The sequence below is a fragment of the Monodelphis domestica genome, chromosome 5 (assembly GCF_027887165.1).
Source record: "Monodelphis domestica isolate mMonDom1 chromosome 5, mMonDom1.pri, whole genome shotgun sequence".
NCBI lineage: Eukaryota > Metazoa > Chordata > Mammalia > Didelphimorphia > Didelphidae > Monodelphis > Monodelphis domestica.
This window is the reverse complement of record NC_077231.1, coordinates 136,015,465-136,137,360: the sequence shown is the minus strand read 5'-3', so window position 1 is coordinate 136,137,360 and position 121,896 is coordinate 136,015,465. Positions and strand designations below refer to the sequence as shown.

The following is a 121,896-nucleotide window of genomic DNA, read 5'->3' as shown; positions in this document are numbered from 1 at the left end:
TGGTAATTAGAGAATAGCCCTTCTATGTAACATTTTCTTAAATACTTTCCATAGGATTGTGTATTCTTCCTTGGTTACAACTTTGAGGCTGATTAATTAACCTACCATTTTCTACATTCAGAAATATCAGCCTGAAAACATATTAGACAAAAACATGAAACTGATGCCTTGTCACAAAAATCTAATAGAAAGTGTGGTTCAAGACTAAGACTGTAGCTTTTTCATGCTGGATATTTAAAGTTAAGTTATCTATATTTCTTTAAGGTGGAAATCTTTCATTGAGGAAGTAGGTTAAATGCACTTTATTTTTGAAAAAAAAATTTTTGATAACAAATTTTCACATAAGTTTTCCAAAGTTATATAATCCATATTGTCTCCCTCCCTTTTTCTGTCTCCCCTTCCAGAGCTGACAAGCAATTCAATCTGGGTTATACATGTATTATCACATAAAACATATTTCCATATTATTAATTTTTGTAAGTGAATAATCTTATTAAACTAAAACCCCCAAACATATACCCAAATAAACAAGTGATAAAGCTCATGTTTTAAGTTGTATTCCTACTCCAACAGTTCTTTCTCTGGAGGTGGATAGCATTCTTTTTCATAAGTCCTGAGAATTGTCTTGGATCACTGTATTGCTGTTAGTCTCAAAGTCTATCACATTTGATCATTCCACATTATTTCAGTAACGGTGTATAACGTTCTTCTGGTTTTGCTTATTTCACTCTGTATCACTTCTTGTAGGTTTTTCCAGCTTTTTTTGAAAGCATCCTATTCATCATTCCTTATGGCAGAATAGTATTCCATTACCATCATAGGCACTTTAACCCACAAAACCAACTTCAAACAATTTATTGGCTTCAATCTTTTCCCCCCTCAAATTTACCTTTATTGTTATATATATGACAGGCTGGCTAAACCTTGTGAGGGTAGCCATTGGGTCGTCGACCCCTGGTGAACCAGGACTTTGCTCACCCAGCATGTGAAGACTGCTTCGGTGGAACAGGCAGAAGAAAGCAATAAGAAGGTTCAATGGCTGAGAAGGTGACACAGCAAAGCACTGTGAGTGCTTAGGGCATGTTGGAGCACAAAAGACAACACGGCCATCCAATGCAGCTGAGGAAGTCTCCAGGTGTAAAGACCTTTCGTGCCACTGGACCCAGGCTTCCAACGCCGAGAGAGTGGGACTGTCTCTGTGCATCGACTTTTCCACTAAATCTCCTTCACGCACAAGTGTTTTTGTGCACACTCATCTCCATATGTACCATGTACATGATGTACCATATGAGGGTACATCACAGATGAAAGCGCACAAAGATAATTGTCGTTCTCGGTTACCGAGAAACTACTACTATACTATACTATATACTATATATATATATACACTAAGTAACCACAGTTAACCAGTTAACTGAAGAGCTGATAGGGTTGCAGGTGGGAAGTCAAGAAAACCTAATTTCAAATTTGTCCTCTAATATTTAATAGCTGTGTGATCCTGGGCCAGTAACTTAACCACTGTTTGCCTCAGTTTCCTCATCCATAAAATGGAAATATCATCTACCTCTCAGAGCTGTTGTGAGAATCAAATGAGGAAATATTTATACAACATTTAGCATAGCACATGGAACACAGTAAGAATTACATAAATGTTATCTATTATTGCCCACCTTTTGGAGACTCTGTAGAATCTAAAAAATTGTGGTAACAATTAGAAGTTTTAATAGCAAGAGCTAAAGCTTGTCTTCAAGTTAAAATTTTTTTATATATATGTTCACATTTAAATTCAGTTGTTTTTTAATTGTGTTTGAATCTTTATGGTTTTCTTGGCAAAGAGACTGGAGTGGTTTGCTATTTTCTTTTTCAGTTTATTTTTTACAGATGGAGAAATTCTGGCAAACAGGGTTTAGTGACTTGCCCAAGGTCACACATTTAATAAGTGTCTTAGGCCAGATTTTAACTCAAGGTTTCCTGACTCTAGACTCAGGTCCCTAGTTTTCCCCTTAAATTTAATCCTTCCCCTAATTTAATAGATGTGTACTGCTAGTAGAGAAGTCCACTACATTCAACTGTGCCATGGTATATCCATCTCTGTGTATAAGGTTCTCCTGGTTCTTTAGCAGAGTTTCTACAAAGCATTTGTTCCACTTAATTCCTATATATATGCGAGATGACTGCTCTGTCAAGTCTCATCTTGGCTACTACTGGGTTGGTTACCAAAGGTCTCTCATTCCTTGTTCTTCTGGGCATTGGTACTAAGCTAGATATGATACCCATAATGGATTCAGATTCCCAGAATTCTAGAGATGTGCTTTCTTGACCTTTCAAAACCCAAACTGTTGGAGACTCCAGATCTTCATTTAAAAAAGAAAAGAATAAATGGTTAGACAAAAGGACTGAAACCTATTTTCATGGGGCCACATGTTGGTCTCAGAGAAAAGAAGGCCCAAAGCTTCTTCCCTTACAATATTTTATCTCATTCTCCAGTATAGTACCTTCAACACGATGGGTATTTAACAGATATTGATTGATTGATAGATGCTGTCATTATCCATTGCCTTTAACTAAGAGAGAGATACTGGAGAGGGTGACTGAAGCTTTGGACAATTACAGCTTTTTGAAGACATATCCAGTTCTGGTTATGTAGCCAATCAAGGAGACTGCCATTTTCTACCTAGTAAACAGACCTGGAGCAGTTATAGTAGATCTTTGCTTAGTCCTATGTTTCTTCTTCAAGTTACTTCCATCATGAAGCCTCTCCCAGAAGCAGGCATTCTTTCTTCCCATATAGGGAATTTACATTAGCAAGGCACACTAAAGCTCTCTCCATATACTTTAAAACTACCTCACTTTTAAAATTCTTCATTTCATATTAGAATTATTATCATTCACTTCTTTTTAGAAACATGGGTAATTAGAATGAAATTGGAGTGGAAATAAGGCTAAAGAAGAAAAAGCAGTAAAAAAATGAGTAGAGTTAACTTTTGATAAACCACATGTAGTTGAACCATTTAGTAGATTATAAGTGAAATATTTGGAATAACAAGCCAGTTGGCACATATTTCTCCACACTTGGTTAGGTTGAGTTCCATCACTGTTCAGTGAATGTTGTTCAGTTTTACCCTTTGTCAAAGAAAAAAATACATCTGCTACAAAAAAATAAGGATTTAATAATGTATTCTAATAATAACTTTCACTTATAGAACACTTAAAGATCTATAAAGTACTTTCCTTATTACATTGTGAGATAAATGATATAATTAATATTATCCCAATTATACTAGTAAAGAGAAGTCAAAGAACTGTCCTTGATTAAACAAAGTCTTGACTCCAGTATCAACTCCAGGCTGCTTCATTTCAAATTCAATGCTCTTGTGATTCATGGTGTTTCTTGCTTATTTACCCTTGAAGAGGGGAGTGATGACTCATCCTTGAGTGTAATGTTATGTTCCTTGCCCTGGGAATCATGTGGAAAGAAGATTTGGGGGCTTTGCCATCATATCTGGATATCTGAGAGAGTATGCTTCAGGAACAGAGACTCTCTTCTGTACTACAGGCTGGGGGTTACCCATTGGGGGTTTATAAATACCTTGAGCCTAGGCAGTGTGGTTTATGTGGGTTCTATTTAAGGTCATAGCCATGTTAGGATATTTGGGAGCACTGCACCTTTTGAGGATGTATGGATGTCAGTTAGAAGTTCACCCTTTCTATCCTACAAAGTCATACCCTTAACTGCCTCATGACTATTTCTGAGGATCTGTGAGTACCAAATTTTTGCACATAACATCATTGGTACTTAGAAGTGGATGGAAGTAGAATGTTCATTAATGAGATGCTAAACAGACTGACTTCCCTAATATTTAATGTCCATAGTAACTATGTATTCCAGTTCTAATTTCCAAAAATAGAGATACTTCTCAAAAGGAATATCTTTTGTTTGATCATATTTCACAATTTTACAATTAAGAGAATATGTTTATTATACACAAGGGGAAAAGGACTCCATTTTTTAAAAAAAGAGTTTTTCTCTGGTTATAAAGAAAAACAGAAGGGACACTGAAAAAAGAGGTTCTCTAGAAGCTGTGAATGGAGAAAATTACAAAGATTTCCCTAGGGAAAAAAAAATCTATTTGTACAGTTAAACATTCATTACCTCTGAGAACATAGGGTTGGAAGCAACTAGTGGTAGATGAGGGACTCTTGAGTTCAAGAAATCCACCAGGCTTAGTCCCTATTAGTTGGGGTTATAGGTATCAGCCACAACACCAGAATACATTCTTTACTTTTTTTTTTTTACGTTTAAGCTTTATACTTGGTCTATTCTGGACAAATTTTTCATACACTAAATATTCATTACTAAGTTACACATAATAGTTAAGTGACCAGGAAGTTTACAATATTGGTGGCAGTTAGTGTTTATTAATTGTTATCTTTTTTTACATGTTGATACAATTTTTAATAATTATTTTCTGAAATTTTGCAATCCATGTTCTGTCTCTCCTTCCCATTCTTCCCCCTCCCTAAAAAGGCAGACAATATGAAAAAGATTGTATGTTTCCATGTGTGTCATGTTCCATGTGTGACACATATACCTTACACTAGAGAAAAATTCCTGGAGGAAATAAAGTGAAGAATGGTATGTTTCAATCTGTATTGACTGTCCGTTCTTTCTATGATGGTGGATAGCCTTTTTCATCATGTAATGTGGCAGGCAGTAACCTAAGTGTATGTTATCCTAATGGCAGCAATTCAGACCTTAACCTATGTGAAGACCATATTGAGAATGATCTTACCCAAAAAACAAGCCCAGTTCTTAGTACTTGACAACAAACTTGAAGATTTAGTTAAATAGATCTGTAATGAATATCTAGCTAAGAAGAACACCAATAAAGATAGTAAGGTGGGGACTGAAGAAACAAAAAAGGAAGATGTTACTAACACAAACAAAATGAACAATAATACAGATAAGGTTAAAGGTTCAAAGGTTGAATACACTGTAGTTGACAATTCTAATTCAGTTAGCAAGACAGACAACACCACAACATCAGAAGTCACAGGGGCACACAAAATTATGTCTCTTCATAACATAGCCAGTCTAACTGATGGTTATGGAGTATTACACACAAAGATTCATAAATCACTTACTATGCAAAACCTGGAATCTCTGAAGAAGAGATTCCCAAAATTTATCTCTGAGCCACACAAATGTGTTAAAGAACTGAAGAGAGCTTGTAAAGTATATGAACCTGACTTTGAAGATGTGGAATTAATTATGGGGGAAGTATTCAGTCCTCCAGAACAGAGCAAGTTACCTCTCAAACTTTGGTTCCTGATCCCCAGCTAGTACACTTGCTTGACATTGTCCTGATCCTTACCTTTGTTGATAATAGTTAAGTCATTTATAGTTAATCATGGTACCCTATTGTTATTTCATCCACCATTCTCCTGATTCTGCCCACTTCAGTTTTCATCACTTCTTATAAATATTTCTAGGGTTTTTTTTTGTGATCATCTTGTTTGTCATTTCTCATGGCACAATAATATTCCATAATCATGTGTCACAACTTGTTCAGCATAAGTCATTTATTTTTAATTAAATATATTTTGTTTTGTTTTTAAATGGAAGAAGATTTTTCCACAGTTAAATATTCCTAATATAACACAACATAAACATCATTTTCCTAGTTCATGGATGTCAGCTATAGCTACTACTAGATTAAACAAACAAACCTTGAAACTATGTAATAGTTTTACCCTAGAGCAAATTTCAATAATTTTCAGTGATTATTGTGGAAATGGCATTCATACTTGTGGCTTGGCAAAATTGTCTCACAAGTATTTAACCTAATTTTTACTGGTATTTTCAGTGTAGCCTAACCTGAATTATAAGGCAATTTACTACTTTAATAAATTTGTAAAATCATTGGATTTAACAGGCTATTTAAGAAGAGTGAAGATGATTTATCTGAGCACTTTCATTGAATCCAGAGAAAATAAATCAACTGGAATAAAAAGCCAGTGACACATTTTCTTGGCTTTATAAAAATAATCACTAATAAAGCAATGTTGAAAAATACATTGAGAAGTTACCTGTTTCTTTAGCATATATTGTGCATTTTATTTTCTTAGTGTAATTTCTCACCATTTTGTGTTTTTGCTTTACTGTGGCTAGCACTTTCTCTTATACAAATTAAACTGTATTCTCTAATATGAATATACCTGTCCTTGAAAGCACTTTTATGTTAAGCAAACTGGAAAATCAAGATTTCCAAAAAGGGTTATTTTTTTTTTTGCTTTTCTACAACATTTCCCAGACACTTAGTCTATTCTCCACATTTTCAACTCTCATCCAACTCACAATCCATCTGTAGTATCTGTCCAAGATGTATTTTTTAATGTACTATTTGTTGATTTTAATGTACTATTTGTTGATTTAATTGCATGCCTATTTGAATAATAAATATACTACCATTTGGTTTTTTCCAATGCAGAGAGGAGGCAGCTGGGTGGCAGTGTGGGCCTGGAATCAGGAAGACCTGGGTTCAAATTCTACCTTAGATACTTACAGGTGGTATGACCCTGGGCAAGCCACTGAGATGAGCTAGAGAAGGCAATGTAGAGCCATTCCAATATCTTTACCAAGAAAACCTCAAATGGGGTCATGAAGAGCGGGACATGACAAAATAACAACAATTTTAAGTTACTATGGATCCCACTTAGGAGGTTCTGAAAGGTTCTAGACCTTGATTCCATTAGCTAATGACATCTGCCCCTCAGAAAATTTGAAAGAATTCATTATCAGTAGAGTCAGTATGTACATCTTTATTTTATGCTGGTTTGATGTTAATAGTTCTAGGGTTGTACAAGATTCTCTCTGTTATTACATCTTTGGAGGACTTATGCCTTTGGAAAAATATACAATGCTTTTAATGACCTCAGACTTCTCTCTGAAACAAAACCCAAGCTTTTGTTGTTGTTGTTTTGGCTCTGAATATGCATATTTTCCTGGTCAAAAGGACATTACAGAGCCCCATGGAGGGTCCATCAAGATATAACATATTACTAAGGAAGAATGGAGTGAAAGAACCATCATAAAGGATACTATGAGAAAGATGTGCAATTGGAAGAAAAAAAAATACCAGTGATAAAGTGAGAGCAAAGGAAAACTGATGGATGGCTTTCCTGTTTTACTGGTTGGTATGAATGCTATGCCAAGACCTTGAGAAGAAGGACCGTAAGTTTTTTTTAAACCCTTACCTTCTGTCTTAGAATAGATACTAAGGGTTGGTTCCAAAGCAGAAGAGTGATAAGAGCTGGTCAATTGGGGTTAAGGGACTTATCCAAGGTCACACAGTTAGGATGTGTCTGAGGCCAGATTTGAACAGAGACTTCCTGTCTCTAGGCTTGGCTCTCTATCCACTGAGCTATCTACCTTCCCCTTAGGACAATATTTTGCACATAGTAATTTCTTAATACATGTTTTTTCATTCATTCATTCTATCACAAACTCCAAGATGTAATCTTTTACACATGAATTTCACTTTATCTCATCTCATAAACCCTGTAATGAATGGTTGATTTTTTAAAAATCAAACACAGTAATTTTACACTTATTCTTATTAGATTTTAATCTTGTTGTATTTATAAAATTCTTTCCTCATAATACCTCTGTGAGGTGGAGTTTCAACATTTATGGATGATGAAATTTGAGCCCATGGAAATGAAGTGATTATGTACACAGTGCCAAGCCTACCATGCTTAATTCATTTACTGCTCGTGGTCTTAAATCTAGTAAATGATGGAACTAGGACTAGAAACTATGTCTTAGATCTAATACTTAATTGCTCTTTCTCTATCTCTCTTCTTAGCCTGCTGAGAAGAAATGGAAAGGTCTTAAATACTCTGGAAATATTCATTTGCAAACTGACCAAGCTCTTCTAAGAAACCAATAGCTACTTTAATTTTGTTCACCATTTTGTTCAAAATGGTACAACACAAAGGGCAATGTCTTATGTTTTAATTCTGTGTGCTCTTCAAGAAGTTGTTTGAATTAATTTTTCTACTTTGAATAAGAGGATCAAAGAAAGGATATGAGCACTTCTTTTGGTGTCTAGAACAATGATAACTGTTGAGAGAGAGGAAACAGAGCTATTCAATTCTTTTTTTTTTTTTGCTTCAGTTTTCTCTGCCAAGGAGAATGATCTTTGAACTATATATCTTTGCCAGTTTGTCCCATTAGCATTTCAAACTGAACATGTCCAAAACTGAGCTTATCACCTCTCTCCTTAGATATTTACCTCTTTTAATAGTTGTATTGAACGTATCATCCTCCTCCTAGTTACTCAGGTTCTAAATTTCAGTTATCCTTAACTCTTTCTTCTCCCTCACATACCATATACAATTGTCAAATCCTGTTAATTCAATTTCTATTGCATCTCTCAGATCAATCCCCTTTGGCATTCAGCCATAAGAGTTTAAATTTAGATTTTTATGCTAATATTAAAGTTCTAAAGTAATATTATGATCTCCAATTTAAAAATATTACAGCTTAAGTCAAAAATGACATTTAGCAGCTTTATTTACAAAGAGGTAGAAAGAGTAAAAGTGGAAAAAAGTAGATAAAGAGACAGAAAGTACTGCCTAGCTACAATTACCCTAAATTTAATCCTAATGTTTCTAGACTGCAAATGTGAATCTGAAAGCAAATCTCACTGGAATCCAAAGTCCTAATTAGGAAGCCGAAATCGGAAGAGCCAGCAGATGCTGAAGAATCTGCCGAGAACCTTCACTGTACACAAGGCTAAGACAGCCAAGAATCTTACCAGGACTTGCTCTGAAGGGAGTGTCCCAACTGAAGCACCAACAAGCAGAGACAGTCTCCTCATCAAAGAACCAAGCAAGGAATCACTCCACTCACTACTGCAGGATCCAAGGGAAGCATCTCTTCAAGCACTGTCAGGAATGACTCTAAGTCAGAAGATCCAAAGAGAAAAGAAGTCCCAAACCCAGGAAGCCATTGCCTTTTTTATAGTCCTTTTCCCACATCACTTCCTGTCTTTTCTCCTCTTCACAGGAACCAATCACAGCTTCCAAACTGCTTAGCCCTACCTAGGACTCAGCAGTCCCCTTTGGAGGTGAGAGTTTTTGACTTGTGAACTCTTCCATCTAGTGACTGGTCAAGTGTTAAGTAGGGGTGTTTTCAGTTTTTGATTGATTAAACTAAAGGTTGCTGATTGATTACATTAGAAATAACAAAGAGAGATAATTCTATCTTCACAAGCCCCCTGTGATTTTTTGGGAGACTGGTCTCCCCAATGAATCATTTAACATAACTAGCTTATATCTCTAAAGATCTTCTAGCTAAAGATGCATACAATATTACACTTTCTAAGAGGAAACTAATAGTTGAAGATAAGAGGGAAATAGAAGAGAGAGAACAAAACCAATGTCTGCTAGGTACATTGACAAAAAGCCAGTCTGGGGACAGTCTCTTTTGGCACAAGAGTTTACATTCATAATAAATGCTATGTTCAATCCCCTTCAGTTCAATCAATTGCATCCCAAAGTTCATTCTGGATCTTCTGATGCAGTGTAGGTTTCTTTATGGTACTTTCTCCAAACAGTTAGTTCATTTTCTTGATTTGAGGAGTTATTGAGCTTCTTTTCCTGAAATTTCTCTCAAAATTTTTTAAATATTGTATTTTACAAAAATTATACACAGTCAATGCCATAGCCTTCCCTACTAAAATGAATAACTAAATAAAATAAAACAAAAACAAAAAAATCAACCCTGTTGTGGCTTACTGTTTCTTCAAAGATAAAATATAAACTCCATAGCCTACTTTTCAAGATTCTACACACTCTGTGCCCTATCTGCTTTTTCTATCTTTTGGATCATTAATTCAAACTGGGAAGGGACATTAGCAGTCATGAAGCTCACCCCAGAGATTTAAATTTAAATACTATTTATGTAGGGCCTACTATGTATCAGGCACTGTGCTTTGTAATTAAGTTATTTTCCATCATGTCCAACTTCATTGCCTCTTTTGGGGCTTTTCCTGGCAAAGATACTGGAATGGTTTGCCATTTCCTTTTAAAGCTTATTTTACAGATGAGGAACAGAAGCAAACAGGGTTAAGTGACTTGCCTATGGTCACACAATGCTAGTAAGTAACAATATTATCTCATTTGATCCTTCCCAACAGTTTTGGGACTTAGGTGTTTTCAATATCACTCCCATTTTACAGATGAAGAAACTGAGACAGAGATTGTGACTTACTATGTGACTTGGTCAATTAGTGTCTCAGTCTAGATTCAACATCAGGTCCTCCTGGTTCTAGGCACAGCATTCTATCCACGGTGCCATCTAACTACATAGAAGAGCAGTAATGGTTAAGCAATGGGGGGAGGGAGGGTTAAGTGACTTGCCCAGGGACACACAACTAGAAAGTATCTGAGATCACATTTGGACTCAGGACCACCCATCTCTGGGCTTGTCTCTCAACTCACTGAACCACTTAGCTGTCTCCTACATTTATTTTTATTATATTATATTTTATATTTATAAAGTACTTTCTTCACAAAGGATCTGAAAAGTATAGTTTATGAAATTGAAGCTCCCAGAAATTAGGTGATTATGTATACAGTGCCTTGAATATAGTCAAGGTCACATATCCAGTAAATGATATAAACTACTACTAGAACCTTGCCTTATGACAATAACAGCTAGCATTTAAATAGCACTTACTTTGTGACTTATTATTTCATTTGAAACTAACAATCCTGGGAAGTAGGAACTATCATTATCCTCATTTTACATATGGCCTGATAAAATTTACAAAATACTTTTCTCAGAATTACCCTGTGAAAATAGGCAGGGCATGTATCTTGGTTCCCATTTAACAGGTGAAGAAACTTTAGTGAAATGACTTGCTTAGGATTAACAGCAGTGTCTTAAACCCTATTTTAAATCCATATAAACCCTGCTTAAGAGGTCAAGTGCTATTTCTACACCAGGCTACCTCTGATGACAGTTGGACATGCGCCAATTGCTAGTGGATTTTCCAGATGGTGTGTCTCGTCAGTTCGGGATTTTGTACTGGGGGTCCGCATTAAAGGTGGCGGGGAGAATCATTTTTTCCCCTACGTTGTGACATTACAACTCGCTGGGAGGAGAAATTGCTTCCTTGAGCTGTAGGTTTTGAGCTTGTAGAAACAGAAGTGAGTGTATACTGACCATGGTTCCTCATCCCTTGCCCTCCTTTTAGTCAGACCATAGCATAAAGACTCTTCCAAGCCTTCCCCCGCGCCCCGCCCCCAGGGGCTGCGCAGTCTTTGCTAATTTGCTCTGGGTCCTCCAGATGGGGAATGGTTCTGCGCGCTCCCTCCGATCCCCAGGACCTTAGGGAGTTGGAGGTAATTTGAGTCTTGGCGATTTCTGGCCAATGACCGCATTCTACGGATGAGGGTTGAAAGGGGCTAAGACGCGCGTCTTTTCCAGCTCTCTAGGAGCGGGAGGGAAGGGCTTTATTTGTCTCCTGCGAGTGCGAGGAAGGCACCTATGCGCTGACCCTCTCGCGCCTACTTATTCCTGGTCCCGTGGAATTGGAGTTGGAGCATCACGCGGCAAGTGGGCCGAGTGCTGCTGGCACCGCTGGGAGCTTCCTGGGGCGCTCGCTACCTCTCTTGCTCTTACTCTGGAGAAGCCTCGTGCTGAAGCAGCTACTGCCGCCGCTGCGGTGCACGGCCATCACCCTTCTGGACACAGCATGGCCCTCCAGCCTGGAGCAACCAAGGCCGTTTCCTGCGAGGTACGTGGGTTGAGGGCAGAGGAGAGTGGCATATGAAATGTGTGTGGGAACAGTGGGGGGGGGGGGCATAGCTGGGTTAGAGGAGATTTAAGCTCGCCCATTTCCCCAGGCGTTTCTGCCTCTGGTGCAGTCACTCCTACACTCATCCCAGTTTCTCTGAGCTGCATTCACCGAGATATCATTTCTTCCACGTTTCTTGCTCAGTCTCCCTCCTCCATCCTCCCGCTCCTTAAAAAAAAAGAAAAAGAAAAAAAGAAAACCCCAAGCCCAAACCTTTTCAAATCACTCTTATTCCCCAGCTTCTATGGAGGTATGGAATAGAAGTCAGATTTTGTGACATCCTTGTTTGTCCACAAGGTGAATTCTGCTGTGTTGCTAGCTCCTAGTTAAGCTCCCCTGAAAGAAGGTGTTTTTTTTTTTTTCCTGGGGTGGAGTGGGGTGGAAACGTGATGAATCTCTGAGGTGGCAGCCGGACACCCCGCAATGGTGCCCAAGTCCCTACCGCTGTCAAATTTCCTCGCACCTGTCTGTTGCTTTTAGATTTAGGGCATTGCCCCTTGCTTCATTAGTCTCCCTTTCTCCTCTTCCTCCCCACCTTTTCTCCTTTTTTTCCCTACTGATGCTTGTCAGCCATTGATTTAAAGAACCTCTAAATTACCCATTTCCCTGAAAGGTCTCTTCCCAACCCCACCCTGATGAGTAATAACCAATTCTATTTGACTTGGGAGTGCTGTTCCCTAAAACGTCTCCCCAAACATCTAATCTCTGTCCTTGTGTTCACATTCAAAGGTAGGTCTGTTATGGTGTATGTCTATTATTGATTTGGTTTCCTTGAGGCTACCTTCAAAACTATGGGCCTGGAGAAAACAGAAGGGGGAAAAAAAAGGCACCATATCCCTTTCCCATCCTTTCTATTGTTTTCAAGTGTTTAAAAGACTGAGCTGTTTTCCCAAGAGGATGCTGGTTAAATTGTTCAAGATCCTAATTGAAACCATTTATTCTGATATCAGTAACCAAACATTCTTTGCTGGTGAAACCTGGCTTCAGCAGGGCAAAACTTAAAATTTATCAGTCCCTTTGAAGCCAGAAGAAAAGCTAAAAAAATAATATAGGCTGCCCTGGAAGTAGTGGTATGTGTGTTAGGGTGTTAGAGGCAATGGAAATATCACAATACTATGTAGAAATGAGAAGGAAAATCAGTGTGCACGATTTAATTTTGCTTTATGTTTCTAATAAATGGTATTTTCTGATTTTTATGGCTCCTCCATGTCTTGATTGTGCTGGATACTAGATCCTACTTATCTGAAAATTTTGCTTTGTCTTTAACTAATAGCAGTCTGGTTTCTTCTTTTAGGAATGTAATTCTGAATGTTCTATAGGATGTAGTGGAACAGGAGAACCAAAGCAAATGGCAGGGACTTTTAAGGTAAGATGCTTATAAGGGCTAGATGTCTGAAATATTATAGCATTACCACTTTTGAGACGTGAGAACATCTTTCCTTGTGCACTGAAGCAATAGTTTGGAGTTACCAACATATATAAATATAAACACTGTCATCCATTATTGGGTCTCAAAATTAAAATTTTCTTGATTGAGGAGTCATTTTTGAATAACTTTTATTCAAAATACTTTAAGTTATGATTCATCTCCTTTTTATATTCTGTAATCAACATTTTCTCTCTGAAAATTAAATTAAAAAAAGGATTTTGCCTGGTTACATAATGAATCAGAGTAAATTAACCCTTTCTAGTAGATAATCTAAGTCAAACACATTATGATTCTTAGATTTAAATTTTAGATAGTATTTAAAAAGCAAAACCATTAACATTTTCTCCTTGTCCCTAAGGTTTGTCTTATCTATCCAATCAGATTGACCATTAACATTTTCTCCTTGTTCCTAAGGTTTGTTTTATCTATCCAATCAGATTTTTGTAGGGATAAAATGAGGAAATCAAATTTAAATTTAATTGAAAAATATAACCTAAAATAAAATGGTATTTTAATGACACTATCATATCTGGACCCTGGTTTTAATTTGTTATCTCAATCCTAGTTTTCAATTCAAGGAGACTTCCAATATAGGGAGGACTGGATAGAAAGAAAAGATAAAGGTCATTTCATTTTGTTCTTCATTAAGCAACTTTTTAAAAAGAAAAATAAAATGATCATGTATGGGATATTAATATTATCAAACTGGTATTTGTAATATTAGTACTTGTAATAATTTGTGGTCCAGTAGATAAGTGTTGGGCTTGGAGTGAGGAAGATGGCTCTTCTTGAGTTCAAATCCAGCCTCTGACACTTAGTAGTTGTGTGATCCTGGGTGAGTCACTTAATCTTATTTTCCTATTTCTTTTTTTGTAAAATGTGCTGAAGAATGAAATGGAAAACCACTTAAGCATCTTTGCCAAGAAAATCCCAAAAGGGGTCATTAAAAGCCAGACATGAGAAAAATGACTCAATGACAAATTTTGGAATCAACTGAATCTTACTTATTCGAGTCATCTTTGTTTTTCTCCTCTGGTTGCAGTGAATAACTGAAATTTGACAAGCCTCTGTAACCCCATATTATATTAATAACAACAACAATTATAATGCTAACTATAATGTTATCACTTCAGGGAAGCTCAAGAAAAATCAGATGGTATTAAACATGCTAAATCTTAGATACAGGACAGTTTGGGGAAAAAAGTAAAAATGCTTCTGTGGAGCACAAATTAATGATGGCATAGAATTGAAAAGTCAGGGGAAACCTTTGAGATTACATAGTTCAAGTACCTAATTTTACAAATAAAGAAACTAGGATTCAGAGGAGTTAAATACAGGTTAGATAGAATTAGTGGTAGATTTGAGTATAAATTTAGTTCTATAAGACTTCAGACTCTTCAGGTATTCTTTTACATCACACCACTATTCTGTGTGGCCTTGTTGACATTCTCTCTGCATATATAAAATATGTGTGGACTAATATATATGTGTACATATATGTATATATATGTGTGTGCACATACACATATACACTCAATGGTGTTTTCAATCCAGAATCAGTTTTCTGCCATGTGTTTCCCCCAGCACTTTCTTTTCATAGCATCTGATTACCGAACCATTCATGATGAAATAGTAAAAATTTTATTTTTTATATAGCCAGCTTTGCCAATATTTTCCCTGTGATTTCACAGTCCAGTCATTTTAACATTCCAAATTTTTCCAGAAGCATATGGCAACAAGCATGTAGACTGTAATCTGAGCAAAGCATTTGAAGTATCTGAGATAGATTAATTATACAGTAGAAAGTGTCTTATTACAACTACTTTGTGCTAGGGAAGGAAATTTTGGGATGTTTGAGTTAGAAAAGGTGATTTGAGAGATAATCTAGTCCAACCTATTAATTTTCCAGATGAAGAAAAGGGGATAGAGAAAATTGAAATTACTTGCTTGAGTTTAAATAACCAATAAGTGATACTCAGGATTTCAACTTTGGATTCCAATCCACTGTTCTTTTATGTACTGTAATGAATGAAATTCTCTGGATGGTGTATTTCTTAAATTTTAAGTGTTTATTAAAAGACTGCTCAAGAAAATATAACTAGTCAGTAGACTCCCTTTAGTCTGAACAAATGCCAAAGAATAAAAGTGGTCCCCAAAAGAGAGGCAAAACCCTGAGCAGCTGGGCTGGAGAGCTGGATGAGGGAGGGACTTTTAGTGGTCTAAGCCAATATAGATACCCCTTATAACATCATCATCCAGTCTTTTCCCAGGACATCTCTGATTTGTAAATAGCTACAGAGGAAGTGGAGTCAGAGACCTCAAATTTTTTTGTCATTTACTTATCAATTTTGTTTTTACTTCATCATAGTGTAAACCTCAAATTTCCTTAGACTTATAAATGTTGGAAATTTCACCATTGGGATATTTCATACTTGGAAAATTTCTTACTGATAGTCTATTGGAATGGGAACCCCATTGGCATGGGAGGTTCCTCCTCCTCCCTTCTTAAGATTACTTTAGGACAGAAACCTTTTGCTGAACAATGGAAAGGACTTTGACCTATGCTTAAGCATAGAACAGGAATTTCTTTGAGTCATGATTGATTTTAGAATTGATACAATGGAGATACTTGGAATCAATCTCCACCCTATTCAGTCCTAACAGGATTGAGTAAGGGCTGCAGCCTAGATCAAAATTTAATTATTCCAATCTCTACCCTACTCAGGTTGCAGGATTTAGAAAGGGCTGTAGCAAAGGAGCAAAGATTTAATCATTTGAAAATATGACCTTCAACAGACATGTGCAAAAGCCAGAAACCTCTGGGCGGTCCTGGGTTAAGCTAGAGCCTCCATTGGCACAGGGAAATTGATGAACAGTGATTGGTAGATGTGAGGACTGAGGGGAGGCAACTTGGAGGGTTTCCTTAAAGATAGGGGGTCTGAAGACTCCAGGAAGGGGAGAGTTGGTCGGTGTGGTTCGTGTGGGCTCTGAGAAGGCTTGCTCTGAAGGAAGCTGAAGGTGGGGGCCTCTGAGACTGTTTCTCCATTTTGGACACATGAGTAATAGGGACTGATCTCTTTTCTTTGCCCCAGCTATCTAAGGGCTTGGGCCTTTTGGCCCAGCCTAAACAGAAGGGGTATTTAAGCCCTATTCCCTTCTCTCCCTTTTTCTCTCTCTCTATCTCTAATTCCTTTCTTACTCCTATTGTAATTAAACTCCAAAAAAGGCTGACGGCTGACTTGAGTTTTTCATTTAGGAATTACATAGCTGATTCCTTGGCGACCTTAAATTAATATATATCAGTCTTTTAAAGTGATTCCCTTGTTACAATAGGAAGAGAAGTATCTTAAGGATGACAACAGACTCTGCCACAAGCCTGGGTCACTGTAGTCCAAAATGGCTACCTGGCAGTCTTCTAAATCAGGGTTTGATTTGCTGGCTGGCTCTGCTTTTAATCTTGTCATTCTTTGCCAAGTTCATAAGAAAAAAGTACCCAGCCTGGGGAGGAAAACTTTATTATTAAAATTCCACAATACCTTTTTAAAGTGTAGGGGAAAACATTTTGATTTTTAATAACACTAATAAAAAGAAAGAATTAGAACTGGAAAGGATATAGAAATACATTTAATTAAATTGCCTCATCCTACAAGTAAGGAAACTGAAACCCAAAAGTTTGAACAACTTGCTTAAGGTCATACAGCTTATAAATAGCAAAACCTAGGTGTTCCAACTGAAAACCCAAGAAAAAAAGGATACTACATCAGTCATCCTGGGTGCTCATTGCATGCTTGATGGTTTATTGTTCAGTTTGGAACTGGGGTCAGTCTGGGATTTTCTTGATTACCAGTTCCCATGGGACAAGGGCAAATTTGGGGTTTTGAAAACAAGATCGTCACCCTCCTTATTTTCACTGTACCATCTTAAAAGTGACATGCAATTAAAAAAAAAGAGGCAATTGATTGCTTACTGAAAACTTCTTACACATATCTCTCTCAAGAGTCTAAAAGTGATTTTGTTGGTCTTCAATTAATGATATTGGCTTATTCTTGAATTTAACTCAATAATGAAGTGAAGTATTTATTTAGTTTTATTTTGCCCTTAAACAGTTTTTCATTTGAGCTCTGATGATTCTGTAGTATCTAATCCCTAGGACTGCAGGAGACTATGCAGAGAGAGGGAACTGCATTTTTGGACCAAATTCTAAAATCATATTCAGATCTCCCTCTCCTAAGGAGGTAGACTTCAAAGTCCTCTCTGAAATGCCAACTCCCCATGATAACTTCCTCTCTGTATTAAGGATCTCCTTGAGAAGTCATATGTTGTTTTCCTTAGCATGGATCTAATGAATTCCTTTTGTGCCAATATCTGTTTTTGTGTATGGTCCCCAAAAGTATGTAAATGAAATGCAGCAGCAACTGAACTTTTTTTTTTATATCTTTATAATCATTGCACCTGTCAACTAGAAAAAACACAGAACTATTAAATAGTCAAAAATCACTCTTTAATCAAGGGAAAAAGGGGTTAGCGCTACTAATACGACAACAGAGCTGCTTTCCAAGACTGCACAGAGTCAAGACGAACTGGTCACCAGCCCCTGGGAGTGCCACTGACTCAGGATGGGCTCCGAGGAAAAAAGGAACTTGGGGAACCTATATACCACTCTAGATGACCTGGGGGCTTTAGGATTAGAGGGACAGTTGATTGACTTTACAATGGTAAGAAAGGAAAATGAGGAGTTCCAGACAGGAATAATAGTGAGGGGCTGGGGCCCTACAATGGACACAAAAGGGAAAGACTCAGCCTAGGGCTGGGTCACCTTGGTCATGGACCTTAGCCTAGGGGGAGAAACCTTTGGGACAATAGGGATGTTCAAAATTGGATGGGAATAGCTGTTCCCACCGAAACTACCAGGAAGTTCACTGTCTGGTGAAGAGGGACCTTCCCTCAGGGGGAAACCTCTCCTGTGACAAGGTCAAAACCTGGGGTTTCTACACTCAAACTAAATAAACTGGGGATCTCTATATTTCCATGTTGACACACCTAAAACAATACTTTGCATAGAGCAGTTGTTTAATAAATGTTTGTTGAATTGAGTGTACGTCAATGAGCTATAGGAAAGTAGGAATTTATAAAACAGATATTTTTTCCTAATTTCCAAATAGACTATTTTAATTATTTTCTTTTTAAAAGGAGTTGCCAAGTGTTCTTTTAAATAGCCTGTGTTTCTAGGGATTTCAAAATGTGATTTGATTTTTCTTTGACTTCTGATCCATATTAAAGTTGTAATGGAAATGACCTAGTTTCCCAGTGCTGCTGTAAAAACAACCTCAGTCCTTTCTTTTAGGCTTTTAACCTTTCTGGCTCCCTGTGAAGCTGAGGGATTCCAGAATCCATGATCTTTTTTTAAGGTCCTTGCTCCTTGAAAATTCTGGGGTTCTCTCTTGATAGCCTGAAGTATGGGAGACAAGGGCTGGGCTTGGAACCACCCTCACTCAATCTTTGTTACCTTGGGCTAGCTACTTAGCCTCTATTTGCCTCTTCATCTAGATAAGTGAGACTGATAATAGCATACCCCTGGATAAAATGAGATATTTGTAAAGCTCTTTGTTAAACTTAAAGTGTTATGTAAATGTTCCCTATTCATATTTAAAAGAAAAGCCTATTATGCACTACTCCAAGTTCCCCATTATTTATGAATGTTTTGAGCTGCCAGTCTTGCTATGGGGATGTAGACTGGATAGAGATTCATATTATCAAAATAGAAACAATTTACATTTGTGGAATGCTGTTAGGTTTACAAAGCAATTTCCTCATTGCCTACCTGTAGGGTAGGCTGGCAGTATTATTATCCCTACTTTACTAACTGTGGGAGAAGTGAATCTGACATATTTAATGATATTCATAACCTTAACTGAGCTTCATGGGAACTATGCATAGATGGTAAGCAGTACAAGTAAATGCATGCAATTAGAATTATTTTTACACAGCTAAACTAAGTATTTCTGGTCTCAGCTCTGTGGAAGGAAGAGGATAATAGGACTGATTAAAATGCTTTTCTGCTGTGCCTTAGTAGAGCAATCTTCCCAAAGGGAATGAATTCCCTTAACTCTTTCAGCTCTGGAAAACTATGGAAAGTATAAAGAAACAATCATCCCTAGCTCCTTTTCTTCAAATTCAGAGAGAAAGTGAGAAATTATATGAAGTAGGAAGCTGCTCTGAGTCCCCACTCTGGAATCCATTTAATAGAGATTTATTTGTTTTAATAAGCAGACACTTGATAAGTGGTTGGTTAGGAAGGTGTGGTTTCATTGGATAATAGATTGCACTACTTGATCTTTATGATGCTTTCCATTTCAAAAATTCTCTTATATCAAATTCAAACACAATGCCAGGTGTTAGGAAATCAGTCTGAAAATATTGATTCCTTTTGGGAGTAGCAATTTTGATTGGGATGGGGGGGGGGTGAAAGAGACATTCAGGGGCTATATTAAAGGTATTTGGAATTACCCATTAGTCACTTTTGAAGGGTGCTACAATGGGGAGGTTGTATTGATAAAGAGAATAGCTTGAGGATATTGGCCATGGAGATTGGAGAAGGTGAAAAAAGGAAATCTGGTTGCTAGAAGTGAATGTGAACTGGGGCTACTTGGGGAAGATTAAGACATTTTCAAAGATAAATTTTGATGCTCTGGCCTCTTTATATTCAAGGCTGAATACATTTATCTTAAATGCATATGCATTAAAGATAGTTTCCTAATGAATAAAAGTTATCTAAAGTATTTTAGATGGAAGGAGAAAAAATATATCTTTTTTACAAATCTGAGGACTGTGGGGGAGGTAATTCAGGGCTTTTCTTTAAAGCTTAAAAAAAATCCCTATGTCCCCTTTATAATCAATACTGTTTATTGGTTCCCAGGCTTCAGGTCCATAACAGGCAATGGGGGTTGAGTGAATCTCTAGGATCACATTGCTAGAAGTGTTTCAGATTAGATTTGAACCCAAGACCTCCCATCTCTAGGCCCAGTTCACCAAGTCACCAGTTACCCCCCTTTTAAAGCAACAATCCTCAGAATCAGAATCTTAAAGAGTTGGAAGGGACCTCAGAAGTCATCCAGTACAACCTATAGGAGTAGGAATTTCCTCTAATTTCTCTGACAAGTAGTCATATACCCTCCAATTGAGGATCTTCAGTGATGAGTAACACAATATATTCTAAGTCATTTGACATTTATTAAATGCCTATTTACTGTATGCTAGGCATTGTGCTAAGATTGCAAAGAGAAGCAAAAACCATTCCCTGTTCTCAGAGCTAACAGTCTAATGTGGGATATGGCATGCAAACAATATTGCATGAACAGGTTTATACAGGATAATTTGGAGATGATCAACTGAGAGAAGGCACTAGTCAGGGTAAAAGAAATTGGGAAAGATTTCTTGTTGAAGATAATATTTTAGCTGGGACCTGAAGGAAACTGGGGAATCTAGGAGGCAGAGATGACTAGGTAGAGAATTCTGAGCATAGACATGTTTTTCAGCTTTTTTATTAGGATATTTTTTTCTCATAATTGAACTCTGAAATCTGTCTTTTCACAGTTTCTACCCATTCTTTTTAGTTTTGTCCTCCGGGGCCAAGTAGTAGAATAATTGAGATACTTCTCTCACAGGATAACCTGTCAGATACTTGAAGATAGCTATCTTGTTTCCCGTAAGTCTTGTCTTGTCAAAGCTTTGCCATTTCCTTCAATAAACTCTCACATTTATATTCTCTCTTTACCTTCTGGATTGCTCCTCTCTTAATATGCTTCAGCTTGTCTATCTTTCTTAAAATTCGGTGTCTAGAACAGAACACAGTGTTTCCAATGTGGTCTGACAAGTACAAAGTACAGTGGAATGATTGTCTCTTTACCCAGGACATTATGCCCCAATGATGCAGCAATTAGTATTAGGTGGCTGCCATGCCACATTGTTGAGTCATATTGAATGTGGTTCCCTTTTTTTATACCCTGTATTTTAAAAAAAGCCAGCTTTGGGAAATGGAAGGAGGAAAGGCAGTCTGTGTCCCAAAAGACCCCTGCAGGAGACCTAGATCTGCCCTTCAGTTCCAGAGTCTTAATCAATGAAAAATTATCTTAAATTTGGGGGAAATGAGGTGATCAAAATAATCATTACTAGGTGCACAGAGGATATGGTTATTTTATATGGTTGGGGAAAAAGAGGGAGAAGTCAATTAAAGATGAGGGTTAGTTCCTGGATAGATTATGATACAGTGGGGCCTCTGGGTATCTAGAGGGCAGCATAAAGGCACTAAGCACTGGAGAAAGACTAGGGCAACTGTTCCTTGATTCTTATGTGATTATTATACTCCCCTACCTCATCTGTTTTCTCATAGAAAGGAAAGACTGTTTCTCTAGTCATAAACTGGAATTTCCTTCTCCATCTTCTACTCCTGAAATAGTGATTCAGTACTTGTTCTTTCCCCATATCTGCTAATTTCCACTGGAGGAACTCATCCCAGGTCATATGACATCTTTGCATTTGGTTTATAAACATAATGCTTACATGTTAATTAATTTTTAAACTAACATAGCATGCTTTTGCTACTCTCTGCCCTTACTTATGTCATTCTCTGTGCCTATAAATCTCTGCTTCATTTATTCATCTTCTTCATCTATCCATTAATTTTTCAGGCATTGAAAACATACAGACCTACCAGTATAGTTATGATAAAGGTCTTTAATGGAGGCAGACAGGTTTTAACCTAGGAAGATACCCAGAACCCAGTACTTCAATTTGGTGACCAGGAGCAGCCTATATGCAATAGGTAGAGGCTAGAGTGATTAGAAAGATAGTTTAGGTTTGATTGTCTTATTTAACTCAGTCCTGGGGAAGAGGCAAACTTCCAATAGATAATTCAGTCTTTGTCTTTTGAATTCTTTAACATTAGCTAAGAATCTGAGAATCAGTATGGAATTTCTTGAAAACAATTTCTTGAAAACATTTTAGACTGAAAGGGGACTACAAAATTCAACTAACTGTTGATTTTTAAAATTGAATTATAACTATTCTGGAGCAGAAATTTATAAAATCTCTTACAAATTATTCTTCTTCCTTTGCTCAAGACTCTTTAGTACATAAGAATTCACCCAAAGCATCCCATGACGCTTTCAGATAGATCAAAGGAAGTTTTTTCAAATTTCAAATTTTGATTTTCAAATTTTGATTTTCAAATTTCTAAGCCCAGTGTTGCCTTTTTGGAACTTCTTGTTGCTTCAAATTTTATTATCTGACCAAGTAACAAAAAATCTTAATTTCCTTCCATGTGACAACCATTCAGATATTTGAGGACAGTTTATATATTTCTCCCAAGTTTGAACATCATCAGTTCCTTAAAGGAGATTTAATTCTTTTCATAATCATGTTTGTCCTCCTTTGAATAACTTCCCAGGGGGTCAGTATTGCAACCAAAGTGGGATACTCAAGAGTTCCAGTAAGAAGGCTGCATGAATTATAAACAAGTCTACCTAGTCTATCATCTTAGAAGAGCAACAGCAATCTTATGTTAAAGAAAATAAAAGGATGATTCCTTCCAAAGGAGGAAAGAATCTCTTATAGGGAAAAAATGAATAAGCAAAAAAAAAAAAGATCCCATTACAGTCAAATCAACAAACATTTTTACCTACTGTGTGCTAAACCTGTGTTGGTGAACCTATGGTACATGTGCCAGAGTGTGCTGGAGGGGGCTGCTCCCTTACCCTTTTCCACATGTGCCTGAGGACATTGATTACATGTCCTGTCCCTCTGCCCAACAGTCCAATGGGAGTGCTTTGGGAGCTCCCTCCCCTGTCTGGAGTAAGGTAGGGGGTGATCACATGTGGCATGTTTGGGTACTTGGTCTCTAAAAGTTTTGCCATCACTGTGCTAGATTATTGTGATTACAGCTATAAAAGTCAGACTGCTTTCAGAATGCTCTCAAGGGGAGTGTTCTTATTGAGGGATACAGCATGTTTACATATAAATATGAATAGAATATAGTTCTAAGAGGTGGAGATAGGAAGTAAGAATATTACAAGCCCAAGGATCAGATTGCAAAAAACAAACAGGGAGGTAGGAATAAAAATGTCAAGTATGGGGAGGAACAAGTAAATTATGAGGACTGTATTTGGCCTGGAAGGATAGATTGAAGTCAGACTGTGAAGGGCTTTTAAATTTCATGTTAGGAGCAGCTAGGTGGCTCAGTGGATTGAAAGCCAGACTTAGACACCAGAAGTCCTGGGTTCAAATGTGGTCTCAGATACTTCTTCACTGTGCAACCCTGGGCAAGTCACATAACTCATTGCCTAGCCATTTTTTTCTTCTGCCTTGGAACCAATACACAGTATTGATTCTAAGATAGAAGGTACTGGTTTTAAAAAAATTCAAGAGTATTTTAGCTTTGTGACAATGGGGGAATATGAATTTGGCTGCTGTGTGGAAGATAATTTGAAGGATGAAGAGAAATGTATAGAGCCTACATAGGACTCTAATACAATGAGTCTAGCGGAAGAGTGAAGAGGATTGGGACTAAAGTGCCTGTAGTGTGAGTGGAAGGGAAAAAATGCAAGAGATGTTGAGGAGGTGGATTTGATAGAATGCTGTGATATACCCAGGCATGGAGGCAGGACATGGTTGATGAACCTGAAGGAGGAAGGAATGGTAGGAAGAGAACCATAACAAATTAGTCACACAAAAGTCCAGGGAGGAGAGAATGTTCAGACGTGGGGCATGCTCAGCAATATCACATGCTTCAGAGAGGCCCAGAAAAGACCTTGAATATAGAAACAGATTATTGGCAGTCTTGGAGAGAGCTGTTTCAGGGAAACTTTCCTGACAAAGATACTGCAAATGAATGGGAGGTAAACAAGGGAGAAGAAGTCTGGACAGCTTTTTATAGTAAATTAGATGTGATAAGGCAGAAAGGCTAAAAAATACTACAGTTTGAGGGGATGATTGTCTTTTCTTTAAGGTATGGGAGACCTGGACTGTAGAGAAAGAACCAGTGGGTAAGGAGGAGTCATCCTTTGAGGGTGAGAGGAGGTGATCAAGACCTAGGGGAGAGAACAGAATCATGGGCACAAATAGAGGACTTATTATTGGCAAAGATAAGGGCCACATTCTCTGAAACTACAGCTAAGGAGGAGAGAGTGTAGAAGGATGCTGAAGTTTTGGAAGTGTTGAATGGGTAAGGAGAGGGAACATGTGACAGATGTCCCAAATTTTTTCAGTGAAGTATGTATGAGATGAGGTGCTCTGCTGAGAGGAGGATGAAGCAATAATGTTGGTGACTAGAAAAGAATAGATTTGAAAGTCACTGTTGGAATATAAGAAAAGAATAAGACAGTGGCATCAAATATACCTCTGGAAGAGAAAAAAACTTTTGCAGAAGGGTGGGCTTTTGTTATAGTGGTGGTAGTACAGAAACTATTGCAAAAATTGGATTGCAAATTATCAGAAAAAGATTAGATTAACACCTTATGCTGTATACAACAATGATTTCCAAGTATAGAAATAATTTTAAATGTAAAAATCAGAGGAGAATAGAGAATTAATCTCATTTATGGACAGGAGACAGTACCAGTAATGGCACAGAGAATATTATAAAAAGACAAAGTATGCAATTTCCATTACTTAATATTTTTTTTAAAAAAAGCATTTCACTGATGCTTTTACATACAGTTCTGAAGCCTTTCCTCTTTCACCTCCAGAACTGAAGGGAGCTTGTAACAAAACCAATTAAGTAAAACCAATCAATATTGTGACCTTGGCTGTGAATGTAACATTCTGACCTAGAATCCCTGCCCTTCCATTGAAGACAGGGGAAAGTAATATGTTTCATCATTTGTTCTTTGAGATCAACATCATTTAAAAATTATTAATAGTTGTTTTTTTTTTTTGGCACACAAGTTCCCATAGTTCAGAGGGAGGAGCAAATTCTTATCCATTTATCATTGCTAAATTTGAGCATTGTAATTATATGAGTTTAGTGTTATTTCTTCTTTTACATTATTGTGGTCATTATAAATAATGATTTCCTGGTTTCACCAGAAAGACATTTGTCATTTCTTACAGCATAGTAACAATACATCAAATTTAGGTTGTTTTATTTACTTGCTTAAGGGTAATGTACTTTGGTTTTAGTGGTGGAGAGGGTATTCCATGATATACATCTGCTGTGTCAGAATGAAAAAAAAATCAATAAAACCAGATGAAATTTTAGGTTCATTATTGCAACCCTTATTTACATTCATGAACAAGATGGGCCTAGATGTATTTATAAAATTTTCTTTGACTTAAGAATTTATTTGAACTTAATAATTAAAATTAACATTTCTATACTTGTAGGGGAACAGCGGAAAAAAAGAGTTGTACATACAACTGCACACATTTATTTTGTATCTCTTGCTTTTATTTTAAAGTGCATAATAAATATAGCATGTAACTTTCAAAGCTGCCTGACCTGCTTGTCTTCGTTTTCTTCTGACCTTCCTTTTGCTTTCTTCTGTACATGTAAAAAAAATGTTGCAAAAATCCTTTTTTTTCTTTTTTTGGCAACTTCATTTCTAGTTCCTCCTTCCTACCCATATTCACATTATGAAAAGAAGTCAAGCAAAACTCTTCTAACATATTCATAGACAAATCAAATTCTCACCTTCATTATACTCCAGAATGTTTATCCTATTTTGTATGAATTTATCTTGAGGTACATTAAAAAAATCATTTATCTCTACTGCTTCTCCTATCCATGTGAAACCTAGGAATTTCTTTAGAATATATCAGTGCCTTTTTAAGCCTTCAAACTCACTAGGCTTCAAAAACTTGGAATGGGTTTTAGATATACAGTGAAGGATGCAAAAAGAAATCATACCTGACCCAAAGTCAGCTGAGAATACATTTCTCTTCAGGGATTTGTAGAAAACTGTAACTTAACAATAGTAAATTTAGTTGGGCTCAAGCTAAGGTCAAGAAGAATTTTTGTCTTATGTCTTGATGTTTTTCCAATAAATTACTCAAAATCCTGCTTTTTCTGATGGCTCATCATCTCTGGGTGCTTTTTCAGTGCCACAAGGCTTTTTAAGCCTCCTATCTTCATTTTTTCCTGATTGTTTAATTCTCCTGCTTTGTTCTGTTTCTCAAAAACTTTATTTTACTGTTTTTCCCTATTGGAGCATGCAAATGTTTTCAAATTTTACAAGCCACACATAGATCATTTCCCATTTTCTTGGTTAGCATCTCTTTCCTATAAAACCCCTCTGTAGCTGGCCTTTCCCTTAGTCATCTATCCGGGGAGAAAGGATAGCCTTTGCAATATGTAATTTATTTCCATTGATGATGCTTTTGTCAGAGGAAACTGTTAGCTGTGCTTTGTAAAGAGTCTTTATTTCATTGTGTAACAGACTACTTTCAGTGGTGATTTCCATGATCTCTGATACATGAAACCTAAAGTTACAGAATCATAAGTTCATATATCTAAAGCCAAAAGGGAACTCAGAGGTAAGATGTCTAACCTCATTTTTCAGATGAAGAAACTGAAGCTAGTTTTCTGATTTTTGTTGTTCATTTGTTTCAGTTGTGCCTGGACTCACTGGGACCCTTGGCAAAGATACTGGAATGATTTCCTATTTCCTTCTCTAGTTCATTTTACAGATGGGGAAACTGAGGCAAATAGGGTTAAGTGATTTGTCCCGAGTCACAGAGTTAGGCAGGAGCCTGGATTTGAACTCCTGTCTCTAAGCCTGGCACTCTATCCACTGTGCCAACTTGCTGCTGAGAACCTAATTTGTAGAGATTCTTCTGACTGACTCTTTCCCAGAGTATTAAAATAAAGAACTCAAAACACAGATAATGACTGAATTGGCAATGAACTAGTCTTGCCTCTTTCCCAGGAACCAGCCTCCTTTACTTGAGAATTGAATTTAAAGAGGACTATCACATCTAAAGACCAAGAAGCCTACTCCTAACCACCCTACCCTCTGGCTATTGTGTCTTGTCCAAGCTTCTGTGAACTCATTACCTGGCTATTGCTTCCCCTCTTCCAAAAGACTATTTAATCACCCCTCTGTCTGTGGATCATCTGAGGCCCCAAGGACCATGGTGCATAGTATTATAGAGGAAGCTAGATTGTATTTTTTTCTGACCATGATTAAAGATCCTTTATTATAACTACTTTGATAATTGTTTTTTTATATAATAGTGTCCAGTATGATGATAATAGGCTCTAAAATTTTATACTTCAGATTTTCTTTACAAAAAATACTAGAATATAATTGTTACCTGGGATTACTGTTCAGCAGAGCTGGATACTCTGTACCTTTAGTCCTCATTGTCACTGCTGCATGAAATTCAATGAATTTGGATCAAAAGAACCTAATAAGATTTGCCAGACAGTAATCAATTTTTCAGCATCCTAGGCTATTCCTATAACTTGCTTTGCTGTTATTTCTCTACAACAGCATTGTGAATTCCAGTTTATGGAAGATCTACAACAGAATTTTCTTCTTTATGGTACCCAACATTTGGATATTTATATTGTAAATACAAAAAAATCCCCCCAAACTAGAGCCAGCTTGGTGACCCTAGTGGATAGAGTGCTGGGCCTGGAGTCAAACTGAGTTCAAATATAGCCTTAAACCCTAGGCAAATCACTTAACCTCAATTTGCCTTAATACACTGGAGAAAGAAATGACAAACTACTCCATGATCTTTGCTAAGAAAATCCCATGGATTTCCACTCCCAGGAAGGATAAAGATAGAGTAAAGAACTTGGTAAACTAACTACAAACCACAAAAAAACAAAGATCAAGGGAAGCAGGACTCCATCCCAGAACACTGTGGAGAGACAGCAAAGAGAGCCAATCTTGCTCTGGTAGGAGGGGAGAATGCCATCCACATGCTGGGGTAGAAGTGAGGCAAGATCCAGTGCAAATGGATGGGGGAGGGATATAGTTCAGCACTGTACCCCTGAGCCGGGAGAGGGCAGAACTGAACTGTGTCCAAGGCAAGCTGCATCTGGACTGAACAACTGACTAGCCAGGCCACCTCTGAGATGTGTTCACTACAGGGACCCAAGAGGCAGCCAGGCAGACCCCAGGCAACAGAAAATAGACCACAGTATAAGCTTATGACAGTAATTGCTCCTTCTCAGGAGTGGAGTAGAGCTTCAATACATAGGCAAGGTTGTGAAAAAAGTCCCCCCAAATGAGTGAAAGACACAGAAAAAGCTTGAGCCTGGAAAGGCCAAAATGCAGGTGCAGAAGAGGACAGCAATGCCAAAATGGAAATGTGGGAGGCCTCAAAGGAAAATGTGAATGGATGTCAGGTGCAAAATGAACTTCTGGAAGAACTCCAAAAGAGGATAAAAAACCCCCAAATAATAAGAGAGCTAAGAAAAACCCAAGTGGGGTCATGAATAGTTGGACATGACCCAAAAGACTGAACAACCACAGATCAAAGCAAAAGGCTATCCAGTCAGAGGCAGCTAGATAACTGGATTGAGAGCCAGACCTAGAGACAAGGTCCTGGGTTGAAATCTAGTCTCAAGATACTTCCTAGCTGTGTGACCCTGGGCAAATCATTTAACCTCCTTTGTCTAGCCCTTACCACTCTTCTGCCTTGGAACCAAAACACAGTGTTGACTCAGTATTGAAGATAGGGTTAAAAAAAATGCTGTCCAATCACTTCAGCAATATTCTAGGGGAAGGTAGATAGATGGTGCAGTGGATGCGGATAGAACTCTGGGACTAGCCAGGAATATGTTCAAATATGACCTCAGACACTTAGGAGCTATGTGAGATTCTAGGTAGAGAAAGAACTTCACCTCTGCTTGCATTGATTCCAATTGCAAAATGGGAGTGGCAATAGCACCTGCCTCCCAGGAATGTTGTGAGGATCAAGTAAGATAACATTTATAAAACATTTAGTATAGTTCTTTTCCCATAATGGGTCCTTAATAAATACTTGTTTCCTTGTTTCCTCCCTTCCTCTTGTGCTTCTTTCTCTCTCAGTCTCTGTCTCTGGCACACTTTAAAAAAAAAAATAATAAATAGAAAATTAATTGTGTTTCTCCCTCCTCCCTCCCTCCCTCCCTCCCTCTCATCCATCATTAGAAAGAAATTTGCATGTGTTAAGATGTTTCATTGCTTGTATTCATATCCTAAACACCTTCCACACTACTTGGCACCTAGTAAACTTTTTGTAACTACTTGGTTGCTTAATTGGTAATACTTGGATTATTATTACAGAGGAATCATGATTTCATTTCAAAGTACTTTCATTGAGGCAACATAGACATCAATGAGGTCCTTGATTCAATAGAGGACTGAAATAGTAAATACTTTTAAGTGCTTGCAATTAAATATTGTGAGCATCTGATGAGATTTATCCAAGTAAAATGTTAAAGGGTAATGGACAGACTTGGGAAAAAGAGAAAATAAATGCTTTGTTTAAAAGTAAATACTACATCAAGGTGAATATCAAATTGACATTTGATAAGAAAAAATTAGGCTTTATAGAAATGCAAGGCTTATATTTTTTAAAAAATTAGATTTTAGCTACATTTCTAGGTGACAAGAAATGAATTGGAATAAAAAAAGGTCCATAGGAGTCAATAAAAAATCATTGTTAAAAATAGATTAATAAATGAAAGTGCAGCCAGGGATTGTTTAGAAGGACATCTTTATTTTATTATGCAACTTCCTGGCAAACATTTGCCTTGGGTAAATGTGTGGTTTCTACTATGTCTCATCCTTTTTTTTTTCCCTGAGGCATATTGAATGGCCATTAGGGTTTTTGTTTCTCTCTAATATTGTTCACTGCCACGATGAGTATTACATACTGAGGCCCTTTTTGGGTTGAGAGCAACTTTTCAAATCTATTTCATTTTAGAACTGATCTGGCATTTTTATTGTTAGCAAGTTGCAGTTCACTGACTTGAGTTAAATGTGAAGTGAATAGGGATTTTCATCACAAAATCCTCTCCCAGGTCTAGATTGAACCTCACCCTTTCCTTCTTGTTGTCCATATTAGTGTTAATGCCAAGTTAGAATGAATATGACAATTAAACCTTTTAGCCAATCTTATATACATTAAAATAATAGGAATCACTGTAATACCACATAAGCAAAATACATACATTCCAATGACTATATATTCTGTCACTTGCATTTATTATCAGTTTAATCAGTCTATGTTTTAGATTTGTAGGAGCCAGCTTTATATTTAGAAAAATGCACTTTAAAATGAATATAAGCACATTCAAAAGGACTGTCATTTAAGGTATGTTATTTGTTGGGGTGTAGATTTGCAATTTTATTGGTATAAGGAATACCTGTTGATAGGAAACTTCCTCCTCCAGTATAGCTCTCACCTTGTAGAATAACTAAGTGATTTATCTGTGGTTCTGCAGCTAGAATGTGTGAGAGAACATACTTGAATTCAGGTTGTCTTGATATTACTGACATGGCATTTACTCCATCCATGTTGCCTTTCTGAAATATTAACATTTTATTTAAAATCACCAGGGAAATTTTGAAGCTGCTACATCTTGGATATTGCCCATGATCCTGAAAAAGTGGTCAGGTAGATGTGTGATACAAACAAAAAAAAAATGGAATAAGTCTATAATCATGAGTGTTTTTGAAAGATATTTTTGTACTGAAAAAAATCTGTTTTTGTAGCACCGTTCTATAGGTCCAGTTGCTATGATGTAAGGTGCTTTGACAATGTAATCCCTTCAGTTTTAAATAATTACAATGAGCTTTAGGAGCAAATGCAACATTCCTTTATGTAATGAAAACAAAATAGAGAATAGGATCCATGATGGTAGAGGCAGCAGCCCAGCTGAACTCTCCCTTCATTCATTTCATTTCCAAACAACTTTAAAGCCTAGTGGATTAAGAGCCAGGCCTAGAGATGGGAGGTCCTAGGTTGAAATCCAACCTCAGACACTTCTAGCTGTGTGACCCTGGGCAAATCACTTGACCCCCATTGCCTAGCCCTTATTGCTCTTCTGCCTTGGAACCAATACACAGTATTGATTCCAAGATGAAAAGTAAGGGTTAAAAAAATAATAAAATAATGCTGCTAATCAAATTTTAGAATATGGTATTCCAGAAGACAAAGAAGTAAGGGTTACATCCAAGAATAAACTGGCCAGCAAAACAGAATAATAATTTGGGGGAGGGAGGGGAATGAGTGGTTACTGAAATAGAAGACTAAAGCATTCTGAAAGAAAAGACTAGAGCTGAATAGAACATTTTTCATTCAAACACAAACTTAGAGAAGCATCAAAAGATAAACATGAAAGAGAAATCATGAAAAGAACTCAATAAAATTAAAATGTTTACATCCCTATGTGGGAAAATGATAATAGAACTACTAAGACCTTTAGCATTATTAGGGCAGTTAGGAGTCTTCATGGATAGAGGGCATGGATATGAGTTAAGTATGTTGGGATGGTCTAAAAAAATGAAGGGATGAGAAAGAGGGATGGCCTGGAAAAGGGGGAAAGGACAGATTGAATGGGAAATTATCTCATAAAAGAAGTGTCTAAGAGGAGTTTTTACATTGGATCCTAATATGGAGAAGTTGCAGACAATGCTTGAATCTCACTTTTATGGAATTGGTTCAAAAAGGGAAGAATATATACACATATTTTAGTATCTGTCAGAAATTTATCTGAATTAATATGGAAACAGGAGAAGGGAGGAGTTAAGTGAGATGGAGGGACATGATACAAAGGGACGGCCAATTAAGGGAGGCAGTTGTTGGAAGCAGAATAGGCTTTTTAGGAGGGACAAACTAGAAAGATAAAAAGACAAAAAAAGGGAATAAATATACAATTAATAATCATAATTGTGAATATGAAAATGACCACCTCACCCATAAAATGGAAACTGAAAGCAGAATAGATTAGAAGCCAGAATATAACAATAAGTTGTTTATAAGAGACATACTAAATAGACACATAAAGAGTTAAAATAAAGGGGAGTAGAGCAGAATCTATTATGCTTCAGCCTATGTAAAAAATCAGGGGTAGCTTGTCATGATATCAAACAAAACAAAAGCAAAAATAGACTTAAGATGCTATATTTTACTTAAAAGTACCTTAGATTATGAAGTGATATAATACATTTTTACAGAAAATTTTCCTGAAGATGACCTTGCTTCTCAAATGTATAGGTAACTAAGTCAAATTTATAAAAATAAGTGCTATTCCTTAATTGAGAAATGGTCAAAAGATATGAACAGGGAAGTATTTTCAAGTATTCCCTGAGGAAGATAGAAATTTTCTTCAAAATTTCAAAACAAATGACCTGATTTTATATATGTAAATGCAGATAACACAAATATATACATGTGAACATATTTGTACACATATGTCATATACAAAATCTTTGGGGGAAGAGATGAAGGAAAAGAAGAATGCTATGAAATCATGATAGTAACATCAAATTGTTGGAATGAATTTTAAATATAAAAAAAATATTTTAGTAAACAATGAAAATAGCTTATAAAATCAGTTAATAAATACCTATTTCATAAGCAACTATTAACAGTGAATCAACAAAGTTTTGTATTTACTATGATAGCTCACATATCTATAGTACTTTGTACTTTATGGAATATTTTCCTTACAAGGGCTTTCTGGGATAGATAGTTCCATCTGGACATCCAACAGAGTTTTCTTGGATATTCCACCCTCACTTCTAGTGCCTTCCCTCTGAAATGCTCTTCAATTATTTGTACAAATACACAAGTGTGTATATATATATATGTACATATATATAAAATATGTTTATATGTCATAATCTGGGTAGATATGTATTTATTTGTAGGTTTGTGTATGTGTGTATTTTGTGTTTTTTTTTTTTATCTCTCCCATTAGAATATGATCTTTTCTTTGTATTCTCAGGCCCTTAACATAATGCCTGGCATATAGTAAGGAATTAATAAATGCTTGTTGATTGACTACAGGTATTATTGACCTCATTCTACAGATGAAGAAACAGACTCAGAGAGGTTAATTATTTTGTTCAAGATAACAGAGTTGATAAATGGCAGAGATAGGGTTCTAACTCAGATCTTTTGATATTTTAATTCAGTACTCTTTTCAGTAATCAACAGCATAGTCAACATCTAAGCAGTTGATGAGTTTCTTCAATTTAACTAGATTGGTCCTCAGATAACAGACAAATGAACAGACCATGTTTGTTTCTATGCCCAGAACTTTTATAGCCCAGAACTTTTATAACTTGGTAGGAAATGTCAGTGGAATTCAGCCTAACCCAATCCAATGAATTCAGTAAGCATTCATTAAGGATCTATCTGTTGCTATGTGCTGGGGGGCAAAAAAGCCCAGTGGTATCCTCTAGAGGCCAGTGTTCTTCTGCATCCCTTTCTCAGGAGCTGGGTGGCTTTCTTCCTCCTCTACCACCAATGTTGCTGGAATATAGAATGTGTGAAGGATAATAAAATTAAGAAGATTCAATACCATCACCAAGGGGCTATATTATGGAGAATTCTAAATACCAAATTAGAACATTTGTATTTGATTGGTGAGGCTCTGAGCCTGTAATTCATTCTTTTATCATCTCTTCATCTTAAAGCTAAAGTCTGAAGGAAACTAGAGTTCTAAGTGCAATCTCCTGCATCTAATCTTTCATAACTTCTCCAGCTGCTAGTACCTTCCTCTCAAAATTACCTTGTTTTTACTTTGCTTACACCATTTACTTGTATTTGAATGTTCTTTCTCCACTGATAGAATGGAAGCTCCTTGAAAACAGGGTCTATTTCCTTTTTGTCCTTGCATTCCCAGTGTCTACCATAACCTTATATATGATGGGTACTAAATAAATTATTTATTGGTTGATCAATTTAGTTTGGAGTGTCTAATCAAGTTTCTTCACAGAATTTCTTTACATCCTTTATCCTCAGCAACAGATAATTGGATAAGCTTATAATTTCATGGAAGTCTTTAAAAAAACATTTCTTGTGAGCACTATAATAGATTACCTACTGTCCCTTGAAATCATGTTTTTTGTTGCCTTTTGAGGGTACAATAAAATCAACTTTACCAACTCCTTTCCAGTCTCTCTCTAAGTAGATTTTGAGAACCATCTTTCCATTTAGCTACAGTTTCCTTCATTCATCTACTTTAATTGGCCTCTACCAGTTCTAGGTATATGTCTCATGAATTTTTCAGCAACTTTTCAAAAACCAATTAATTAACTAAATTAAGAATATTTTTCCATGGTTACAGGATTCTGTTCTTTCCCTTACCTCTTCCGCCCACCCCTATAGCCAATGAGCAATTCCACTGGGTTTTAAATTTTTCATTGAGCAAGACCTATTTCACTAATATTGATATTTGCAATAGAGTAATCATTTAGAGTCTACATCCCCAGTCATGTCCCCATCAAATCATGTGATCAGGAAAATGTTTTTCTTCTGTTTCTACACCCACAGTTCTTTCTCTGGATGTGGATGGTGTTCTTTCTCCCTCAGAATTGTCCTGGATCACTGCCTTGCTGCTAGTAGAGAAGTCCATTATGTGCGATTGTGCCACTCAGCAAATTTTATTAGATGGTGATGATGACAAATGCCTTATTTATTTATTTATTTGTTTGTTTGTTTGTTTGTTTTTCCTTTTAGGCTAAAGATCTAATCATCACACCAGCAACCATTTTAAAAGAAAAACCAGACCCAAATAACCTTGTGTTTGGGACTGTTTTCACGGATCACATGTTGACAGTGGAATGGTCTTTGAATTTTGGTTGGGAAAAGCCCCAAATTAAGCCTCTTGAGAACTTGTCATTACATCCTGGTTCATCTGCTCTTCACTATGCAGTTGAAGTAAGTAATGTATTATTTAAGACATGCACATTTAACTTTATTTTCAGTGCATTATGTGCACTAAAATAGTGTATGTGTGATAGGTTTTTAAAAAAAATCTCATTTATTTTATGAGGATTATGGGGGGATGTGTATATATATATATTTATATTTACAGATAGATTGAGAAAGACATTACTTGTTCTTTATATAATCATATTATGTAAAGAAGTATTGAAAGAATAATTCAAAGCAAATGAAAAGGTTATTTCTTATATAAATTTACCTAACCAAAATCCAGTAATTAACATTTTGTCAAACCATTTAGCCTTTCAGTCCATTACTACTCTGGAGAAATAAAAGTCAAATAGTATGGTTGGATTTCAAAGTGAGCTATATACTTTTATTACTAGTAATAGCATTTATATTCATGTTAAAAGAGGCATTTAATTTAATGCCCTTTAGGCATGTTTACAAGTCTATAAGCATAAAGGTTTGAGAAAGGAATTTTTCTCCTTAGTATCATTATGACACAGTTGTGAGTATGTATATTTGTTTGTGCTCATTTGTATGAATATGTATATGCATGTTGTGTTTTTACTTTTCCATTATTTCCTTTGAAATATGAATATATTGGGAGTGTTGAAGAAAAATTTTGCCTGAAATACTTTGGTGGAAAAAAAAATGAGCACAAGATAACTAAGTATTGGGCAGTTGGCCTACTAAGAAATTTAAATATTCTAAGCTTTTTTAAAAATTAACTTTAATAGGAATCTCATTAGAGAGTGGGTCCCTTCCTACCAGCATCTGTGGTTGAATTAAGTTGTCCCTTCAGAGACTCATTTATCCTATATGTGCATATTCACTGCTGACAGTTCTGATCCCAGCATGACTTTGAATGGGTCTGGAATAGTTTTGTTGCCTACTATATCTACATAATAGTAGTCTAAACATATGGAGAATGGAGGGAGCCAATGGAGGTGCATAGAAAAGTGGAACAGATTGTTTCTTATCTCTGGGATGTTGCATAAATCTCCCTTTATGCCTGGAATGCACTCCTTTACCTTGTTTCCTTCAAAGCAGTTCATGAATCTTTTTCCAATTTCCCACAATTGCTCATATCTATTCTTCTTAAGTCACTTTGTATTTATTTTTCACATAGTTTGTCTTGCTTTTTTTATGTGCCTGTTTTTTTTCCTGATAGAATATATGCTCCTTGATAGAGTCTGTTCATTACTGTTTTTATATATCCAAGGTTTGGTATAGTATATGCTTTTAATAAACTTCCATTGTTAAGTCAAGTAAGATATTTATTGTGGATTGACAAGTCAAAAATATTGAAACCTGTTGGGTTGGGGCATAACAGTTATATTGAAAGCACCTTCTGACCAACTTTGCCAATTGTCGGTTTCATTTTAGTTTTTGAGGAAGACTTAAAATTTTGCTTGTAGCAGAAATTCCATGCAAATTCATAACACGTAGAACTTATGTACTTATTTCATGCTGCATAATAACATTATGCCTGAATTCCAAGTCAAGGGACTAGAGAAAGTCAGAATAGTATTATGCATGTATTTAGGAAGGGTAATAGTCAGATGGTAGGTCACAAGCAGATTATCCTTGAAGATATGAATTTCCTGCTTATGCAGCCATTCACATTCCTTAGGAAAAAGGTATGTGAGTGTGTGAGGATATGCATGCATGGATATATGCCCATATTCCTGCAATGGTATTTATTCTGTTCTTTTCAAAGGTATAGATGAATCTTCCCTCCAACTCATAATTTTGAATCTTCTGCAGTTATGATTGTCTTACCTCCATATGAATGAATACTTTATGTATCTAGGTTAGTCGATTTTCATCCTCTTTCCTCTGTTTCTTAGACCCTGAGTTCAAATCTGAACTCACATTTACTAGCTGCACAATGCTGGGGAAGTCGCTTCACTTTTGCCTCAGTTTCTTCAACTGTAAAATTAGTATATTTCTTCAATGGTAAAATGAGTATAAACTATTTTCCAGGCTTGTTGTGAGACTCAATGGGATATTTCTAAATTGCTTAGCAGTGTCCAAGACATAGTAGGCACTTAGTAAATGCCATTTTCTCCCTTCCTTCCCTGAGTCTCATTTGCATTCTAAATATGTAACAAAACAATTATTTTAGATTAGATTTGAAAAACAGATTCTACAGCCCAATTCTCAATAACTGGACTCAAGGAAAGTGTTCTGTATATAGAAGTAGCTTTCCATTCTTTCTTAAAAGAAACCAGTATTATATAGTCATATAGCCTAGAGTTGTAAGTTACCACATGGGTTTCCCTATTCATGTGTCTCTCTGCTTGGTCTCTCCCAAGGACACATGGACCTATTCGTAGGAGAGTGTGTGACCCAGGTTTATAACTGGAATGTTATAATTTTAGTATTCCTGCTTTTGTCTTCACTTGAGCTAAAGTTCCTTCATGATTCACATTTATCTTCACAGTTAGTGTTTTAAACAATTCCTGACTTGTATTCTTTATTTTTCTAATTAAAATTTGTTTTAATATTGTTTTTATTTTTATTATTCATTTTTGTAATAGAGTAATCTTTTAAAACCAAAACCCCAAATCATACACCCATATAAACAAGTGATAATCATATGTTTTCATTTAGATTTTTACCACCACATTTCTTTTTCTAGATGTGGATAGCATTCTTTCTCACAAGTTCCTCAGAATTATCCTTAATCATTGCATTGTTTTTAGTAGCAAAGGCAATCACATTTGATTGTCAAAATGTTTCAGTTACTGTGTATAATGTTCTTCTGGTTCTGCTTATTTCACTCTACATCAGTTCATGTAGCTCATTACAATTCTTATAGAAAATCCATTTATTCATCATTCTTTATAGCACAATGGTACTCTATCACCATCATATACTACAATTTTGAACCATACTCTTTAGCCAGACACGGAGTTCCTTCATTTTTAAAAATAGTTGGAGTATAAGTGGCCATAATCTATTTCTGAGTTCATAGGAAAACATGAGTTTGACATTCTATTTGCTTTGTCTTCCAGAAAAAATTTAGAAACCCTCATTTTATCAGTCAAAGCTTCTCTATGCCTTCTTTTATTTACTATATAAACTTTTAGTCCTTTCATCCCTTTTAGAAAATGAAAGAAAGAATTGGAAGATGGAAGTAAGGGATAAAAGAAATTTACTTTTTTTTTAGAGTTTGATACACTCCAGTGACTGCCAGTCAGGGGGTTTACTGGACTCTAAAATGTTGAGATCAGCCTCTGTGAGGGGAAGTATGGTATAATGAAAAAAATACTACCTCTGGATTCAGAAAATTGGAATTTAAGTCCTGGTTCTTCTTTATGACCTTGCCTCTCTCAGTTATTTCATTTGTAAGATGGGAATAAGAATATTGCATTACCAACCTTGCAGAATTGTTGAGAAAAAATTTCTTTGTAAAGTAATACTGCTCTTTCCTGGTTCTCCTATCTATCTGACTTTTCTTCTCAGCCTCCTTTGCTGGGTTTTCATCTAGGTCTTGTCTACTAACTGAGTATCCCCTATTGCTTTGTTATGAAATCTATTATCCTTTTCTTTTATACCATTTAACTTGATCTCCTCAGCTCCCATGGATTTCGTTACTGTCTCTTTGCTGATAATTTGTAGAACTATATATCCAGTGCTATCCTCTCTCCTGCCTTCCACTTTTTTATTTCTAGCCACCTACTGAATATTTCAAAGCGAATTTCTTTGGACACCTGTGATAGAGACATGAGAGAGAGAGGTTTTGCAGGACTTGTGGACTAAGATGCAAGAACCAGGGTTCCAATGGAATGTTCCCGGTTGGTGGCAGTTGAGCTGACAGTGGGGAGGGGACTTTATCTCTGACTGGAAGTCACTCTCTCTCTCCCTAGAAGTTTGAAGCTGGCTGAAAGACTTTTGTGAGGCTAACTGGGTTTCTGGGGTTTCTCTGGCTCTGAGCAGTTGAAGTTGACACTGAGAAGAGAAACTTGGCTTTTGGACTGGGTCTCTGTCTCTCTGACTCTGAGCAGTGGAAGCTGACCAGGGGAGAAGCTTTTGAGTTGGTGATCTATTTGAGAGTTGAGCTGTCCAGGAGAAAACTTAGAGACTTTGAACTTTGTTTTTCTCTGGGGTTGAAACTGAGGAAGGAGACCAGCCAGGCTGAATTTGTGAAGAATCAGAAAGAAGATTTTGAAATCTTCTGTCTGTCTGTCTGAAATCTGCTGTCCTCCATCTTCTTAACTGTCTAAGAGTCATACTTGTGACTCCCCAAATCCTCAATTTGTCTCATTTAGATTAGGGAAATACTCATCTCTCTTACCTCAGTTTCCCATCCTGTTATCCCAATAAACCCATTGACTTGAAAAAATAAAGGAAAAGAATATCTTTATAGTTTGCTCAAGTGGGGAGGGAAGGAGCCAAAGGCTTCAAGAAGAACTGGGTGGAGAGGGTTGGTAAAGGGAGGGAGTGAAGGGGGGAGGAGGTTAGGAAATAGATTGATCCATCAGCAATCAGTAGGGATCAGTAGGCAAACCCCAGAGTATCCTCCAATATCTATCTAGAGCAGTATTCCCTGTGTTCCAGCATCCCTGTGTGGCAGCATCCCTCAGCTTTTTTCTGTTCTACCTCCATTACAAATAAGCCAGTTTAAGTTCCTCAAGCAACTCTCTCTAGTCAAAAGCCAGAGAATAGTTTACTTCTTTATTTCAAATAGTAATTGTTTCCAATCAGTTTACTCTTCTATTTCAATTGGCACCCTTAGTCTGACAGTACCCAACAATCCCACAGGCAGGAAAGATAGTAAATATGTTCAAACAAGTAGTTTTTGGTGTGGTGGTTTTGGCAGTCATCGCTTGCTTTTTGGGTTTACCATATTCTATATGGCAAACTGACTCAAACTGGTAGTGAAAACTGTGGATTATGTAGGAAACTTGACAATGACTGTGTTACAATTACCTTTTCAAAATGAATTAGTTCTCTGGCAAGTCCTGGCACAAGTATATATACTCTTCATGGCTGTGTTGCAAAATCTATCCCAAGTGAGGAAAGTTTTCAGATTCAAGCAGCTCTCTAGTCAAAAGCCAGAGAACAGTTTACTTCTTTATTTTAAGTAGTAATTGTTTCCAATCAGTTTACTCTTCTATTTCACACCTCAAATTACAACATGTTCAAAACCAGAACTCATTATTTTTCCCCCCAAACCTTCCCCTCTTCCTAATATTCATGATACTACCATCTTCCCAGGCTTGCAACCTGCTCATCCTTGCAAGGTCATCTTTGATTCCTCACTTTTTCACCTCTCATTTATAATTTGTTGCCAGTCCTGTTGAATATACCTTTATAACATCTTCTATATGCTCCCATTTCCTTTCTCTGGCATTGCCTTTACATTGCTTTCCCTCATTACCTTATGCCTATTACAATTGCAATAGGCTTTTGGTTGTCCTCCTTGCCTCAGCTCTTGTCACTACAGTCCATCCTTCTCTCAGAAACCCAAGTGATCTTCCTTTTGTTTGTAGCTTTGGAATTTGGCAATTACATTCCTGGGAGTTGTCTTTTGGGGGTTTAGTGTAGAAGGTGTTCTGTGAGCTCTGTCAGTGGCTGTATTGCCCCCTTGTTCTAGAATCTCTGGGCAATTTTCTTTGATTATATCTTGTATCACCATGTCCAGTTTGGTGTTTATTTCTGGCTTTTCTGGGAGTCCAATTATTCTTAAATTATCTCTTCTCCCTCTATTTTCCAGATCTATCACCTTGTCGGTGAGATATTTTATGTTCTCTTCTAATTTCTTGGTGTTTTGGCTTTGCTTTATTAGTTCTTGCTTTAAAGCCTGGTTTTCTTTTACAGTTTGGTCAAACTGGTTTTGTAGATGTGTGAATTTCTTTTGCATTATTTCCCACTTTTCCTCCCAGAGGGCTTCCATCTTTTTGGTCATTTCTGATTCAAATTCTTCATGGGTTTGTGGAGAGTTTCCATTTCCTTTGGAAGATTTTGGAGCATTTTCTTGTATATCTTCTTCTATCTGCTCTGTATTTTGTATTTTGGCTCCATAGAATGTGTCCAAAGTCGCCCCTTTCTTCTTATTTTTCTTGGTATTTTGGGGCTTCTGTGCTTCTGTGGAGTTTGCCATCTCTGAGTGTGGAGGATTAGCTTTTCTTATCTCTGTCTGGTGTTCAGAGGCTTTAGTCCTGGGCAGATTGTCTATGAGCTTTCCCTGGGTTAAACTGAATATGCCTCACTGGAACTGGAATGGAAGGGTCGGACCACGAGGCCACATTCCCCCCCAACCCCCTCGCTTTCCGGAAGTTGCCTTCAGAATGGCTGGCCGTGAGGCTGTTTCGTAGGCCTGCGGGGGGGATGGGCTGCAGCTTCCCCAAGCTCCGAGGGCAAGGACTTTCACTGAGACTTGGATAGCAGGATCCAGCCCGTGAGGCTGTCTTGCCAGCCCTGAGGGTTGCTGTTGTTTCCACCCGCTCTCTGGAGCAGGAGCCCCAGGCAGTAACTTTCACTGGGACTCGGGTAGAAGGCCCTGAGGGTTGTTGTTCCGTGGACCCTGCTCTCTGAGCCTGGCCCGGCTGCGGCTTCCCGGAGCCTTGGACTCTGCGCTCCTACCCCTGAGGTCCGAGTGATCTCGGGTTCTGGCTTTTGAGGGGAGCCGTACCTTTTGAACCGGGTCCAGGTCCAGGAGGAGGGTTCCCAGGGTCTGTGCTGTTGATCGTTTTGAATTTCGGCGCCTTAGGAGCTTATAGTTTGAGATCGGTCGGGAAGGGTTTTCCGGAGATCTGAACTTTAGCTTTCTCTAAGCCGCCATCTTAACCGGAAGTCCCCAAGTGATCTTCCTAAAACACAGGGGTGTCCAAATAATTTACTTAATAAATCCAAATGTCTGCCTATTGCTTCCAGGATCAATATAAAATCTTCTGTATTGCCTTCAAAACCCTTTTCAATCTAGCCCTTTCCTACCTTTCCAGTCTGCTTATACCTTACTCCTCTCTGTGTATGTACTCTGTTATCTAGGGACACTAGTTTCTTCCCAAAAGATATTCTACCTTACAGTTCCATGCATTTTCCATGTGTCATCCTATATGTTTATTCTCCATGCCTAGAATTTTCTCCTACCTTATTTTTACTCTTGACTCCTTTTAAGTCTCAGCTAAAATCCCACCTTCTGAGAGAATCTTTTCCAGATCCTCCTTCATGCTAATTCCTTCCCTATAAAATTATATTCTATTTAGTCATGTTTGTACATAGTTATTTGCATTTTGCTTTCCCCATTGGTTTATGATCTTTTTGAGACAGAAACTATTTTTGCCTTTCTTTGTATCCCTTATACTTATCACAATGCCTGTCACATAGTAGGTACTTAATAGATTCTTGTTAATTAAAGTATAAAGCAAATATACCCTGTTTCCTTGTGGTTATTTGAAATGCAAGTTCTAGCAATATACAGAAAGAAAATTTAAAAAGTAAATACTGGAAAAGAGTAGGAAAAATTTGCCTATTTTCAGGCTATAATTTACTTCGAAAATCCCAGATAAGCAGCTGAATAAAATGATTAATATTTTCAGTAAAATAGCAGGAAACAAATCTATAATCTTCACCAACATTTTTGGAGAATACTAACAAATAAAAGGATGAAATGATAGAGAAATTCTATTCCAACTAAAGACCCTTACAACATAGCTTTCTAAAAGTTGCATCTAGTTTCAAGGCATTCTTTGGGTCAAAACCAAAACTCTTTCCCTTGTATTCTCCCAAAAGACCAAACTGAAACACATAAATAATAAAACAGACTAGATGGGAGGGGAGAAAGGTTGGAGGGACAATCTCTTTTCCCTCTCTTATGCAAAAGTGCACACTTTCCCACAGATTCATAGGATACCTGATAAAGACAATGTTTATTACCTGGAGGCTTCATATACCGGTGGCTAGTGTAGGGTTGGAACATTTCTTTGCCTCCTAAGTTGATACATATAGCTTCCTCCAAGAACTAATAATGACCTTAGGGATGCTTATTTTGATGAGCTGCCATTTGCTCTTTCTGAATTAGTGCCACTACTATTTGCTGTTTCTTTATTAAATTGCAGCTGGTAGAAGATTTTTCTTCATTAAAAGGAATATTTATAGCATTTTTTGTGAGTCAGCAGATCCACAGCAATATTTAGCTATCACAGCAAGAGTCCTTTATTCTAAGCCTTATCTTTTAAATACATTATACAGACAATAAATTATGAAGCATCATTTAAAATATGACCTGTACTTATACAAAAAAATATGTACCATATATGAGATTGAAACTTTAAGAGACTGAGATATAAACTGCAAATTAGATTCATGGCAAAGGGAAGTATTTCACAAGCATGATGAAATTTTCCATTTTCCAAACCCCGCAATATTTGTTGCTAACAAGCCAGAATTGAAATAAAGATGAAAAGAAGAAAAACCTGGATAGAATAATAAGATATCTCTAAGAAGAGTTGGAAGAAACCTGACAGATCATCTAATCCAGCTATCATATCTAATAGAGCAGTCCTATCTGCAAGGTGATCCAAGGGTAGTTATCCCACATGTATTTAAACCCTTTGTGGTGGGGAGCCCATTCTGTTCTTGAAGAACTAATCATTTCTATTGAGTCAGCATTTGCATATTCCTGAAATAAACTTGTTTATACTCCTAAAAAAAAAAAGCCTGGAAAATTTCAATAGATCATTTCATTTTGCCTCTGAGGTCTCTTCTATATTTTCTTTATATTCTCCTCCCCCATACCAGTAGAAGGGCCAATATCTCTTGAGTTTTAGGTTTTAGAACATTTATTGCAAAGGAATGGAATTGTTTGTTTCTTTAAATATCTTTAAACTACTTTTTGTATTGAACTTGGGAAAATTTTCAAGTTGACTCAAAAGCGTAATTTTTTAATGGATCTAATTGATGTTATTAAATATTGATATTTTACTAATTAAAACAATGGAGAAGGGGTGTTCTACTCCTGGTAGATATACTTAATGAAGGTTCCAGTCCTGAGAGTAGAGGACAATGGCCTTATGTCCTTTACTCAGTTTTTGTTCTAGCTTAAATATATTTACATGCTTGTCCAGAAAGTATCTGAGAAATGAAGTAGGTTTAGGGCAGATTCCACATTACTTCTCTGGGGTTCCTTTGTCAGAGACCTATGGCTTGGGTAATACCTAAAATGGATTAAGTGAGAGATAAAAGGAACTTTATACTCAAGGTAAAAAAGGCAGGGAATCAAAAGGAAATACTTAATCTTAGCTTGAGAGCATTCTTTGTAGCTCTGAAGAGATAAAGCCCAGAAGCTCATAGAGAGATGCTACAAACAAAATGAGATTACCATTATTCACCAGCATAGCAGTTCACAAAAATGACAAATCCAATGGATGTTAAAGAGACAGCGCCAAGGAAAAAACAGCCAAGAAAAAAAGTATAGTACTATTACATCACTGAGGATGTAACCAACTCTATAGCAACCATATCTGTGATGCAAGTTGCCATGGCATCCCATATTGCTTGTCCACATACATTCTTTATATGTGTAAATGCCTTCTCTATATGTATGGTCTGGCCAAATATATTCTTGACATGTACTTCTTTATGTATATTTCTTAACATGTTCCTTATGCATGTGTCCTCATCCTCAATATTTCTTTTTTTTTCTTTCTAATTTAAACATTATTTTATTTGGTCATTTTCAAACAATATTCCTTGGAAACAAAGATCCTTTTCTTTTCCTCTCCCTCCCACCATCCCTCCCCTAGCCAATGCACAATTCCACTGGGTAGCACATGTGTCCTTGATTCAAACCCATTTCCATGTTGTTGGTATTTGTATTAGGGTGTTCGTTTGGAGTCTCTCCTCATTCATGACCCCTCAATCCCTGAAGTCAAACAGTTGCTTTTCTTTGGTGTTTTTACTCCCACAATTTGTCCTTTGTTTGTGGATAGTGTTTTTTTCTCCTTGATCCCTGCAGAATGTTCAGGGACATTGTGTTGACACTAATGGAGAAGTCCATTACGTTCTTTGTACCACAGTGTATCAGTCTCTGTGTACAGTGTTTTCCTGGTTCTGCTCCTTTCGCTCTGCATGACTTCCTGGAGGTTGTTCCAGTCTCCATGGAATTCCTCCAGTTCATTATTCTTTGAGCACAATAGTATTCCATCACCAACATATACCACAATTTGTTCAGCCATTCCCCAATTGATAGGCATCCCCTCATTTTCCAATTTTTGGACACCACAAAGAACACAGCTATGAATATTCTTGTACATGTCTTTTTCCTTATTATCTCTTTGGGGTACAAGCCCAGCAATGCTATGGCTGGATCATAGGGCAGACAGTCTTTCATCTCCCTTTGAGCATAGTTCCAAATTGCCCTCCAGAATGGTTGAATCAATTCACAATTCCACCAGCAATGAATTAATGTCCCTACTTTGCTGCATCCCCTCCAGCATTCATTACTTTCCTTTGCTGGCATATTAGCCAATCTGCTAGGTGTGAGGTGATACTTCAGAGTTGTTTTGATTTGCATCTCTCTGATTATAAGAGATGTAGAGCACTTTTTCATGTGCTTATTAATAGTTTTGATTTCTTTGGCTGAGAACTGCCTGTTCATATCCTTTTCCTATTTATCAACTGGAGAATGGCTTGATTTTTTTTTGTGCAATTGATTTAGTTCTTTATAAATTTGAGTAATTAGACCTTTGTCAGAGGATTTTGTTATGAAAATTGTTTCCCAATTTGTTGCTTCCCTTCTCAATTTGGTTACATTGGTTTTGTTTGTACAAAATCTTTTTAATTTGATGTAATCAAAATTATTTATTTTATATTTTGTGACTCTTTCTATGTCTTGCTTGGTTTTAAAGTCTTTCCCTTCCCAAAGGTTTGACATGTATACTATTCTGTGTTCCCCTAATTTACTTATAGTTTCCTTCTTTATGTTCAAGGCATTCACCCATTCTGAGTTTATCTTGGTGTAGGGTGTGAGGTGTTGATCCAAACCTAATCTCTCCCACATTGTCTTTCAGTTTTCCCAGCAGTTTTTGTCAAATAGTGGGTTTTTGTCCCAGAAGCTGGGCTCTTTGGGTTTGTCATATACTGTCTTATTGGGGTCACTTACCCCAAGTCTATTCCACTGATCCTCCTTTCTGTCTCTTAGCCAGTACCAAATTGTTTTGATGACCACTGCTTTATAATAGAGTTTGAGATCTGGGACTGCAAGGCCACCTTCCTTTGTATTTTTTTTTTCATTATTTCCCTGGATATCCTTGACCCTTTGTTCTTCCAAATGAACTTTGTTATGGTTTTTTCTAAGTCAGTAAAAATTTTTTTGAAAGTTCAAAGGGTATAGCACTTAATAGATAAATAAGTTTGGCTAGGATGGTCATTTTTATTATATTGGCTCGTCCTACCCAGGAGCAGTTAATATTTTTCCAATTGTTCCAGTCTAGTTTGAGTTGTGTGGAAAGTGTTTTGTAGTTGTGTTCATATAGTTCCTGTGTTTGGCTTGGTAGATAGATTCCTAAGTATTTTATTTTGTCTAAGGTGATTTTGAATGGGATTTCTCTTTCTAATTCTTGCTGCTGAGCTGCGTTGGAAATATATAGAAATGCTGATACTTATGCGGGTTTATTTTGTAACCTGCAACATTGCTAAAGTTGTTGATTATTTCGACTAGCTTTTTGGCTGATTCTCTAGGATTCTTTAAGTAGACCATCATATCATTCACAAAGAGCTATAACTTGGTCTCCTCCTTGCCTATTTTGATGCCTTCAATTTCTTTTTCTTCTCTAATTGCTACTGCTAGTATTTCTAGTACAATGTTAAATATTAAAGGTGATAATGGGCATCCTTGTTTCACTCCGGATCTTATTGGGAATGCATCTAGTTTATCCCCAGTGCAGATGATGTTAGTTGATGGTTTTAGTTATATACTGTTTATTATTTTTAGGAACAACCCTTTTATTCCTATACTTTCTAGTGTTTTTAATAGGAATGGGTGTTGTATTTTATCAAAGGCTTTTTCTGCATCTATTGAGATAATCATGTGATTTTTGTCTGTTTGTTTGCTGATATGGTCAATTATTGGATGGTTTTCCTAATATTGAACCAGTCCTGCATTCCTGGTATAAATCGTACTTGATCATAGTGAATGACGCTCCTGATCACTTGCTGGAGTGTTTTTGCTAGTATCCTATTTAAGATTTTTGCATCTATATTCATTAGGGAGATTGGTCTATAGTTTTCTTTCTCTGTTTTTGGCCTGCCTGGCTTTGGAATTAGTACCATGTTTGTGTCATAAAAGGAGTTTGGTAGAACTCCCTCTTTGCTTATTATGTCAAATAGTTTGTATAGTATTGGGATTAGCTGTTCTCTGAATGTTTGATAGAATTCACTAGTGAATCCATCAGGCCCTGGGAATTTTTTCTTAGGGAGTTCTTTGATGGCCTGTTGGATTTCTTTTTCTGATATGGGATTATTTAAGAATTCTATTTCTTCTGTTAGTCTAGGCAATTTATATTTTTGTAAATATTCATCCATATCATCTAGGTTGGTATATTTATTGCCATATAGTTGGGCAAAGCAGTTTTTAATGATTATTTAATTTCCTCTTCATTGGAGGTGATATCCCCCTTTTAATCTTTGATGCTTTTAATTTGCCTTTCTTCTTTTCTTTTTTAAATTAGATTGACCAGTACTTCGTCTATTTTGTCTGTTTTTTCAAAGTACTAGCTTCTAATCTTATTTATTAGTTTAATATTTCTATCACTTTTGATTTTATTAATTTCTCCCTTAATATTTAGGATCTCTAGTTTGGTTTTCTTCTGGGGGGGTTTTAATTTGTTTGCTTTCAAGTTTTTTGATTTGGATTTCCAATTTATTGATCTCTGTCCTCCCTAATTTGTTAATATATGCACTCAGGGATATGAATTTTCCTCTGAGTACTGCCTTGGCTGCATCCTGTAACGTTTGAAACAATGTCTCACCATTGTCATTTTCCTCAATGAAATTATTAATTGTTTCTATGATTTCTTCTCTAACCGATTCTGGATTATTATTTAATTTCCAATTAATTTTTGATTTGGCTCTCCATGTACCATTACTGATCAATATTTTTATTGCCTTATGATCTGAAAAAGTTGCATTTATTATTTCTGCTTTTCTGCATTTGAGTGCCATGTTTCTGTGACCTAGTGTATGATCTATTTTTGTGAATGTGCCATGTGGTGCTGAAAAAAAGGTGTATTCCTTTTTGTCCCTATTTATTTTTCTCCATATGTCTATTAACTCTAATTTTTCTAAGATTTCATCACCTCTTTTACCTCTTTCTTGTTTATTTTTTGGTTTGATTTATCTAAATTTGATTGTGGTTGGTTCAAGTCTCCCACTAATATGGTTTTACTGTCTATTTCCTCCTTCAATTCTCCTAGTTTCTCTATTAAAAATTTGGATGCTATACCATTTGGTGCATACATGTTGATTCATGATATTTCCTCATTGTCTATACTCCCTTTTAACAAAATATATTTACCTTCCCTATCCCTTTTGATCAGGTCTATTTTTGCTTTGGCTTTATCAGATATCATGATTGGAACTCCTGCCTTCTTTCTATCAGTTGAGACCCAAAAGGTCTTACTCCAACCTTTAATTCTAACCTTGTGAGTATCAACCCGCGTCATATGTGTTTCTTGAAGACAACAAATGGTAGGGTTTTGGATTCTAATCTATTCTGCTATTCATCTACATTTTATGGATGAGTTCATCCCATTCATGTTCAAAGTTATGATTGTTACTTGTGGATTCCCTGGCATTTTTATATTCTCCCCTAATTCTGACCTTTCTTCTTTAGCTATAACCTTTTAAACCAGTGATTTATTTTAGATCAGTCCCCCTAGTCCCCTCCCTTGATATGCTTCCCTTTCTGACCCCTCTCTTTTTTTGTTCTCTTCCCTGGCCTCCTCTCCTTCCCTCCGTTTTTATACTCCCTCTCCCCTCCCCCCTCCTTAATTTCCCCTTCTCTCTTACCCTGTTGGATAAGATAGAATTCAGGATCCTAATGGATCTAGATGTTCTTCCCTCTCAGAGTTGATTTCATTGAGAGTAAGGTTTAAGTAATGCCATTTGAAGCTCTCTTCCTCTCCTCATATGAGAAGTCTTCCCCTCCCCTTCCCATGTATATCTTTGCATGGGAAAGAGTATTCTATTTAGTCCCCCCCCCCTCTATTTCTTGAAGTAAATTTTAGTATTATCAATGATTCCCCCCTCCCTTTTTCTTTCTTCCCTCCCATTTCACCAATTCGGCTTGATGCCTCAATCTTTCCTTATGCGTGATTCTTCTAACTACTCTCATGATGCATACAATTTTTGAGAGTTACACATTACATTTCCCCCACATATTAATATATATAATTTGATATAACTGTAGTCCTTAGAGAAGAAAGTTTGACTTAAAGAAAAAGATAAGATTTTTCTCCTTTTCCCTTTCTTTCATCTCTACCTTTTCATGTTTCTCTTGCTCTCTGCAATTGGATGTCAAATTTTCCACTAAGTTGAATCTTCTATTTTGTTGAATGCCCATACTTTCCCCTGGAAGTATATAGACAGTTTTGCTGGGTAGTTGATTCTTGGTTGGAGACCCAGCTCTCTTGCCTTTCTAAATATAGTGTTCCATGCTTTGTGGTCTCTTAGCATGTTAGATGCTAAGTTATGTGTGATCCTTATTGGGGCCCCTCTATATCTGAAGCTCCTCTTCTTGGCTTCTTGTAACATTTTCTCCTTAGCTTGGAAGCTCTTGAATTTGGCAATTACATTCCTGGGGGTTGTCTTTTGGGGATTTAGTATAGAGGGTGTTCTATGAACCCTTTCTATTTCTATTTTGCCCCCTTGCTTCAGAACATGTGGGCAATTTTCTTCTATAATCTCCTGTAGTATAGCATCAAGGTTTTTGTTTATCTCTGGTTTTTCAGGCAGACCAATGATTCTCAAGTTGCTCTCAAAAGTCCCTTTCAGTGATCCCCTCTCAGTTCCTTGAGGTGAAGACCTACTCTTCTCTATCTTTTCCCCACTTTGCATTATAATCTGGCATGCAGTAGGCACTTAATATATGTTCTTTGTTGCATCATATCTATAAATCTATAATATGAAAACACCAACAGACAGGAACTTGAGTAAGTGCCAGAATGTATATTTAGTTCATTGAATTTGATAGAAATGATAGTTATTTCTTTCTTGTATCAGTTTTTATTGGCCAGAATTTGCTAACATTATTATTACTCTTTTGAAGACAAAAGCAACTTTAAGTACATAAGTAGTTACGAAACCTGGAGAAGTCAGCTCTTTGGATATCAGGGGCTCTTTGTATTAGGCATCTTTGGTAATGGATTTTAAATTGTTTTTAAATTTCAGTTATTTGAAGGAATGAAGGCATACCGAGGAGTAGATGAAAAAATACGTCTTTTTCGACCAAACCTCAACATGGATAGGATGCTCCGATCTGCAATAAGGGTAACTTTGCCTGTACGTAAGTTAAGCAGTTTATGTTCCTTTTTATTTAGGGAGTTCCCAGTACACTGTTAGAAATAAATTCCTATGAATTTGGGTGAAATGAGTTGTGAACAAGCAAAATGAATTGTGGTTGTAAGTAGTCTGGCTGTTCTTTTTCATGCTTTCTTCCCCCAAAGTGTGATGGTTAAAAACTTTAAGGGGGCTAATTTATTCTATTGAGTAAGTGCATAATAAGAGACGGTGTGGCCTTACGGATAGCGAGTGAGTCCTTAAGGGGAGGAAGACGTGGGTTCAAGACATGACTCTTTGTGACCTTAGGCAAGTCTAAGTCTTTTAGTCTCTTAATGCCTTTGGCAACCTTCTTTCTATTTTCAACAGTCAAAATTCCCATTTTTCTTAATTGTAAAAAAATGGTGAGAATTTTTGTTTCTTATTGGTTTTTAAAGATAATTTAAAAAAGAACAACCAACAATAAAAATAAAATGAAAGAAATCCTCCCTATACAACCTAAAGTATCAAATAGATGTGCAAAAAGGATTTGGCAAGAAACCTTGCTTTTGGTCTAGAATACTAATGAAAAGAAGGGAATTGGGAGAAGTGAAAGGATATTCAATAGTCAAGTGTCCTCTGGATTCTTTAAGATACCTTGTAGTCTAGAGAGCTTGCTAAGGCTTTAAGTATCAGAGAATGTAATTACCTGCAGTGGGGAGGGAGTTTCCTCTTTTGGCAGTTCTTTGTACCAGTGAAGCACAGATCTTGTCTCTTACTATTTGTATTTATATGTGTGGTACATGAGAGTGAGAGACAAGAAGGCTAGACCAGAAGTAAAAAGTGAATGCTTAATTCTCAGCTCAGCAACTTATACTGATCATGGACAAAGCACACTGCCTTATATACCCATTGTTTTTCCAATATATAAAATAAAAGTGTTTAACTAGATGATCACTAAACTTTCTTCAAACTCTAACCTATTATGTTTGTATATAAGAGGGAAATTAGTTTAAATCTAAAAGAAATAATTCTAAATTATTTTTAAGTTATAGAAAAAACTCAAAATGTAACTGCTTTTTCAAGATATTGTTATTCGTGCTAATGAGGATGTTAGAAATCTTAAGTTATTTTGAAACTTTATCTGAAGTTGTGTAGATTGAAATTTAAAAGTCAACTGAAAGATAAATTGGAACCTGAGCCATTTTTTTCTGGTAAGCTGAATTCATTATAAAGTGTCCTGAACACTTCTAAGGTGGGAGTCTTCCCTATTGGATTTCCACCTCACATTGAGAAATGAGAAGATTTTTTTTTTTACCATAAATTGGGAGAAATAGACTCATCCTATAATTAAGAATTCCTTAGGCTTATCAGTAAGTTCTATCTATCTCCTTGAGTAACTTAACTCTATACTTTTTGAGAAAACCGAAGTGTAGTTAGACCCAAATAAGCAAACTTCACTTAGTAGTTTCTAATCTTTGCCTTCAATATTAAACTACTTCTGTAGAATGCTTGAAAACAGAGCCTACTAGAAGGAAAAGTCTAATTCCTTAGTCTATGCTGCCATATAGAATTGTCAGGTTCATCGAATATAAGCTTAAAGGGTCCTAACTGTTAATTGGTCCAATCTGTTCTTTTGAGAATCCTGAAGCCTTACAAGTTAAGTGACTTGCTCCCGATGACACAATTAGTAGGATTGGCAGAACTGAGTCTCAAAGTCAATTCCTCTGGCTTCCAAGGCAACATTCTTTGTATTGTACAATCTTAAAGTCCATTAACCACTTCAGAAAGCTCATGTTTTATTTAGGCAATAGTTCCTTTGGTCCAGTTCTAGAATTTGTAGCCACCTGTTTTAAGATGGGTTGTTAATCAGGGTTGCCTGGGAATTCAGGAGAGTATCCTGAAATTGGAAAATAATTGTATATAGGATTCTTGACATCACATGCTATTTTTTCTTTATGTATATTCTCTCTATGTTATTCTTTATATGGAGTTATATAACTTACTGCCTATTAAAGTATAAGCTCTTGGGGAGTAGCAATTTTTTAACTTTTTGTTTCAAATTCCCAGCACATAGTATAATGCCTGGCTTTTCTGAGCTTAATACAAAATGCTTCTTGGTTAATTGATTGCTATCCTTACAAGAGTATTTATGTGTCAAGTACTTATCACATTAATTTTGTTCAGTAGGCATTTATTAAATGTCTCATATGACTCTGTGTTGTTTAGCATCTCAGCACTCTGAGCTACTCTCTGAACTCTGAATAGTGTAGAGCCGTTGCCAGGAAGAATTGGTGAAGAGAATCTCAAAAGGGGGAATTACAGTAATGAAATCACACACACAAAAATAATAAATTGTGCCAGGCAACTTGCAAAAATGAAGCATTCCTTGCCCTCTAGAAGTTTATATTCTACTGTAAGGAAACAACATGAACACAAGAAATAAGTATTAAATAACAGGAAAAAGAAAAGGGAGAACACATCCTAATGATTTTCTAATACATCAGAAGAGTTAGACAGAAATAATTTAAGATCCATGGAAATGATATTTGGTTTGGTTTATTTGGGGAAATAGTTTAAGATTTTTGGAGAATGTCATGTTAGCAAAAAGTTATGATAATTTTTCTGGAAGAATCCATGATATGAACTCAGAGCTTGAGGGATGATGACAGTAGTGGGTACAAGGGAACAGATTTTTAAAGTGCTAGTGTTTATTTGGGGAAACTTGTATTTTCCAAGTTAAAGATTACAAGTTACCATAGGATAGATACCATAGAATAGAAGGAACTGATGGAGTCTGAATGCAGATCAGAGCTACCATTCTTCACTTTATTTCCTCATGACTTTTTCTCTAAAGTAAGTGATATGTGTCTCCTTTCACAATATGATGAATATGGAAATATGTATTATAGGATAATGCATGTACAACCTACATCATATTGCCTGATATCTTGGGCATGGGGGAAGGATAAGAGGGAGGGAGAGAAAATGTATTACCGAATGTTAGAAAATGATTATTTTAATTCAAAATACTTAATGCAAAAAAAGTGCTTTGCAAAACAAAAAGAAAATACTATAGAAAAGGGAATCTTTTAAGTCCAAAATCATTGAATCAGAGTTGATATAGTATACATTTTATAAACCAAGATATTAGTAATCCCTTTAATATAGAATAAAGCCTCAAATTAGATATTCATTCATTAGTAATCAATAAAAATATTTTTGTTTAAACTGGACACCAGTTTATTTCATATTTTCTGATGGGGTGAATTTTCTCCCTCTGAGTATTTTTACAAAATGATATCTTTCAGGAAGGCACAGAAGAATTTATGTAGGTCAATAAATAATTTTTTAAAATCTTTATCTATAAAAAGATATATATCTTTTATATCAGAATTACAAAAAGTTCTCTATTAATGAATATACTATTTTCTATTTCGTGTTTCTGAATTCCAGGTCAAATTCAGGCTCTAATTGGAACAGATTATTGTAAGGAATAAAATCATGATATGTTCTTCTAAGATGGGACTTTAAGGGGTTAGGAATCAAGAAAGTTAAGGAAATAAGTTTGCTAATTTTATTTTTCCTTGGTGAAATCTCAAACTTGTTTTGTGATGACACTAATTTTGTTTCTCCTAATCTTGCATCTTCCTCGAAAATCTGCCTATGAAATCTGGCAGTCCAAGGTGGAGGCAGAGAGCTCTATGCCAAGTTTCTGCCTAAGTTCCTTAATTCTTTGAAGTGGCATGGCCATCACAGCATGCACATTTAGTGCATAAATGATCTCCCTACTGTGCAGGAATTCTGTTTGACTTATCTAGAGCATGTACTAGTTCTTGCTTTGTCTGTAACTTAAAATGCCTTAAAGCTCTGTTTTATAGAATGTGCAGCTTTTTAGGCTTGCTTGTGTCACAGAAATCATAACAATTTCTTAAAGCAGGACTTATAAAAGCTTGAAGCTCTTCCATAAAAGGGAAATTATGCTGCCACAAGACAGCTGCCATCTTGGAATCTGGAAGTTAATAGCATATATCCGAGTTGACTCAGTGGGTTCTATTCCAGGCTATTATGACTGTAATAAGCAGTACTTTTGAGAATTGGAAAGAGTCAACTTTTGAGGAGTTTCAAGACCAAAAGAACAAAACATGAAAATATATTTGGTTTAGGGCTTTTATAATTCAGTTCCCATTTGTTTAGCAGCCAGGTTGGCCTAAGGAAGGCAAAGGGGTTCTTAACCCAGAAACATGAACTTTTTTTCTTTTTAATGTTTTGATAATAGCAATATAATTGACTTCCTTTGCAATTCTGTCTGTTTTATTGTATGCCTTTAAAAAAATTATTCTGAAAGGGGAGTCTATAGACTTCATCAGATACCTAAGAGGTTCATGACACACAAAAAGTGGATAACTGTTGGGAAGAATCATGGACTAGAAGTTTGAACTCACATCCTATCCATGTTATTGTTGAGTAAGACAACTTCTTTGGGCCTCTGTACCACAGTGGGAAAATGGGAGTCATGATATTTTTATTACCTATTTAACAGAGTTGTTTCAAAGAAAGTAGTTTCTAAAGCGTTATGTATGTATAAGGTATTATTTCATATCATTTCTTATCACCAGGAGTGTGCTCTTACAGTGCCAGATACTTTCTTCTCAAACCTGTTAGTACTAACCACTCCTCTTCTCTCTAATTACTTTGTGTCTATCGTTGTATATTCTTATATATACACATTGTTTTTGCCTACTAGAATGAAAGCTCCTTATATTAGCAGGGAGCATTTCTGTCTGTTGTTTTGTCTTTTATCTTCAATATTTAGTTTGATGCCTACTACATACAAAGGTTTAATAAAGTCTTGCTCTTGATTGTGAAAAAATTCTGATCTTTTTTCTTGTGAATTTATTTCATTTCCCAAACTTTTAGGAATTTGACAAGGAAGAACTTTTAAAGTGTATACAAGAACTTGTGAAATTGGAACAGGAATGGGTTCCACACTCAACATCAGCCAGCCTGTATGTTCGCCCTACTCTCATTGGCACTGAGGTAAGATATGAGTGATTTGGTATGTATGTTGTGTATGTATAAATTTTTTATTTTTTTACGGTATCAAACTTTTATTTCTTGATCCACCTCATAATTTGAAGTATAGAATTATCTTAGCATTCCATCAATAGATAACAGTTTTTATATTTACATAGCAATAGATTATTGAAATGATTTTTTCCTTTGTGTATGTACCTCTGTGGTGTCTACTGTTCAAGTATTTCTATTCCTTTAGTAAGTTTTCCATAAGAGACTATTTGAGCTCACCTTAATGGGGAAGACAGTAAAATCTTTGAATCAGGTTGGGGAGGAGGCACTTTGTACCCCTAGCAAACTGTGAGGTGTAATTAGATCACGTAGGGGAGACCTGTAAATTAAGGTTGTAACACTGTATTCAAGGGATGGTTATTATCAGTACAGAGAGAGAGGAGAAGAGTGGAGAACTTCCCTTCTCAAAGCGGGGTTCAGGGAAGACAGCAGATGTAATGAGTTGACTCAAAGAGAGGAGAGGGGATTTGAAGATTTTCCTCCTTCTGCCTTCCCTCCTTAGCTGTGGCTGTTCTCCCAAATTTGCTCTTGTCCCTCTTGTCCCCCCTCCACTACTCAAGACCAAAGGATATCCCCTTGATTTGTTCACTCATACTTGATTCACAGGTTGGGGGAAAAGATAACTATTTAATGTCAACTTAACTCAATCAGGATAATGCAAAGAATAACTGGCAAGGAAAGAATGAGAGAGGAAAGTGGGGGGAAAGGGGTCCCTGTCTCTATCAAAAACACTCTCCCCTTCCTTCTCGAGTTTGAGGGGAACTTAGGCCTTAGCAGCCTGAGCCCCCTGAGAGAAAGTCAGGTTGACTCACCTGGGTTTGGCCCCATGGCCACAATTCAGATTCAGGACAATAGTAGCTGAGGTAAAGTTGGACAGAGATTTAAAATGTCTTTCTCAGGTTTCCTCTTCAATAGTCTTTTCAATTGGTAAATGTTGGGGGAAAAGATTTCCAGTCACCAGCAGGAAAGATGGATAACTCTCAGGAGAAAGTTTTTTTCCATCTTCTCTCTTCGACTTCTCAAGACTGAAAGCCCAACTCCTCTCCCAGCCAGAATCTTCTCCTCCTCTAGATACCAAACTTTTGGGGCCCCTCCCCCATTGAGGTGATCAGTTCCACACACTCTTCAGCCTGACACTTTTCTTATGTGCCAGCCTCTGTCACAACACTCAGTGGTACTGGTTTCTTTGCCTGGAACCCCATAGCAGAAGGTATCAACTAAAGGAATCTGCAAGAACTGGGGCCATTTGGGTGAGGGAGTTAGTTGTATTGAGTCTGGAGAGTACCATCTGTAGTTTCTTTTCCTAGTGAGATTGCTGGCACCAGCAGCTGAGTAAAACTGGGAAGGTTGGAAAAGATGGCCTTTAGATTGCTTCCAGTTTTAGAGCTGATTACTTCATTATCTGTACTTTAGGCAACTTAAAGACTTAGAACGAGGTCAATTTGAGAAGTTTGTTGGAATTCTTTTCTAAATTTGTAGAAAAATAGAACAATTACTTAGCTCTGGGGTTAAAGTCAAACTTTGTCTCCCTTCTCTGCCACCTCCTGTAAGTGTAAAAACCCTTCATTTGCTTACTGGAAGCTTTGATTTTCATCTCTCATACTGGGATTAGTGGGAAGACATTCAAAATTAACCACGTGATTGTGATTCATTCCATGCTCTTGTGTTTATGATGTAATTTGAGCTAGTGGCCACTCTAAAAATGGGCCCACTTAACATTTTGTTCCATATATTTGAGTCTCAGAATCAGAGATTTTAGTTGTTGATGGTTTTTATCATTTTCACTCAATTTTAGAACCAAAAAAAAGGGAATTTGTGGGGAAAGGAAAAGTCAGATTTGAGTATCAGTCCATGTGCTGCCTGCCCTGAGCTTTCTTGATGTCACTCTAGGTCTCTCCAGAGTTCTATGTCAAATAAAATATAATTAAAGCTTTTCAGGTGCATTGGAAATTAATGACTTGCTTTTAGTGCAGAAACTCAGTCTTACTTTTCAGAAATCACGTAAGTGAGGTAGGGTTGAAGGAAACTTAATTGTGTAACAATGACAGTAGAAGGAAGGAGGGAAGAAAACTTTTTAATAAAAATGGACGCATGGCAATAATTTCTTGTTCAGTTGTGTTCAACTCTTTGTGACCACATTTGGGGTTTTCTTGGCAAAGATACAGAAGTGGTTTGCCATTTCGTTCTGCAGTTCATTGAACAGCTGAGGAAACTGAGGTAAATAGGGTTCAGTGACTTGCCCAGAGTGACACAGCTAGTCATTTAATTATTTATTTGCTTCTAAGATTATTTTTAAAAACCCACAACACATTGCGTATATTACTGGACTTTACATCAGAAGCCCTGGGTTTAAATACTGCTTCAGGTACTTACCAAATGACCATGGCTAAATTACTTTACCCCTCAGGTTTCTTAGTTCCTCTATCCATTGCTATATAATACAGTGGATAGACTGTTGGGTCTAGAATCAGAAAGACCTGAGTTCAAATCCAAGCTCAGATACTTACTAGCTACATGACCCTGGATATGTCACTTTATCTCTGCCTCAGTTTTCTCTGTTGTAAAATGGAGATAAAAGTAAAACCTAACTTGAATGGTTGTTGTGGGAATCAAATGAAATTATAACTGTAAAGAACTTAGCAGAGTGCCTGGCATCTAGTAAGCACTATATAAGTATTAACTATTATTAGTATCTATAAGATAAGGATAATAATATATGTATATATATTACCTGCTTCTTAAGGCAATACTTACGTCATCTGCTTCATTTGCAAACTTTAGAGTACCAAATGAGTTATTATTTTGTTGCTGCTGTTGCTTCTGCTTGGATTTTCAGTATACAGAGTTATTTATTTAAATAATCCTTTCCATGTTCTCCCTACTACCATCTAGTGGACATTGTTTTTTTTTTAAATCATGAATTTAAGGTATTCAAACATCTGGCAAGCTAATTAAGAAAATTTAATGCACATATAGCAGATAATAATTATTAGGAATGAAGTTTATCTTAGAAAAATGTTTAAGTACTTATAATTCAAATTTTTCTGATATTCTATTACATGTAAAGCACATACATCAACTTAGAGAACAGTGATCAAATCTCTATATCTAATATCAATAAAGCATTTTATCAAGAAAACTTGATAGTTTCATATAATCAGTGGTTAAATCAATTATTCATATAACAGTTTATAAACTGAGTGTTACAAAGCCTCATAGATAGAAAAGGCCTAGAGGCCATCTAGTTCAATCTCCTTCATTTTACAGATTTGGAAAGAGTTAAGGCTCAAAGAAAATACTAAAAGTGAGCATTTATATAGCTTTTTAAGGTTTGGAGAACACATTTGAAATATTATCTCATTTCATCCTCACAATAACCCTGAGAAGTTAATGCAATTTTTCTGTTTTATCTAGTACTTCAATTCTTTGGAAATACTGACCCTGTGATGTCTGGGAATCTGTGTCATATATATAGTAGCATATTGAGGGTTTAGTGTTTGAATCCCACACTTTGACTAGACATGTGAATGTGAACCTGTAGCCCTAAGTAGAAGTAAACAATATATTTGGCCCTACATAATCAAAATTTGTCTGTATTTTTCCACCTCACACCTTTAAAGAGTGTAAAATTAATATAAATTGAACCCCCTTTTTACCCCTAAAACAATTTTCAAAGCTCAGTTTGATTTTAGGGTAGAAGCCAAAATTGTCCCTTCTGAGGACCATGGGTGGTCTATCCCTCCTCCATTTGTCTATATCTTTTGTCTTTGGTTCCATCTGGCAGGGTGGAGACCAGTTCCTTGTTTTATCTGTAAATAAGAAGTCTCTTGGGTAGTAAAGTAATTAAATGACCTAGGCAGACTCATGTGGGGAAAAGTGGGCCTGTATAGTCATTCTAAACTCTGGGCAACTTGAAGATCTGCCTTTTGTCCTGATTGATGCCTAAGTCCTCCAATTAGAAAGATTCTGGAAAGGGATTTTATGAAGAGCATAAATTGACACTTGTCAATTTATTTGATCCTTTTTCCTGGAGCCACAGACCGAGGAGGGCATTCGGTCTGGCTCTGGGCTGGATTAGTGGCTGGTTGAGCTTGTCAGCCAATCAGCTTGCGCTTCTCTCTCTTTTTCTGGCCCACCTTTTGCTATTTAATAAAAAATAATCATAAAATTAAGATATAGTCTACAGAAAATTTTAATCATTACAAAATTTTAACAGATAGGTAACAAAATGTATTTACATATGCTTGAAATCCTACAAACAAAAAACTTTTGTGTCAGTTTAAAATCTTTGTTAAATCTTTCTTTGTTAATAAGATGGACTATGCTGTGTAATCATTAACATAATTAACATGCCATAACAATGATTATCATCTGTGGATGGATGGCCTGCTTTCAAAGTACAGGTAAAGAATTTGGTTCTTAATCTTGAAATGAAGTTCAGCTAAATCCCTGCTTTTTGTATTTTTTCTTTATGAAAGCCTTCCCTTGGAGTAAAGAAGCCAACCAAAGCCCTACTTTTTGTAATTCTGTGTCCTGTGGGACCTTACTTTGCAAGTGGAAGCTTTAATCCAGTATCTCTATGGGCCAATCCGAAGTACGTAAGAGCCTGGAAGGGTGGAACTGGGGACTACAAAATAGGAGGGTAAGAGGAAATTAAGATTTCTACATGATATAAGAGAATCTTGCATGACTATTGATTTATCTTCACTTCAGGAGAATACTCATACTTTCTGTAGTTTTTAGTGTTTTAAATTGACTACGATGCTTTAATGACAAATTGTGCAAGTTGTTGGAATGGGAGGACAATTGTAAATGATATACATCAGAACTTTTTTGAATTACTAAAATTAGAGATTGAATTAGCTGCTGCCATATGTCTGTTCTATTTTGCCATAGCAATTAGATGGGTTGAGAGAAGAGACCATCTGGTGTTTGGGGCTGAAGCTCCAAGCTGGCCCTAGTATTTTAGGAGTCATGTCTGGGGAAAGTGCCTGCTTCATTGACATGCTGTCTTCATTGTCACCGAATATAATCATACCTACTGCCAACTGGCTGAAGGATAGCCCTTCTTTGGCTCAGCCAGACGTCTCTGATAATTCAATTCAGTAAGCATTAATTACCTACTGTGTGCCAGACAGGATAGGCTGCATGCCACAGGAGATAGACAACTAGCCTCAGACAAGGAGACCTGAGTTCAGGTCTTACTAATGACATATAAGCTATGTGATACTGAGCAAGTCTCTTAACCCCTCAGCATTACTGGCCATTCTCTAAGATTATAAATTTGAAGATCTGTTCTCCATTGGTAGATGGAAATTCCTTACCAAATACCAATTAAATCAATCACAGCTCAGCTTTTTAAAAACTACTAGAATTTGTCCAGGGATACTGAAGATAAAAAGAGAAAAATCAAAGTCTCTTCTACCAAGGAAGTGAAGGATATGTGCATAGGTAAATAAATGCAAAATGTGCATAGGTAAAAAAAATTAAAGATGGAGAGAGAACAAAGCAATTGATTATAGGAAGACTTGAAAAATATCCAACCATTTCAGAAGTAAACTTGGTTAAGAGTTGGAAAATGGATGACTTGAGGCCATAGAACTGTTTTAGGCACATAATGATTAAATGAGTTGCTCAGGGTCTCACTGCTAGTAAACATCAGAGGATAAATTTGAACCCAGCACTCTATCCATTTTACCCTAGCTACCTCAGAGGAAACATACCTAGATATAGTTTGTAGATATTAAAATGAAAGTTCCATTGATGGTATAAGCAAATCTGTACATAGATAACTGGGATTCTATTTGTCTTGGGACCTGCCACAGAGCCATAAAATACTAATAATGATGACAGTTAAACATTCATATAGTGCTTTAAGATTTGTAAAGAACTTTATATGTGTTGTTTGAGAAGTTGTCAACTCTGACAGGTCTTCTGACTTACTTGTGCTATATATACACTGCTTTCTTCTCAGGAGGACAAAAAGACCTGAGAGTTTTACAAATGTACCCATTCAGGTTATGCAGATTTCAGGTACTTTTGTTCACCTATCTCAAGTGTTTGTGAATTATATAAGGATTGCACACAAATGTTGGTAAAATTCTTTTGGATTTCTGTGGTTGCAACTGGAAATTCCTTAATCATTTTAGCTGGTTTTGTTTCCATGTCTTCTCCTTCTCCTCAGTCTTAAAAGAAGAAGCCTAATCAGATGAGACTTTTATTATTAATCCTTAAATATGAATGCATATCACACATTCAGGCCAGGAGCACCTGCGAAGGAAATAATAGTAATATTATGCTAGGAACTAATTGAAGTCTCAGATTCCTGAAATTCTGGGTGATTGGAACCATGTGGGCATTTCTGGATATGTGAAAATGAGACAATTAGAACTGGCTCCTCCCTTTGTTTGCCTGTGACAAGGAAAGGTTTTGGAAATCTAGCAGTGCTTCTGTTATTTCATTCACATCAGTAGCATCCCTCAGCAGTTGTTTCCTCTTGTTCAAAAGAAAGAAAAATCTGGATAGTAAAAGGAATAACTTTTGAGGGCCTCCTTTTCTCCCTAGTGTATATTCTTTTCCATTCAGCTAAATTAAAAGGATTATTGTGGACTGCTCTGATGCTACCTAGCTATCCCAAGCCAATTTTTTAAAAGAGACTTTAATTTTCTTTTTTCCTCTTTTTCCTCATTCTCTCCTACCCTGAGGATAATCACATAATAAATATTTCCATATTCACCCTACTCCCATTTTAAAGTTAACCAGACTGTTTGAAAAGGACAACATTTTTTTTATATTGGGGTGATCAGATTATCTAAGACTTAAAACAATGGAATACCATGCCCTAGGGCAAATAGAAAGTAACTCTAATAAGGTTTGGAAAAATTCTGAGATTAGCATGAAAAGCCAGAATCATATCCTTATTTCTTATCTTGGGAAGGAAAAATCAGAACTCACAACATCCTCAAATATATTACTAGAAATACAAAAATTAAAAGGGAGTTAATTAGATTTCTTTTTATGGTACTTTTATTCCTAAGAACTTTAACCTGGTTTATTTTATATCTGCATTAAGGGATTTTAGGTCATTAGCACATGGAACAAGACAATTTTTTCTGGCTTGAAGCATTTAAAAAGCCAACCTAATTGCCATTTATAGCATGTTAGTATTTCATCATAATCATTATGCCAGAAGTTATTCAGCCATTTCCCAATTGATAGATATCACCTTATTTTCCAGATCTTTGCCATCACAAAGAACACTTGTATAAATATTTAAAAACATTTAAGTTCTTTTCCTTTTTCCCTTATCATGCTGGGATATAGACCTAAAAGTGGTATTGCTGACTCAACTGGTATATACAGTTTTATAACTCTTTGAGCATAGTTCCAAATTATTCTCCTAAATGGTTGTCAATTCACAATTCTTCTAACATTATATTAGTATCTCAATTTTTCTACATCTCCAATATTTATCATTTTCCCCTTGTATAATTTTAGCCAATCTTATAGGCATGAGATGGTACCTCAGAGTTGCTTAAATTTTTATTTCTCTAATCAATAATGATTTAGAACATTTTTATGTGATTATATATAGCTTTGATTTCTTTTTTAAAAAATTTCTTTTCCCATCTTTTGAAAATGTGAGCCATTCTTTAAAAGACTATTATATTATTGGAAAGGATTATAAGATGCTCACCTCTGCTTTTAGAATTCTAGCAAAGTATCAGTTGCAAATATTTCAAGCTAGAGAATAAATCATTTTATTCCCCTCAATTAAGTTGACTCAACTTTTTGATGGTAGACTATCTAGTTCCTTCACCTCCCCAATTCTGCATGGAATTCAACGGTATTTGCTCTACTCAGGCAACTTTGCAATTAGCTTCTTGAACTGTTTCTCCCCCCAAAGTGACATGTTATTTTATTAAGTGTACAAAATACAAAAAAGGGATCAAAAAAGTGTTAATGACCTCATGAACAACAAAGAGCATAGTTAACATCTGAAAGAGAACTTGAGCAAAATAGAGAGCTGAGCTAAGGTCCTCAGCCCACCAGGAACTAAATCTATGAGGTTCAATAAGAAATATAATAAAACACCATTCAAAATATATTGGAGAAGTAGAGGACTCTGGGTTTTTCAGAGGGTGTTTCCTGACATCAAGAAAGCTTTTTTATTATACCCTATAGAGTGCCTCTCAACACTCTATAAATGTTTAATAATTTCCTGGGAAGTGGGGCTCTCAAAGGTAAACACCTTTATAGTGTTTTTCAATGTAGCAAAGATGACACGAGAAATTCCTTCTTTTTTAATACAAATTAAAGACATATTTGCTTTTGTCTATTCAGAAAGTCTGAAGAACTGCAATCCTGAAAGGAAACAAGTCTAACATTGTGTTGTCTAAAAGTATTTATGTAAACAAATTACCAAAAAAGTACAAAGATAAATGATAACAGTATATTTTATGATTATATATGTACTTTAAGGAAATCTTATTAGCTACTTACTATCTTTCAAATTGAATAAATTGTGGGTATGTTATTGATCACTCAAAAGACCTCTTTTTTGTCTAGTTACTCTTCTGGACTCTGCATACATTAAGGAAAGTGGCACTATTTCTTAACCCTAATATAACTTACAGCAAACTTGATCCTTAGAATGACAACTTTATACATCCTGGGCTAAATCATTTTGATGGAGGGCCTTTGGACTTTTAAAAAATACACTCCTAAAGCCTCCTCCCAGAATGATGACATTGATTTCACATTCACTTATATTTTTTGATTTTGACGTCTATCATTTACTAACTTTATGATTATAGGCAAGTCATTTATATTCTCTTAGCCTCAGCTTCCTCATTTGTAAAAATTGGGATGATAATAGGACCTATTTCATTCTGTTGTTTCAGGGCTCAAATGAAACAATGGATATAAAGTGCTCTGCAAACATTAGGCTACACATAAGTCAATGATGATGAGGCTAAGATTGATGATGATGTTTGCCTTGCATGCTAGAATTCCTAAATTCTGGCCTGTCCTAAGGGTTCAAGTTCATTTTAAAACAGATGCCCTTTGTTTGTACAGGCATCTCATGAAATTTTGAGAAATTGTATTGGCATTTATTTTTATCTTCTTGAGAGTGGGGAGGACAAGGGCAGAGGAATGGAAAAAGACCCTCAGAATATTCAGCAGAATATCTGGTTGAAGACATTTTAATCTAAACTGATAGGTTAATATGAAAAACATGTTTGGAAAATTTAGGCTTCAGAAATACAATGAGTGTGCTTACCAAAAATAACAAATTATGGGGTTTTTAGAAGTTGGAGATAAAGGAAGAAAATCATTACCACTAATTGATGTTTTCTTTCTTCAATTAGAAATTATGGTGCTTCCATATTTGCACAAAATGAAGCATTACATTATGGGTGTCAACAAGTTCTTTGGCTCTATGGAGAAGATCATCAGATAACTGAAGTGGGAACCATGAACCTTTTCCTATACTGGATAAATGAAGATGGAGGTAACAGCATTAGATTCCGCTCTTTCTGTTCTTAGATCATGGCTGTATGAAACATTCTCAGGAGTTCAGTGAAGGGCCTAGTTATTGATCAGTATAGAAGAGTATTGTGACGAGCATTTAGAGAAATTCATGATCACGTGTCCAGTATTCACAATAATACCATTTTGTGGTCACCGTTGGAAGTTTCACCCAGCCTCTTCACTACTCCGTACCATCTTATAGTTGACCAAAGAAACTAAATTGTTTGTTTTTAAGGGGAAAAAATATTTTGTTCTTTTAATTTGGTGCTTTAAATCAGGGTTACTTGGAATGAACTCAGGTTTCCAGAGTTTGATGAATTTTTAAAATGAGTAGTTTTTCCTACCCATTTAAATTCCTCCATTTAATAGCAAAGACCTCCAAATGAATGATATTGTGCTAATCCAAGAGTCTGAACTAAGGAGGTTCCACACAAATTAATCACGCCATAGAATTTTTGTAATTCTCTAAAGAGGTATAAAGACTTTTCCATCTGTGGAATAATTTTTTATACAAAATCTCTCATGTTATTGGAATTTTGTTGTTTTCTATAAAACCATGTTCATTATTTTGGGTCCAAAAGTGAAATTTTATAAAATTCTTATTTAGCTATGATAGGCTCTTCCTTTCCCTCCTAACCAAAAGTAGCTAATTTGATTTTAGACTATATTGATCAAAGTATAATATTGAGCACTAGTAAGGTGAGGGTCACTAGCAAAGTTCTTGACAAAGGAACTATTTTTTTTGATGTTTTATATTTATAGTTCCAGTGCCATGCACTTGGTAGCCATTTAACAAATGCTTGTTGATTGAATAGTGTTCCCATAGTACTCTGCTCTAGGCAGAATGCATTTGGAATATTGTGTACAGTTCTAGGTGATATACTGATAAGCTGGAGAGTAACCTGAGGAAGAGAATGAGGATGGTGAAGTGCATGCCAAAAAATGACAAAATTGAGAAAGTTTAGTCTGGTGAAGAAAAGACTCAGAAGGAAGTGCTGCCAAGAGGAAGAAGGAGAAGACTTCTTCTTTTTGATCCCAGAGGGCAAAATGTATGATAGTTTGAAAGAACAAAATTTGGGTTTGTAACACAAATTAAGTAACACAGTACACAATTAAGTAAAGTTAAAGTGCTATAGGGTATTAGGGTAAGTTGTAGAGCTGATTCTTGGCTATAGTCAAGTACAGATTGGATTAGGCAGTTGCTGAGACTTCTTCAAACTCTGAGATTCTGTGTTTAGGATGGAGACTTGTTGGACACAGAGGAGTTTAGGGTTAGGATGTCAAGTCCTTAAGTGTTAGTAAGGGGTTAGTAAGGGGTCTTCAGTAGGTAATGTGTAAAATTGAAAATTAATGAGCAAACTGGCATTGTCCTACAGGAAAAAAAAAAAAACAATCATTGAATGGACTAAAGAACCTGAATATATTTCTAGATGACCTTTCTATTTCTCTTTTGTTGGAAGAAGCAGACAAGGTCTTGGAATCTTTTAGCAAATATTTATCATTAGCTGGAAATAGATTAGTCTTAACTGTGGAAAAAAATATAAGGAGTTACTTGTGGGAGGGGAAAGATGCAGTAATTTTAAAGGTAAGTAAGACTAGTGAAAATATAATGATTCCTTTAAAATTTTGGTGAACTTGATGATTTTGAACTAAGTTTCTATGTCTCATTGTGACAATGACTTTAGATACTTAAAGGCTATATATACTAGCCAATGCTATTGGAAAGTGCAAATGGAAAGGCTTCAACTCTTGGGCCACTGGTAGACAATCATGCATAGACCAGCCAAGTCACTTTAGGGGATGCTCATCACCATATTTCTAGGTGATGGATATTCCCAAATTCCCAAACCCAGCTAATAAATGGAAGTTAATGAAAGAAGTATATTTAATTTTATGTCATTAAAATTGCTCATTTTATCATGACAGTCCCTTATTGATCATTCTTTCCCTTATCTATAGATCTGAAAAATATTTTTTCTTGTTCTTCTGATTTGTTTATAACGTTACCCTTTATGTATAAAGTCATATGTACACTTGGAATTTATCGTAATATAAAATATAAAATTTATACCTAGTTTCTTTCTAGTTTTTCAACCAGTTTTTGTTTTTTATTTTAATAGCTTCTATTTAGGGATTTATGGAATAATAATGGTCTACCATGTTTTCTTCTGTATATTAAAATCCTTCCTTATTTGTTCTACTGGTCAAACTATTTCTTAATCATCACCAAATAATTTTAATAATTACTCCTTTGATATCTGGTATGTCTAGACCTCCTTTCCTCCAACTTTTTAACATAAATGCCCATGAGATTCTTGACCTATTATTATTCCAGATTAATTTTGTTATTATTTTTCTAATTCAATAATATCCTTTGGTTGTTTGACTGGTATGGTACTGATGAAGTAAATTAATTCAGATAACATTTAAAATATTAACTCATTCTCTTCATGAAGAAGGCACATTTCCATGTCTCCAAATTATTTATTTATTTTTATTATTATTATTTGACTTGGGAGCATAATTAACTGAAAATTATAGAGGAATTATAGTATTAATCAGTTAAAGGAATATTCTCACCACTAAAATCACAAGTCATTAAAATATAGCATGTATTTCATATATAACATTGATGAAATCATAGATATTAAAGGGTATATATCACATAATACTTCAATATCTATGATCTTCTAGATTTCAATGAAGATATTTCTTTCACTGATATATATAACATTCACATTTATGTGTATATATATATATATGTGTGTGTGTGTATGTGTGTAGGTGGCTAGATAGATAGATACAGAGGTATCTGGTATTATTAGAAGGGATTATATACTTTTTAACTATGAGGCTGGTTTCCCCTTCCCTCACTTTTCCCATTTGAATGAAGAAAATACTTTAGTCAGTCCACAGATATTAATTTAGCATTTACTCTATGGTGGGTACTATGCTAAATAATATAAATACAAGTAGAAAGAAAGTTTTTATCCTTTATCCTCAAAGAGTTTATATTCTAATAGGAGAAGGACACACAGAAAAAAAGAAGCTGAAAACTAGGGGGCCCTTCCTAAATGGAAGTTCTGGAAGGAGACTTCCAATCAGAGGGAGAGTCCTTTAGGGCAGAGAAGGAAATGTGAAAAAATACCAGCTTTCTGAGATGCAGGGAACAGTGAGTGATTCACAGCTCTAGGTCGCATCTGAAGAAAAGGGGGGACCTTTTATATCTGGGACTGTAATTCTGGGGATTTACACACAACTGTGGGATAAATTTTTTTCCACAGTCAGGGATTTCTGTTGTGTTGGCCTCAAAACAAACAAACAAACAAATAAATAAACAAGTAGCAACAACAACAACAATAATAATAACATTATCAGATTTTAGGGGTGACTGTTTTTTCATTTAAAAATTTCTGTTTTGCTTTACTACATTTAATAATTTGTTCTGTAATATTGTGAAGTTTTAAATAGAAGTCATTTTTGCTATACTACATAAATTGTTCTAGATTTTGTATGGGTCTGGTGCTTCTTGTGGGTATTGAGGCAAGGGAAAAATAAATTTAACCTTCCCTCCCCCACAAAAAGAAAGTATGAGTTTTTTGTGCTATGAATTTCTGATACATTGTTTAAAGCATGTTGAAGTATATTGTGATCTTTTATCCATATTCAGTTGGCTCTAGAAAGATAAGGAAAACAAAAGAGTTGAAGAATATAGTATCTAGGGTGTACTCATTCTTTTTTTTCCCCTCCAATTTTACCTTCTGTCTTAGAATCACTACAGTGTATTGGTTCCAAGGCAAAAGAGTGTTAAGGGGTAGGCAGTGGGGGTTAAGTGACTTGCCCAGGGTCACACAGCTGGGAAGTGTCTAAGGCCAGATTTGATACTTTTTATACTTTATAAACACTAGGTTCTAATTGTAATTGTATCTAATTGTTGACACTGTTTGAAGCCCTTACAAATAAATACTTATTGATATATATTAGAATTTGCGTCTGCCAGATGAACTTTTGGTATTCTATCCAAGTAACAGCATTTGGTTCTAAGTCTCTAGAACACAGAGACTAATTAATGTGGTTCTCTCCTATATATGCCTGGTGAACAATTTGGCACTTACATGCTTTAAAAAAAAAAAAGATTATTATAGTTCTCTGAACTACAGCAATGTCTCATTTGGTAAAGAATAGGTCTTCTGTTGTTGTACTGCTTCTAGATAATCCAGTTCCTAAACATGATTTTTCTGTCAAAAGCAAGTCGAATTTGTGGGCTTACATTCTGCTTTCCTTGTGTTGGGTAATCTGAGGCCAGATGGAGCTCGTTCTGGCTCCAGTAAACATGTTTGTGGTTGCAGAGGAAAATGAATATTTCTCACCCAAATGTTTTCATGTCGTCATCTCTGTCTGGCACCCAGGGGAGCAGATGTTCTGTTCATTGACCCTAGGCTAATGGGTAGGATACTGTGCAAAAGATGCATTTTACAAAGCAGACAATTTATACAATGTCATGATCTTTTTCCCCCCTCAATTCCGTGTAGACTGGGTGCTGGCTTTGTTATTGGGGAATAAATGAAACCAGCCAGTGAAAAAGTGAGCAGAATTGAGTCAAAGGATTTATGTGCAAATTTTGATTCTATCACAACCCCACCTCTGTGACCTTAAGCAAGTTCTTTGGCTTTCCTGTTCTAAATTCGCTCATCTATAAAATGAGAGAATTAGATTAGATTATTTGTAAGGCCTCTTCCAGGTTTAAACTCATGATCTCATGTTTGAGTTGTGATTATTCACTCAGGAATGAAGAATAAAAAAAATTATTTCCTTCTGGATGTTGGTTCTCTTCTTGCTAGTAAAGATATTTTCAGTGGAAGATACAAGGAAAAACAAAAATAAACTTTGATCTTTAATAGATTTTATCTCCTGGCTTGAGAAAAAGAACACATCTAATTTTGTGATGATATTGGAAATGAGGGCTCTTTACTTACACAAACTTATTTTTTTAAGTATTTATGTAATATATAAGAGAAGTTTAGGAGAATCTTAAGACAGCCCTTTACTGTCTACTTTGAACTGGCCTCAATTAATCTGTTGTTCTTTCATTATTTATTCCTTAGCAAATTCCCCAGAAGAGTTATTCCAGGCTTTTTCTTTCCTTAATGCCCAATTTTTTCCGTATCCTCTCAAAGGAGATGAAAATAGTAAAAATTTTCAGACTATTCCTATAAGTAGACCAAAAAGTATAAAATCAAAGTAGTTACCTAGATAATTCAAGAGAAAAGATAGAAATATAGCTTTCAGTGAAGGGATAGCTAGGAGGCAGCTAGGTGGCTAGGTTCTGGGCCTGGAGTCAAGAAGAATGGAGTTCAAATCTGACCCAGATACTTCCTTACTGTGTGACCCTGGACGTGTCACTTAATCTCTGATTGCCTGACAGAAAGATATGCTGGAGAGGAATGACAAACCACTCCAGTATCCTTGCTAAGAAAACTCCAAAGAGAGCTATGACTTTTGGGGTTACGAAGAGTTGGACATGACCAAATGATTGAGCAACAAGAGTGCTTTAAGATCTTAGACATGTAGTGCTATGTTGACTGAAAGACTGGAGACTGGGTCTCTAGGTTTGGCTCTGCAAGTTTTTGTGTGGTCTTGGGTGCGTAATGGGTGGTTTTTAGTTTCTTTTTTTTTGTAAAATTGGAGGATCAGACTAAATGATATCTAAATATGTTTAGATTTCAGCACTACAATTTTGTGATTTGAAGTGACATCAACGATCTATTTCTTCTCTATTTTTGTTTCCTCATCACACATGAATTCATTTTATATTGCTTTTACTGGCAAACTACTTTGTAAGTTCATTTAATAATGTTATACACACACACACACACACACACACACACACATACCTAGCTTCTTCACCTGTCTCTTTGTTACAGCACGGAGCTGTATCTTCTACTTCCTTTGTATCACAGAATTGCAACATTTCAAAATGGACAGTATATCTAATTGACAAAGAACTCACATAACAGCCTAACCAACAAGTGATCATATTTCCTTTAAGATATCCTGCCTTCTGATAGCCTATTCCACTTTTCAGTAGTTGCAATTATTAGGAAGGCAGCTAGGTGACCCAGGGGATAGAGCTCCTTGCCTGGAGAGACTCATCGTTTTGAGTTCAATTCTGGCCTCACATATTTTATTAGCCGTGTGACTCTGGGCAAGTTACTTGACCTTGTTTGTCTCAGTTTTGTCATCTGTAAAATAATCTGGAGAAGGAAATGGAAAACTAATCCAGTATTTTTGCCAAATATACCCAAATGGGGTCACAAAGAGTCAGGCATGACTGAATAGCAACAACAAATTATTAAGAATTTTTCCTTACATTAAGCCTAAATTATTTCTTTGCAGTTTACACCAATCATTTTTAGTTCTGTCCTCAGGTCCATAGGACATCTCTTAAAATACTTATTAGGTGTCTTTCCCCCTCCCCCCCAATTTTAGTTAAATTTCTTTAATTCAACTTTATATGACAAATTTAAGGCCCTTCATCATCATAATTTCTTCCTATTATTGGTCTTTTGCTTGTCAATGTTCTTTCTAACCAGGAATGAGTACTGCATTGCTGGTGTGATCTGATCACTATAGTGTACAGTGTGATTACCAACTCTTTATTTCTGAGATCTAAGCATCTTTTTATATATGTAAACTCAAGTTTACATTAGCTTTTTGGAATGTAATAGCCACACTGCTGACTTATTGAGCTTATATTGCAAAAGAGCCTCTAAACCTTTTTAGAAAAACTCTTCTTTGGCCTTACCTCCCCTATCTTAGACATATGAACTAGTTTTTTATTTTTTTAACTCAAATTAAATGGTATCTCCATCTTTTATCTTTGTTCTGATCCTCTCTTCTTTATAGAAGATAAGAATCAGGAGTGCTTATGGTATTGAACCCTCTATTACAAGCAGAAGTTGTACTGGAGACAAGTTACACTTACATTTGAAAGATTTCCATGTTTATTCTTATGAAGAGGGAAGAGCAATTTCATTGTAGACCTTCAACATAATATATTTTTCTAGAATGGATGAATAAGTTGATGATATAAACATTTCTTATAAAAACTAATAGGTGGACTTTTATACGAGGAAGGGGAATTTGTACCCCTGGAAATTAATTGGCCTTTGTCCTACTTGGTCACGTATAAGCTATTAGAGGATGAACTTCTTGTGTGTCATTTATAGGACAACTTAATAATGAGTAATACTTTTTTAAAAATCAGATTTAACATAATTCAAGTTTTTCCTCAGCTATATTATTATTCATTAGAATAGTTTGTGTCACTTCAGTTCATTTTTGTGGGGAAAGCTGTTATTTTTCACTGGGCCAATATCAAACTGATAACAATTAAATCAGTTGTCTTTCTTTTTTTTCTCTAGAGGGATTTATCTGACATTTGAGTGAGTTGGGAAACATTATTACAATGGAAAGATGAAAACAATATCTTCCCTGAATCTTAGTTATTGATTGCTAAAATTGACTGAGATCTAGTTATTGTTGATGAAGTTGCAGTTTGAGCATGCTATTTCTAATGTATATTTCTAAATATGAAATTGCTCTCCCCTCCTCCACCTTTTAATTATCATTGTTATTCTGTTTGCAGAGGATGAACTGGCAACTCCACCACTAGATGGTATCATTCTTCCAGGAGTGACAAGGCAAAGTATCCTAGATCTGGCACACACATGGGTGGGTGATTTTGCCATTAACAATTTTTGTAACTGTAGAGATTTTCTACTTGCAATGTGTCATGAGATAAACAGTAATGGATATAAGCCCAGCGTAGTGTTGAAATAATACTCTGTGGTTCCAACTAATCTTATCTCTTCTTTCGATCTTAACATGAGTTAGAAGAGCTTGTTTAAAAAAAAAAACTGTCTTGGCAGGTTCATCAAATAAGTAACATTCATTCCAAAGGATTGAGTGAAACCTGTTAGACAGGCTCTTGAAATGAAAAAGGGAAACTCCATTCTCAAACATGCAACAAAAACGTGGACAATCTTTTTACTTATAGACCCTGATTTTTATTCTCTAAATACTGCATAATATAGGAGAATATTTTTTTTCCTAAGTATGCATAAAATATTTTGCCTCCAGTGATATTCAAACCCCTAGTTTCTGAAGGGTAATAGAAGTCAGCTATGCACTTAATTGTGTTTTTAAAATGTACTCACTGACAAATGAACTAATTGTTAATATATTTTACAACTAACTAGATTCCTATTGCTCCAACTTTACTTTTAAATTAGAGAACAAGAAAACAAATCTCCAAAAATGCAAAATTGTTTATAGTAGCTTTTAATGTTTATTTGTACAATATGGGTGGACAGATTAAAACATTTTGTATTGGGAATAATGGGAGGAGGAATAATGAGTGAGGAACTCGTGATGAAAATGTTGACTGGAATGATTGTTGACAAGGATATTTGGATGGAGCTTTTGACTTGTGGCAAAATAGTCTCTTAAGGCACATGGATAAGCTTTGTCCATACTGTGGTCAAGCAGTGTTAATAAGAAACATGTTTATAAACACATTCTTTTTTCTAGAAGAGTGCTAACAGTTTCTCTGGCAGAGATTTTTGAAATAGAGGAAATGTGCTATAAATAATTTTACAAACCCCTGAAGTAGACAAGACCCAACTGCCACATGCTGGCTGGCACATTGGCCATGACATTTGCAAACTGTTGGTATAATTTCAAACAGCTTGCCCTGTCCTAAATATGTTTAGAGTTGGAAAAATGTGTTTTTGACACTCGATAATTTGTGTTGTATTAAAAAAAAATCAACCAAGTACAGAAGGTTTGATGACAAGTTGCAAGTGGAAAATCTCTACAGTCCTAATGATTTGCTAGCATAAAAAGTAGGTTATTATGGGGAAGCTTTTTTTTTTTAAACTCCTTAGCTATAATTTGTTTTAAAAGTTATTTTGAAACAGGGAGACATGAAATGCCAAGAATACTATGGGGGGTTACCAGCCCTCATTAGCCAGAGGAACTGGTCCAAAGATAAATAAGGGTGGGCAGAGGGAAGACAGTTCAGCATGTGTATATTTTCCACAATACAGAACTCAGCTTGTTTTTAATTGGTTTGGCTGATTTTATGGATAGGTTTGGTCCTTCCTTTTCCCCTCCTGCTCTTTTATAAAGACCTTTGTAAACTTATGGTTGGAAAAAATGTAATTACAATTGCAGGTTTAAATAAACTGAAGCTTGCAAACAAGCATGATTTCATTGGCAGGCATATTTTTCTTTCCCTTATTTCTTATTTGTGCAGTTAACCTACCTGTGACATAATGTATTCCCCTTCCTGAGCTCGAGCTTCTTATTTTCCCCTTCATGATGTTATTGGGCTTTTGCAAATTTTTTCTTTATGTTTTATAAAAAGTGCAATCCTTCCTTTGGTACCCCAAATCTCAGAGTATCTGGTGAAAAATATTTTTTTTCAACCAACCACTTGGTAGGAGTGAGAATAAATAAAATTGTGAAGAATTAAAAGGGAAACTTAAATATTTAACTGTTTCTCCCTACTTAAACTTTTCAGTAAGGGTTTCTGAGTATTTGAGCAATAGCTAATGAGATCTGTCCCTGCTTAAGATATCTGAGAATGGACAAGAATATAACTCTTGAAATTAAAAAAAAATTATTATTGGAAGCAACCAGATCAATGAATTAGGAAAGGCAGGAATTTGAAAGTAAAATTCTCTATTAAAGAGGAAGGGAATACACATCTATATCATGCCCATTATGTGCTAGGCATTGTGCTGAGTACATTTTTAAAAAATTACCTATAATTCATAGCTATAGAAGATACTGATAGATTCTGAATGTAGATAAAGGCATAACATTCTTCATTATTTCACTCATGACTTTTTTCTTATATATGCCATAAGTGTCTTCTTTCACAAGACAAATATGGAAATAATGTATTGGATGATACCACAGGTATAACCTATATCAAATTATTTGCTGTCTCAGGGAGGGGGAAGCTAAGAGGAGGAAGATAATTTGAATAGTAAAATGTCAGAAAACAAATGTTAAAAATTGTTTTTACATATAATTGCGGGAAAATATAGTAAAATATTACTTGAGAAAAAATGTTATCTAAAAAAGATTGTCACAAAAATTAGGGGAGGTAGGTGCTATTTTTATTCTCATTTTATAGGTCAGGACACTGAGGCAAACAGAGGTTAAAAGGCCCTGGGGTCAATAGCTAGTAAATTTCTTTATGGCCAGATTTGAACTCAAATCTTCCTGACTCCAAGCCCAATGCTGTATACACTGTACCAAAATCAGGTTGACTTCACATTTTGTCTTCATCATCTTTTGTTATCTCATTAGAATTCTTGATATCTTAAACTAAGAATTTTTTTTTAAATAGAGGAAATATATGCTATCAATCTATAGTTATCTCTATATCTTGAAACATAATTCTTGTTTTGGAGAAATTTGAGAAGTCATGTGGAGGAGAGAAATTGTCAGTCATGGCCATCATCTTCTTTTGTGATAAAACACTTTTAAGAAGTTATGAGAATGGAGATAGAATGCATTTTGTTGTACTCATGACCTCAGCAAGTAGATTAATTTAAAGAAGGTTATGCCTGACATGTAAAAAAAAATTCAGATACTAAAGATCCAAGGTATAAACTACATTATACCTAGTACAGTTCTTATACATGTCCAATAAGATTTTTAGTTTAGGTTTTTTTTTTTTTTGAGGAAAAAGAGAATATGGTGCCTGACTCTTGATAATCCCATTAGAAAGTGGGCTATTTTAGTGTAGTACTTTACTATATCTCAACTGCAATTTCTTCATTAAAAACAAACAAAACCTTTCTCAATTTACCTTTAAGTGCGGTTATGTGGAATACAATTACTTTCCACAGCTGAGCTTTTAAAAATGTCTTGGAGGAAGACAAGTTAGGAATATTAATGTTTTTGCTAAAAAAAATAATTATTTTTTTATCCCAAACAGGATGAATTTAAGGTGACTGAAAGGTACCTCACTATGAATGACTTAATAGTTGCTCTAAAAGAAAACAGAGTAAAAGAGATGTTTGGTTGTGGTACGGCTTGTGTTGTTTGCCCAGTTTCTGATGTACTATACAAGGGTGAGGTAAGAGAATTATTTATTCATTTTTATTATTTCCCAAGGCTCACTTATGGTTTTATTAATTTTCTTTGCATGGGTTGTGATGCAATTTGGAAGTAGCTTAAAAAAGAATATTTTAAACTTTTCATTCAATTAACTTTTGGTTTGGGTTTGGGTTTGTTTGCTTGTCCAAATCAAATGGAGTCATATTAGTAAGTTACTTACTACCATCTTACTAAATTATTTGTTTTACGAATACATAGTTGTGAATCGTATCTGATCCCAAATAATTATGCCACTGTTGGTTAATCTCTCAGAATTCAATTTTTTTTTAATATTCTGGTAGACTTTTGGCTTTACATATTTCCCCCAATCCAATAGAGGAAGACTTTATAGGTAATTGACATTAAGTTTCCAGTCATAGAACCATGGAAATTTCTATTCTCTAAATTCCTTTGCTGATTTAAGAACTGTAAATAATCAGGATGAACTTTATATATATGATTTGGTTTTTCTTGTGTTAGATGACAATTTTAGAGAGGATTATATTATTTTTAAATGTAGCTATCTATGTTTCTCTGCATGTGGAGAAACTCTTGCCAGGCTATAAGCTCCTTAAGGTCAGAAGCTAAGCCATTGTTAGATGTCTTTTATTGTTAAATATTAAATGTAAAATTCCTGATGCATTTACAAGTGTTTTTAAAGAAATGTGAAGATGGAATTGGCAAAATTGTTCTGTTTCTAATATATCTTTCCAGGTTTCATATGATTTCTGCCTGCTTTATCACTGTTATTCCTTTCTTTGGACTTCCCAATTTTTATGGTTAACATTAATGAAATTTACAATTAGATCATATACAGACCTAAGTCCTTGAGATTTGGGTAGGTGAACTTATTGACTCAGTATCTAGATTCCTTTTACTTTACATTGGATATAATTTTTCCTGGTGCTTGAGGTGATGATTTCTCATTTTTGACAGTTTTAATACTTTAAATCTTTTGATACATCATAAAAAGATTTAACAATACAGTAAATAGTATATACTTATTGTTGGATATTCTATACTCTTCCTATTTTAAAACATTTTTGACAATATTAGTCAAGCTTATTATCTGTTGATAAAAGGACAAATACCAATATAGGCTGTTACCATTTCCTAAGGAAATTTAAAATATCTAAACTAATCACCATGAGAAGGAGACTGTGCCTAGAAATTGTCTCAATGAGCAAACACTTCATTTCTTTACCCAGTAGAGTGCTATGACAGCCTATGACAATGATTTATATGAATTAATTTGTAAAATCTTTTGGTGGAAGATTATGAACATCACTTCAATAGACTGAGAAAGAGTACGAGAGCAAACAAGTTTAAAGAGAGCTTGGTATTCAATAAAATCATTCTAAGATTTTTAAAGGATTAAACTAGATGGACAGAAACATGAAAAATGGAAGATATATGTATGTGTATATATATGAATATATATGTGCTTACTTTGCTGTCATAAATTTTGTGAGAATACTGTACACATACATCAAGGATATCTTTGATGAAAAGGTAAAGGGTGAAACAAGTAAACTTTTGTAAAATATTCTATACTAGATAACTTTTTTATAATCATAGAATTAATGGAATGATGTAGAGAAAGTAAGGTACCACTGTCTTTTATTTACTTTAAGAAATCATTCAATTTGGTAGCAGAAATATTAAAGACTTGCCTCCCATGGCTATGCCAAGTTTATCCAAGTTTTTCAGCAAACTATAACAACAGACATGACTTTGGTTGATCACTCTGAACATTGCTCAAGCTTTAAAATAGAGACATGTATGCTCATTAAAGGCATTTGCCAACATGTTGGAGAAGGTGCAAGATAAACTTTGAATAGAAGCATGAAATCCTTCTAAAATGATGACATCCTCCAGATACTAGATGATATTTTGTTAATTGCAAGAAGGTCAAGAAAATTCACATAAAAGTTCCTATTGAACTATATAATCACTTCAGGAAGTTTGGACAACCGCTGCACAATGGAAAAAAAAAAACAGCAAGTAAATGGAGAACCTATTGTGCCTCCTTGTTTTCAATTTTAAGATACTCTCCTTGCAGCATCCAAGATCATGGGGTTCCCTTGGATTTCAGAAGCTGATGAGTAAATAAGATTTCCCTCATATACTTATCGATATACTCATTTTTTAAAATACAATTTCCCTCTGTATTATGCCTGAGCCATAAGGCATCACCCTGGAAAACTTTCTCCTACAGACAATAGTAATAATAGCTAACATTTATCTAGCATTTTAAGGTTTGGTAAAGAATTTTACAAATATTTCATTTAACCATTAGCAGAACTTTGTGAGGAAGGGATTTTATTATTTTACAGATGATGAAACTGAATCAGACATATGCTAAGGGACTTTCCTCAGGATCACACAGAGGCAGTAAGTGTCTGAGGCAGGATATGAACTCAGGTATTCCTGAATCCAGGTATAACACCCTCTCTACTGTACTACTCTGTTGCTTCAGTGATTTTATTTTTCTAAAAAAAATTGTGTCATAATTTTAAGTAATTAAATATCATTTTATGTATCATAAAATAAATTTAGGTTCAACAGACTTAGAGAACATGTACTTAACAAAATATAAGAGGTCTAACCAATTTTCTTAATTCCTAGTTTTATCTAGCTTTGTTCTCAGTCTTTAAATTTCCACAATGCATAGAAGTTTCTTTAAGGCACCTTCATGTTCTTCTTTTCTAGAATATTCATGTTCCAACTATGGAGAATGGCCCTAAGCTTGCCACACGTATTTTAAATCAACTTACTGACATCCAGGTAAATGCTTATTTATTTAATATGATTTTGAAATTCAATCAGTGGTAAGAACTCAATATGGTTCCTTAGAAAATGCAAATTACTTTCCAGTGAGCACTTGTTAAACTCTTACTGTGTGCTAGATAATGAATTAAATACTGAAGTTACCAAGATGGAAATGAAATAGTTCCTGCCCTCAAGGAGCTTACTAGAATGTGGGATTTGGAGAAAATGTGCACATGACTAAATAAGTCAAAAATATTTAGAAAATGAATAACAACTAATTTTGGAAAGAAAAATACTAACAATTTGAAATAAATTAATTAGCTTCTCAGTATTGTACACAGTTGTTTGCATGTTCTCTCCCCTTTTAGAGTTTAAGCTCCTTGAGGGAAGGGACTGTTTTTTGCCTTTGTATTCATATTATTTAGCACAATGCTAGACAAATAGTAAGCATATAATAAATGTTTGTTGGCCAGCTGATTGATTGATTCTCTCAGATGATATATTGCTGAGCAGATGCTAAACTTTGTTGATAGATTTTTTTTGAGTAGGCATTAACAGATGATAATAAATGAACAAAAATAGGCAATGTGATATGTCTATGCCGTCCTTTGTTGTATCCTCAGAATTAGCACAATGCCTAGCACTCAGTGAACACTTAGTAAATGCTTATTGATTAAGTGGATGACTCAATGCATCATAAAAAGGGAGGGAGGGAAGGAATAAGTATTTCCATAGTCTATCAAGTGTAGGCATTGTATTAAGCACTTTTCACAAATATTATCTCTTCTTAAAGATAAAGCATACCATGAGGAATATGTAAATTGGATCTTACCATTTCTCCTTTGAGCCACCAAGAACTTCTATGGGATACCCAGTATCATGCTGGCAGGTATTAGGGAGCCAAGTGGAATGTATCTTTTTTCAACCATTTGATTGATGATCCTGAAAAGCAGACACAGATTAGACTTTCTGTCAACTAGGAATTATTGGGGGCTCTTCATATTTTTTACTTGAAAAATAGAACTTACAAAAAAGTGATTGAAAAAGAAAAAACATGCAAAAACACCCTGTGAAAAAGAAAAGGGCAAAGACAAAAGAAATGAAAGGAATCCTGAAATCTAGGAAAGGATTAAAAAGTTTAGAAATCAAAGGGAGTAGAAGAAAGAAGATAGGATGAAGCCATTTTTTTGTTCTCACTTGTATAGTATCAATGTGTAACTTTCCACCTTTGGCCAAGAGGAAATCAGGAATTCCTCTTTTTATCTAAACTAAGTTATAGGGGGAAGCTAGGTGCTCAGAGCCAGGCCTTGAGACCAGAGGTACTGAGTTAAAATACAGCCTCACATACTTCCTAGATATGTGACCCTGGGCAAGTCACTTAATTCCAATTGCCTAGCTCTTACCACTTTTCTGCCTTAGCACAAGTGATATACAGTATTGATTCCATGATGGAATGTATGTGGGTTTAAAAAATGAATTGTTATAATTAGCATGCAAAATGGTACTTATGATAAAAGCTAATTAGTTATAAAAAGATTCATATTGAAAAGAAATGAAAATTATTGGATTTTTTCTCATAGATAGTATAACAGAGAGGCATGAGGGTTATAATCTATGGGAGACCGAATTTGGAGCCACAAAGAACCACTTTCAAGATTTGTCTCTGCCACCAGTTACTTGTATAATCACAAACAAGTCCTTAATATCTGTAAGAGAAAAAAACCAATCTTCTGAGCCAGACTGACTTTATTGAGCAAGTTGTAAATTATAGAATTAGGGGCTACATATGCCCAGCATGGTCTAACTCCTGATTCCATTTATTGACGTATGTAAGAGTGTTAGAATACATAAAACACTTCCTCTCAAAGGAGGGATTAGTCAGCTCAATATTTCTTCTCAGGAGGGCAATGAAGACTTTATTTTTTAGAAAATCTCCTTCAAGAAGGTCAGTTTTTTTCCTTATCTTCTTATGGGGGCAGATTATATAGCCTCCTATTCCATATTACTTGTAAATTAAGGTGGCCAAGGTTATTCTATATTTTCAAAGCCAAATGAGCTACATCCTCAGGAAGTCTGGATATGTTAAAACACTAAAGGCATGGGCAAACTCTCCTTGACAAAGGTATTTTGCAAAGCACACAGGGAATTTTCCTTATAGTTCTTCTAATTATTGATTACTGATTCTCACACATTTATTCAGTTAATAATTAGTATCATTCTTTACTATTCTACTATGATTACAATTTATCAATTTAATACTGGGTATCTAATAGGATTATATGCAGAGGATATATAAAGCTTTAAACAGACATAAAACAATGACTATGCTTAATTATGTTTTCTTTTATATACCTCAGTGGTCAAGGCAACTTTTTTCTTAAGGCAGTTGTGGAAATTTCCTATCTGTCTAGGTCAAGGGATTTTTCCACAATGATGAAATTCTAAATAAAAATACTAAATAATAATAGTTTTGTTCATTAAAAATTAAGACTCCATTTACTCTTAAGTTTTCAAATTGGTAAAGGATTATACATTTGGAAAATAAGACTGTGGCCTTGGCTTTTTTTCCCCTTTGTGCCTGTGGGCATAGTACCCAAGAGGAGTCTTGAAATTGTTCTCTCACACAGTGGCAAATTGGTGCTGTCAGCCAAGCCACTAGGTTGTCTATTTCTCTCCAAGAAAAATAATTTAAATACCCATTCAGAGAAAAAGGCTAGAATTGCTCCATGTGGTGCATTTGATCTGTCTAACATTACATGGAAACATGGATGTTCCCCACAAAGTACTGTGTAAAAGCTTCAGAGAGCCCTGCCAGTATGCCCCGGGGGAAGCATTCCTGCCCCACCACAAATTTGGCTTTCTCTTTAACCTTCTGTATATGAGTAAGAATCCCTGTGGTTAAGCATTTAATCCCATTTAGGTAATTATATTTCCCTGTATCTTAGTTAGATGGATTCTACAAATACCTCCTAGGAAGAGAGCTCTCCAAACTCTGATTACATTTATTGAGGAAAGAGAAGCATTCCTTGTGTATACATCTAACTTTAATTACATTGAAGGATCTTATTTAGAGAACATTGATCACATTGCTAGTGATCCTTTTGTCCAGGAGTCATAAAAAAAGACACTGAAACTATCCCCATACATGTATCACCAGGCCAATTTCAGCATCTTTAAAGGTATTGAGAGATCCTTTGTACCATTATTTTCTTTGAAGGAAAAAAAAAAACCTCTTGTGTGTTGCCAGAACTAAGTATTTTTCAAGAAAAGTTGTACAAATTCTGAATTACAATTCTTCAAAATGGCTTTGAGACAGCTCGAAAGTACAAATTATGCTAAGAATAATATTTTCCTTTATGAAAGTAAGCACCTTTCCTCTCAAATTTCTATGTATTACATCCATTAATTCTAGGTTTCTTCAAGATACATTTTCAAAGCAAAAAATTATTTAAACTGAAAATTTAAGTCTGAAAATATTGATGAAATTATCAGTTCATAGTTAAAATATTGAGACACTCTAGCCAAATCAGTGGGATGAATCCATTTTTTCAAGATAACTATACATTTGTAGAACACAACAAAAAATCTGTTGTATATGAGAGAACATGGTTTGAAATTCAAATGAATATAATAAATAATATTTCTAAAGTACTTTAAGGTTCACAACATACTTTACATTTTTTATTTCATATGATCATTTGAATGCCACTGGATGAAGAATGACATGATTGAAATTGGATTACCTTCAGATAGGTTGATATTGCTGTCAGAAAACTTAAAATTTCATGAATGCATCCTTTTCAATTGAATTAATTAAACATATCTCAAGCACTTTTTAGGTAAGGCACCAGGGATACAAAGATGAAGAATAGGATGGGACCTTCCCTCTAGAAGAACACAGGCTAATAGATCCAATAAAAAACATATGCTTAGCATAGTGCCTACCTCATAGTAGGTGCTATGTAAATGCTCATTGCCTTCTGCCCTTTCCCATCTCCCTAATAGGAGGGCTGTACAGGTACACAAATTCAGGACAGGTCACAAAGTAATAAACCCCAAAAGGGGATCTGGACAAAGTGCCCTAAAGAGATAGGAAAACCACCCAACACTTCATGGAGGAGAGAGTATCTGAGCTTGGGGTTGAAGGAAAAGAAAGATTTCAATTTGGAAGGCACATATTGTAGGTATAAAGATGGGCTTACAGTTATGAAGAAAGGAGCCAATGTACTGGATGGGACCAAGAAAACAACTGTTAATCCAGCATTCCTGAAATACAGAGAGATTTAAGGGGAAAAGCAAGAAGGGAAGATAGAAAGGAGAATAAGGGAGGCTTGAAATTCTGAAACAATTCTTTATCTTATAATCACTTAATTGATTGTTTTAACTTATATATTACATTGTCAGTAACTACAATAACTTGATTCATTCATTCAGTACATCCCATCTAAATGATAAATGTTTATGGGTATTTCAAATCTGGAAAAAAAATATATATTGATTATTGTGTTTCTCTAATTCATTTATGACAGGGATACTCTGTGTACTTTTCATTTTCTTTTGCCTTTATGCTCATCAGAAAACTTAATTGTCCTCAAAGATTTATCAGTTAGGTCATGTTGCTTAGACTATAATCAGTTATTTCCTTTAACTGGAACAAAAGGATCTAAGAATACATACATGCACACATATATACACAAATAGATGCATATGCACATTACATATGCATAACACACATATGCACTTAGACATGTATTGGATAGCTAGAACCACAAATGGATAGATAGTAAGAACCTAGTGAAAATAAGTTTGTTGTTTTAGCATGAGTGACATGGCCAGATCTGTGCAACAGAATGGTCATTGTCAGAGCTGTATGACAGTTTAATGTGTGATATCTCATCATGACCTTAAATGTATGAAAATTATGACTATGGAATGCAAGCTCCAGCTTGATGTAAAGGCTTCTAATACACTTCTGCCAATGAGTTAATTTGCTTTTTAAGGACAATATATACCTCATAATTCAGCCATGCATCCCTAAGTGATCCCTGTGTTTTTCAACACCCTCTTTGGGGGGGGGGTGTATTATTATTATTATTATTCTAAATTGCAAAGTTTAAATTCTTTTTGAGAGTAATTTTAGAATAAGAAACACACTACCTCTCCAAATTCAGAAAATGAACTATTTGGAGAAGGCACCATTAAGATCCCTGCACAGACTATACGCTGCACCAGAAGATTCAGAGTGAACTTTGGGATGTGGTGATTTGAACTATGTGGGGTTGAATGCATTTGATTTTTTACGTATACTCTTATGCTGAAGGGGACTGCCCCCAATTGACTTTTTGTCAATGTGCCTAGCAATCATTGGTTTTGTTCTTTTCCCTTTTATCCCCAAATTATTGTAACTTAAAAGTTAGTTATATTTACAAGATCCATTGGAGAGACCAGTCTTCCACCAAATCTCGGGGGGGGGGGAGATGTATAATTGCAAATCTGTTACCCTAAAAAGGAACTACATTTCCTGGGAGCCTACTGACTTCCTGTAGACAGGAAATAAATTGAGTGGGTGGGCCTCCTCTCTCTCTCTCTGTTTGGCTTGATGATAGGGAGCATGGTGGTGGTAAGCAAGGGTTTGAATTGACAGATTAGCCATGGACATGTGGTTTTATTTTTCTGTCCCTTTTATTCCTTTATTTCTAATGATCATTAATAAATCTCCTAAAATATAATATTTTATTATATGCACATTAATTTTAAATTTTACAATAATTATGTATTATATACCAACAACACCTGAGGATTAGGAGTCACAGAATTTTACAAAGAACTTCATATTCCTCTCCAAATTAAATAAACAACTGATACTTGATAAATTTAATAAATAGAACAGAATAATTGAATTGCATAGTTGGAAAGAACTTTAGACACCATTTTGGTCTAACTCATTCAAAAATAGCTCCTAACTACAATATTTCTATGAATGAGAATCATTCAAATGTTCTAATGACTGGGAACCCACCTCTTGAAAAAGCCTACTTTCATTTTTTAACAGCATGAGTTGTTTCTCAGCATCTAGTCTAATTTTGTCTCTTTGCAGCTTCCCATTACTTCTAGTTCTATTCTCTAGCACCAAATGTCACCAGGTCTTCAAGATACCTATCATCCACTCTTCCCCACTCAATTTTCTCTTCTCTAGTGTAAACAGCTCTTAAGTCCTTCAGTCAGAGCTCATAAAGCATGGAATTTAAGGGCCTTTGCCATTCCCAGGACATTTCACCAGATCTTTTCTTGAGAAATTTGTGTCTAACCATGCCTACCTTCTCTTGTACTTATGAAGTTGGTTTTTTGAACTGCCAAATAAACTTTACATTTATATTATTAAATGTCATTTGATGTACCCATGTTCTAACCAGTCAAAAGCTCTTGGGGTTCTCATTTTGAAATGCAGTGTTAGCTATTTCTCCTAGCCTTGTGTCATTTGTAGATATATCAAGGGTGTTATCTATACTTACAAAAGACCAAGCATAAATTCCTGGGATACTACTCTGTAGATCATTTTATATATTTTAAATGATACTGAACCATTAATGATAATTTTTTGACTCTGCTGAATCAAATATTTTTGAAAATATGGTCCAAGATTAAGAAATGAGTGAGGATTCAGACTTAGAGACTACACAGGAGTCTAACACCTAGATTGTGAATATTTTTAGAAAATAACCATGATATGAAAAGCATCAAATAACATAAAAATTGAATTTATTCTACATTAACAAAAAGGGAATAACTCAGTACTATAAAATTAAAATTAATCTCAAATAATAAAAATATTATATTTTAGGATATTTATTAATGATCATTAGAAATAAAGGAATGAAAGGGATACAAAATAAGACCACATGCCCATGGCTAATCAGCATATTCAAAACCCCCCATGCTTCCCACCCCCATACTTGAGACAGGAAGCCAAAGAGGCTAGTCTTCTCCACATCACTGCCTAATATCTGCTGTCTACAGGAAGTACATAACAACAGGAAATCGGGCTCCCAAGAAATGTAGTGTTTTAGGATACAGATTTCCAATTACACATTACTGGTGTGGGAATAATCCCAATTCAAATAATTATGTACCAAGACCAGCAAGTTATTAGAACAATGATCACAAGTAATGCAAAACTAAAAAAGATAACAAAATGAGAAAATATATATGATATGCAATGAAAATTACTCCAATCTGAACTATTTAAACAATATATAGGTGATTTAAAATAGCAAATAGAGGAACAGATATAGACAATGGTTATATTAAGCTATTTGCTAAACAAGTTTATCTAATGTAAGTTAATTACCATAATAAGAAAACCAAAAGAATTTTTAAATTGTCTCAGCCAACAAACACGTGAACTCATTGCTAAATGAAGAGATACATTTAGAGGTTTATATCAATTTAGAATATAAATTTTTAAATGAAATATCATTGAGACTAGTAGTAGATTATGATAAATATAATTTCACGAAAAAGTGGAAAACTTCAAAGGGAAAATATTTAAAGAAAGCTTATGAGATTCAAATAAACAAAGTCATCATGAAGGTATTTATACATTGATCTTGGAAGGGACAAAAATATCAACTTTTTCATTTCATAATGAAGTCATCACATTTGTACCCTTAACATCATAGTTATGGATATGTTGCATGTAGAGGTAACACTGAAGAAAATGAACATGAGAAGAACTGCTGGAATAGACAACATACACAGAAAAGGTGGATGATGGAAGCAATAGTTCAAAACAAAAATAGTTCAAAACAAAAGAGTTTTGAAACATTAAATTCATGAGGTATATGGAAAAGGGGAAGATATCAAAGATGTAGAAAAAATTTAGATCCTATTATTAAAATTAATTGACAGACTGTAAAGTATTACTGATTAGTCTGCCTTCTTTCGCATCATCATCATTATCATCTCCATCTCTTCTCATTGTTCATTTTTTAAAAATCCCTTACCTTCCATCTTAGAATCAATACTGTGTACTGGTTCCAAGATAGAAGAGCAGTAAGGGCTAGGCAATGGGGGTTAAGGGACTTGCCCAGGATCACACAGCTAGGAAGTGTCTGAGGTCAAACTTGAACTCAGGACCTCCCATCTCTAGGCTTGGCTTTCAATCCACTGAGCCATCCAACTGTGCCCTCATCATTAATTTTTTCAAGTGTAATTTCTTTCATTTTGTTATTTTACCATAGTTATTCTCCAAACACCTGTTTAGCTCTCTTCTCCTTTATCTAACTTCTTTCTGGATTTTTCTAGTCTACTCTTATTTCTTTGATGCCTGATCACTTTATAGCCAGCTAAACAGAAAAGAGCTTATCTATCTATATCTATCTATCTATCTATCTATCTATCTATCTATCTATCTATCTATCTATCTATCTATTTATCTTAAGATCAGCCAAGCCTTACTCTTTAAAGGCCAGTTTTATATTTTCTTCCCTGGTCTCAAATATGGCTCTTGTTTTCTGGAGTAAAAAATGAACCCTGGATTCCCTAAAAGCTGGGCAACAGCCTTGGGCAGGATGAAATAATTACCATTGTCTCTCTGAGTTTTGATAAATGGGTGTTTGGGATCAAAGGAACTGAGAGGTAGATTGTGAAAGTAGCAACTTATTCAAGGGAGAAGCATGGTGAAAATGGTTCACATATGTAAAGATATCAGTGGCAAATTCTGTGACTACAACAGCTCCAGTGTAGTGTATGCCATCCTTCATAAAAGAGGAACCATCAGTAAATAAGACCAGATCTGGATTGTCTAAGGGAGTGTCCAAGAGATTACCTCAAGGTTTTTCTGCCATGGACACTAGTGTTTCACAACTGTGTAATGGTTCTCCTGAAGTTGGTAAATCTGTAAGCAAAGTGGCAGGGTTAAGGGTTGTACGGCATTTCAGGGTAATGTTTTTGCTATTTAACAAAGTTATTTCATACCTTGTAATTCGCTGATCTGAGAATGCCTGTGTTCTATGCCTTAGCAACAATGATTCTATCTCATTTGGGCACATAATTGTTAATGGCTATCCCAATACTAGATCAACAGTTTTTGTCACTACTAAGGCTGTAGCAGCTACTCCTTGAAGACATGTTGGTGCTCCTGATGCACCCAGTAGGGTCCAGTTGGTCAGAATAATAAGCAATTGGGCACTGAGAAGGCCCCAAAATCTGAGTTAAAACACCTAAAGCTACCCCTCTTTGCTCAGGTATATACAAAGTAAATGGCTTGTAATCTGGGATGCCGAGAGCAGGGGCAGACAGGATAGCCTGTTTTAGGTCTGATAGAGCTGATAGGTGTTCTGGCTCTAGTTTAAATGGTTCAGGGACTGAATCTCTTATTAGTGCTATAAGAGGCTTGGTAATTTCCCCATAGCAAGGGATCCATTGTCTGCAAAACCCTGTTGCTCCCAGAATTCCTCTTAACTGTTTCTTAGTGGTAGGAGCACTCAATTTTTGAATATTTTCAATTCGCTTGGGAGAAATAGAACGGGCACCAGCTGTCAGAATGAACCACAAATATTCTACTTTTGGGAGACACCACTGAACCTTATCCTTCGAGATCTTATGCCCTCTTTTGTGCAATTCCAAAAGATGATGTTTACTATCTTCCTGGCATGCTTCTGCATCTGTTGAAGCCTAGAGTAGATCATCTATATATTTGATTAATTTGCTGTTTTTAAATTTTATATTATCTGTATCTTGGCTCAAAATTTGTGCAAATAAGCTCGGGCTATCTATGAAACCCTATGGCAAATGACTCCAGGAGTACTTGCAGCCCTGCCAGGTGAAAGCAAAAATATGCCTGGAATTCTCATGTATGGGTATAGAAACGAAGCCTGAGGCCAAGTCCACTACTGTAAAGTATGTAGCTGTGTTAGGAATAGAGGAAATAATAGTATTGATGTTGGAGACTATGGAGTGTCTTTTTATAATGTGATTGTTCACAGCCCTCAAATCCCTGTAGGAATTATAGAGGTGCTTGCCATTGGGTCCTCTTTTTGGTTTTTTAATAGGCAGGATGGGCATGTATTTCCTGTGCAATTAATGAGTTTATTACTGGGGTAATATCCTCTATTGCTTCTTTTGAGAGGGGATACTGAGGAATGGAAGGAGGTGGGCTAGATTTAGTTTTTATCTGCACAGGAACAGCCGACTTAAGTAAGCCTACATCAGAAGAAGATGTGGCCCAAAGAGACTCCGGTAATATCTTCAGGTATTACAAAGGTGGGATGCTCTTTCTCCTCCTGACTCTCTGAGAGACTTACAGGGAGTAAATTTAAAGATTCCTCAGGTACATCCAATGATAAGGAACCATTGGGGGAGCAAGTTATTGTGGCTCTGAGTTTGCATAGAAGCAAATTTAAAGGGGAGTCAGGCATCAAAAGGAAGCAATGTTGTACCTCTAGGGGTCCTACAGACACCATTCTAGGGGAAAGTTTTTTAACCCTTTGGGGTATTCCTGACATTACATTCTCTGAGCCAACAGAATAACAATGGAAATCAGGTGTTCTCTTTAATACAGACCAGGAAGCTCCTGTGTCTAAAAGACAATCATAATAGTTGTTACCCACCTTTAAGGTAACATGGGGTTCATTAGTATGGGGGTCAGTGGATAGGGACAACGGGTAGTAGGACATCAGGGTCTGGAAAATCAAAGGTTGTATCCTCTTATTCCTGTGCCCCAACCCCCCCTCCCCTGCCCTCCAGACACCTTCACTGTATTTGGGAAGCTACTTGGGCACCCCCTAAGGGGCATTAGCACCTCGAGTATATTTTGTGAGCACCAGTTAAGTTATATTGTTGTGGAGTCATTTGGTTTGAGTTATCATTTTCCCAATATCTATTCCTATAGTTATCATGCCTAAAGTTGTGGTTTCTATTATCATTTTTTCTATAATTTATTTCTATAATTATCTTTAATATATATATAATAACTGATATAATTATCAGTAATTTCTATAATTATCACTTCTGTAGTTGTTATTAAACTGTGTATTCCTTCTGATAATCTTGAGTAAAGTTCTACACTCTATCATTTTGTGGCCCTTCTTCTCACAGAATTGGCAGGTAATGGATTGATGATTAGATTCTTGGAGAGGTGCAAGTGTCATTGGTTGATTATCATGCCCACTTTCCCATTTTCGCCATCTTATCTTTTAAACATCTCAGTTCTTTCTTTATTTCCTCTGTGCCATCATTATTTTCTTCCTCCTTTTCTTTGTTTCCTTTTGAAACTTATAGAGTTGTTTTCCGCATTTCTTCAAGGTCCATCTTTGGCCATCTTGGGCAATGTGTTCTAAAATAATCACTAGTCACTTTGCAAGAGTTATTGACAAAGAGCCTCCTAACTTGTCTCATGCAATTTTCTTTAGATAGGTCAAAATCCAGGTCTATGGATCTACCCCCAAACTTGATTATTCTGTCCATGAATCTGAAGGGTGTCTCTTCCTCATTTTGCTTAATCTTTTCAAATTCTCTCCACTTATCTGTACTGTCTGCACACTCTCTCATTGCTGTTAGGATGGCCTCTACAACGGTATAGTTGTAAAAGATCCTCAGAGTCCTTATAGTCCCATTTGGTATCCTAAGATGACCAATGTGCTGCATTGTGCCCCTGGGTTTTGTTGACATGAGCGATTATGTTATTTTTCTCATGTTCAGTTAAAAAAGCCTGTAGCAAGTTTTCAACATCCTTGTAAGACGGATTATACTGAAAAAATGACTGTCATCTTTTTTGTTACTAGAAAGGGATCTTGTTCATATGTGGGGATATTTCATGTAAATTCCATTTATTTCTTGGGGAGTAAACAGTATATTGTGCCTTAAAGTCACCACATCCCTGTTCCGTCCTATTTCAGGTACTTCTCTTAGAGGAAACAGGCCTCTAATTGAATTTGGTACCTGTGGGTCAGTTTGACTAAGACGAGCTTCTTTAGGACGAGATCTCCTTTGGGCTGGAATTTGGTTTTGTGTAGGAGGAGGAACATGAGAAACTGGGATAGCAGGAGAAGGGTCTTGGGGATTAAGTTCAGCCAAAATTTGAAGACCATGAGAGAACAAGTCTATTAACTGAACTATAGGGAAGGTGTTTTCCATCTCTATTTCAGGGAAGGAAATTTCCTCATTTAGAGGTTCAGAAACTGGTCTGTCATGTCCAGACCTGTTTCTGGTGGGGTGGATGTTTGCCAGTTAATCCTGTAAGAAAGATTTTAGATCATCCAATTGAACTTGTATGTTCTCCTGCATTTCAGCCTCAAATTTTCTAATATTTTCCTGTGTTTTACATTGCATGTTTTTTTATGTTTTCCTGTGGTTTATCTTCAGAATTTTTGCATAGTTTTCTGTATTTTAGCTTCAGATTCTTGAACAATTTCTTGTATTTTAGCTTCGTAATTTTGCATGTTTTTCTGAATTTCAGCTTCAAATAAATTTTTTATGTTAGCATCTCTAAACACAGTACTGAGGAGTACAAAAATGACATTGCCTAATAATATAAAAAATTGGAGGTATGCTGAATTCCTCGATGTCCCTAATTCTTCAACCTCCATATAAATGTCAAAGAGTGTAGTATTCATATATATATATATATATATATATATATATATATATATATATATAAATTATTTTCCTATTGGGCTTCACAAAACATGTGGTGAGCAGGGCAAGGCCAAAAACTCTCTTTAGATCCCCTTCACTCCTAATTAAGAGTAGTCTGAGCAGTTGTTCCCTGAGGGAAAGGGTATTTGTAGCTAAACAGCTTTCCCATTCCTGCCACTTCGGATAAAAAAAAAAGGAAAAACAGCTGTATTCTATCGAATTTAAGGAGAGAGGGAAAAATTCCAAATTTACTTACCTCTATAGCTCATCAAAATAAGCTATTAAAAGTTGAACTAAGTCATAGTAGAGAAAAGATTTAGGAAAGTTAAGAAGATTGAGGGTATTCACAACCGATGTGGTCAGCCAAAACTAAAGATAATTTTAGCATTGTGACTTAAAATCTAATTTTAATTGGTTGCCAGGGAAAATCCCAAATAATAAAATACCCAAGTCAGTTGGAAATTTATGGTGATTTAATTTACATAGTGGAAAGAGTTTAAGAAGAAGGAAAGGAAGTAGGATTTCTCCCCCTGGCTTTTGCCAGAAGGAAGACTAGAGGCTCTAGAAAGTAAGGAGGAAGGAATCAGCCTGAACTCCAAAAGGGCTCAGCCTAAATGCCTGAACCTAAATCAGCTCAAGGGCAAACTCACCGCCAAACCCAGACAAATAGCTGCCACCACACCAAGATGTCAGAATGCTTAGCACGCTGCCAGCCAGAGTCACCTCTCCAGGGAAAGAGGGAGAGAGAGGATGTGACATGCCTTATATAGATGGGTTTACTGCACTTTCCTGTGTCTCATCTGTACCAATGATAGCTTAGGTTGACTTAGGACAGCCTAGGGATCTGTTCCCTGTTTCTGATTTGTCATTAGCTAGCACATGCCCGTGTAATGTGGGTGTGCACATTCCTGGGTCCTAGAACAATCATGATGGAGAGAATCTAAAAATCACACATAGGAGTACAGGTTTGCTTTTGTATTGATGGTCAGTGGTTGAGAGTCAATTCTAAGTGATAGGTAATTCAAATAAATTTCTCAGCCAATGACAATTTGCTCATAAAACTTCTTAGTTTTTTAAAACTTTGACTAGATAAGTAAAAGTTATGTAAGAGGATCTCCTTTCTATTTCCCTGCCAAATCCACTCTGATCATCCCTACCCCAACATCCTTCTTCTAAATGCAGGCCAGCTTGCCATTTCTAGACTACTCTGATAATTTTGTCTAATAACTAGTTATCAAACTTTTTTTTTTTTACAAAACATAGTTTCCCCATATTTAAGAGGATTTACAAAGCTTTGGAAGCTATTTCATAGGATTTATAGTATGAACAACAAATTGCAACCTGAGGGACAGCACTCTGTAAACCTTAAAATTTCTTAGACTTATGAATGTTGGAAATTTCATACTTGGAAAAAATTTCCTACTGATAGTAAGAACTCTATTGGAATGTGAAACCCCTTGGCATGGGAGGATTCTTCTCCTCTCTACTTAAGACTACTTTAGGACAGAAACCTTTTGCTAAACAATGGAAAGGGCTTTGACCTATGCTTAAGCATAGAAGAGGAAGTTCTTTGAGTCATGATTGATTTTAGAATTAATACAATAGAGATACTTGGAATGACAGAACCAGGTCTTGGAAAATACAATCTCCACCCTACTTAGAGTAACAGGATTTAGGAAGGGCTGCAGCAAAGGTCAAGATTTAATTATTTGAGAATATGACCTTCAACAGACATGTGCAAAGCCACAGACCTCTGGGCAGTCCTGGGTTAAACTAGAGCCACCATTGGTACAGGGGAGACATTGACAGTGATTGGTAGATGTGAGAACTGAGGGGAGGGAACTTAGATGGTTTCCTTAAAGATAGCGGGGTCTGAGGAGAGAAGGGAGGAGGTTTTGCTCTGAGTGAGGTGGCTCTGAAGGAGGACTGAGGAGGTTGCTCTGTTGGAGGACCAGGAGAGAAGGCTGGCTCTGAAGGAGGAGAATTCTCTGGAAACATTTCTTGAAAGGAGGCTCTCTTGAAGGTGGAGCCTGAGGTTGGCATGAGAAGCCTTACCTAGAGAGATCTTGGGTTTGTGATAAAACCAACTGACTGATTTATTCATTCTTATTCCTTTCTTACTTTCTCTCTTTTTCTATTGATTAATCAGTGTATTATAAATTAAATTTCTCTATAAAACCCAGCTGGCTTGGGCATATTCATAAATTGGGAATATATTCCCTGGCGACCATCTTATATTTATATAAAACCAAGACACAGTAGAAAACATATTTCAGCGGTCATAATTGATATATATATTTCCTTTGCTCCCAAACATTTTAATTATCACAGTTTATGGCTCCCACTCTCTTATCTACAACTATTTAACATTCAAACTTATTTTAAATCTAACAACTCAGTACATTTTTTAGTGGTGATAGAAGGCAAGTGAGTCTATTTTGACAAGTATGATTTAGTATTTGTTGCCAAGAATTTTCTAATGAATATAAAAGTCAGTTCAATGATAATTGTTATAGTCTGAATAAAAACTTGTATTTGCACTTTAAGGTCTGAAATAGCTTTATAAATTTTATTTTGTTAATTCTTACAAAAACCTAAGACATTTTTAAAAAATCATTTTTTAAAAAATTGGTTGTATATTACATTAAAGAGGTATATTATTAGGATGCTAACCTGACTCTACAAGGTAGAAACTAAGGCACAAAGAAGTAAAGTGTCTTGCCAAAGGCCATATAGCTAATAAGTATGTGAGCTGAAAATTAAAAAAAAAAATCTTTCTATCATGCTGTCTGTGAGAAAAGTCTGTGAAACTGTTTGATTTGTGTATAACAAATGTGAAGCAAAGGAATTATAGAATTTAAATTCAGCTTCATAGGGACTATAGTCAGTGTTACTAGACAAGCCTAATCCATTATGTCTTTTGGCCCTCTTTGAGTCCATTGTCTGTCAGTCAATCAGTGAACTAGCATTTAAGAAACATGTATTGTGTTTTGTGAAATTAAGAAAAAAAAGCCAGGCACTATACAAAGTTTTGGGTATACAGAGAAAAAAAATAAACCTCCTATATCTCTGTCCTATATATACCAAAGATTAATAAGGGAAAAGTCATAAAATTGTAAATGTGGAGGGATAATCTATAGACTTATCAGGCATAGGTTCTTATGTCTTAAAAAATAATAATTCTATAATCATAACTCTAGTGTTTAATAGTCCAATGGGAGGCAGCATGCATTCAGCTAGATACAGAGAAGATTATTTAAACACATATATGAAAAATTAATAAGTAGGGTTCATAAATAAGTACTAAGAGTAAGGAGATCTGGAAAAAGACTTCTTGGAGAAGGTGGAACTTTGAAGGAAGCGAGAGAATAAAGGAAATGACAGGGAGGAGTCTATTTTTCTGAAACATGATAGTAGCATCCTGACTGTCTTTTCCTCAAGTCTCTCTTCTTTCCAGTTTATTATCCATACAGAAACAATAGTAAGATTCTTAATGCACCAAGCTGACCAAGTCATTGTCCTGCTGAAAAAGTTCCAGGAGCTATGTCTTCTGTTTGGTATTTGCATAACCCCTCATGACCTGACCACAACCTCCTTTTCCAGCCTTATCATTCATTACTCTTCTTCCTGTACCCATTAGTCCAGGCAAAGTGGGTGTCTTGCTGTTACTCACATACAGCATCCCACCTCCCATCTCCATGCCTTTGCACAGGATGTCCTCATGTCAAGGATGCCTTCTCTTCATATTTCTGCTTTTTAGAATCTATAGTTTGCTTACTTAGGTACCAATTTATTCATTCTAGGTTCAAGTGATTCCCCCACTCTAATTAACCTGTTTTGATTTTGTATGTCTATGCATCTCATCTATTTGATATAGATAGCTTATGCTTATATAATAATAGATATAGATAAATTTTTTTCCTCTTTGTATTGAATATAAGCTACTTAAAGGCCGGCGTTGTTTCACTTTTGCCTTTGTTTCTTCTATGCCTAGCATGTAGGTACTTAATAGATGCTTGCTGCTTTGTGGACTTGAAGAATTAAGGCATTGCTAGTTATACTGAACTGCCTTTCTCTTTTCATCACTTTTCATAGAAGAGGAGGGGAGGAGAGAAGAAAAACAAAGACATCAATAAAAAATTTTAAAGAAAAAGTAATTAGCTAATTGAATTACCCATTAGGCAATTGAGAAGTCTTATTATTGGATTCTCTGTTCTAAATATTAAGAATTATTTTAAATTAAAGCAGCAATAGTCTGTAAAAGCAGTCTTATAAGGACATAAGTTCATAATGTTGAAGTACATCAAATGATGCTAAGGAACTCTCATGTCCAAGTGAGATTAGATTTATTCACTTAGAAGGGAGAGATGGGCATTATGGATGGAAACGCCAAATGTTCTTTTTTTAGGTTTGCTACAAAGAAAACTAATTAAGAGTTAGAGCTAGGTAAAAGTAGAATGTGCTTATTAAGGAGGTACGGAGTTCCTTTTTATTGTTATTATTATCATTTTAATTTATTCATTTCATCAATTAATTTCTAATATTTCTTCATGGTTACATGATTCATCTTCTTTCCATCGCCTCCTCCCTCCTATAGCCAATAAGTAATTCAAATGGATTTTACATGTATCATTGATCAAGCCCTATTTCCATATTATTAATATTTGTAATAGAGATAATTTAGAGTCTACATTCCCAATCATGTGCCCATTGAAACACGTGATCAAGAAAATTTTTTTCTTCTGTGTTTCTGCTCCCATACTTCTTTCTCTGGATGTGGATGGTGTTCTTTCTCTTAAGTCCTTGAGTTCCTTTTTAGAGATTTTAAACAGTGGGTATATGATCACCACTAGAGTGATGATTATAGAAAGAATTATTATTTTTTAAGGCATGAGAACCTGATAAACCTGTAGGTTATCCTTCCACATTTATAATTTTATGACTTTCTCTCTATATAATATATATATATGCATATATATATATATATATATATATATAATAATTAATCTTTGGAATATATACCAGAGGTTTTCAGTGAAGGGTATCACCAAAGTTAGGGATTATCAGGGTGTAATTTTTTTTTAATTCTTAACTTATTTCTTAGAATCAATACTATGTATTGATTCCAAGGCAGGAGTGGTAAAGACTGTGCAATGGGGGTTAAGTGACTTGACCAGGGTCATACAGCTAGATAGTGTCTGACATCTGATTCAAACCCAGGACATCCCATCTCTATGCTTCGCTCTCAATCCACTGAGCTACCTAGCTATCCCTGTAGACATTTAAAAAAAAAAAGGTTTTTTCAGGATTCTAGAGTGATGACAATTATAAGGGGTCCAGGATAGATTTAGGAAGGAAGTCAATTCAGAATAGGAATGATATAGTGGGTGGAAAGTGGCCTTATTTGTTAAGAGACTAAAGGTCATATTTAGGATGTAGAGCAGACATAGGAAAAATGGAAGAACCCTAAGACTGGGAATTGTGGTTGAGAGTGAAATTTCAGAGTTTGAGATTTTGGAAGGAGAATCTAACTTGAGCAGGTAAAAGTACAATAGAGTGAAGTTAATAATGAGATAGTTAAGTAAACTGAGGCTAGGATTTTGTAGAGATTATCAGTATCTTTGACGAAGTTGCCAAGGATGATTGAGAGAATGGATGGAGAGAGAATCTCAATTACAAATGCAATTCATTGGGGAAAGTGAGATCCTCAAAGCAACCTTGAGAGGTGGGTACTATCATTACTTAACCCCCTTTTTCAGGTGAGGAAATTAAATTTAGACATGTGCAGATGGAAAATTTGCCACACCTGAGCTACATTCCCAGCATCCTTTTAAGTTACATCCTCATTTTATGTAAGGATGCTTGGGAGATAAATTTGACTGAGACCCATGCTGCAGGGCTCTTTATTCATTGCTTGTGCTTTTGGTAAAGTGCTGCAGATGTGAGTCTGACTCTCTTTGCTCTGCTCACTTGACTGAAAGGACGTTTTTTCTTTCCTTTCTCTTTTAATTATTATTAAAAATCCTACAGACAAGTTAAGTAACTTGCCCAGAATCAAGCTAGTTAGCTTGAGAAAGGATTTGAACTCCTTTCTTCATAAGGTCAAACCTAATACACTATCCACTATCCCATTCATCTCTCTTACAGCTAGTTAAATAATAGAACAAGGATGAAGTGTGCAATATAACCAGATGGCAAGTACTTCAGAAGGGGAGAGACAGTTCAATTATAATGATAACTCTTTAAAACCTTTTAAAAAGTTTATGAAATTTTTTTCACTAATAATATTACTAGGCAGTATAAGTATTATTATCCCTATTTTGCTAATGAGGAAACCAAAGCCTAGATAGGCAATTTTCAGAGAAAGAAATCAAAACTATTAATAAGCACATAAAAAAATATTCTAAATCTCTTATAATCAAAGAAATGCAAATCAAAACAACTGAGGTATCACCTCACACCTAGCAGATTGGCTAACATGACAGCTATGGAAAGTAATGAATGCTGGAGGGGATGTGGCAAAGTCCAGACATTAATGCATTGCTGGTGGATTTGTGAATTGATCCAACCATTCTGGAGGGCAATTTGGAGCTATGTTCAAAGGGCACTAAAAGACTGTCTGCCCTTTGATCCAGCCATAACACTGCTGGGTTTGTACCCCAAAGCGATAATAAGGAAAAAGACTTGTACAAAAATATTCATAGCTGCGCTCTTTGTGGTGGCCAAAAATTGGAAAATGAGAGGATGCCCTTCAATTGGGGAATGGTTGAACAAATTGTGGTATATGTTCGTGATGGAATACTATTGTGCTCAAAGGAATAATGAACTGGAGGAATTCCATGTGAACTGGAATGACCTCCAGGAATTGATGCAGAGTGAAAGGAGCAGAACCAGGAGAACATTGTACACAGAGACTGATACACTGTGGCAAAATCACATGTAATGGACTTCTCTACTAGTAGCAATGCAATGATCCAGAACTATTAGGAGGGACATATGAAAAAAAAAAAACACTATCCTCATTCAGAGGAAGAAGTGTGGAAAAAGAAACACAAAAGAAAAACAACTGCTTGATTGCTTGATCACATGGGTCGGTGGGGCTATGCCTGGGAAAGTGGACTCTTAAAAGATCACCCCAGTGCAAATATTAATAATAAGGAAATGAGTCTTGATCGATGGTACATGTTAAACCCAGTGGAATTGCACGTCAGATATGGGAGAGGAGGGGAGGAGAGGAACATGAGTCTTGTAACCATGGAAAATTGTTCTAAATCATCTAATAAAAAAAAAGAATCCACCTAGCAAAGTTTGAAAAAGCTCATCTAGGTTGATTAGCAGGATAATAGTTTTGACTCTTGGCAACTCTTGAAAATTATATTCTAATTCATAATGGAGTAGTGCGTTATATCAATGGGGAAAATTTTCACAGTGACAAAAATCAAGGATCCTTGGAATATAGCATATACAATATGGTTTATATAAAATATGAAACTTAATTGCAAATGTTTGCTTTAAAGATTTTATTTTTTCTAGATATTAGAAACATTCTAGATCATTGTAGATAACAGAAACAAATTTTATGGGGTTTTTTGGTGATTTTTTTTTCTCTAAATGGTGACTCCATTTAATATATAGCACAATGCAAAATTGATCCATTCATTTGGGCTTGGCTTTTTTGTAATGATTTGGTTTTAAGCTATTCCTGTACTGTCATCTTTCATTCTTGATGTGTGTTTTCTTGTTTTTGTTGCAGTATGGAAGAGAAGAGAGTGACTGGACAATCTTGGTGTCTTGAGTGAAAAATACAGAAGATGTCATCTGTACATTATTGGGACAAGCTACTGCATTTGAATTGTGATAGATTTGTTTGATTACCAGTTTATAGCTGTGTGTAATGCATTGTGTATTGTCTTTGTGTTCCTGGCCAGAGAATAGAAATAACAATCATGTTACTTTCTTCAGTAAGTTTGCTAGTAGATGCTTACTTTGTTGTAGTAAGTAGTTAAGATGTAAGCCATATAATGTAGAACTTTTCCTTACAACTTTTAGTGCCTCCTTTAGTGGCCTTATCTTTACTCATGATTTAGAATGGATTATACTCTTCCTCCTTTACCTCTTTGACATTTTATTTACCAAACAAGACTTGAATGATGAAAAACTGGTTTAGATGAATTTTGTCATTAATGTTCTTTATGCATCCTCAGCATTTTTGTGATGCTCTTTTCCTCTGTGACTGTCATTTTTCTCTTTTTTTTTGAGATGTTGGAACAACTGAGTTTGCTCTCTGCTCTTATTCTTGGGTTTCTCAGTTCATATTACAATGAATTTCCCTCTGGCACAAGGGTTTTGCTTTGCTTCTCTCTTCCATGCCATAGAAATGTTGCCACAGAGGATAATGACATGATATCTCTGCTTATTTCTGGATCTAAAATATCATTCATAGGCTTCTGTTAGTCCCTTATGCTTGTTTGCCTTTATTGCATATTTACATGGGGGTTTCCCTAGGGAGACTTCAGTTTGCAAAACTCACTGTTATTATACCTGGAGGCTCAGGGGATTTTCATTAGTATCCCTGCTAATAATATGCACTGTAATTCATTTTATTACTTATTCTCCCTCCATGTTTTTAGTATATCTACCTACCTGCCATGTGCCAATACTTAGATACAAAACACTTGTAGCTAAAAGACATTGAAAATTGATTTTTTTGAACTTCTAAATTTCTCTATAAAGTATTAGGTCCCTTGGGGACTTCCTTTGAAGTTCCTCCAACTTCTTAGAGAATTCACTCTCCCTTCTCTTTAAAGATTTCTTTAAATTTCATAGTAGCCTCTACTCTTTAATGACTAAAACAATTATGTAATTTTACTGAAGAACTGAATTATCAATGAAAACTGTGAAAGAGGGTTTTGGGACTACATTCTTTTTAAAATAGGCTATAAGCACAGAACAGTATTCAATTTCATAGCAGTATGATTGTGTGTCTTATCTTTATATAATTTAAACTGGTTAACTGGCATTTGTGTTTGATTCTTATTGTTAGTATATTTATTTCACATTGTTTTAATTTCTGATGGTCTACTGAATCGCCAGCCTGAAGAGATAACCCAAAGACACACAACAAGATAGAGGAATTATTCTGATATTGACTTGTGCCTTGAAAGTAGAGACAAAGCTATAAGAAATAGTTGTGATTTTCTAGTGAGTGAAATAACAGTGAATAGCACAAAATATTTACTCATTTTTAGGTTTCTAGCTATCAGAAGATGGAATGATCTGCTCTGATTTAATAGCTCCTCTTTGCCTCAAAGCAGAGGCTAGAGAGAGAGAGGACGAGTGTGTGTGTGTGTGTGTGTGTGTGTGTGTGTGTGTGTGTGTGTGTGTGTGTGTGTTTATGTGCGAAATTCTAGAGTCAAGAAAGATGATGAAAATGTTCTTCACTGGACTTTTATAAATGACTTGTTATCTTGGAAGATACTACCTAATTCAGGTCTTGCTCCTAAGAATCTGATTCCCATAGTTAACCATGTCTCTTACCATTTAAGCATGTATTTTTCTCTCAGTAAATCTTTGACCTCACTTCAGAAATGATAACCCAAGCCTGACATTGGATCTGGCTGTTGTCTTCTAAAAAATATTTTTGTAATGCTATCAATATAATTGTTTTCCTTTGGAATCCTATGTATTTTATTTTGTGCATTAAAAACTTTATTCTAAAAAGGGGTCCACAGGCTTTACCAGGCTGCCAAAGGAGTCCATTACACAAAAACCTCTGCTCTTGGGAAAAGGAAGGATTTTACTACTTTTGTAAGAAATGCCCATTGTAAAAGGAAATGACATTTTCCACATGTGGCTTCCAGAACTATTATTTAGGGCCATCTCATATTTTTTCTGCTATACTTAGTCCTTTAGGATATAATTTAGAGACAGTGTTTTAAGGTCTACAATACATTTCCCTCACACAAACATTGTGAAGTACATAAAACACGTATTTTTTATCTGCATTTTACAGTAAGAGAGGTTAAGTGTCTTCTCCAGTTCACCTACTACTGTCAAAAGCAGGAATTGAACTCAAGATCACCTGATTGCAAGATCAGTACCCCATCTGTAAAATCATGATGACTCTCAGCTTATGGTGGGAACATCAAGGAAGTTCATTTTAGATAGAACATATAATGTTTCCTACCACTTTAATCAAAGCTAACTATACTACTAACTTGTTAAATGAATTTGGAAAGAACATCTGCACATCTCTTTTCCATGTGCCCTATTTGTCTAATTGTAGCAGATTAATATAGCAAGAGAGTAGCACATTATAACTAGGCAATTATCCATTTTTCAACAGTTAGTTGTAGTAACACTAATTGATCATTTAAGACATAAAATAATCTAACATTAGGAACATGTGAGGCTAATCTGCTCAAAAAGATCAACAAATTAATACTGTTGCTGATATTTGCATAATTGGCTACAATTATTTAATGTTTAATTGGGTTGATCAAATGAAATTCAGGAACTCACTTGAGTATGCATATAAACAGAACAGAACTGATGGCACTTAAAATGATAATGATTAATTGTACATTTTCTTTTTTCCTCTACTTTATTGAGTTATTATATTTAGACCAAATCTATCCATAGCTTTTTGGATAATATTTTTAAAATAAGCCTTATAAATTTGCAATAAATGTCCACTGGAAGTTAAATATTATCAGATAGATATCTACTAAAATTGAATTATCTTTTAAATAGAATTTAAACCACATCTGGCATCAGTAATTTTCTTTGACAGATTCTTTTTTTAAAAAGTAAAGTTGTGCCGAATTAAAGAAAGAGAAACCAGATCACACATTCCTGAGCTGGGATATAGTATTGATCTGTCTGAATGAATAAATGAAAGTGATCAATTTCAACTTTAAAAGCAGCTAGAAAATTTAAAGAGTGGAATGAGTCACTATAGAAATGACTCGGGAACTTTGGCAAGGAATCTTTATTCCCACCTTTGGGAGTAGTGCAGTGTAGGAAGTATTCCCTGGACTTAAGATCAGGAGACCCAGGCTGTAATCTCATTCTTTTCTAAACCAGATCTACTTCCCTAGGCACCAACATCTTCAGAAAAATTCAGACTTGATATATTTCTTGGTCCTTCTAGCTTTAAGATCCAAAAAAATTCTGTTTCTTAAGTATTGTTGGGTTTTTAGTTTTTTACTCCTACGAGCATAACACAGTGATGTGAACATAGTAAGTAGTAAGTGTTTCTTGATGTGAATTATAAAAGAAGAGATACATTGTTACTGAATATCAGGAGGATCCCTCCAACCCCCCCTCCCCAAGCAATTGGTAATATCAACTTTGTGATGAAATGCAATTTAGCACATAAGAAAACAAGAAATAAACATCACAATCCAGTGTTAAAAACTATGATAAGTTGGAGGCTTGCTTTAATTTTTGTACCTAAAAATAATGTATGTTGGCTCATAGAGGTAGGATAGTCTTTCATACCTGAAATTATGTCATTTTGGGGGCAGAGAACTTGCTAGAATAATTTTAGTTTTAAATATAGCACACTATCATGGCAGGGAGTTAGACAGCCCTTTAGACATTTTTAAAATTAAGTAAAAATATTTATTTTCTAAATAAAAAATATTTATTTCTTCATCCCATTGAGCATGTTAAACTTGTATTCATTTTCCTTAAACAGTTTTTCTTTATATCCCTGAAAGAGGTTATAATTGTATCTCATAGGTATAGAAAAGTATATAAGCAGAAAACAAACTACTTTTGTTCTTTAACAAATAGATGGAAATTTTTTGAATTGTTTTCTGAAGCCTTTGGTGTCTTTTATGCAATAGATATATTGACTTCCTTGATTCAAAGTTTCCTTACTGTCTGAAAATGAGGTTTCTTAGGAAGTATGTTGCATCAATTTAATATGACTCAGAAGAATTAAAGCATTTTAGTATTAAACAATCAAGAACTGATAAATCTTATGCCACACTACTTTGTCAGTAGTTATTGGAAGCATTGCCAATGGTCCTTTATTATATATACATGAAATGTGTTGTAGTAGTATTCTCATTGGAGAGCTAAGTTGAATTTCACATGCAAAATGTTACCTGAAAATGACATACCCCAGAGACTATACATTATGGAAGGAGCTTTTTTAACATTAAGTCACTTGGAAAATGATAGGTGAAAAATTAATTTTAAAACAAACTTGAGAAATCTTTCTGTCTTGAAGAACAGTTCTTCAGGATACTATAAGTTTGAATCTTTTTCATTATTGCCAAAGAAACTCTTTTTTGAAAATCATTGCTGATCAACCAGGAAGTTTTAGCTTTGTTTTCATTCTTCAATATGCCTTAAAGTACTCACTTCAACACATTACTCATTGGATTCTTTCCTTATTTAGCTTAATAAGGAAACATACTAAGGCTCAAGAAATAGAAATGTTCACCTGGAATCCCCGAGCTCCTTTTTTTTTTTTTCTGAGAGGGGCCAGTCAGATCAGGTTATTTCTCATTTATATTTGGTTCTTTGGTTTCTAGTACTAGCATCTCCATTATTAACAGGACTTAACAGTTGAATAGTTTACTACACATGTTAATAACATTTTGAAACTCTTGTCTCCAAGATAAAGTGCAGATTCTGATTCACAAGGTAAAAATGCTGGTGTGGATTAGGTTGTCATTTTGTTCATTGGCAGATCTTTCCAACCTTTTTGGTGTAGATGGGATAGTAAGACCTAATTAATTCCTCATGGCCAAGGCTTCAGTGGATGAATTATTTCTTATAATTTGTAGAGAAAGAAAAAAGATATGAAAAATATTCAGTGGCAGACTAAATGTGAGAATAAAAGAGGAAGGGATATGAATCAGGCAGCAACCACAAATATTTCATTCTACTTCTTTTCTATCGAAGGAAAAACTATATCTCTCCCTCTGCTGTATCCTTGTCGTCTGCCACTCTGAAACTAAGGCTAGTCATAGGTGCCAAATAGAAAGAGTGCCAATGATTATGTGTTTTTAAGAAAGTGCTTCTTTTATTTTTTTGAATTAGAATGAGCTCAGAAATATTTTGTGACGGGGACTGTGGCAATTTTGTCTTTTATTCCCAATGCCTCATGTAATGCTGAGCATAGACCAGACACTTAATAAGTGTTTACTCAATTGAACTAAATTGTTGGGACATTACTTTGGACAACTAGAGATCTGACCTGGATTTGATCCTAGAGATTTAAAAATCCAAAGCCTTAAAAAAAATTAAAAAAACAACAAAACTATTGTATGTACTATCAATTCTTAAGCAATCTTTTCTCTTCCAGGTTTTCTTAATACAAATTTCTTTGAGGCAGAGGAAAGTTAGAAGGACAAGAATCAAATCATTATTTATTGTAGATCTTATCTGTTCCTTAGATTGAAAGGTTACTTTGAATGCTTTGGGAATTAGATGGATATTCTAGTTTCATTTTTAACTGTGATATTAAATATCTAGTTATGTTATATAGCTACATAAAAACAAATACCAGTTTTAAGATAAATGTAGGAATCTTCTTCAAGCAATGCTTCACTGGTACCTTGCCAAGATTGTAGGGAATACTATTAAACTAGATTTTAGAGAGTAAGGTGGCTAGTCTCTGCGCATATATCAAGTTACTCTAAAGATGTTCCTCTAGTGAATTGAAAGAATAGATTCAATGTATAGATAGATTCATCTCATTTATATCATTGTCCTCACTTATATTTTGGAATTATATGTACTTATTTGATAATGGAAAGTTGATACAGAGAAATAGGTTCCAGCAGATGTACCCTGTCCCAGAAATCACTGAAGTTTAGGAACATGGAAAAGTTAGCTAAAAATATACTTTTGGGACCTTTTTTTCTTGCATCTGAATCTGATTATAGCTGCCACTAGAGTAATAAAATCTGATTACTAGTGTCTTATTTCCCAGTTTATGAGGTAACTTGTTCTGTACTAGTTTGTGAAATCCTCTTTAAGTAAGAAAAAATGGTAATTCAATAGATATAAAGAAATATTCTGTTAGACTTATGTTTTCATAAATGTTTGAGCTGATGTTATCTTATAAGGATTCAGATACACTAAAAGCATCATAATAACAGCTATATGGAAAATATAGTGGGTAAAGTAAAGGAAACTCTACCTCATTCTTTAAAGGTTTTGTAGAAGCACAATTAAACTCTTAATGGCTTTGTTACACATGAACCATCTGGTGTGAATGAACACTTTATATTTGTATGTCTAAAGAACCTGTAATTGTATTTTGCTGGCAATAGATGCATTCTTTATTGTTTGCATTTTCCTCATCCAATATGTAATTATGCAGTGTTTCTCTCTTCAATAAAACACTTTAATGGACACCTGTTTGTGTTGTATTTTGAAATAAGCATTGTTAGATGCATGTAATAAACTTTAATTGCCATTTTTATGATGCTTCAAGGTTTTTGGTTAGAGGATATAAAACAGTGACATTTTAGCATTTTAAAAATAATGACATTGAAGAGAAAGAGATAAAACAAGAGCATAAGGGGAAAGAAATGTTCCTCAATATAGAGAATGGATGTTAAATATGTTAAAATGCTTATATAAAGGTTATTCTACAAGCTAAAAATACTTCCTCAGGAATATTGATTTAAATTCTGCAAAATTTAGCTTTTTACCCATTTAAGTTACTGTATAGTATATCATGAATAGATTGACTTTTCCTGTTCACCTTAGAAATAAATCTATTACATCAATTTAATGTATACCTACAGTAGCAAAAAAGCTTTGGGACCAAAGATTAGAAATTAGTTCTAAAGACAGTAGTAATAATATTGGTAGTAGTTAACATTTAAATAAGATTTACTATGTTCTAGGCACTATACTAATCAATTTAAAAAATATTATTTGATCCTCACAATAACCCTAGGAAGTAAGTGCTATTGTTATCCTCATTTTACAGATGAGGAAACTGAGCCAAATAGAAGTTAAGGGATTTGCTCAGTGTTCCACAGATAGAAAATGTCAGCTCAGATTTAAACTCGGGTCTTCCTAACTCCAGACTTCTTATTACTAACTCTAACACCTATCTGCCCCTTAATTTGGTCTAAAAAGGACACCAATAATTCATCTTTATAGCAAAGTCAAGAAATGAACAAATTGCCTTAAAAGTGAAATGAATAATTTAAATATTAGCCATTTTGTATTCATTTTCCCATTATTTGTCTCACATGATTGATTGCAAATGCAGCAAAGCCTTAGCTTTATCAGAGTTGCTTTAAGCAAAGCTTAAATGGAAGGAATCATCATAAACCTTTTCTCTATATTTTGTCAACTCCTGAAGATATTGATCCCTTAGCAAGGAGAACTTTGTTTAGAGCTTTGAGAGAATGGGTGGAGATTGGTAGCTTGGTTCAGCAGTACTGTCAAGGCGCATCTCCCATAAGAATGATAAAGATTGGAATGTCATTGCTGAAGGTGATGATTTACTGGAGCTTATAAGATTTATAAGACCAGACAGATCTGTTGGGAAAAAAAAAAGTTTTCTTCAGGGGAGAAAGTGCTGCTTCTACATTGTCCTGCGAACAGAAAGGGAAACATATCAGAAATTTTCTTGCCTTTTAATCTTTCAATTCCATACATTACCTACCTTGACTTAATCTCATTCATATGTTCTCCAAATTTGATTATATTTCCAAATCAAAATACATTATTTTACAAAGGGCAATATGTTATTTTTTCATGACCTGCTCTTTTGGAGAGTTCTCTTTATATTCATAATCTTCATCTGATTCAGTGGTGATGGTTTGTGTCACAACATTCCTGTACCTTCAAAGTAAATTATCATTATTTAAATTTAAATTTTTATTGCTGAAAAGTTTTCCAAAATATTTTGGGGTCCTTAAAATGTTTTAGAGGTACCCTTTATACTATTTTATATGTATAAAACATGCAATAATACAAGATACATGATTTTCCAAATTATCCAAAAGAAACAGATTTTCACATTAGCTATGTCCAAAAATCTATTGTCTCATTCTTTTTTCCCCTCCCTCTTTCCTTTCCCTCTTCCCAAGAAGACAAATGAAATAACTAAAAGGGAATTTTTATTTGTGCGTATATGTGAGAATATTGCATGTTGTCAGCGGTTTTGAAGCCATAATCTTTTATATCTTGAGTAATGTGAAGTGGGAGATTTCTGGTCTTATTTTTTCGTGTGAGTCTTTGCTAATAAGTCTATGCTCAGACAGGAGCTGAGAAAAATCAGTTCATAGGCAGAAAATAAATTCCAATCCTTTCTATCCTGAAACTTCAAAATCTACTTTATTGATGGGAAATAACTCTTAGGAAGAACAAGTTGATATAGAAAAAGATAGTTACTGACTCTTTATCAGGTATTAATGTTAAACAAAAAAGGATGCAGAAATATGACAATTACCTTGAACAATTTCTTTCCTGACCAAGAAATTCCTCATTCCTAAAATGAGAGCATTCCACTAGATAGCTTCTGATGCCCCTTCCAGATATAAATCTATGATCCTATAATCTATGTATTCATAGAACAAAATATGAAAAAATTCCAAAATGAGTAAGTTTGGAAAAATAAAACATTTTCACTAAGATGTTTAAAAGTGATCATGAGTAGGAATCTGACACACTATCTCAGCTCTTTGGAAACAGTGATGCAGTAGGCAAAGTTTGCTTAAATTAAGTGAAAGTAGTCAATTGAATAGAGTTTGTATGTTTTAGTGGACTCTGAGAAAAACAAAAACACATTCCTACACTATCATCCTGATGTTGCTTGTAATTTTTGAAAGAATTACATTCATGCACTCCAAGGTATTAATGATTATAATTCTTGAAAATCTCCATCTTTGATGTTTCCCAAGTCTTCCATCTTTGCTCACTCCCTTTCAATCCTAAAACTACTCTCCATTCTCACTTCAATTTTCAGTTCTTCCATCTCTTTATGCTCTCATTTTATCACTTCTATTCTACCTCACTTTCCTCCCTTTACATTATTGACCCTTTAGATGAGTGGTCTCCAAACTTTTCTGTACTAATATCATTAAAACAATTGAATGCACACCATTAAAATATGCATGTTCACAAGTTACATGTACTATATGAAATTACTATGCATTATATAGTATCAGATGCAAATAATATGTATAGACTTCTCTTACATGTTCTAATTTAGACAAAAAAGAAATGGAAAAAAAAGAATTAAATAATCTTCCAGCGATTAAGGACCTATATTTACTCAATGGGTTGAAGAATGGCATGGTCAAACTTCTATTTCTGGAGAGCCACTGTGGCAATTGTGCTGAGGATGGGTTGGAGAGAAGAGGCAGGAAGTTCAATGAAGAGCCTGTTGCAATAGTATAGATGAGAGATATGTAGAGCCTGAGAGCATATGGAAGATGTGGAGGTAGAAATGGAGGCAAGATTTGGGAACTAATTGTGAATGGAGTGAAATAACTAGGATGATAACAAGGTTTTAAATCTGTGTAAGGAGAAGTATAGTTCCTTTATCGGTAATAATGAAAATAATTGGGAATGTTGGAACTGGGGTGGACTGGGGAGATAGATAATATAATGAGATCAGTGATGGAGATGATGACCTCTCACTCGCTCCCACCAAAAATGAATTATTTTTGAAGGGAAGGATGTGATCTCTAAACAAGACTATTTGCATAGAGTCAGTCATGGGGTGACAGTTTGAAGAATAGTGTTGGGTACAGAGATGTAGTTACTGTTATGAGCTCTTTGGTCAGGGTTAAATTATAACTACGTGGAGAGACCCACACTAAGGCAGAAAGGGAGATGTTGAGAGCATGAACAGTCATGGAAATGAGTGGAGTGGGAGAGTGTGGTTGAGTTTGGAGATAATTTTCATAATTTGTTGTCACCAGGAGGGTAGGTTTGACCTATCATCCTACCTTCTAGTTGGTAATGCTAGCACCACTTGTCAATTATGTTGTAATGTGGATATTTTTTCATTTAGAGATTGGACTAAATTGATGCTGAGGTCCTTTCTGATTCTCAAATTCTGTGATTCATGTGTGGATCCCCATTTTGGAGACCACTGCTTTAATGAACTAATTCAATTATGCAGTGTCTTCAACCCTTGGCTATTTTGTTCCTTGCATTTCTATAATCTATCTTTTGTCATCTCTTAAGCTGCTGAATAATTCTGGAAGCAATCATACAACCATAACTATTGGGTCCACCACCAATTCAAGTTATTTAATCTTTACTGCTGAATGTTGATTTTTTATTCTCTTGTGATCTAATATTACCCCCCTTATCCCCCCCACCCCAGTACCTAGTCTAAACTTTCTTCTCTTAAAAAAACCTTATTACTATTATAATTATTATTTTTATTTTTTATTTATTTAGTCAATTTAGGACATTATTCCTTGGTTACAAGAATCCCATTATTTCCCTCCCTCCCCTACCCCCACCCTTCCCGTAGCTGACACACAATTTCATTTACACGTGTCCTTGATCAGAATCTATTTCCATGCTGTTGGTGTTTGCATTAGGATGTTACTGCTTCTCTCCCCACCAGTGCCTTTGTTACCCTTGGGGGGGTATGGGGTGCTCATGGAGGGGTAGTATCTCTGGTATGGAGGGCTTGTCATGCCCTCTTAGGGCAGCTCTCCAGCCTCTGACCCTCACCTGACACCCAGCTCTCACTTGTGGATCCTATTAGCTGCTAGCATGCAGCAGCGGCCACACACTGGGCAACGGCTTCGACAGGCCGGCTAAGCCTTATGAGGGTAGCCATCGGGTCATCGACCTCTGGTGAACTAGGGCTTTGCTCACCCAGCATGTGAAGACTGCTTTGGCTGAACAGACGGAAGAAACCAATAAGGAGGTTCAACGGCTGTGATGGCGATGCAGCAAAGCACTGTGGAGTGCTTAGGGCATGTTGGAGCACAAAGGACAACACGGCCATCCAATGCAGCTGAGGAAGTCTCCAGGTGTAACAACTTTTTGTGCCACTGGACCCAGGCTTCCAACGCTGAGAGAGTGGGACTGTCTGTGCATCGACTTTTCCACTTAAATCTCCATGCACAAGTGTCTTTGTGCACACTCATCTATACACCATAGATGAAAACACACAAAGACAATCGTCATCCTCGGTTACCGAGAGACTACTACTACTACTACTACTACTACTACTACTACTACTACTACTTCCTTAGAGGGCGCAAATCAATTCTCTGCCCCAGTGGATTGGATTCTTCTTCCCTCTTTGAGTCAATTTCAATGCTTGTAAGAGTTGAGTATTTCCTATCTCCAACCTCTTTACCCTTCCTGTGTATTGATGTTCTCTTCCCTCCCACCTTGAGTTTCTTTGTGACATAAATTTACCCCTTTTTGTTTCTTTTCCCATTTCTTTTAATATTAAGCTCTTTTTTAACTCTAGTTGTACACACACACACACACACACACACACACACACACATATACATATACATATTTATGTCTTGGCATTTCATCCTATACATTTTGTCACTGTTCCCTCTAAGTGTAATTCTTCTAGCTGCCCAGATGATAATAATAATTTTTGAAAGTTACCAATGACCTCTTTTCTTATAGGGATACATATCATTTTAACTTATTGGGTCTCTTAAAAAAAGTTTTTTTTTTGTTTGTCTTTTTCCCCTCTTTTTAAATTACCTTTTGATGATTCTCTTGAGTTCTGTGCTTGGGCATCAAATTTTCTGTTCAGGTCTGGTCTTTTCTTTACAAATGCTTGGAATTCTTCTATTTTGTTAAATGACCATACTTTTCCCTGTAAGAATATAGTCAGTTTTGCTGGGTAATTGATTCTTGGTTGTAGACCTAGTTCCCTTGCTTTCTGGAATATCATATTCCATGCCTTTTGGTCCTTCAGTGTAGATGCAGCCAGATCCTGTGTTATCCTCACTCTAATTCCATGATATCTGAATGACTTCTTAGCAGCTTGTAATATTTTTTCCTTGGTCTGATAGTTCTTGAATTTGGTTATAACATTCCTGTGTGTTGTCAGTTGGGGATTAAGTACAGGAGGTGATCTGTGGATTCTTTCAATCTCCACTTTTCCCTCTTGTTCTAGAATATTGGGACAGTTTTCTTGGATAATTTCCTGTAGTATGATGTCCAGGCTTTTTCTTTTGTTATGGTCTTCTGGTAGAACAATGATTCTTAAGTTGTCTCCCTGGAATGATTTTCAAAATCTTCTGTTTTGTAAATGAGGTGCTTCATATTTTCCTCAATTTTTTCATTCTTTTGATTTTGTCCTACTGCCTTGTGAAGTCACTTGATTCTAATTGTTGTATTCTGGTTCTTAAAGACTGGATTTCATCCCTGGCTTTTTGGTCATCCTCCTTCTGGTCTGATTTTCTTTGGAGGTCATCTTTCATCCTCTTTGCCTCATCTTTCATCTCCTTTGAGTCATTTTCAAGGTGGTTGATTTTGGCTTTCAAGACACTTTTCTTGTTTTAGTTCAAGTGCCTCTGTTTCCAGATGACTTATCTTATTTTTAAGTTCTTTTCCCAGTTGTCTTCAGTCTCTCTTAATTGTGTGATGAATTGTATTTTGAGTTCTTCCAGAGCCTGTATCCAATTCACTGGGTTTTCTGTTTATTTTTTTGGTTGGTCTTCCATCATCCTTCTTTGTTCTGTGTGCTCTTTGTTCATTGCCTGTATAGAAGCTGTCGATTGTAATTTCTTTTTTCTTTTTTTTCTGTTGTTTGCTCATATTTACCCCTTCTTTACTCCCTGTAGTTGACTTAGCTCTTACTCCTCTTATTTTTTTGTGGTTTTGGACTTTTCTTTCCGCCTTCACCCTTGGAGTTTTGTCAGTAAATCTCTCAGTGTAGTTTGTGGGAGAGGGGTGTTGGAGCTTTAGCTTCCCTGCCCTCTGGAGGCTTTGATGGGATTAAGTCCAGCTGGGTTGCTGGAAGTGCCTTGAGGCCGAAACATGTGTGTGGGCAATATGGAGTGTCTCTGCTGATGCAACTGCTGCCTACTCTGAGCTCTGTGTTTCTTCTCTATCTGCTTCCCCACTGCCTGTGTTGGACACTCTGAGCCTGGCACAGGTTTGCCTGCAGTGTACTCCCTCCAGACCAGTGCCTTTGCCTGCCCAGAGGTTCCAGCTGCTGCTGGGGGTTTGGCGCTCTAGGTGGGGGAGGGGTCCTGGGACCTTCCTTTTTATTTCCCCTTAAACTGGAGTGGTTTTGAATTCTGGCTTTTGGGGGTGTACCTTTTAAGTTGAATCCAGCAGGAGGGTTCCTTGGCTCTGTCTTGTTAGGTTTGATTTTCAGTCCCCAAGGAGCATTTAGTTTGTAATCAGTAAGGAAGGGATTTCAGAGGTCTGAAAGTTTGCTACCTCTACGCCACCATCTTGATTCTGTCTCCCTATTCTCTCCATCATTTTTATTTATGTTGTCTCCCTCCTTTCTTCCTTTCCTTCTCCCAGATCTGACAAGTAATTCAACCTGGGTTATACATGTAGTATCATGCAAAAAATGTTTCCATATTTTTGTAAGTGAATAATCTTACAAAATCAAAACCTCAAAATATATACCCAAATAAACAAATGATAAATATATTTTCATCTGTATTGATACTCTAACAGTTCCTTCTTTGGAGGCAGATAGCATTCTTTTTTGTAAATCCCTCAGAATTGTCTTTCATCATTGTATTGCTTACAATTGATCATTCCACCATATTTCAGTTACTGTATATATAATGTTCTCCTGGTTCTGTTTATTTCACTCTGCATCAATTCACATAGGCCTTTCTACTTCTTTCTGAAACTATTCTGTTCATCATTCCTTATAGCACAACAGTATTCCTTCACCATCATATGCCACAATTTGTTTAGTCACTCCCCAACTGAGGGACATTCTTTTAGTTTCCAATTCTTTGCCACCACAAAAAGTGTAACTATAAATGTTTTTGTATCTGTAAAACAAGTCCTTTACCATTTTAGGTTTTTTTTATTAGTAAAGACTTAATTATTACTTTTATTAAAGCTATTTTACATCATTTAATTTTATTGCATTCTTTGGCAGAAGAATAAGAAAATTACTAATGAGCATCTGTATTCTCTCCATTTTTAGTTATCATATCCCTTTAACCTCTCTCTGATCCCTTCCTTTGCTCAATCAATCAAAAACAAAACAAAACAAAACAAAAAAAGCCAAAACCCCAAACTGTTTGGGCTACTTTCTTTTACAATCTTAATTTCATTCTGTTTTTATAAATCTTGGTTCTATTTTCACATGATCATGCCATTTAATAATAATCCTTTGTTACCTGCCCTTTCTTGCAGAAAATTACATCTTGAATAGGATTTTCATTTGATCCACCTTTTGAAGAATAACTGTCATTAAGGAGTATGATGAAGTGATTGTTGCCTATTTTTGGTCACAAAGAATTCTCTAATAGAAGTCTGGTTAATTTGAAGTTCTCCATCACCACTATAACATTCTTCTGAATCAAACTTAAGGTCTGTTGTCATTAGCAATGAAACATGGAGAGACTATAGTCTCAAAGGATGACCTTTCTTTTAGAAAAAATTATTAACTTCCATCTTAGAATCAATGCTATGTATTGGTTCTAAGGCAGAAGAGCATAAAGGGCTAGGCAATGAGAGTCACACATCTAGGAAGCATCCAAGGTCAGATTTGAACTCAGGACCTTCCATCTTTTGTCTTGGCTCTCTATCCACTGAGCCACCTAACTGCCCCCATTCATCTTTCTAATGGTCTAATTAATTGTTACACAACATATAGCATCTGTATTTATCTGGGTTAAAACCCTTCATCACAATGATAGTGACTAGGGAAGCTAGAAATTCCTTGGAAATAATTCTGGAAATATCCCAAACTAGGATCTGTAATTAGAAGGAAAACAAACATTCTGTTTAAGAGTCATAGAAATAGCATTTTTCTGGAAAAAATTATTAGCCAAGCTGTAATAAGAGTGAGTTCTACAAAATGAAGGTGGCTTGAGGATAGGAAGAAAAAAAAGAGAAAAGGAATTACTTAAAGGCATATTCTTCCCATCCTTCACTTCTTTATGCCACACTGGATTATTAGAGAATAGATGTCTTAGAAATGTTTGACCTTGCAAATATTTGTGCCATTTCTGTATACATGGACTAGATCATTACAGAAGTATTAAGTATGTTTTTCAAGTACTAGAAGAATTGATTGTGAAATAAATAGAAGATACTCCAATTGATTCATGTAATTTCTGGCATGGGAATTAGAGAATGACTTAAGCTTTACTGGAGCTAGTTTCTTTTGGCTCCAAAATAATCACTTGTTGCAATTTGCCTTCAAAATGTGGAACAGTCTTAATAACAAGGGACTGGCTCTTTCAAAGAAGGGAAATATAGTGCATAGAAAAGTTTTGCCACAGCTTTCAAGAGGGCATTTGAAAAATCCTTTTAATTATTCTCCTGTATAACATTTCAATATATTTTTGGGAGATCTCGTGTTATGGAAAGATCAATAGATTTTTGGGGTTACGGGACCTCAGTTGGAATCCTCACTACACTATTAACCACCTATATTTCCATGGCAAAATTAGTTGATTCTTCCAGATCTCAAATTCTTCATGTATATAAAAACAGAGATTGGAACTTAAGGCCTATTACATTTCCAAATAGCAATCAATTTTTTATATGCCCTTCATATTTTAATGTTTTATATAACTTCTTGTAACATTGTGTTTTACTGAAGTACTTCAATAAGTAGCTTAACATGTATCACTTATTGATGGGCTGCTTATTGATCAGAATAGCCAGCATAATGATACTTTCTATCAGTGATTTGGTTTTCTAATTTAGGGAATCCTCTAAAGATAGAAATGTTCAATTCAATGTGGGGAATAAAGATAAAAAATGGGATAATATGAGATTTCTGTGGACTGGGCTAAGATGTTACAGCAGAATAAGTAGCTGATGTGAAGATGGGATTGACCCTCCCCTTGCCCATTTTTAAATTAATCAACAAAATACTGAAAACACCCTTACTTAACACAAATGTAAAATGTTTTGGCAACCACAAGATTTGAATGAGAACTTCTCAATTTTTAAAAAAAAACATAGCCTAGATAAATTTCTTTTTAAGTCACATTTCTGTGGCAAAGGCTTTTCGCCTACCCTCCCAAAGCTGTTTCTGATTCAGCTCATTCTAGCCATGCGCTCCAGACCTTCTTGATTCAGATTACTCACTTGGTCCCAGCCCTGCCCATCCGGCTCCTGCTGCCTGCTTCTGTGCTCCAGCACAGATTGCTCTTCCGGCCCCAACCCCAGAAATTCTGGCCTCCAGGCCAGATCGCTCATCATCCCAGGCCCAGCCCCAAATGCCAGGCTGCTGGTAGCTGCCCAACTTTTTTCATGACTCACAAACCAGCTGGTAAAAATGGGGGTGTTCTTCCTTAGGCTACAGGGACCACAGGGGGCGACAAGGAGGGGAAGGAAGAGACTTTTCCAAACAGGAAGTTGATTACAAGCATGGCGTATTTCACAGGATATCTTTTGAGTGCACTGATTCTGTTACTTATCTCACCTGAGATTCAGGGGAGAAATTCATCTCCCTGAAAGTCATTGGCCCAATTTGAGATTCCAAAAACCCACCCTCACTATGGGGGAGTAGCTCAGTGTCTCAGTGGATTGAGAGCCAGGCCTAGAGATGGGAGGTCCTGGGTTAAAATCTGGCCTCAGACATTTACTGGCTGTGTGACCCTGGGTAAGTCACTCGAACCCCATTGCCTACCCCTTCCCAATCTTCTGCCTTCTGACAATAGGCATCTAAATAGACCAAAAAAAAAAAAAACTCCAAGGAACTTTAAACAAAATGGAGGTTATATTTTTAAGGCTTTTCAGACTCCAATGTTTTATAAAAATCTCTGTATTTTATTGCATTTTGCTGATTGTTTTGTTTAAGATTTAATTTTGTCAGTTTTAAGTTCATATATTAATGCATTCAATGCTATTCTAATACACTGAATCATTTTTAATATATTGGGTTTTAACTACTGTTATATTCTGTTGCTTTCCCCCTATAACTACACTGAACAAATATTGAATAAGCCCATATATAAAAACAGCCTTTTCTATTTTTGACTTTGTAAATTGTTACATAGAGGATGGATGGACTTCATCAGAACTGGTTACAATTGTATAACATCCTTTGGGAAAGTTAATATGTTTTAGCTAAATATCTCAAATTGATTTTAAGGGGTCTTTTAGACATGATTTTTAGATTTTTTTCAAGAATCTCTGATCATTTTGCCTGCCTCTAACAGGAAGTAAGGTCCATTTTAGTAGCTGAAGTGAAATACAATTTTAATCCCCACCTCCCACGTTTATAAAAATGTGAATGAATGGGACATCACAGTTTCATACCAAAGGAGCTGGGAAGTTAATCTCAGGGCATTGTAGCCCTCTGGATGATTCCCTAAAGAGGACCATCTCTCATTTACAACTCTTCAGCTCACTTTACCCAACATCAACAGTACAGAGTTTTGGTTTTTTTCCTAGACTACTCTGCCACATTTTTTAATGAAATCTAGATTTATTGATGATGTTCTAAACCTAAATGAGTTTTACTTTGTTTAAAAATATGTTTGCCAAGGTTGAAACATTGCTACACCTGAAAAACGTGACAAGTATCTATTTTTCTTTAAATGTCATAAAACAACTTATGTAAAATATGATAGTGGGTTTTTTTGCTATTGTAATTAATTGGGCTTTTGAGAATTTTGGGGATTTTTAACTACTGTTCTTTATAAAAAAAAACTGTTCCCTTGTGAAATTCATTTGCTCATACTCACAGTGGATCATGGCCAGATATGTAGAGGAAATGGATCTTATTTTTGGTGAGAAAGCCTTTATTCTATATTTTCTTAGCTGATATAGTGTGTAAATGATTATAAGCTTCATTTTTGAATTTTTAAAACTCTTTTATTGTTATATTTTTCGTGCATGTGCAATATACTATTTCAGTCTTTTATTTTTTCTCTCCCTTTTATATTTGAAGCACATGTCACCAGTATTAAGATTTTAACTTTCTTTGATTTTGCAGTAATATAAGTTTAAAATATGTTTGCTAAAAATGTCAATGCATTCCCCCAAAGCTTAAGACTGTAAAAATGATGCCACTAATTGTTTAAAAAATTATGGGACTTGGCTTAATGATTCTGTCTGATTCAAGGACAATATACAAAAAGAGTCATTTCACAGGGCCAAAGAAGCACAAAGCTAAACCTGAATTATGCCAAAAGAGAATACAGGTCAAAGAAAAAAGAAAGAAACCAATCCAGGAAGGATTGATGCACTTCTAAGCCAATACAAACGACTTGAACCTAGTGTGAGAATCAAGGTTGCAACACTTAACATACTTTAAGACGTAGGCCTTCCTTGTATCCACACTCTTCTTGAAAATACTTACAAATGAGTATCTCAAATTTGGCTCCTACCTGGCTCCTATAATCTAGTTCTTTTTTCTGTCTTTAATAGCATGGCAACTTTCTGTAGTCCTGGCTACTGACTGGGTAAATGCTTAATTGCTTATATCATTTAAATTGGGCCCTGATTCAAGGACCTGTTATAGATTTATTTTTCCTTTACTTAGAATTTTTATTCATAAGACTTTGATAGTCTATATTTCATCTAGAAATTATCTTTTTTTATCTAGATTTTTCTGATATATTTTTAATTTCTCTTGCCAATTGATTCATATACCTCATAACTCAGCCATGCATCCCTAAATAATCCCTGTGTTTTTCAATTACCCTCTTCAGGGGGGTAATGTAAAATTATTATTGTTCTAAATTGCAAAGTTTAAATTCCTTTTGAGAGTAATTTAGGTTAAGAAACATGACCTCTCTGAATTCAGAAACTGAACTGTTTGGAGAAGACACCGTGAAGATGCCTCCACAGATCACAAGCTGCACTAGAAAGATCAAGAATAAACTTTGGGTGTGGTTGATTTAACATTTAATTTGTATGTATACTTTCATGCCACAGGTGACTGCCCCCTAACTGACTTTTTGTCAATGTGCCTAGCAATCATTGGTTTTGTTCTCTTTTCCTCTTATCTACAAATTATTGTAATATCAAAGTTGGTATGTTTACAAGCCCCAGCAGAGAGACTAGCCTTCCTCGGGCTTCAGGAGGGTAATGTGAAATGGAGATTTGAACCCAAGACTTCAATCCCCAGAAGTCCTTGGTACTTTCCAGAATTCCCTATAATCTCACCTGAGTCCCCAACTGGGTGAGATCACAATTTGTATTTAAACTGGTGGTAACACCTACTTGGGCTCTCTCTTTTTCTACTAGGACATGGCAACATGTAGTGAGTAAGATGTGAACGGGCTAATCAGTCCTAGGCACATGGGTTTATTATTTTGTATCCTTGATGTCTAATAATCTTTAATAAACCTCTTAAAATATAAAGCTTTTATTATGAGAGACTAATTTAACTTTTACAGTAGGGGATGTCCACAAGCCACTTACGTGGGTGACAACTCCAGAAGCATCTGACCACCCCCTGGGCAGTCCTAAGCAAATTTAAAGACTGTAATTGGTCCCTGTAAAATGAAGGAAAGGACAGGAAGTGATGTAAAAAAAGGACTATAAAAGATGATGAACTTCCTGTGCAAGAGGTCTTTGTCCTGAATTTCTGGATGAAGTAGTTTGTATTGGGACTATGGCTTTTGAACTGCTTCTCTTAAGACTGCTCCTGGATCTTCTCCCTTTGTATCTTCTCCTGGTGAGTGAAAAGCTGACCAAGTTCCCTGGCTGAGGTATTAATAAGCCCTGCATTGATTGAGCTGGGACTGAAGCAACATTTAGGGTGATAAGCTAGACTTCTGACTTTCACATTTCTCTACTTTCACTGTTTTCACCTTTTTTTTGTAAATAAAAGCTGCTAAAAGTCATTTTAACTTGGGTTTTGTTAATTTTAAAATTGGCAATCACAGTATCATCTAAGTCTTCTTATATATTTAGTCCAAAACAAACAAACAAATAAATAAATAAATAAAAATAAAATTTAATTCCTTACACTTAGTTCTCTCAACATTCCCCTCCAAACAATTTTAGAATAATGCCTCAAATTAAATTCTGGAGTAGAAGTCATCAAAGTTTGGATTGAGATACGTTTCTAGCTGAAGACAATTTAGGAGGTCATAAGGAAAAGTCTGTTACATCAGGATACAGCTGGCATGTAGAACATGTTAGAAATACTGGCTGTGAGTGAGTCTTGGAGGTAGAGACAGCAGGAGAAACACCTTTGGGAGTTCTAAGTCAGAGGTGGTAAGGGGTTCTGGTGACTGGTCAGAAAGATCATAATGAACTCTCGTGCTAACACTGAGTACAAGAATTGAGAAGATTAGAGCAGAAAATGATTGTGGAAAGGACACTGACTGTCTTGTGACTCAATTCTGGAGTTAGCTACATTTCCTTTCTATTTAATAATTATGGATCTGGTACAATTTCTGGCTTGTGAAAATTTTTTGTTCAATTGTGGATACATTGTGAGAGAATTTTGTTGCATTGTTTGAATTTAGACCTCACTGGCTAGGAAACTAGACAACCTTCTGCTTAGAGAACATTAACTAAGGACTAATGTTAGTTACATTGACCAAAAACCTAGCCAGTCCCAAAAACTGATATATTTTTTTAATTTTATAGTATCTTATTTGATCATTTCCATGCATTGTTCATTAAAGATAAAGATCATTTTCTTTTCCTCCCTCCCACCCCCCATAGCCGACGCGTGATTCCACTGGGTATCACATGTGTTCTTGATTCGAACCCATTGCCATGTTGTTAATATTTGCATTAGAGTGTTCGTTTAGAGTCTCTCCTCTGTCATGTCCGCTCAGCCACTGTAGTCAGGCAGTTGCTTTTCCTCGGTGTTTCTACTCCCTCAGTTTGTCCTCTGCTTATGGATAGTGTTTTTTCTCCTTCATCCCTGCAGATTGTTTAGGGACATTACACCGCCACTAATGGAGAAGTCCATTACGTTCGATTATACCACAGTGTGTTTGTCTCTGTGTACAATGTTCTCCTGGTTCTGCTCCTCTCGCTCTGCATCACTTCCTGGAGGTCGTTCCAGTCTCCATGGAATTCCTCCACTTTATTTTTTTAAATTATATTTTATTTGATCATTTCCAAGCATTATTCATTAAAGACATAGATCATTTTCTTTTCCTCCTCCCCACCCCCCATAGCCGACGCGTAAACCCACTGGGCATTATATGTTTTCTTGATTTGAACCCATTGCTTTGTTGATAGTATTTTCATTAGAGTGTTCATTTAGAATCTCTCCTCTGTCATGTCCCCTCAACCGCTGTATTCAGGCAGTTGCTTTTCCTCAGTGTTTCCACTCCCATAGTTTATCCTTTGCTTATGAATAGTGTTTTTTTTCTCCTAGATCCCTGCAAATTGTTCAGGGACATTACACCGCCACTAATAGAGAAGTCCATTACGTTCGATTATACCACAGTGTATTAGTCTCTGTGTACAATGTTCTCCTGGTTCTGCTCCTCTCGCTCTGCATCACTTCCTGGAGGTTGTTCCAGTCTCCATAGAATTCCTCCACTTTATTATTCCTTTTAGCACAATAGTATTCCATCAACAACATATACTACAATTTGCTCAGCCATTCCCCAATTGATGGGCATCCCCTTGTTTTCCAATTTTTGGCCACCACAAAGAGCGCAGCTATGAATATTTTTGTACAAGTCTTTTTGTCCATTATCTCTTTGGGGTACAGACCCAGCAGTGCTATGGCTGGATCAAAGGGTAGACATTCTTTTATCGCCCTTTCTGCATAGTTCCAAATTGCCCTCCAGAATGGCTGGATCAGTTCACAACTCCACTAGCAATGAATTAATGTCCCTACTTTGCCACATCCCCTCCAGCATTCATTACTTTCCATAACTGTCATGTTAGCCAATCTGCTAGGTGTGAGGTGATACC

At 35.6% G+C, this 121,896-nt stretch overlaps 1 protein-coding gene across 2 annotated transcripts; it reads left to right on the top strand.

Moving 5' to 3' along the window:
- Positions 1 to 11,072: 11,072 nt before the first annotated feature.
- Positions 11,073 to 106,269, top strand: BCAT1 (branched chain amino acid transaminase 1). 2 transcript variants are annotated; one of them, XM_007503520.3, is made up of 11 exons: positions 11,073 to 11,810; positions 13,165 to 13,236; positions 34,984 to 35,184; positions 50,596 to 50,706; positions 55,603 to 55,722; positions 60,249 to 60,412; positions 65,142 to 65,284; positions 72,953 to 73,038; positions 76,322 to 76,462; positions 79,195 to 79,269; positions 99,644 to 106,269. In XM_007503520.3, the coding sequence occupies exons 1-11, from the start codon at positions 11,769 to 11,771 to the stop codon at positions 99,683 to 99,685; spliced, it is 1,197 nt and encodes a 398-aa protein (XP_007503582.2). In that variant the 5' UTR covers positions 11,073 to 11,768; the 3' UTR covers positions 99,686 to 106,269. The 2 variants fall into 2 exon arrangements, with proteins under 2 accessions (XP_007503582.2, XP_016281352.2); XM_016425866.2 differs by having other exon boundaries at positions 11,228 to 11,810; positions 60,249 to 60,364.
- The last annotated feature ends 15,627 nt before the right edge of the window (positions 106,270 to 121,896 follow it).

Coding starts and splice junctions, on each gene's coding strand:
- BCAT1 (XM_007503520.3), top strand. CDS start 11,769: ATGGCCCTCCAGCCTGGAGCAACCAAGGCCGTTTCCTGCGAG. Junction 76,463..79,194: donor ATGTACTATACAAGGGTGAG/GTAAGAGAATTA, acceptor CTTCTTTTCTAG/AATATTCATGTTCCAACTAT. Junction 79,270..99,643: donor ATCAACTTACTGACATCCAG/GTAAATGCTTAT, acceptor TTTTTGTTGCAG/TATGGAAGAGAAGAGAGTGA.